The sequence below is a fragment of the Rhinolophus sinicus genome, chromosome 15, assembly GCF_057876585.1.
Source record: "Rhinolophus sinicus isolate RSI-liver-muscle chromosome 15, RSI-T2T, whole genome shotgun sequence".
Lineage (NCBI taxonomy): Eukaryota > Metazoa > Chordata > Mammalia > Chiroptera > Rhinolophidae > Rhinolophus > Rhinolophus sinicus.
The window spans coordinates 77,318,726-77,457,728 of record NC_142515.1 but is presented as its reverse complement, the minus strand read 5'-3'; the positions used below and the strand labels follow the sequence as shown (position 1 = coordinate 77,457,728).

The following is a 139,003-nucleotide window of genomic DNA, read 5'->3' as shown; positions in this document are numbered from 1 at the left end:
CAAAAAATAGAAGGATGGGTAAAGATATTTTATGAAAATGGAAATGAAAAAAACAAAAGCTGGGGTAGCAATACTATACCAGACAAAATATACTTTAAAACAAAGGCTATCAGAAGAGATAATGAAGGACCCATTAATCCCACTTCAAGGTATTTACCCGAAGAAACCCAAAACGCTACTTTGAAGGGACATGTGCATCCATATGTTCATTGCAGCACTGTTTACAATGGCCAAGATGTGGAGGCAGCCTTGGTGTCCATCGATGGAAGAATGGATAAAAAGAGGTGGTACATATATACAATGGAATATTGCTCAGCCAGGGAAGGGAATGGGTTCTTGCCATCTGCGGTGGCATGGATGGACCTGGAGGGTATTGTGCTGAGTGGAGTATGTCAGACAGAGACAGACAGATGCAATGTGATTTCACTTATATGTGGAATCTAAGAACAAAATAAACAAAACAGAAACAAACTCATAGATACAGAAAACATCTTGGTGATTGCCAGATGAGAGAGGGGTTGGGAGTGTGGGTGAAAGCAGGAGAAGGGATTAAAAAGTACAAATTGGTAGTTACAAAATAGTCACAGTGATGTAAAGTAAAGCACAGGGAATATAGTCAATAATATGGTAATAACTACGTATAGTGCCAGGTAGGTACTAGACTAGTCAGGGGGATCACTGCTTAAGTTATGTAAACGTCCAACCACTATGCTCTACACCTGAAATTAATGTAAAATACTATTGAATGTAAACTGTAATTGATAAATTTAAAAAGAAGGGGAAAAGGGAAGGTATAAAGTTCCAGGTATAAGAAAAATACGTCATGGGGATGTAATGTACAGCATGGGGAATATAGTCAATAATATTGTGATTGTGTGGTATGGTGACAGATGATTGCTGGACTTACCATGGTGACCACTTCTTTAGGTATATAAATATTGAATAACTATGGTGTACACCTGAAACTAATCTAATATTGTATGTTAGCTATATTTCCAATAAAAATCTTTTTTAAAAATGTAGACCTATCTCATCTATTTCCTTTTGCGTGACCATATAGTATTCCAGTATGTGACCATCGCATTATATATTTAACCAATATTCTATTATTGGACATTTAGTCTGCAGCTGATTTCTTATTATTATAATATACACAACTATATGTATACATATATATAGCTATATAAAAATATTTCATAATATGTAAAATATAACTGTATATAATATATAGAACTATATTATATGTATATAATATACATATATTGTATACTCTATATACAATATTATATGGGTATATGTGTATACCCATATGTACAAAATTATTACTAAAACTTTGATTAAGTCTTTAATTATTTTCTTAAGATTGAATCCTGAAAGTAGAATTTCTGAGTCAAAGGCCATTTATTAAACTTTTGGATACCTGTTGTCAGTTGCCTTCCAGAAACACCCATCCCCAAATGGGCAAAGTAGGGCTCCAGAAAATGACCCCCCCTCCTCCACCCCAGCCACTCAAAGTCAAATACCCTCTTGGGGATATAAATTAATGAAAAATCACATGCAGCAGCCAAATTGGCCATGAGAACAGCCCAGCCCCAGGAGACAGTCTGTCTGCGCCTCCAGACAGGAAGGAAAGTGAATTGGAAAGTGACTGTGGCCTACTGGCGTTAGGGACAGGTACAGGAACACAGGTGCAAGAACAATCATCCTGGAATCCAGAAAAAGAGCAAAGAACTCTGGCTGGATTAGGAGGTCCAGCCACGGCCTGGGAATCTGCTCCAATGGACTCTGCCCCTTCTGGTGCCATTCATAGACCAGATGTCTGGTTTCCCCTCCACATCTGGGGCTTTGGTCAGGGTGCAGGAGCAGGCCCCCAAGTCTGGGGTGGGTGGCAGCCTGGATGAAATACCCGCCCCATCACTCTATAGCTCTAGGCTCTCAGGTTCACTTTCTCTGAGTCTTTCTTTTTCCCGGTTCCTCTGAGTCTTGAGCTCCCATCTGGAAAATAGAAATAATAATAATTCCTGCCGTCTAGGATCCCTGGATGGTTCAAAGTCACATTTAAATGTGGAACATCCTACAACAACAATAATCATAAACTGATAGTTAAGAGTCAGAAAGTGCTTCTTCTGTCCAGGTACTGTCTTTCTTACTTACATATATTATCCATTTCCCACCACAGCCCTACACAACCTGCCACGACTGCTGTCATCCCCATTTTTCACAAGCGCAAACTTTGAGGTTCAGAGAGGTTGACTAACATGCCCAAGGCTGTGCAGCTGGCAGAGCTGGGATTTGAGCCCTGTCCTATGACCCCGCAGCCCAAGCTGTGATTCCTGAGTGCTACCTGCCTCTTGGGGAGGGGGCACAGCTTTTTGCAATTTACACAAAGACACCCTATGTCATAGTGGGGCTTCCTGCCTCTTTGGGGGAGCTTAAATACATTGTAACTACAGTTGACCCTTGAAAATGCAGGGCTTGGGGCGGCCAGTTGGCTCTGTGGTTAGAGGGCAGTGCTCATAACACCAAGGTCTCCGTGTTCAATCCCCACATGGGCCAGTGAGCCACGCCCTCCACAACTAGATTGAAAACAACAACTTGACATGGAGCTGATGGGTCCTGGAAAAACATACTGTTCCTCAATATTCCCCAATAAAAGATAAATAAATAAATAAATAAATAAATAAATAAATAAATAAATAAATAAATAAAAATAAATAAATAAAATGCAGGAGTTGGGGCGCTCACCCCCTTGCAGTTCCAAATCTGCCTATAACTTTTGATTCCCCAAAAACTTACCTACTACTGGCCTCCTATTGACCAGAAGCCTTACAGATAACATGAACAGCAAATGAACACGTATTTTGTATGTTATGTGTATATACTGTAGTTACAGTAAAGTCAGCTGGAGAAAAGAAAATCTTATTAAGAAAATCATATGGATCATCTGTGAGTTTTTTCAAATTGTCGCAAATCTCCCCCAAAATTTCCAATATGTATTGAACCCCACCCCATGTAAGTGGATCCTGGCAGTTTAAACCATGTTGTTCAGGGGTTACCTCTAATTATAATCATGATCTTCAACTACTTCTACGTCTAAACTTCTGCAGGCCCTGATAAGGTCCAGCTTGTGGGCCTGCAAAGCTGACACCATTTTTTGGTCTCAGGGTCCTCCTTCTGCTCCCGGAGGTCGGTCTTTCCACATCCCAGCTTCTGCCACCCGTGCCTGTGCTTTGTGGGTCCGTGGTGGTTTTCCAGTGAAAATGCTCTTTAGCCTGCCCTGGAAGAGAGATGGGGAAGGCAAGGATGAGAGTGGTGCCCTTGCCCGCTAAACTTCTCCCTTCCCAGCCTGAGCTCCAGCCCCTGCGCTGCCCTCTGACCAGGTCACTTGATACCCCCTTTTGGGAAAGGCACTCTGCTTTCTTCATTCCTTTGCTCTGTTTGCAGCTGGCCAGACACGGAGCTTCCTCTGTCATGGAGAATCTGTGCCCAGAGATAAGAGCTTCTGTGATCTGGGGGCCAGCCAACTGGCACGGACCCAGGTATCTTGGAAGTCTGCCTCAGCCAACAAGTGGATGGGAGATGATATCATCCGCAAATATTTACTGATGCTTCCAGGCACGGAGCTGGTACTAGGGCACGAAGTGCATTTTTAAGTGTCCAGTTCAGCGGTATTAAGTACAATCACATTGTTGTGTGACCATCCCCACTATCCATCTCCAGAACATTCCCACCTTCCCAAACTGACACTCTGTCCCCTTTAAACACTCACTCTCCTCCCCTCCCCGCCCCTGGCCCCACCATCTACTTCCTGTCTCTACGAATCTGACTCCTCCAGGGACCTCACATAAGAGGAATCACACAGTATTTGTCCTTCTGTGTCTGGCTTACCTCACTGAGCAGCATGTCCTCAGGGGTCATCCATGTTGTAGCAGGTGTCAGGATGTCCTTCCTTTGTAAGGCTGAGTACTATTCCATTGTCTGGATGGACCACATTTTGTTTACCCACCATCTGCCGATGGACACTTGGGTGGCTTCCACCTCTTGGTGGTTGTGGGTAATGCTGCTGTGAACAGGAGCGTCTAAGTAGCTCTTGGAGGCCTTTTTCTTTTTAATAAGGTTTTTATTTTGGAATGATTTTAGGGCTACAGAAATGTTGCAAAGATAGTGCAGAGAGCTCCTGAATTCCCCACACTCAGCTTCCTCCAATGGTAACATTTTATGAAATCATTCCTTGCTTTTGAAATGAAGGATGGATGTTGGACCGTTTTCCAAATCAGCCAATGCAGGTGTCCTGTCTCAGGGATTGGCATCATGGCCTGCTCAGATTCCACTCCAGTCTCTGTCCCCTCTCCCCTGTGACTCCAGGTGGGTCACTTAACCCTTGAATACTGACTCAGTTTTCATCCTCATCCTAAAATGGGGAGAATTACAGCACCTACTTCCTAGACCTAAAAGTGATGAAGGTTTCAGCACATATACAGGAGAAAGCTGACCACAGGGAGGTGTGTCTAAGCTGCTTTTATGAGCACATCCTGACCTTTCTCCTTCCACGTGACACAGCCATACATTTCATGGAGGGGCCACTGTTTTTACGTAACTGGCCCATGGTGGACAGACATGTAGGTTTTGCTGCCATGAACAAGGCAGCCTGGAATTACCTTGCCTGAATTTCCTTGCATGTGCAAATACATCTGCAAGGATACCTCCCCCAAAAATGTGATGGCTGAGCCAAAGAGTATGCACATTTCACAGCTAGATAGCGTTGGCCTCCTCTGAGGCTGTTTCCAGGGCTGGGTCACACCTGCAATGACTGTGTTCTTTGCCCATCTGATACCAGTGAGGATGAAGAGGGAGACAGAGGAGGAGGAGGCTGGGGAACAGGCGAGGGTGGAGTGTCGGTGCTATGCCTGCACGCTGCCCGGGGTTTAAGACCACAAGGAAGGTATGAGTGAATCATCCCACAGACCAGTGAATTCAGCTCTTGAAGGGCTTTGTGTCTCCAGCTAAGATGCATGAGCTCTCTTCAGGGCTGTCGGGAAGCCTCGGGATTCTAAGTGGGGATGAACAATGCCGTACCGTCTGTTTCAGAGCCATCTCTCCGGTTGCTGGTGGCAGATGGGGATGGGGGTGGGCTGAGTCAGAAGCAACAGGCAGGAAGCTTGTTCTAAACTACAAACAGATGTTGAGTGCCTGGATCCCCAATGACTGTGAGCTCCCTGGATGGCGACTGTGTCTGTCCTGGCCACTACAGGGAACCCAGGAACCTGGCCTAGGGCCAGGTGCATGGAGGGGCTGAGAAGCATTTGTTGATGGAATGATGAACGAATGTTGTCGTGTGGGAGACTGTCGTGCAGGAGACCCTGCTCGCTGTGCCATCTGTCGTGCGCGGAGGCCTGCTCACCGCGCCGTTTTTCAGGCGGGGCAGCCTGCGGGGTCTCTACTCCTGCTCCCCACACAAGAATGCAGGATATGGTGAGGCCAAAAAGGAACACCCACGGAGCCATAGGTAGGGGAGCCATACCACCACGGTCTCACTGGAGGCTGGGTTCACCAGACGCGTGACCTGCCGTCCGCCTTTCCGCCAACCGACCGACCGAGGACTCCTCCTTCCCTCTCTCAACTCTGTTCCTCTCCTCTCTTCCTCTCTCTTCGGCTCTCCTCTTCCGCTCTCCTCGGCTCTGCTCGGCTCCTCAGCATTCCTCGGCAGTCCTCGGCAGTCCTTGGCAGTCCTCGGCAGTCCTCGGCTCTCCTCCGTAGCCGCAGCAGTTATACCAGCAGCCAATCGGCTAATCGGCCACAGCCTACGGCCAACCAGCCACAGCCGACGGCCATCCACCACCCAAGCCAGCACCCTTCCATGTGAGGCCGAGAGCCTGTAAACTACTTTCTGGGGCTCTGTCCCCACAGAAGACATGCAACACTGGGGATGGCACAAAGAGGGACTTTTGAGAAACATTAAGGCGGTAACTCCATCAGAGCTGGATGGTCAACCAGCTGCAGGGGATGAGGGGGAAGGTGACGTCCGTGACAATACTCAGGTCATACCTAGATACGTGGACAGTGCTGAGATGGGTTCCAGGGACATATCTAGAAAGCAGGTGGACATGTGTCCAGGGGTCCCTGAGAAGCCCATGCTAAAGTTGGAGACAAATGGGAACCACAGGTCACGGATGGATGGGGTGGCTCAGGAGCAGGGGACAGGGAGCACGGGACTGCTTTGATACAGGGGAAAGGTGAGTGGAGTCACAAGGTGAAGAAGTGTATTAATCACCTTTTATGTTGTATATTTTCTGATGCTTTGCCATCCTGGGGGCTTGCTGATCCGGACACACAGCCCCTCCTAAGATTAGCTATTATAATTCCTGGGGGTTGCAAACTGCTCCCTCTTGCAGGGCACCTTTCATATGTAAAATGGCCAATGAAAACTTCACACCCACAGCCACCTCCTTTATTGGCTCTGCACCTGTGCCAATAATTCCTCCCCCTCTCCCCCCACTATGATCACCCTAGGGCCTTGTACCAGACAACTAGGGACAGCTGCTATGCTCCAGAGACAGCTGAAATTATTCAAAGCAGCTAATCCTAAATCTCACCATGCCCTGTCTTACCTTTCCTGTGGAAACCACAATAAAGGCTCTTGCCCATGTAGTTCCTTCATTCGTTCTGCCTCCCGACCAACCCTGGTGCTTCCCCGTGAGCCTGGCATGGTGTGCACCTCCTGTTTCTAGAGGACTGTGAGTATAAATGTCTTCCTTGTTGACAAGTCTTTTCCATGTCTGTGAATCTTACCGTACCCCATTAAAACAAACCCCAGTACATTTTAAGACAAGAGGATTTCAAACAATAGAGATGGTCTACAGTTCCAGGCGCTGCAGAGGGTCAGGGCAGTCGGGAGTGGCCCGTGTCTACAGGAACTCGGGGACCCCCCCTGAGATAGATAGGCTGGCAGTGGTGTGTGGAGGGCAGTGTCATCTCTGACTGGGAAGTGAGACAAGGTTGGCTGCTAAAGGGAAGAAGGCTGTGGGCAGCTGGCGGGATACCAGCTTGGGGAAGTGTTTTTGCTTTGGGTCTTCAGTGGAAGATGGTGAAGGACTGTGTGAGCATGGTGCGATTTCTTTTTTTAAATTACAGATGGTGAGATTTGAGGGGGACATTGGGGTGAGCCAAGGGGAGAGGAGATGATTAGGGAGAGGGAGAGGGAGAGGGGTTCAGCTGACTCCAACTGTGCCCCCCTGGAGAAGGCATAGGGCTGTTTGCTGAATGGCTGCAGGAATGGGGGAGCCAGTGGTAGTGTGTGGGCAACATGTGGCCAGAGGGAATGGGCAGAGTTGTCAGCGCTATTGGGGAGAGAGGGGTCGGGGGGAATTGTGGGTTGTCCTCTTGTTCGTTCTTCTTCTGTGTGATCTTCAGCATAAGTTTTGGCTAATACGGGCCAGTAATGTGCGTGGAAAAAATATAATAGGGTGTCTTGATCTTTGTTTCTTAAAACACTCTTACTTCCTTTCAGTGTTAGAAGCAAGTTCTGGTTTGCATGGAAAGTGTTATGCTTAGAGACTGTCGGCATCTTTTTTTTTTTTTTAACGTTTTAAAAATTTTATTTTAAGTGTGTTTTTCCAGGACCCATCAGCTCCAAGTCAAGTAGTTGTTTCAATCTAGTTGTGGAGGGCGCAGCTCGCAGTGGCCCACGTGGGGATCGAACCAGCAACCTTGTTGTTAAGAGCGCCGCGCTCTAACCAGCTGAGCCAACCAGCCACCCCTGACTGTCAGCGTCTTACTCAGTCCTAGACAGAACAACAAACCCTCACCTTGAGTCTTGCTGAACTGTCCTACGTCGTGGGTCCACTGAAATTTTGAGCTCATGGGGCATCACGAATTCTGTATGCAGCTCTCTACTGACAAGCATGCTCCATTGTCCTGTCACACTTCACTTACGAAGAACAAATTTGAAGGCAAAATGATTACGATTTTTCAGATGGAGGCACTGTGCTCAGTGAAATAAGTCCGACAAAGAAACACAAATACTCTATGATCTCCCTTATATGTAGAACCTGAAAAAAGATAAAATCAGAAGAACAGAGTAGAATTATGGTTACTGGGGGCTGAGGGTCAGGGACCTGGGGGATGTTAGTCAAAGGTACAAGCTTCTAGTTATCAAATTAACAAGACTGAAGACCGAATGTACAGCACGGTAGTTATAGCTGATGCCAGTGTGTCGTATACTTGAATGTTGCTAAGAGATAGATCTTAAATGTTCTCACCACAAAAAGGAAACGGTAACTACGTGGTGTGCTGGAGGGGGTAGCTAACACTATGGTCACCATTTTGCAATTTATAAGTTATCGGATCAACATGTTATCCACCTTAAACTTGTGGATGGCAATGAAGCATTAAACCAAGGGCACGGCCCTTCTGAATGTGGGGCCCTGGGCAAGTGCACAGGTCACACACACACAAAGCCAGTCCTAGTGTAACATTTTACAGATGGCAAAACAAGGGAGCCCCTGCCCCAAGTGGCCCAGCAGGGAAGGGGCAGAACCACTAAGACCTGTCTCATTATTGCACAATTGAACTGCGTCTTGGATGCGAGAATGAGGTTCTACTATCCGGTCCTGGACATCCAGTCCCCTCTCACAGATCCAATAACTACAGCTGGTTCTGCTACCACTGTGCTTCCGTTTTGCAAATCACCTGGTCACAATTCATGGAGAGAGGCTAGACATTGGGACAACCCAGAAGGTTGGTTCACATGTGGTTTTTCTCCTAGAACTTTTTCATAATTACGGAGAAAGTCTTAATGAGACATGAGTAATCTTACTTAAAAAGAAAAAAAATCTGAAAAGCTACAAAAATGACTTCCTTCAGGGCAAGTAGTGGCTGGGTTCCGTGGTTGGGTTCTGTAGCTGGGTTCTGTGAGGGGGTTTTGTAGCTGGGACCTGTGGCCGGGTTCTGTGGCTCGGTTCTGTGGCTCGGTTCTGTGCTTGGGTTCTGTGGCTGAGTTTTGTGTTGGGTTTTATGCCTGGGTTTTGTGTTGGGTTCCATGATTGGTTCCACGGTTGGGTTTTGTGGCTGGGTTGTGTGACTGATTTAGGTCTTCAAGAATCTCTATACCGTGTGCTCTCTTGGCTGGGGAAGTGTCAAGTTCAGATGAAAAGACACTGCAAATACATTTTGCCTTAGTTTGAAACAATAAATTAATGAAAACACCCACAGACTGCATCATATTTGAACTGGGTTAAAAATGGCCTCTCTTAGAAGTGAATGCCTTCACCTCAAAGGAAAAAGCAAGCATCCTGGGTTTGAACCTGGAGAAGAGTGACTGGCACAGGTGCCAAGGAAGTGGTTTGACCAGGATGCCGACTGGTTTTGCTAGTGCTCTGGGTACAAAGTTCTCTACCCTGTTTACCCAATTATTTTTGTTATTAAATGTAACATTCAATTTATATTTCAGATAATATTTGTTATAATTAATATCCTGGTGTAATGTCAACATTGTTTTTATTGTACTATGTATAAGTATATAAATAACATCCTGTTATTTTTAAAGTGTGAGTTTTCAGAACACAGGATTTTCAGGAAAAACATTGAAATGTTTTTGTAGAAGCAACTGGTGTGCTGAGCACCTACTGTGTGACAGGCACTTTCTAGGTGTTGGGGACACAGCAGTGAACAACCTGAACAAGGACCCTGCTCCTGAAGGGGACATGCCAGCGGGGCTGGAGCAAATTGTATTCTGCCAAAGCAGCTGTAACAGTCTCTCCCATCCCACCTGCTCTTTTTCACTGTGAACTTGATATCCCTGCACAGAGCTGGAGTCTAGGTCCCCTCCTCTTGGACCTGGGCAGATCTTTGTGTCCACCTCCTTAACCAATCGGGTATGGTAGAAGTGACATGATGGTAAGGCTAGGTCATAAATGGCCATGACACCACTTCCTGGCCCTCTCTTGGAGCACTCCTCCTTGGAACCAGCTGCCATGATGGGAGGAAGCCCAAACCACATGGAGAGACCTCATGTAGGTGTTGCACTTGGCAGCCCCAGCTGAGCTCCTGGCAGGCAACCAGGATCCCCGGCCAGATGGGGGGAGCCAGGTAGCCTGGGCATGATTCCTGACCCAACCTGACTGTGACCACTGAGAAATCTTGAGCAAGACCCACCGAGCTGAGCCCAGTCAGCCCCCAAAACTGTGAAAGATAATAAGATTTTTGGGGGGTGACATTAGTAGCAATAGATAACCAGAACCAGGAAAGATAGTAAACAAACAAGAGAGTTTCAGCCAGTGACATGGAGGCACAAAAGCAGAGTGATGTGACAGAAGGGGCTGCTTTAGTTGGGGGCATCAGGAGAGCCTCTTGGCTGAGACCTGAAGGATGAGAAGGAGCCAGCTATGATGAGAACTAGGAAACAGTGTTGCAGGCATCAGGAAAAGCAAGTGCAAAGGCCCTGAGGCAGGAATGAATAGCAGGGAGGCCAGTGAGATTGGAGTAGAAAAAGCAAAGGGGTGAATAGTAGCAGGGAGGTGATGTTGGCCTTGTTGGCTGTGGTCACGAGGGCTGAAGGTTTTTTTTCAGTGTGCCTGGGGACTGCAGGAGGGTTTTGAACAGGAGCAGGATGAAGCCCAATCTCTCTACACAGGGTGTGTGTGTGTGTGTGTGTGTGTGTGTGTGTGTGTGTGTGGCGGGGGGGACAGGTAGGCTGGGGTTCTCCTGGGAGGAGAACACCAGGGCTGCCTTAATGGCCCCTTGGCACTTTTGCTTTCATGGGTCCCCTCTTCCATTTAAACAAAAGTAATAATTATATTTTAAACTGCATTGGTATACAAATAAATATAATCAAGGCTGGATTCATGATTACATAGTCATTATTTTTTTAACTCCCTTTTTCCCTCTGATCTAAAAGAAATTAAATTCAAAGCATTTTCATGGTCGCCTCAAAGTATCGTGGGCACAGTGCTTAATGGATAAGTCAGCCCTGCAAAGTCATTCAGGTGACTGAGAACGAGGTGACGCCAGGGTCTGTGCCCTTGGGGGACCCACAGCTGGGCAGAGAAATAGACCTGGCGGGCAGCCAGGCAACCGACCTGCACAGTCACATCCTCAGGGCACCCCAAGTCCTGCCAGATGCTCCCACTGATGGATGAATTAATGGAATGACCCAGACTCAGTCAAAGTGAGAGGATGGTGCTGGCAGACAGCCCTCACCATACACACTGCTGGGAAAACTTCCCAGAGGAATGGGGAGCCTGTTAGCCTCTGTGATGTTCAGAGAGATGAGAGCCATCGCTGCCATCTAGACTCTCAACTCCAGGAAGGAGGGCTTTGTCAGTCCCATCTATTGCTCGATCCTCAGCATGGTCCCTTGTACACAGTAGCTGCTCGATTAATATCTACTGCTGCACTAAATGAATGGACTTAGCTGCTTCCTATTTAGGGGCTTGGACAAAGCTGGTGCGAGGATAGAAGAGACAGAGAAATGAGGGCACAGAGAGCTGTCAGTGGTTATAGGTCACAGAAGTGGGATTCTGGACGTGGCTGAAGCCATCCTCCACCTGGGTCCCTGCAGGGGTGCAGCCCTGGCAATTGCCCCCACATAACAAGTGCCTGATCCTGACATTTTCCTTCACCCAGGAAAGTTCTGGGTTCCTTTCTGTGGATGTCTGAGAGTGTTGGCCACTGCCAGATCTGCCTGTGTCCCTCTGGGAAGCCAGAGACACAAGGATGGGGGGGAAAGTTCAAAGCAAGAGGTTTGTGGGCACTGCCCTCTGGGAGTTCAGCACCCTCCCATGACTGGCTGAGGCACCCTTAAGTGGACCGTAAGTGCCTTTCTGAAAGACAAGAAGAGGCAGGACTGTGTAGGCATTGAAGCAGCCCTCGGGGTTGACTCTTTAAGTTTGAATCGTATCTCTAGTCCGTTTTAGCTTCATGACACTAAACAATTTAGGGAACCCCTCTGAGCCTCAACTTTAGCATCTGTAAAATGGGGGGAATCATAGTACCTACTTCCAGTGAGGGTCATGTAAATTAAACGAGGTAGTGGTGGGGTAGCTCTGGCATAACTCAGTGCAGACACCATAAATAGTCTAGAAAATAAAACCGGGGCTAGAAAGCAGCAGCTGACTGAACCTAACAATATAAAAAGTTGTCTTTAAGTACCAGACTGTGATTTAAAATATTGTGAGAGAGGTAGAGGGACTGATACATCAACTCGAACATTCACAGAGAAGAAAAAAGCAATGAAAATAATTGAGGCAAAATTAAGAGGAGAAAGGGGGTCTTACTGGATATGAAAACATATCATAGAGTTAGAACAATTTAAAAAAACATTTGCTCTAGCAATGAGATTTCAGACAGAATTCATGGACCCAAAAGTCATGTGTGAGCACATGCATGTGATTTTTGTATAATGAAGGTGGTGTCATGGGTCAGTAAGCGGTGGTAAGACAATTAGTTAACTACTTGGGAGAAGAAAAAGATCCTTTCCTCATACTGTTATGGTTACCAGGACCGGAAAGAACCCAAGCGGCACTCAGAGAGTTAGGAGAGTCAGCTTTATTACGCCGGCGGGCTCAGCGGGATCCTTCCCAAGGACTGAGCCCCTAGCAAGGTTTCGAGCAGGTTTTTATGGGTTGGGGACTCCTGGAGTTGGGGAAGGGGTAGGTGTCTCTGGTGATTGGCTCGGGGTGTGGCTTGGAGGGGGCTATGCGGAAGTGGGCTGGGGCTTAGGCTGGGGACTTCTCTCTCCACTGGGGCCACCATTTTAGCTCAGTTCCCCCATCATGTCCCCCCTGTTGATGATCGTAAATGGTAACAACTTAGAGATCATCATATTGGCTAAGAGGACGATAACCCCGTAGGGCAAGGATCCGGGCTGTACCCCGAAGGGTGATGGAGGTCTCTGTGAAACGTACGACAGCGCTAACTATGCATGGCCCGATGGTAGCAAGGAGGAGGATCGTGAGGAGTGGGCCGGCCAGGGGTAGGAGCCAAGAGGACCAGCAAAGGCTAGAAATAGTAGGAGTCCAATGACAGGGAAGATGGAGGCCGGGCAGACGACGGCGAGGCTCATCCGGGCTGTTTCTTGAGGGTCAGACGGAGTGGACGGGCCAGGTCAGGTTGGGCGATCCAGGCGTCGTCCTCTGGCTGGGCTCTTTTAACTCAAGTGTGATGGATCCACGGAGCGAAGCCCGAAACTTTAAGAACGATGGGAGTAACAAGTATAACAGTGTGAGGGCCTATCCACCGGGGTCGGAGGGGCTCGCGCTTCCAATCTTTGACCCAGACTTGATCTCCCAGGGTAAAGGGGTTACCGGGGTACCGAGGGAAATGGGGGCCCTTTTCAGAATGTAAGCACATACATCTGTAAGGACCTTGCCTAGCACGGCCATCTGGTTTTGGAGGCTGGAGAACCCCAGCTGGTGAATGTAGCCAAGGAGGCTGGTTAGCAGGGGAGGGGGCCTCCCGAACATAATTTCGAAGGGAGAGAACCCAGATTTGCAAGGGTGCAGTGCGCCCGAAGGACAGCTAGTGGTTTAGGAGGTCCACCCACCCTAGGGAGGTCTCCTGGTGGAGTTTAGCTAATGTCTCCTTGAGGGTACGGTTCATGCGTTCAACTTTCCCTGAGCTTTGTGGTCGGTAGGCTGTATGGAGTCTCCAGTTGATGCCCACGGCTCTGGTTACTGTCTGGAGGAGTTCTGCTATGAAAGCTGGCCCGTTGTCACTGTGGATAGAAAATGGAATCCCATAGCGGGGAATAATCTCCCTGAGGAGGACCTTGGCTACTTCACGGCTCTTCTGAGTCCGAGTGGGGAAAGCTTTGACCCACCCGGAGTGGGTGCAGACGAGGACCAGCAAGTACTTAGTACCATGGCAGTTTGTCACGTCAGTGAAGTCGACTTCGAGGTCCTCAAACGGTGCGTTACCGCTTCTCTGAATCCCGGGCACGGGGCTAGGGCCGGACTTTGGATTGTTCTTTGCACAAGTGAGGCAGTGTTCTCTGATTGACTTGCAAAGAGCTGACAGCCAGCTAATGTAGAAGTTTTGGCTAGGAGGCCTTCGAGTGCAGTTTTTCCAAAGTGGATTAACTTGTGGTATTCAGCGGTTACTTGAGGACCTAGCAGGGCTGGGATGAAGGGTCTTCCGTCGGGCAGTTGCCACCACCCTTGTGGCAATCTGGTGGCCCCTTCTGACCTTGCCCATCTGAGTTCTTCTGTGTACCACGGGAGGGACGTGGTGGTAGTGTTACTGACCAAGAGCAGTTCACTAGGGTTTCCCATCGCCGCTGGTTTGGCCGTGGTGTCGGCGAGCCTGTTCCCACTGCTGAGGGCTCGTTGCCCCTCTCGTGGCCCCAACAATGGATAACTGCAACCTGCTGGGGAAGCCAAATGGCTTGTAGGAGCTTAAGGATTTCTGGTTTATTTTTAATAGTTTTTCCCTCCGCAGTCAGAAGGCCTCTTTCTTTGTATATAGCCCCATGGATGTGGACGGTAGCAAAGGCATACCGAGAGTCAGTGTAGATGTTGATTTTTCAGCCCTCAGATAGAGTAAGGGCTCTTATTAGTGCCCATAGTTCTGCCCACTGGGCTGACCACCCCAACGGGAGTGCCCCTGCCTCAAGTACCTCATCTGTGGTGGTTATTGCATACCCCGCGTGACATTTTCCATCCCTCAGGAAGCTGCTGCCGTCAGTATACAGAGTAATGTCCGGGTTAAGATGTGGGCTGTACCGGAGGTCGGTTCTGGTGGCGTAGACCTCGTTGATAACTTCTATACAGTCATGTTCTGGATCCCCTTCCTCAGTTGGCAGGAAAGTGGCTGGGTTCAGGGTGCGCACAGTTTCTAATGAGCTCCGAGGGTTTTCCAGGAGTAGCCCCTGATACTGAGTCAGCCGTGCATTCGACAGACATCGGGTTCCTTGAATGTTCATTAAGGTGGTGACCGAGTGGGGTACCTTAACTATGAGTCTCTGGCCTAAGGTGAGCTTATCTGCCTCTTTGATGAGAATCACAGTGGCTGCTAGGGCACGTAGGCATGGTGGCCAACCCACTGCTACCGGGTCTGGTTTCTTTGAGAGGTAGGCGATGGGATGGAGCCATGGTCCAACCGTTTGGGCCAGCAGTCCTAAGGCTACTTTGACTCTTTCATGGACGAATAAGTGGAATGGCCTCTCAGCATCAGGTAACCCGAGGGCTGGGGCCTGTCCAAGTGAGCTCTTGAGCTGCTGGAAGGCGTGTTCTTGATCTTCTGTCCATAGCATGGGGGCCTTTTCTTGACCAGTTAGAGCCTCATATAAGGGCTGGGCTATTGCCGAAAAGCCAGGAATCCAGATCTTGCAAAAGCTGGCGGCCCCGAGGAACTCACGGAGCGCTCTCCGGTGGTGGGCCGAGGGAGGGAAGTGATGACTTTCTTCCGCTTGGTGCTGAGGGCCCGCTCTCCTTTGGAGATGACAAAGCCCAAGTATTGTCTGCAGAGCTGGGCTTTCTTCCAGGAGACTCTATACCCCGTCTCGACTAAGCGGGACAGGAGTGCCCTCGTCACAGTTTGGCACTCGGTTTCGGTGACACAGGCCAGGAGCAGATCATCCACATATTGCAATAGAGTGCAGTGGTATTCTTCTCGAGGGAAGGTGGCTAAATCTGAGGCTAGCGCTTCCCCAAAGAGGGTTGGGGAGTGTTTGAAGCCCTGTGGGAGCCGAGTCCATGTCAGCTGGAGCTGCCGGCCGGTATCAGGTTCAGTCCATCCGAAGGCAAACAGTGATTGGCTCTGGGCCGCCAACCGAATGCAGAAGAATGCATCTTTCAGATCCAGGCAGGTGAACCATCCGGCATCCGGGGGCAGCTGACTGAGGAGAGTATACGGATTTGGGACTACGAGGTGTAGGGAGACTGTGGCTTGGTTTACCGCTCTCAAATCTTGTGCTGACTGGTATTCTCCATTGGACTTCCTTACCAGCAGGAGGGGTGTATTCCATGGCGACTGGCACTCTACGAGTATCCCTGCTGCTCTGAGGTGTTTTTGAATCCCTGCCCGAGCTTCTCTGGAGATGAGGTATTGGTGTAGCCGTTGGGGTTGAGCTCTGGGTGTCAGTTCCACCAAAACTGGGGCCTTATGTTTTGCTAGCCCAGGCAGGTTATTTTCAGCCCAAACCTCCAGGAAATCGGCCCTGTATGCTTCCGGGTTCTGTTCTACACTGCCGGTCCCATAGAGCCTCCATTCTTCTTCCCTCGGGGTGGTGATAGACAGAATAAGTCCCTCTGTGGGGGCTGCAGTGACATGGTGGCTTGGCCTGATGGTTCGAAGGAGATTTGCGCCCCTAACTTGGTAAGAAGGTCGCATCCCAAGAGCAGGATCAGGCAGTCTGGTAAGTAGAGGAGCTCGTGCGACACGGTGTGTCCCCCTAATTTGCCAGTCCGAACCTGGCAGAATGGTTGGCTCTTAGCTTGATCCCCAGTGGCTCCCATTATGGTGACTCTGCGGTCCCCGAGCGGTGCCACCGGCATGGTGACTACCAAGTGTTCTGCTCTAGTATCTACCATAAAAGTCACTGTTTGGCCCCCTACATCTAAGTCAACCGTGGGCTCCTGGGGGCCGAGTTTGAACGAGCCCGGTCCTCTTTAGTCCGACTCAATTCCCGCTAATCCTATGAAGTCCGGCTCCGGGCTGATTGGGTTGGGACCACAGGGAGGCCGAGGCTGGAAGCAGAGTGTCTGGAAGCGGTAGGGCCGTGCCAGCCGTTGGCCATGGTGCATAGGGAGGTGGTGGCGGCTCTTCGTCGGGGTCTCCCTGGTAAATGGTCATAGTCATGTCATTCTGGGCACAGCCTTGTGGGTTCCATGCAACGAGGACCCTGGACTGTCCCTTAGTATTGGAGCAGAACCATACCCAAGGAGGAGGGGTTCGAGCTATTTCTAACCACAAGTCAATGTAAGGGAACTGGTCTGGATGTCCTGGGGTCTCAGTGACAACTATGTAGACTTGGCAAATCGTGGGGAGGTCAAGAGTGCCTTCTGAGGGCCATCCCACATCAAAACCTGGTCACTTCAGTTCACATAAAGTGCAAAGATGTCCGGGGGTCATTTTGACCCTGTAGTCACCTCCGAAACCCTTCCTGAAATTCTTTAACATGCAGTCTAGAATCGTGGGCTTCCCGTGACTCCCTCCCATGATGTTCGGTGTCGCGTAGACAAGGGAAGGGTCTCAATCAGGCGCCCGCCTGGCCTCGTCCCTCGTGGGAACCTTGGGTACATCTTGGCTAAGGTGTGCCCGTATAAGCTCTGGGCCCAGTAGCACCTCGAGAGTGCGAATCACCGTTATGCCGAACGACGCTACCACAGAAATGCAGGTTGAGGCTCACTTGGGCTCCATAGCCGGCAGGCCGTGGATCCACACAGAATCCCAGTTCGGGACTAAGCACACACACACACTCATTCAGGGAGGAAAGACGCCCTCCCCGGGGGCGGCCCTAACTCGAGTCCGAAGTGGGACTCAGTGGGAGGTGATCAGGCTCCCCTTCTGCCCTTAGGCAGGCCTAACTGGGTCCAGGCCCGGGGTCTTACCGTGTCCGATGTCCTGGTTGACTGTCCGTCCTTTCTCTCTACTGGGGTCCGGCAGGGAGTCACGGGCTGGAGCCGGCAGGAGGTCGCCGGTCCCAGACCTGCCGAAATCATCAGGGCGCACCTAGCCCCTTCTAGGCTCTCCCGCCACCCTACGGCCCACTCTCGCCCTAACCGGTGGCTCAAGGGGCCAGCATGGTTGGGTTTCCCGCTCAGGGAACCAAGAATGTTACAGATACCAGGACCGGAAAGAACCCAAACGGCACTCAGAGTTAGGAGAGTCAGCTTTATTACGCTGGCGGGCTCACCGGGATCCTTCCCAAAGACTGAGCCCCTAGCAAGGTTTTGAGCAGGTTTTTATGGGTTGGGGACTTCCTTGAGTCTGGGAAGGGGTAGGTGTCATCTGGTGATTGGCTCGGGGTGTGGCTTGGAGGGGTTTGTGCGGAAGTGGGCTGGGGCTTAGGCTGGGGACCTCTCTCTCTGCTCGGGCCACCATTTTAGGCCAGTTCCCCCACCAATACTACATTAGAACACTTTGGGATTGAATTTGGCTACTTATGACCCAAAAAAATATCTAACAGTGACTGAAACAAGGAGGGAAGAGTTTTGCTATTGCTAATATAACATGACTGGAAATAAAGAGCCCAGCTCTGGTGCAGAGGCTCACGATGCCTGCTGGGACCGACGGTCATTCCATCCTTTTGTATCACCATCCTTAGCCATGTGGCTTTCATCTGTGTGGTCTCAATATGGCTGCTGTGCTTCCGGGTATCGTGACCATGTTCCAGGCAGCAAAAAAGGGGAAGGATTATGTGAAGAAAAAAAAAGGCAGGGATGGCAGAGTTCTCCCTTCTAATCAGGAAAACAATAGCTTTTCAGAAGCCCTACCACAAAGGTCTATTTACATCTCATTGGCCATAAAAGGGTCACGTGGCTACTTCTAGCTACAAGGGAATTTGGAGGCATTTGTGGGTTTTTTGTGTTTTTGTTTTTTTTAAAGGGCCTGGCCTGCTTCTTTTTTTAAATTTTTATTGGGGAATATTGGGGAATAGTGTGTTTTTCCAGGATCCATCAGCTCCTAGTCAAGTCGCTGTTTTCAGTCTAGTGAAGGGCGCAGCTCACTGACCGATGTGGGAATCCTACACGGCGACCTTGGTGTTATGAGCGCTGCTCTCTAACCACTGAGCCAACCGGCCATCTGGCATTTGTGTTTTAACTGGAGCATTCTCCTGTCCCAGAAAAAAATCAATGCTTTTCAGTCATGAAGAAGGGAAAATAAGTAGCAGGCAGGTAGCCAAGTATCTTTGCAAAAATACCTGCAAACAAGTTTCAGGGGTGGCAGTCAGCATCCAAGATGGCCCTCTGTCATCTTCACCTCCTGGAATACAAGTCTCCTCCCATATGAAATCAGAGGTGGCGTGACCTGTGTGACCAATGGAATTCTATAGGACAGTATGTGACTTCCAAGGCTGAGTCATAAATGGCATTGCAGCTTCTGCCTGGCTCATTTGTAGGGATCAGCAAATATTTTCTCTAAAAGACTAGATAGATAGTAAATATTTTATGCGTCATGGGCCATACAATTTTTGCCATAACAACTTGACTTGCTGTTGCAATGCAAAAGCAGCCATAGGCAACTTGTAAACAAATGGGCTGTGTTCCAGTAGAAGTTTATAAAAACAGGTAGTGTTTGACCCGTGGCCTATAGCTTTCAGCAACAAAGTTTTGGAGTAACTTGTTATAGCAATAGCTAACGAATAAAAGATGATCTGAAGAGTGAAATAGCTAAAATTCAAACTACACACTTTCATGTGACTAGAAGAAACTAGCAGGAAATAAAAATAAATGGATTTCAAAGTTCTTTCTAAACTTAAGAGCAGTGAGAGAAGTGAGATAGGAATGTACTTGCTTGTTTCTCTTTAAAACATAGAGAGCTTATATGAATCGATTTATATGAATAATACAACCATGAGATGAAAAAGACCATGAACAGAAAAGTCACAAATATCCAGGTGAAAAAAGCCAACCAATAATGGTGATACATCCAGAAAAAGACATTCAACCTCACGAATGCTCAAAGATACTAACTGCTCATTAAAAATGAGACATCTTTTTATTTATTTTAATAGTGACTTTTAAAAGCACAGAATCTCGCTTTGGCTTGCTGCTTTCAGCGTACGTTGCAGCCTTCTGGAGAGCGTTTGGCAGCTTGTGCCAAGATTCATAACATGTTTATCTTTTGCAAGCCAGTATTTCCACTTCTGAGAATTCACTCTGAAGAAATATGAGAAGTAGTCAAATATCTACACATAACAATACTCGTGGTAGCATTATTTTACTACTCAGCACAAAGCCTACGGTACACAGTTAAGTAGAATGCAGTACAATAATATGGTAAAATCGATTATGCAGTCATTACACATGTTTTTAATGATATGGAAAGATTTTTCTAACAAAATGGAGAGGTGTTCTTTTTCCAACAATATGGAAAGCATTTCATATAATGTTTTAAGATAAAAAAGCTGCTTACAGATGGAACCCAATTTATTTTTCTAGATTTCTCTGTGATTAAAAATCCTATTCCCTGGGAAGAGATGAAGAGGGTAAAGGGGGTAAAACATATGGTGATGGAAGGAGACTAGACTTCAGGTGGTGAGCACCCAAAAGAGTACAGATGTTGTATTATAATGTTGTGCACCTGAAAATATATAATGTTATTAACCAACGTTCCCCCAAGCAATTTAATTTAAAAATTAAATTAAATTTTAAAAATATGGATAAGGTCTGGAGAGCTAATATACAGCATGGTGACTATAGCGAAAAATACTGTATTATAGACTTGAAGTTGCTAAGAGAGTACATCTTACCTGTTCTCCCCACAAGCAGGAAATGGTAATTATGTGAGGTGATGGAGGTGTTAGCTGACTCTACAGTAGTGATTAGTTTCAGTAGATAAGTGTATCAAATCAACACATTGAACACTTTAAACTGATTCAATGTTATGTGTTAATTATATCGCAATCAAACTGGAAAAAATAAATAAAAGGAGGATCCTTCTCTGCCAAAAAAGAAATAATGTACATAAAATTACTTTGTATACAATAAAGCTCTCCAGTAAAATTAGCTATTACTATGTGTCGAGATATATATATATATATATATTTATTATTATTATTATTATTATTATTATTATTATTATTATTTTAATCCATTTGCCTGTGCAGCAACAGAATTCTCACTCTCTGCTGGTGGGAATACAAAAACAAAACATACACTTCTACCAGTCAAGCTCCTTGGTATTTACCCAAGTGAGTTGAAAGCTATGTCCACACGAAAACCTGCACAGTGCTTTGGAAAAATTGTTCGTCCAGAATAAACATCTACACTATGACTCCCAGGAATAAACTCAATGGAAATACATATGGACATTCACCAGAAAATCTACAAGAATGTTCATAACACCTCTGCTTGTAAAACCCCCAAAGTGGAAATAATCTAAATGCCCAGTGAAAGGATGGGTCAGTAAGTGTGGTGACTTCACAAAATGGAATACTATATTGCAGTGATTCTCAACCAGGGGTGATTTTTACCCCTAAGGGGACATTTGGCAGGGTCTAGAGACATTTGTGGTTATCACAACGTGGAGGGATGTACTACTGTCATCTCATGGATGGAGGCCAGGGATGCCACTCACCATCCTACAGTGCGTGGAACGCACAAAGAATTATCCAGCCCCAAATGTCAATAGTGGTTGAGAGACCCTGCTATACAATAATGGCAATGAACACGGACTGGAAAAGCCTAGAACAATTTGGATGAAACTCATTAACTTAATGCTGTGCAAAAGAAGCCAGACATAAAAGAGAACATCCTGTCTGCTTGCATTTGTATGAAGTCCAAATGACAAAGTGATTGTGTGCTGTTCTAAATCAAGTTAGGGGTGACCCTTAGTGGGAAAGATAAGAAGGAGGCACAGCGGGGCTTCTAGGGGCTGGTGGTGGTCTATCCTTGATCTGGGTGCTGACTGTACAAGCATGTTCATGCTGTGAAAACTGTGACTTGTGCATTTTCTTTTTTTGTATACATGCTATATTTGAATAAAAGTTTCTGAAACTTAGGTGTGGCCAGATGACTCAGTTGGTTAGAACGCAAGCTCTGAACAACAGGGTTGTCGGTTCGATTCCCACATGGGCCAGTGAGCTGTGCTCTCCACTAGATTGAAGGACAATGACTTGGAGCTGATGGACCCTGGAGAAACACACTGTCCCCCAATAATCCCCAATAAAATTTATATTAAAAAAAGTTTCTAAAAATTAAAAACTTCCCTCTTCTCTCCACCCCTCTGCCTGATTCAGGCCCAGATTCAGGCCTAATCAACTCTGTAATGAGCAATTGCTCCCACCACTCCCCTCTCCCCAGCCCATCCTCCATCCTCCAGACAGTAGCCACGGGATCTCCAGGGCACACAAATAAGACCACATCCCTCCTTGCTCTAAAACCTTGCATGGCTCCACGATTTCACCCAACTTTTTAAGGAGTTTCTTGGTGCCCACCCTGCTTCTTTTGCAGTTTCATCTCTAACTACCCTCTCTGCTCCTTGCACCATTAAATCAACCTTCAGCCCAGAACACACTGCTTCAAACCTCCAGGACTTTGCACCTGCTGTCCTCTTTGCCTGACTGCCCTGACACCTCTTGCCCTCCGAGGTTCAGCTCCTGTGCCCCTGCTCCAGAAGCGTCACCCTCCCAGCTTCCCTCCACTCCTGCTCAGATCTTGGGAACAGGAAGCTTTGGGACTGTAGCTGATTTTCTTCCAGTCATCTCCCTCCCCCACCCCCCATTTTGCAAAATACAAGAGAAGGCACTGAATAATATGCAAAAGCTTAGCCACTCACCCCAGGGTCCTTTCCTCCAGAAAACCCCACCCTCCACCCTCTGAACCCCCCCCCCCCAACTCCTGGGATGAAAAAGATGGAAAGAACTGAGAAACCCCAGGCCTCTGCCCGAAGACTGCCCCCTCCCCCAGTGGGGAAGGACAAGGCAGAGACTTCAAAGGTCCTGAGCTGGAATACTGCCCCTCTGCTTTCCCAGCAGCCCCTGACTGCATCTCCCTACCCCACACTCCATGCAGTGGTTGCAAAAGAGGAAGTGGCAGGGAAGGAGGTTCCAGGGAGGTGGAGGGAAGTCAGTCAACCTCCAGCTCACACACCCAGTGACAGGCTTTATTCAGGGAGGACAGGTTTGCACAGTACCTGGGTCTGTCTGTCTGTCTGCCACTGACTCACGGCCAGTAGAGCAGAAACCCAGGGTTCCACTCCAGCTCAGCGGCTCACAGGCTGTGTGACCTTGGGCCAGTGCCCTAACCTCTCTGTGCCTCCATTTCCTCACCTGCAAAAGAGAGATAAGAGGACCCACCTCACAGGGTTGTTGAGGGATGAGATGAGTTCATTTAAAATACTGTCTGGCACATAAGTGCCTTGTGACAGTTTGTGACTCTTATTACTTTTCATAGGCAAGAGGTGAGGATACGCCCTGTGTGTGGTAAATGGTCAATAAATGCTGTTTTCCCCTCCCCGCTCCTGGTCTGAAGGCCAAGTTCAAGGTCTGAAGTGATCCTTCAACTACTGTCCTTCAGCCCCATCTGTCCAGCCAAGCTATTCACTAGGCTCCCCCAGCCTGGATGCTGAGAGTGGTCCATGCAGCTGGCCGGAGGTGGGAGAGGGGGCGAGCACCGGCCAGATGTCCCCCTTCCTCCGACCCTCACCTGCAGAGGCTGTCACCCATGGGCCCTGCATCTCCAGCTCAGATACTCTGGGCTTCCAGTGCAGGCCTCCCCCGCACAACTGGACATCTCCCATCTAACGCAGCACCTTCTCTCCAAATCTGCAGTTGCCCTGTGCTGCCCACTTGGCTGCCCAGCCAGACAGGGACATGGTGCCAGGTGCACAGTACAGCCCTGCCCGTGAGACTTCCCTCCTCCCTCCCTCTCCTTCCCTCCCCCTGGTCCCACCAGCCCCTAAGTGCCCTCAGGAAGCCAAGCTCCTGTCCCTCTGTTCTCTCCAGGTACCTACCAAGCTGTGGCCCCATGACCCTTCAGACTGCAAATCAGAGCATGACACTCTTACAAAAACCCAACTGTGGTTCCATAAAGTCTGATCCCAGATCCTGCAGGCCTGAGTGGACAGTCTCCTTCAGGCTGTTCTCTCAGGTCACACTGGGCTTTTTGTTTCAAAGGAGCTCCCTCTCCCCCATCCTGCCCACCTGCCCCTTCAGCTAAGGGACGTTCTGTCCTTGGGAAGGTCACCTCCTACTCACGTCCTGAACATCCTGTACCTGCCCGCACACCCCCATCACTCACCCACCACATTGGCCTGGAATCACAAAGGGGCCTCCTAATTATCTTTGGCTCACTGGTCCCAGAGAAAAGCCCCCAATTAACACAGGCGTCAAAACCCCAGAGGAGGAAATAAAAGGACTGGTTGGAAGGAACTATATCTTTCAAACACAGTGTCCAAATTATGACAGAGAATTAATTCTACTTTATAGTGAATAAGATGGCGGCCTTAATTGAAACTATAGGCTAATTCTTGAAACACAAAAAGAAGTTAACTCATTGGGGGGTTTTTTTGGAGGGGGTATTTTTGCCCCCATGAGATTTGTATTTAATAATTCATATGTAATATTCCAAAAGGATTCTGACACCAAAGCGTCCTTGGGGGTGGGGTGGGAGGAGGAATAGACACACACACACAAAGAAAACAAAAAATGCTTGGAGAGTATTGTGGATTGAATTGTATCCCCCAGAAATATGTTGAAGTCCTGAGCCCCAGTATCTGGGAGTGCGACCTTATTTGGAAATACAGCAGGTCCTCAAATAACATCTTATTTGTTGTTTTGTTAATACTGTTGATGAGCTGCCGAAGGAACTTAACTCTTGTTTCTATCCTTTAGCCTATGGTAAATTAGTTTCCTTATATGTCATTTTACTTAGTCGCACAACCGACCAACATTAAGTGAGGACTTACTGTAGGGTCTTCACAGATATAATCAAGTGAAGATCAGGTCATCCTGGAGTAGAATGGGCCCTAAATTGAATGACTGGTGACCTTATAAGAGCAACTTGGACACAGGGAAACAGACACACAGAGATAGAAGACAGTCATGTGAAGACGGACCCAGAAATTGGAATGATGGGTCTTCGAGGCAAGGATTGCCAGCAGCCCCCAGAAGCTAGAAAGAAGCAGGCAAGATTCTTCCCTAGAGCCCTTGGTGAGAGGAAGCATGGCCCTTCCAATACCTTGATTTCAAACTTTGAACTTTTAGAATGGTGAGAGAATACATTTCTGTGGGTTAAGCCACCACTCCTTTTGGGGTCCTGTGTCCTGGCAGCCCCAGGAAACCACACACATGTGTGGACTGACTCATTTGCTGTTCCAGGCGCCCTGGAGCAGCCCGTCCTGCCTTCACCAATGGCCACTCTCTCCATGTTTAGTTACTCCTTGGATTGACCACCAAGTCTTCTTTTGTGAATAACTCCGGGGTGTTTTGGCTCCTCTCCACAGTCACTTCCTTCTACCACATAAAGTCCCACAAAGTGGCAAGATTTGTCCTATCATTTTGCAATCAACATGCATTGTGTCAACATTGTTTCTGTAGGATGCTTACAACATCCCACAACCAGAGAACAGCTGATCTTTAAAAAATCATGTTCCAGCCGTGCCGCTGGCACTGCACTACTAGGCAGCCCTGTCCCAGGCCACTGTGAGAGGTGGACGTTGCAAAGGCCCGCTGAGGGCCCTGTGGGCCGACCGTGGCTCATGGACGCTGGTCCCCACAGCCCTGGCCTTGGGAAGGTTTTCAGCACTGTTGGTTCCTCAGGCCAGCATAGGTCCACAGCGAAGGTCTCCCTCCCTTGGGCGCAGAGCAGGGTGTCACAAGGCATACCCCAGGGGCCTCTACACCCACCCACACCAAGCACAGGTGGGGCAGGTCACTGCCGAACTGAGGCGGTGCTTCACTCAAGCCTAAAGTCCATGATACCAAACCTAGATTTAACACCAAACCTAATTGCAGGGTTCAATCCCTACCAGGAACATAAGCTTAATCAACCAATCTTGAATTTTCTGGTTAGCACCATTGAGGTCATCTGTCACAGGGGGGCCTCTCCATTTCCCAGAGGTAGAAGAGGTTCATTGGCTTCAGAAAATCCTTGCCATTCCCTTCCCCTCACACACAAACAAAAGATGTCCTGGTCTAAAACTAATCCTATCTTTTCTTTTGCTGATAGCTCCCTCCTCGCCCCACCCTTCTTCCTATAAAAACCTTCCCTGTGGAACAACCCCTGGGAGTAGCTGTCTGCTTGCTCAATGCTTGCCCCACTCATGAATCATTTAATCATTTAATAAAGCCAATTAGAGCACCAAATTGACTCCGTTGAAATTTTGTTTTCAACACCTCTTTATGTATTGCTATCAAAGAGCTCCTAGGAATATTCAGTTAAAAAACAAGGTTCAGGTGCCTCAAAAATTTAAACAGAATTACCATAAGACCCAGCACTTCCTCTCCAGGTATATACCTGTTAAAAAAGAAATAACAGGCCCCAAATGGTGTCATTTGTCCCCACAATGGCAAACAAAGACTTAATTACAATTTTAACCTCGCCCTGTAGTGTGACCTTTTAAACTGTCAACCTGAAATTTCCTGATTATCATCCACAAGGTAAAACCCCTGTCTTCCCTCCAGCCAAAAAGATGACCTGGACTGAAACAAGCCTTTCTTTTCTTTTGCAGATGACTTCCTTGCCCCACCCTCCTCCCTACTTGCGAGATGGGATGTTGCCCAACTATGGAATGGCTCAGTAAAGCCAATTAGATCTCCAAATTTACTCAGTTGAATTTCTGTTCTTTAACATACCCAAAATAATTGAAAGCCGGCGCAACCAGACAGTTGTACCCCCATGTTCTCTGCAGCATGATTCACAATGTTACCGGGAAAATGACAGTGAACACCTCGGTCCTTCGTCTGATTGAAGGAATGAATTCAATCAAGAGACAGAAATTTGTGCAGCATGAACAGCTGAAGCTTATTAGTAAAAGAAAGTACACTCCAGGGCTGCCAGATGACTCAGCTGGTTAGACTGCCAGCTCTCAACAAGGCTGTGTGTTCAATTCCCACATGGGATGGTGGGCTGTGCCCCTTGCAACTAAAGATTGAAAACGGCGACTGGACTTGGAGCTGAGCTGCGCCCTCCACAACTAGATTGAAGGACAACGACTTGGAGCTAATGGGCCCTGGAGAGGAACACTGTTCCCCAATAAAAAAAAAAAAATGTATAAAAAAAAATAGTACTCTCCAAGATGTGGAGCAGGCTGACCCAAGAGAGAGAAGCAGCCTCGCCTTACATTGTGTGAAGGCTTTTATTTCCATGGGTAGAATTGCCTCCCCCTCTCCCTTCTGTTATCTCTCTTTCTCCCCTTGAGGTGCCTAGTCCTCTGGCATTTAGCAATGCATTTCTTTGATTTTGGGACTTGGGTCAATGCATCCCTTGATTTGGGTGGGGGGGATGAGTAAATGCATCCCTTAGGGGTGTGTGAAAACCTGGAATCCTGTTGGGCTAGTCAGGTATTGATGATCCTGACAGACAGAATGGGTTCCCCCTTTCTTCAACTCCTAACAACACATCTCTTTGATTTAGAGGCACCTGTAAGCCTGGAGTCCTGCTGGGCAGCTACCAGGGGTTTTGACCCAAGTAGGAGCTGCAGCAAGGGGCTTTCTAACCGGGACTCAGTTTCTCCTGCTCCTACTCATTTCTATTTATCTACCTACCCTATCAACAATAGCCAAAAGGTGGAAGTAACTCAAGCATATATGAATAAATGAATGAATAAATAAAATGTGCTATACATGTACCATGGAATATTTAGTTAGCCATAAAAAGAATGAAGTTCTGATACATGGTACAACACAGATGAACCTTGAAAATATGCTGAGTGAAGTAAGCCAGACACAAAAGGATGAATACTCTCTGATTTCATTTGTAAGAGGTCCCCAAAGGAATCAGTTTTCAGGGACAGAAAGTAGATGGTGGTGCCAGGGGCCGGGGAAACGGGGAGTTAGTGTTTAATGGGGACAGATTTCTATTTGGGAAGATCAGAGAGTTCTGGAGATGGACGGTGGTGATGGTGACTGTCAGGCAGGGTCTCTGGTCCCACTCTCCACACAAGAACGCAGGACAGCTGAGGCTAAAAAGGAACACCAATGGAGCCATAGATAGGGGAGTCGTACCGCTATAGCCTTGCTGGCGGCTGGGTTGGAGACACAGGAAGCAGGAGCCACACAATGCGCAATCCGCCATCTGCTTCTCTGCCAACCAACCAGCAACCCCCTGGAGTAGCCACGGCAGTTATATCAGTGGCTAATGGCTAACTGGTTACAGTTGATGACCAACTAGTCACAGCTGATGGCCATCTACTACCAGAGCCAGCACCTTTCCACGTGAGGCTGAGAGCTTGGAAACTGCTCTCCTGGCTCTGTCCCCACAGTGACACAAAATGGTGACTGTACTTAATGTGGCTGAACTGGACACTTAAAAATATTTGAAATGGTAAATTTTATGTTATGTACAGAGGGTGCCAAAAATATGTATACACATTTTAATAAAGGAAAACTGTATTAAAATTGTAATACTCAATATATACCGATAACAAAAGATGAATACAAGTCACGTTTGACTTCTACAATTACAAGAGGTGCTCAAAGTGGTGACCATCAGCATCCAGACAATTCAGATTATGGCAAACTAGTGCTTGAGCAACGCTGACCAAAGTGTCTACTTGTATATATATTTTTGGCACCCCCAGTATATTTTACCTCTATTTAAAAAAGAAAGGTGCAAAAGAATGTGTAAGGTGCAAGTATTTGTTTTTTAAAAAAGGAAAGAAAAAAAAAGATGCACATTTATACACAAAATGGGTTTTAAGACGCTGAACCAATAAATTGAGCCTCTGTGGGCCTGAGAGACAGGGTAGGAGGAGTCTTACTGCCATAGTAAACTCTTGGTCAGTTTTCGAGTTAACTGAGGAAAATTGTTTTAACGCAAATCAGAGTTTGTCACCTCCTGTTTAAAAAACCCTTGAAAAGTAAGACTCCCTAAATTTCTCCTAATCAATTCTAGGAGAGGGGATGGTGTCTTTGATCTGTGGGTGTTGGCACGGGGTTCCTGTCCTAGCTGTGTCACCCCAGGCAAGTCACCGCACCCCCAGTAGGATGACCAACCATCGAGGTTTGCTTGGGACTTTCCTGGTGGTATCCCTGGAAGTCCCATGCCCCAGGCACACCGGATAGTCGATCACAGTACCCCTGGACCCAGAGGTTTTATGTGCTGAGTTGTACAGACATGGCAGGCTTGCAGGTGAAGATTAGGAGACATGAGGAACTTTCCAGATGCCCTCCCAAGTGGGGAGCAGGAGGCGGGAATCAATGGACCAGGGCTTCCTGTTGGGTTGGCTGGTTCATTGTCACGTCACCAACTCAAAGCGGCCCTGAGAGATGGGAAGGCCAGATGGAGGGGAAGAGAAGCCGGGTGCTGAGCACTTGTTCTGGGCAGGTGAGGACACTGAGGCACAGAGCCAGGAGGGTGTTTGGGAGGACGCAAGCAGCAGGACTGGAGAGGACGCGGGTACCACTCTGGAGAGAGTGGGGTCTAGCTCCCGCTCAACAGGGGAAGTTGAGCCTTCACAGGCACCCCCAGAAACACAGAGACACCCTACAGACACACACAAAAACACACAGAAGACGCGTACACCTATAGATACACCTAGACAGACAGACCCACAGACATCCAAAGAAACAGAGACACACAGACACAAAGAAACATAGAGACAGACACACACAGACACCCCAGATTCAGACAGACACCCCCTCAGACAAACACATATGCACCTAAAAACACACGTAGATAGACCCACAGACACAGAGACACAAAGAAACAGAGAAACACTCAGAGACCCAGACGGACGTAGAGACACACAGACAGGCACATGGACACTCAGTAAACCCTCTTTCTGAGCCTTTCTCAGACAAACCCTATTTCTTGCCTTGCCTCTCATTTTCTCTGCCCCCAATGAATATTTATGAAGCACCCACTGTGTACTGGGCCCTGTTCTAGGTATTAGAGTCACAGGGGAATCAAAATACAGCCCCCTGCCCTTGGAGAGACGGACATTCTCCAGGGGTGCTGTCAGTGTACAGGATCAACATGGAACAAAAAGGAGCACTGGGGGGCAGGCAGAGGGATGGCAGGATAGGAGGGCAGCGGGGAGGGGGGGACTTTGACTAAAGGCTCAAGGTGGTGAGTGAGGGGGCCACGTGGACTTGTAGGAAGTGTTCCAGGCAGAGGGAACAGCTAGTGCAGAGGTCTCTCCACTCTCCCTGCACCTCCTCCCAACCCCTCCCTCAGCCCCTACTCAGGCCATTTGGAAGGGGAGGGTTTGGAGGGGGCAAAATGAGGAGAGTGGTCCCTTCAAGTATCTGTCCCCCAGTGGGCCTGGTCATCTTCCATTCCACAGATGGGGATACCACAGGGCTCAGAGAGGTTATGTCACACACCTGAGGGCGCATGGCACAAATGGGGGCCCAGGTCTGTCTGAATTGGGGGCCTCTGTCTTTAGGGAGAGGAGCTCCCCACTGAGGGCAGGAATATTGATTAGCAAAGGCTGGGCCAGGCAGGACAGTCAGGCCCTGGGACAGTAGATACCTGCCTCGCTTGGGACGCTGGAGCACAAGTCACTGAGCTGGACACTGCAGAGCAGGGAGAGGCAGTGACAGACAGACAGATATCCAGGACTTCAGCCTCCAACCTGCTAGAACAGGGGAGCAGAAGCCCTGGAGACAACCAGAGGGGGCCAGGTCCGGAGGGATGGTGATTTGGAAACTGAGTCAAGGTGAGAGGGGGGGGTTCTGACAGTGTAAGCGGGACTCTGAATAGGGGGCTTGGAGTCTGTATGAGTCTCCTTTGGCTGCAGTAACAAATCATCACAAACTTGGTGGCTTAAATAACACACATGTATTACCTACAGGTTTCACTGAGCTAAAATCAACGTGTCCGCAGGGCTGCGATCCTTCTGGAAGCTCTAGAGGAGAACGTGTTTCTGTGCCTTTCCCAGTTTCGAGAGGCTGCTTATATGCCTTGGCTCATGGCGCCTTCCTCTCCTTCAAAGTCAACAGCGTAGCATCTTCTAAGCTCTCTCTCTGACCTCTGCTTCCATCACATTTCATTCTCCGACCCAGAGCCTCCCGCCTCCCTCTCATAAGGACCTTTGTGATGACACTGGGCCCACCTGGATATTCCAGGATCATCTCCAGATCCTTAGTTTAATCAGAACTGCAAAGTCCCTTTGGCCTTATAAGGTCACATAGTCAGAGGTTCTGGGGGTTAGGACATGTAGACATCACTGGATTCATCTATCACAGGGTCCAGGGTCCAGACATGGCCATGATGGAACCAGGGTCTGGAAAAGGCCAATGTGTCTGGTACCAGCGAACTGGATGGAGGGGAGCAGTAGGGACAAGGAGAACCTCTGCAGCAGGTCACCTGGATCCAGGCCTCCTTGTCCCTGTGAAGGCCTGGAGGGGAGGAGGAAGAGGCACGGAACTCAGTTCTGAGCTAGGGACCTTATTAGGGTCCCTCCTACCCCACCCAGACACCCCACACTGAACTGGCCGGCTTAGAAACAGCTCCATCTCCCCACTTCTATCAACCAGACCTTGGCCTCCCCTGATTCCCCAGACCCTGGCAATTTTACCTCTAAATCCCTCTGGAGTCCCTCCTTTCAGTCCTATCTACAACCCCCAGACCAGACCCCAGTCGCTGCCACGGCCTACTCATTTTAAATCTGATTGTGTCTAATTTTAAATCTGATCGCACTTCTTCAGAGAAAGCCCTGGAGGGCACTTAGTGGCTGGCCCCACCGAACTGTCCTCTGCTCATTCACTTTCAGACCCTAACTCAGCTAAATGCCCACCCACTCATCTCTCAGATGCTACCTCCTCCGAACACTCTATGCCCATGGTTGGGGGGGTGGGATGGGTGGGTAGGACCAGGAGAAAGAGGGCTTGCAGAAGAGGGCGTGGCAGGACCTCACACAGTCCTGCCTGCATCTCTCCTGCCAGGCTGACCCCTTCCTCCAGCCTCCCCACTTTTGCCCAGGCAGTACCTCCCACATGAAATCTCTCTCTGGACCTGGCCCACCCCACCCTCTTTGGAGGGCCTCTCCCTCCACTTCTTTACGGATCTGCCAGTTCTTCACTGGGACCTGGATTCTCCCATTCCAGCAGGAGTTTCCCTGTTGCTATTCATTCAAATACTAGCAGCCATGTTCAGAGCAGCCCCAGTTGCAAGACTTGTGATACAAGGCAGCTCCTGGTGGCAACAACTGAGACAAATGACTTTATTGTTTTCCTTTTTAGATGTGCAGTGGAGCTCTTGAAGGGAAAGGGAGAGAATAAGAGTGCAGGTGGAGGGTGGGGCAGAGGTGGGGGGTGTGTGGTGGGCTCTTTGGAGGTGACAGGCCAGAGGGAAAAGGACTTAGCATTTAAAGAAAAAGAAAAGTGGGGAGTGGGTGGGCGTAGACATCAAGTGCAAGGCCAGGAATCTGGAATGGAGGGACAGGTTCTTCCATACTTGCAGCAGAGGTCTCTTGTCCCTTCCCGGTTCCTCTGTGTGGAAATCAAATCTCAGTGATGTGAAGCAACTTGCCTAGAGCTCCACAGCCCAGAAAACCTGGACTTCCCCCACCTCCCCAGGATCTGCTTCAGGAAGAGGCTTATTGTCCAAAGGTGAAGACATTGCCCAGAAGACACGCGCTCGGCCAGCGGCTCGGGAACCCCTTTGCCTTAAACTGGTGACAGCTGGACCGTGAGTCCTCAGGTGCGACCTCTGCCTGATTGGGGATTCAAGGCTCGCGCAGGCTGTATGCCCCTGCGCTCTGCTGATCCCGGGACACTTTCGGTTCCAGACGCCAAGAGGGGACTCAGCACTCTTCCCTGTTGGACTCCGCTACCCGGGCACCTCGGCTGCGCCACCACCCACACCGGCCTATCTCCCTAGCTCTGCTCCCTGCACCCTATCAAACCACAGACTTTGCCCGGCTGCCCGCCACGACTCCCAGCCTCCAGAATAGGTCCTAGGGGCCCCAACTCTGCCTGTCGGTCCTCGGTCCCACGAACCACGAACTGGGCGGGCATGGCCCGCGAGATGGGACAGGTACCCAGAATCTGGGCATCGGAGGCGGCCTCTGAGGCCTGAGGCGGTGTTCGGGCCAACCCCGCAACGCCCAGGGGGGGCGCTCCAGCGGATGTGGGCGCCCCGGGAGTGTTGGCAGTTGCGCGGGTCAGAGCCGGGCCAGAAGAGGGGCCCTCGGAGGGGGCGGGGGGCCCGAGTAGCGAATAGAGGAGAAGCAGGGGCCAGACTGAGCGCGCAGCGGACCGTGCTGGATTCAAACACAGGAGGTAAAGTTCAGCAAGATATCTGCGGCTGGATGGCGGCCCAGCGCGCCTCAGGGCGGGGCCCCGAGAGGGCAAGGCTAGGGGAGGGGCCGGGTGGCGCCCGGCATGGGTCCGGGAAGCGGCCTATGGCGGGCAGAGAGCCGAGCGCCACCAGGGCCCCGCGTCCCGCTGGGCCCCGCCCCCAGCCCAGCCCTTGCAGGCCCTGCCCCAAGCCCCCCCACAACCTTCTTCCCCGGCCCCTCCCCGAGGCGGTGCTGGGAGCGGAGTCCGGCTGCCTCGCGCGGTCTGAGTGCGTTTCTTTTGTCTGCCAGGCGCGCGGTCCCTGCCCCGCTGCCCACTCCGGGTGCGCCCAGCCTCCTGCGCCCCCAGGTAAGCGAGTCCCCGGTTCCCGGAACGCCGACCGAAACGCCACCCTCGCGGCCAACTCCTGCCCCGCCTCCGCAGCCATGGCGGCCGCGACCCTGGCCCCAGACGCTGCCGTTAGGTCCCCCACCATCCTGCCCGGGACGGCCTCTCGGGGCTTCCCATCTGGTCCCAGGCCCTGGGGGCCGCCTCCCCCAGACACCCCCACTCCTGCGAGGGCCCGGACGCCGTGCGCGACCCGGGATGCGGCTGCGAAATGGGTGGGAGGGGCTGGGGGAGAGCCTGGCACCGTGACGCGGGGGAATCCGGCTGTGTGAACGCGACGGGAGTGTCAGTCGGTCTGTCACCAGCGGATCCTTATGGAGTGCCTAGGGGTTGCCACCGACATGCCAGGGCTGGGAATGCAGCCGGGGCCCTGGCCGCAGAGCTCGCAGCCTGGACGCTTAGACGGCTAGGAACCGCGTAAACAGCAACACTGGTCATTCCTGTCCATGATAAGTGCGGGGAAGACAAAGCGTCAGGGAGATGGGATAAGTTAAGTGAGGGAGAGCTTGTCAGAGAAGGTATCTTCGGGGCCTGAGCGAACCAGCCAGCGAAGGCTTTTTAGGCCCAGAAAACGGCAAGATTCCGAGGCAGGTGTTTTGCAGAGCAGAAAAGAGGCCAGCGTGACTGAAGCGCAGGGAGTGAAGGTGGGGAGAGATTGGACCGGACCTTGAAGATGGATGGTGAGGAGTATGTGGGTTCCATTCTCAAGCCTGTGGAGACCACAGAAGTATTAGGACAAAGTGGTGACATGGTCCCATTGCATCTTAAGATCCCAGGGCTGTTGTGGGCAGAACAAATGGGAGGAAGCTGTTGCTTTGGACCCGACTGGCAGGGGTGGTGGAAAGTAGGTGAATTGCGGGTTCATTTTGGTAGAACATCATTTGTATCCCCTGCCTGCTCAGACGTGGGGCATGAAGAAAAGTGAGTGGAGGAGACTGCTGGCATGAGCAGCTGGGAGAGTGCAGGGGCCTTTCTTGGCTGGATGGGGAAACTGAGGGAGAAACATCTGGGGCGTGGGGCTGTTGCAGCTGAGTCAGACTTGTGAACCTGTGAGATGCCACCTGATGGAGGAGCCTAGGCAAGGTCCCAGGTGGCTGAGCACTGGCTGGCCCCACTTAGGTGTCACGGGGACACCTGAGATAGAAATTTTGGAAATTCTGGATCATGGGGCTGTTTTTGAAGCCCCAGCCTCAACTCAGTCCTCTTCCAAGAGCAGCTGCTGTGAATAAACTGGTGAGTGTGGGAACCTCACTAAACACATCTGGGTCCCTCAGGCCCAGCCAGGCTACAGGGAGGAGGCATTTGAGACCTTCTTTGCCAGTTCACCTACTCCCAGTGAAGGTGTCTTGAAGGGGGATTGGAAGAGGCAGTGGAAATAAGCTGTGAGCCTTGGTCCTTAAACCTAAACCGGCCTTTGGGCCCCAGGGAAATTTTCTGAGCTTCAGTTTGCCCATCTGTAAAATGGGTCAGTAGTTCCTATCCCTAGAAGTGTTGTTGGGATCAAAAGAAGCCTTGGCTAGGAAAGGGCTTGGTCATCGCAGCTGCAGCCTGGTGCCTGGGGGGATGGGGAAGCCTCCAGCGCCACTGCCACCCGCCTGCTACTGCCACCTGCCTGCCACTGCCCGCTGCCGCCGCCCGCCCTGATAGGAGTTCACAACCCTGTGAGCCTCCATTTCCTGCTCTGAGAAATTAGAGTGGGTGTGCATAACTGTGCCCACCTCCAGACTCAGGGCCATTTGCAGATTGAGTGAGTCAGGCATGTAAAATTGGTTGGCCCAGTGCCTGGCATGGAGTGGGCACTGGAGCTGCTAGGGTGACTGTAGTTGGCAGGGGGAAGTGGGCCTGGGTTCTTTCCTCCCACCTCCCACTACCCCTGGGACACCCACAGGAAAGCAGGCGTGGGGGTGGGGAGCCCCAGTCCCCCTCTTATCTGGGCACCGCAGGCTGTCCCCTTTCCGGCTGTCTGGAGGTTGTCTCAGACCATGTCCTGCTGGTTTGAGTTCAGTGCCCTCGGGCTAGTGACTTCACCTCCTGTGCTTCAGTGTCTTCCCTGCAAAATGGGAATAATAGCACTCATCACCTCAGAGGTGAGCCCAGCTGGTAATAAGCACCTGGTAAAACAGAGACTGCCTGGGGAGGGAGCCAGAGGAGTGACCTGCTGCAGCCTGGAGAGGGGGTCCAGGAAGGCTTCTTAGAGGAGGCGGCTGTTGGCTGTGTTAATAAAGATGATTAAGAATTAATGGGCAGAGAGACCAATGAGCTAAGATGTGGAGGGGAGAAACCGCAGGATGATGGGAGGAGCTGTGGGTGGGAGCCAGGAGATCCCATGGAGGCAACTGTGCTGGTCCAGGTCATGATGGGGCTGGACCTGGGGGAAGCTCGGATGTGTGAGAAGTGGGAGGATCCTGGGTAGCTTTGCAGTTGGGGTGGGAAGGAGTAGCCACTGACTGGGAGCAGATTCAGGTACAAGTCAGCAATCTGTTTCCAGCATCTGCAAACTGTGGTGCTGCTAGAGGCCCAGGTAGAGGCAAGGTGCACCCAGGTGGAGGCGAGGTATGGGGCAGGCTTTGGAGAAGCAAGCCTGGAGCTTGGGAGACATACCCACGCTGGGGTTGGGAGGATGAAGTGGAGAGAGGGTGGAAGGAAGCCAGGAATGGGTGTTGAGCCAGAAGCCAAGGGAGGAGCGAGGGCTTCAAAAAGAAGGAAGAAGTCAGCTTTGGCCAGGTCTCTGAATCCCCTGTCGAATAATCCTTCCCCTTGGCAGGGGTCTTACCCCCTTGTTTGGTTGTCCTTCCAGTCCCTATCCCCACCCAAGGCCATTCAGAATGGGCTTTTCATTGCCACCCTGAATTAGCCCCTCAGACCCAACCTGGCTCTGACTGGAGTGGCTATAGAGGAAGCCTTTCTTCTCCCTCAGTCTGGACTTTATACCTTTGTTAATATGCTCACACTAGTTCCCCACACTAAACCAGCAGGAGTTTGGCTCTCTCCCCACCCCCTCCTGGGCTCCCCAAACGATATTTTGCCCTAGGCTCCCACTACTGTGTATCTGAGGAGGGATCAAGCCCCTGCCAGCCATGCCCTGGGGGCGTCCTCTTCCTGGCCCCGCCTCTCACCCCTGTCTGTCATTTATTCATTCAGCACTTGCTTAGGAGGTGCCTGCACTGGGAGGCACTGGGGACTAGCAGTGAACAAAATGAAGCTTCCCTCTCTGTCCCCTTCTTCCCCCCCATGGAGCTGAGGTTCTGGGAGGAGAGAGCAAGGAGGAGGAGGAGGCCTGAAGAATGAGAAGTAAACAGCCAGGTGAACATCTGGAGGAAGAGCATTTCAGGTAGAGGGGCCAGCATGTGCAGGCAGCCAGTGTGGCTGGAGCAGAGTGAAGGGGAAGAGGGTGAGACAGGAGAGAAGGGCAGATGAAGACACTGAGGCTTTCAGGGCCCCCATCCAACAACAGCAGACCTTGTGAGGGTCCTTGCTCAAGGGGTGAGAGGTTGTTGCACACCCCTTGCTTTGCAGTTTGCCGGGGTGGGGGTGGGGCTTGTTTTGGTACTTTGTTCCCTGTGTGCACTGGTCATTCTACTCTGAAATTCTGGAACCACGAACTCCAAGGGGGCTGGTGGGAGGAGGGAAGACCACCCCCTTCCCTCTGTTCTTGGTGGGGCTCAGCTGACCTGGGAGACGCCCTGGAGGGAAGTAACCAGGGAGAAGGCAGTGATGGGGGATATGGAAGCAGAGGAGCTGAAGACAGAGGGGGTTGGTGGGGGGAGGAGAAGGAGGTGGCAGTGGTAGCTGGGTGGCAGGTGGCACAGGGCGCAGACCTGGGGGTTAAGGTAGGATGTTCTCAGAGGTAACAGGAGCCTGAGGGACACAGGGGTGTTAGTGGCCTGGCTGGGGCTTCAGGACAAGCAGCAAATACCTAGGCAGGTGTGTTTTGAGGGTGACCCGCCACCAGCCCGCTGTCACTCCCTTTGTAGGTAGAGGAGAAAAGACTCAGCCTCCCTTCCCCACAACCCACGTGGACAAGGGCCTAGTCCTCTGGGCCTAGTCCTCTGGGCCTGGCCACCCTCCACACCCCACCACTGACCAGATGTGCCCCAAACCCCTCCGGCTTCAGAGGCTTGGGACTCTTGGACATTGGAACCTCCATCAAGGTTCTGCTGAGCCAGAACACCATTATTAGGACTGTCCCCAACCCCTATTACCCTCCAATTTGGGATGAGTGCTCCCTTAGGCCTGGTTCAGCTATGGCAGTGATCCTGGCAGGCCCTATGGGGCCACCGTTGCAGCAAGGAATCAGGCTGAACTATTGGGAGATGGCAGGGACAAGGGCTTTGAGTGACAGGAGGGGAGAGCAGGCAGGACAAGCTTTGGAAATGTCTGCCTCTAGGTCTTATTTCTTCATCTGAGATGTTGGTTAGGGCAGGTCTACATATAAGGCTATCACTTCTCTGCCCTTACCTCTTCCCACTCTCCCCTCTGTTCCAGTCCCACGGGCCTCTTGGATCCATCATGCATGGCCCTGCCTCAGTGCCTTTGCACAAGCTGTTCTTCTCGCTGCCTAGAATGCTCTGTCCCCAGGCTTCCTCCTTCGTCTCTCTTTTGCTCAAACATCACCTTCTCAGGGAGGCCTTCCAGACCTTCCTGTTTAAAATTGCAGTCTCCACTGCCCTACTCCTTATCTCTTTTCCGTCCGTATTTTTCTCTACTACCTGACATCATGAAACAAATTAATAAAATATATGGTATCTGCCATCTCCCAGTTCCACCCTCAAAGAGCTGAGGTTCCGAATGAGGTGGGAATCCTGATGTAGTCTGTTCCCTGCTGGGATCCCAGTGTGTAGCCCAGCACCTGGCACGCAGTAGGCACGCAATAAATGTTTGTGAAATGATGATAGGCGTCCCAGGTACTTCTGGCTGCAGCCTGAGAGGCTTGGCTTGGAAGGGACTGGGAAAGGTGCATAGGATGGCAGGCTCTGGAAACAGGTGGGCTTTGATTCGAATCCCACCTTTCCACCCCCGACTCTGTGCCTCAGTTTTTCCGTTGGAAGATGCAGATGACAGAAACACCTGGCACTGGACACCTGCATTACTTCCTGAGGTCCTGGCCAGAGACTGGAAGGAGTTGGGGGCAAGTCAGACGCTGAGATAGGACACTTAGCACTTTCCCGCATATTCCCAGAATTTTCCTGAAATGTGTTAAGAGTGAGAGGGTTTACTTACTTCGGGTGGTCAGAGCCTCTCTGAGGAGGTCATGCACCGGGGGTGCAAAAAACATGTATACACATTTTAAGCAATGTTCTCTATGCTCAAGCAGTAGTTTGCCGTACTCAGAAGTGTCTGGACGCTGATGGTAACCACTTTGAGCACCTCTTGTAATTGCAGGCATCAAACGTGACTTGTATTCATTTTTTGTAATCAGTACATATTGAGTACTACAATTAATACAGTTTTTTTCTTTCTTAAAATGTATATACATGTTTTTGTCACTCTCTGTAGATAGTATATTTCCTTTTTGTAGATTTTGACTCTTCCACTTTTGATACAAAGAAAACTTTTTTATATAGTATTTATCTATCTATGTATCTATCTATGTATCTATCTATGTATCTATCTATCTATCTATCTATCTATCTATCTATTTATTTATTTTTTATTGGGGAACAATGTTTCTCCAGGGCTCATCAGCTCCAAATCGTTGTCTCTCAGTCTAGTTGTGGAGGGCGCAGCGCAGCTCCAAGTCCAGTCCGCATTTTCAATCCTTAGTTGCAGGGGGCACAGCCCACTATCCCATGCGGGAATTGAACCGGCAACCTTGGTGCCGAGAGCTCCTGCTCTAACCAACTGAGCCATCCGGCTGCCCCCGAAAACTTTTTTCATAGACCCATTTTCCAGGACAAATGCCATGACCCTTTAGGATGTGAGGGAGCAGTACTGTTTTCCAAATGGCAAATTTCAAACGATAAAGCCCAACTTCCCCTCCATTGCCAAGTGCCATGTTTTCTCACGTACTTCGAATCAAGGGGCTCCTGTGGGCTGCAGATTATAAGGCAATTCTTGGAGGAGGTGTCAGGTTGCCTAGGCACATGCTTCCTTAATGTAGTTCTCATGGCCAAAGTAGTGATTCTGAATTTTGAAACTGTCACCTTTTTTACACAACAAAATTCACATGATCCACAGAAGTATTAAGATTGATGGAATAGGACTTGTTTATTCAATCTAAGCCTGTCTGAATAACACAGGGAGCAAGGTCTCTTCCTTAACAGGCATGAGTGTTAAGGGTTTCCAGAACATTCTCCAGGGGTACGGCAAGAGTCTTGTGCTTGAGTTGATGCAATGAAAGAAATCCTTGCAGTAACTTCTGCATCGAGACAGGGCTGAGCCAAAGGACTCTAACGGTTCACCTGTTTCATCCTGTTTCAACCTTGGACAATATTGAGCCAGGACTCCTGAGCACAGCCAATAGAAATTTTGGGACTAGGTAAAAACGTTATGCCTCAGGACCTTCAGAAATCCAAAAAGTACATGAGTTATTTGCATAGAACATTGCTCAAATGTGCTTAGAGATTGGTTGTAGAATATTTAGAAACCATTGTGTGGATATCTATAGCCACTGGCTTTCATTCAGAGTAGTTATTTTCTTTCTTTCTTTTTTAATTTTAATTGGGGAATATTGGGGAACAATGTGTTTTTCCAGGACTCATCAGCTCCAAGTCAAGTCGCTGTTTTCAATCTAGTTGTGGAGGGTGCAGCTCGCTGGCCCATGTGGGAATGGAACCGGTGACCTTGGTGTTATGAGCACTACACTCAAACCAACTGAGCCAACAGATGGCCCCCAGAGTAGTTCTTTACCAAGAAACAGGGGAGGGATCTCTCTATTATTAGGAAAGAGTCTGTAATCATCACCCTTTGTAACCGTTAGCAGCATTATGTTTGCATTTGCCAAGGCATTGCCTTTTCCATGTTGACGTAATTTGGTTCCTGAAGAGGTCATATTTGAGCTGAGGCCAGGGTGGGGGCTCCATCACTGACAGGAATTGGATGTGCTCACTGCCCTCCCAGGGCCCCCCTTTCGTTAGGCAGACGGACAGTCCCTGGGCAGTGACAAAGCAGAATAACCTGGGCCAAATGGAAGAACCCCAGGCCCCCTGACCCAACCTGGGAGTCCGCCAAGGCTTCCTGGGAACAGAGATAGGGACATACTTGAAAGGTAAGGGGAATGGTGTCTCAAGCTAAGGGAGCAGCCCAGGTAAAAGCCTGGCAACCAGGTATTGCATTAGAGTGATGTGTCTGAGATTTAAACAGACCCTGGGAATCCAGCCATGACCCCCAGACTGAGACCCAGGAATCTGGGTGGCCTAAGGTCAGCAGAGCTGGGTGGGGTTGGGGGCGGGCAGGGGCCAGATCACTAAGGCCTCCTAAGTGATGGATGCTGGACCTTAAGGGTGGGGAGTCTCTCTCCGGGGTTTTCCAGCTGGGATGGCTTGTACTGTGAGCCACTGTGGGGCGACTGAGAGAGGGATGGCTGGGTAAAAGCAAATGACCCTGAGCCTTTCAGCCTCCCTCCAGCCCCTGCCACTGGCTCTCCACCCTCCGTCTGTGCACATGGGAGAGGAGGGGCTGTCCTCAACCGTCATCTGAGAGGAAGTGCTTAGCCTTCCTCCTGTTACACAAACACTTCCGGTCCTTAAAGGAACCATGGGCAGCCCCTCTCTGCACCACCCCGCCTCACAGGTGCCTGGCCTGGCTCCCCCTGCCGCCTGGGCAGGTGGGAAGGCGGGCATGCAAGCAGGGGCCAGGATGGTGACTCAATTTCACAGAAGGTGCTGCTCGCCTGAGACCACCCAGTAGGAGCAGATCTGACAGGTCTGCGACTCTGAGGGTCACAGTTTGCCACTATATCAACCCAGACCAGTGTGGGCCACTTTCAAGTCAGGAATGCAGGCAGTGCTGGGGGGCGGGGGGTGCTGGGGTTCTAGGGCTCTTGAGGCCCTGCCCCCATTGTCACCCCCCTGCTGCTCCTGTCCCACACCTGGAATTTGCCCAAAAGGGCTTTTCTTTTCCCCAAATTCCTGCCCAAGCATGTAGTTCCCAGATGGGGCCTACCCACCCCAACATACTCTACCCCCCACCCCTTGAAGACATCCTACCTACTGTGCCTGCTGCCCACCCACATACCTCATCCCCACCCCATCACCTCCCAGATGCCAGCCATTGGTGACCCGTTTAGGTGGCACTTCCCTGTCTTTGAAATCCCAGGGGCAGCCCACTTGACAGGAGAGTTCATAAAACCACCCCTTTTCTGGGGACATCGAGGTCCAGAGCTCCTGTTGCTGCCTTTGTGTCTTTCAGACCCAGACGGCAGGCACTTGCCCACCTCCCCTTGCACAAGCAGGACTTAGGTCTGGGCCTATAGCCTAGCCAGCGTCAGTACTGGCCAGGACTGAATGTCGTCCTGTTTTCATTGTGCTTGTTTTGTGGCTACTGTCTGCAAGTGATACCGAAGCTGGCTTTCTCTTTAAGGGTTGGAGGGATATCTGAAAATAAACGTACTTAAGGAAAAAAAGTGAACCTTTTGAAGGAGACTGGTGAGTATGTAATCACACAAGTGGGAAAGGGATGGGGCAGAACTGGGAAGGATTGAGGCTGGAGCTAAGTTGTTTTCTGAGGCCCCAGGTGTCTACAGCCTGAACCGGGGCTTCAGCTTAGCCTTTCTTTCCGTCATCCATTTGGGGGACAGCTTCTGAGCACCTGTTATGTGTCAGGTGCTGGAAACACAGAGATGCCAGGCCCTATCACCAGGCTACTGGGGAGGAGACAAAAGTTGCCCCAAAATTTCTGAGAAAGGGAGTAGAAAAGTCCAGGGGAATGACTGCTTACCAACTGTGGGGGCACCTGGCAGGCTTCCTGGAGGAAATGTCTGGAGAACAGAGTTGAGAAGAACCTGAAGGGATTTGTCAGACTGGCGGTGGGTAGTGGGGTGATGGAGGTATGTGCGGAGGCCTGGACGTATGTCTGGGTGCATAGCACCAAGTTGGTGGGCGCACTTGCAGGATTTAAAGCTGTGAGTCTGATGTGCATGTTAGAAGGATGGAGGTGGCCTGGGCAAAACCCAGAGGCAGGGAGACTGGGTCAGAGGCCACAGTGATTTAGACAGAGACGAGGCTGCAGAAGTGGGAATCGAGCAAAGAAGGGACTTGCTCGACTGTGACGGGGGAGGTAGATACAAGCACAGGACTTGGTGAGTGTCCAGGGTATATGTGGAGAGTCCCAGGACGACTCCCAGATTCCAGTCCCCAAGGACTGGGTGGAAGGTGGGATCTTGGCCAAGAAATCTTAGGAGAAAGTCAGCACGTTCTCTGGGGTGGAGGATAACTTGAGTGTGACAGGACAAAAGCCTACACATGACTTTTTTATTTCAAATATTGTATTTTTCAGTTTTGGATTTCCATTTGGTTCATTTTTATGAGTTTTGCTTCTCTGCTAAGGTGTCTTATTTGTTCATTCATGAGGAGATAATTTTTCTCCACATCCTTGAATATATTCATAATAGCTGCTTCAAAGTCCTTATCTGCTCATTCCAACATCTGGATTACCCCGGGCTCTGTCTCCATGGATTTTCTTCTTTCTTGTGTCTGGGTCATGTTTTCCTGTTTCTTCATATGTGGAGTAATTTTGGATTGTATCGTGGGCATTGTGCAAGCTGTGTTGCAGAGACTCTGGATTATGTTGTGTTCCTCTGAAGAGTATTGATTCTTTTTTTTTTTTTTTTTTTTTTTTTTAAATCAGGCAATTAGCCCATCAGGACTCAAGCTCCAAAGTCTATGTTCCCTGTGATGGGTGGCAGGTGAAATCTTACTTTCTCTTTTAGCCTTATCTGGGCTGGTTGGAGTCTGCCCTGTACATATATGATTCAAGGGTTCACACTGAGTTTTTGTATAGAATTTGGGACTTCTTTTTTTTTTTTGGCTCTCTTCTTTCCTACATGTTCCGTTGTTGAGCTATTGTGATCTCTCTGGGCTCTGTCTTCTCACTTTTCAAGCCAGTTTCTATTCTCACTGAATAACAGTAAAAAGTGGGAAATGCTTCCCATGCTTTTCCATTATTCCAGGTGTAGAGTCACATCCAACTTCTACGTATTTTTGGTCACTCTTGAGCAGTACTGCTCAGGAGAATTTTCTGCGTGATGGAAATGTTCCCTATCTGCACTGCCCAATATGGAAGCTACACGCAGCTATTGAGTATAGAAATGTTGCTGGTGCAACTGAAGTTTTAATTTTATTTAGTTTTAATTAATTGAAATGTAAATAGCTACATATTAGGCCAGTGGCTACCACATCGGACATTGCAGCCCCAGAGAGCTTTTGGGGTCAGTAAATCCTTACTTAACATTGTTGATAGGTCCTGTGACTTTAAGGGAAATGACATATAACAAAACCAATTTACCATAGACGTGATATATATTGATATAAACAGAGTTAAGTTCCTGCAGCATCTCCTCAAGAGGGCTGGTCTGATGTGGCTGACTCCTCCAGCACCAGAAGCAGAAGTCTTCTGGTGGTTTTCCATTTCATAAATTACATACCAGGCCATTAGTGTCTCTATTCATTTTGCTTTCATTTTTTTTTTAACTTGGTTCTCCCAAGTCAGTAAACATAGTTTTTCCTCTTCTTTTCTCTGTCTTTGGTAATTTTTGAAATTAAAATTTTTTTTTAAATTGTGGTCAAATTCGTATAACAAAATTTACCATCTTGGCCATGTTTAAGTGCAGAGTTCAGTACAGTGGTACCTCGGTTTTCTAACGTAATCCACGAGTTCTGAAACGTTCGAAAACAGCCGACAGCTAGGCCTCAGGATCTTGCACTCAGCAGAATCCAGGAGACATGTTTGACTTCTGAGTCGTGTTCGAAAACTGAAGCATTTGGCATTCGTAAGCCAAAATGTTCATCAACACAGAGTCGTTGGAAAACCGAGGTACTACTGTATTGTTAAGTATATTCCTATTGTTGTGCAGCCATCTCCACAACTTTTTCATCTTGTAAAACTGAAACTGTTTTCATTAAACACTAACTCCCCACTCCCAGCCCCAACCCCTGTGTCGTGCGGGAGACCCTGCTCGCTGCGCCATTTTTCAGGCAGGGCGGCCTGCGGGGTCTCTGCTCCCGCTCCCCACACAAGAACACAGGATATGGTGAGGCCAAAAAGGAACACCCACGGAGCCATAGGTAGGGGAGTCATACTACTATAGTCTCACTAGAAGCTGGGCCCACTGGACGTGCGACCTGCTGTCCGCTCCTGCGCCAACCGACCGACGACTCTCCTCCACTCTCCTCGACTCTGTTCCTCTACTCTCTTCCGCTCTCCTCGGCTCTCCTCGGCAATCCTCGGCTTTCCTCCGTAGCCGCAGCAGTTATACTAGTGGCCAATCGGCTAACCGGCCACAGCCGACGGCCATCCACTACCCGAGCCAGCACCTTTCCATGTGAGGCCGAGAGCCTGTAAACTACTTTCTGGGGCTCTGTCCCCACACCCTGGCCACCACCATCTACTTCCTGTCTCTATGGATTTGCCTTCTCTAGGTCCCTCCTGTAGTGGAGTCCTATAGTATTTGTCTTTTTGTGGCTGGCTTCTTTCACTGAGCATAATGTCCTTGAGATCCATCCATAATGTATTATCTTCCTCCTTTTAAACTCTTAGTATTTCATCGAATGGAATCCTGAGGTTCCTTATCCCCAAATGTTGGCCATCAAAGTTGCTTCCAGTTTTCACTGGAAGGGCAAGAGGGAAGGACTCTGAAGGGGCACAAGGAAACTTTGAGGCGGGATGGATATACAGGTGACTCTTGAACAATGTGGGGGTTAGGGGCACTGACCCCATGTGCATTTTAAAAGATACCTATAACTTTTGACTTCCCCCAAATTTAACTACTAGTAGCCTACTGTTGACCAGTAGCCTTACCAACAATATAAACAGTTGATGAACACATATTTTGTATGTTCTATGTATTATATACTGTATTCTTACAATAAAGTAAGCTAGAGAAAAGAAAATGTCATTAAGAAAATCAGTAGGAAGAGGAAATACATTTACAGTACTGTATATATTTATCTATACCGTCAGTTTACATTGTCTCTTTACAAGATGAAAAAATCTGCATATACAATGGACCCAAGCAGTTCAAACTTGTGTTGTTCAAGAGTCAACTCTATTGACTATCATGATTGAGGTGATGATTTCATGGTTATGCACATATGTCAAAATACATTGAATCACATGCTTTAAGTGTGTGCGGTTCATTACATGTCAATGATACCTCAAAAAAGCTGTGTTGTTGTTTTTTTAATTATAATAGCCCAGGTGAGCTCCCCTTATACTCCCACCTGGATGCCTGATTCAACCTTGTGTATCTATCAGCTCCTGCTGCCCTCACCGCCGCCTGCCTGTGGGGCTGGGGACTGCCCATTTTCCCCCTCAGACTCTGAGACCTGACTCTCTCCCCTCCATCAATCTTTTAAAACTCCGTGACTGACCTCACAACACACACCTGCACTAAGTGATGCTGGGCTCCTGAGGTCGGTCCCTGGCCCTCACTGTTTGAGGGAGACTCGGAGCCAGCTAGCTCCCCGGGGCTCTTCAGAAAGGCTCAAGGAGGGTGGGAAGGGCAGAAAAATCCACCTAAGCAAGGAGTTTCATCTGATCCAGGTCTTGGAAGGCTAGGAGGAACTGGCCCAGTGATGGGGGTGGGGCATTTTGGGCAAAAGGCACCACTGATGCGAAGGCCTGGGAGCTGGACCACTAGGGGAAGCTCTTGGGGATCCTAGGACCTGGGTGTGGGGTGGAGCTGTGGGAGGGAGGGGGCAGATGCCAGGAGGGTAGGCCCAGCAGCCAGTCCCAAGGCACAGCTGATGGGCAACCCTCATGGCCCCACGTTGGTTGTTGAAGTTGGGGCTTGGGGGTAATTGCAAAGGGGTGGTGTAAGAAGTTGTAGCCAGGGGGTGGGAAGGGCGGCTGTGGTGAGGAGGGGTGGCCAGTGGGCTGGGGTCACCAGGGGACCCAACTCAGCTCACCCAGGCCCCTGAGCCTGCAGGGAGGAGGAGGGCAGCTTGCTCCCTGGGGAAACCTTGATAGGCAGAGGCAGGCCTAGGGGGTCCTCCACAGGGTGCTGTGAGCCCCGATCCCCCTGGTGACGCAGAGCAGGCCCCTCCCCTCTCCCTTGCTGGCTGAGTGACCTGTGTCCGGTGGCTTCTGGTTTTGAGCCTCAGGGTTCCCAGTTTCCAGGGAGACAGTGGACCTACTTTATGGGTATCAAGCTGACCTTGCCTTTTAAAGAAAGTGGCTTCTTTTTCTAGAAAGTTTGATCACCTGAGCTAAAGTCTTCGCATCCACCCACCCGTCAATGTGTCCCTTTTACCCACTCATTCATCCACTTAGCATTTAGTTGGCACCTAATATTTGCCAGGCCCTGTCAGAGGACACAGCAGTGACTAAAAAGACATTCATCCCTTCGTGAGGTTTATGCCTTGTGGTGAGGCAGACAAACAAGTAAATAAGCAAACAGATCAACAAGGATGACAGGGCTGAAGGAATAAAACATGATAAGGAGATGGAATAACGTGGTGGCTTCTTCGGTAGTGATCTGAGAAGGTGACAAGTGAGAGAAGATGTGAATGATGAAACAGACCTAGACATGGGGCTGTGAGCGGGAACAGCACATGCAAAGTCCCTGGGACAGGAATGGACTCGGTGAGTTGGAAGACCACAGGTAGCCGTGGCAGTGAATTGAGCTGGTGGGGAGAAGGAAGTGTATTGACAGGGCCAGAGTGTGGAGGGCAGAAGTGTCCAAACATGAGGGGTTAGGGCGAGGGGGAGCCCTGGACTTGGGGCCCTTCTTTGAGTCTTTGCAGGGAGCAGCATGGAAGCGTCTCCTGGACTGGCTGCCTCTTGTCATTATTAGCACCTCGTGGGGACCCTGCTTAGAGAGGCCCCGCATGGACACGTGGAGGAGCCAGGGCCCAGTGCGGGAGCAGCTGTGGTTATCAACAAACAGTCCCCACTTAGCACATCATGTGTTCTTTGCCTGGGCCTCCAGCCGCAAATGTCAGGTGACCCCGGGCAAATGTCAGGTGACCCCAGGCGGCAGGCCACGGTGTAGAGGCCAGGTGTGTGTGAGTGTGAGTGAGCGTGTGTGTGTGTGTGTGTGTGTGTGTGTGTGTGTGCACGTATGCACACCTTACCTCTGTCCATCCTTAGGCTGGGCCTGGACATCTGGAGTCTGAATTGATTTCTTTTTTCCAACCTGGGCAAGCCCTGCATTTCCAGCTATTAATAGATTGAGAATAAAACAAACCTGTGTGTACAGCCCTGCTCTACTGGCAATGCTGGGACATTGGGGGGTTCAGAGGAATAATAGGGACCAGGTGTGCTCATTCAGACCCCTGAGGCAGGCCAGGGATCCTCTGTTCCCCCTCCCCCTCCTCATGTTAGCAGGAAGCCCTAATCTTTCTCTGTCCTCCAATCGGATATTTTTAGCCACTAAGAAGGATTATCTGAGTCTGGCTCCAGGTGGCAGGGGCAGGGCTGGGAATAAGGCCAAAGAGGCTTCAAGATGCAGTTGGGCTGGGAGACCCGGGACGGGGAGGGTAGGGGTGACGCTGGGTATGAGGGCTCAGGCTGGTCAGGCTGGCCCAGCCACCCACTTGGTGATTCTCCAGGTGACCCCTCGGTGGCCCTGGCTGAGCCCAGTCTGAGCTCATTAGCTACAGCTTTAAGGGAAGGTGCCTTTGCAGAGACTAGGGGGTGTTCCAGGAAGAACCACCCAGAACCAGCCACAGGCCAGCACCCCTCCTTTCTAGACTGTTCCCCATCCTACCCCTCTCCTGCTAACAGTAAGTAACTAAACTTGACTTAGTACCCACTCCACCTCAGGCATCATTCAAGCCACCCCATGTGGAAAGGGCCTATTGTTATGTTATAGATGCGGAAACTGAGGCAGGGAGCAGCCAGATCACCTGTCTGAGGTTGCGTGACTGGTCGACAGGTGACACAGGAATGAAATCTGTTGCAATACCAGCATGCAGTGTTTGTGACCTCCTGGGCCTCCACAACAGCCTGGTAAAGCAGGAAATCAGGCTGTGCCCACTTTTCAGATGGGGCAGCTGGGGTCCAAAACAGACAACATGCAGATTGAAGAGGAGTGCCACCCTGGGTCCCATTTTCTCCTGTCCCTCTGGAAGAGGGCATCTGTTGGGGGGTCAGGGAGGTGGAAGAGAAGTTTGGGCCTTGCTGGCCATGGATGCCTGCTTACAGCTGCCTCTGAGCCCACTCCAGGCATCTGCGCCACCAACAGGGGGGTGAAGAAATTGAGGCACCCAGGACGGGGAGCATTGGAGCTGGGACTCTGGACGGTCAGCTGGGCTCCAGACCACATTCTCTTCCCAAACTCTGTAGTGTCTCTTCTTTGTGAAGACGGTGAAAGGGGTGGGGGGAAAAGGCAGAGACAGATTAGAGAGAGGGTAGGCCTTCCAGGACCAAGACCTCTAAAGTCAGGGTCCAGTGTATCAGTCTGAAGCCCCCTTGGAGGGCTCTCTGGTTTGGAAAGTGCTTTTCCACAATGACTTGGGGCCAGAAAGGGCTGAGACTGCTTCAGCTGAGAGCACTGGGATTTGAGACTGGTCGTGCATCCTTCCTTCTCCACCCTTGTCACCTTCAAAAACACTGCTTGGCTCGCTCCCAACTTCACAGTGAATGAGGCAGGGCTGAGCGAGACAGGGCTGGGGGAGGTGCTTTAAGTGGAGCCAAGGTGGGGGCAACGGGAGGTGCCTCCAGGAGGAAGTGACAACTGAACTGGGTTTTAAAGGATGCATAGGAGTTTGCCAGAGAGCTAAGGAAAATGAGTAAACCCTGTGAGGGCAGAGACCATGCCCACTTTCCCCACCATTTTGTGTCCTCAGCACCCAACAAGGGATAAATATTAGATGGACATTCTAGACAGAGGACAGCATTTGTAAAGGCTGGCGTGTGTGAAATTGTACAGTGTCGTGGAAGCAAAGTGTCAGGCAATGAATGGGCTTTGAAGCTGGGGACATGGGCAGAGGCCTGAGTTACGAGATGCCATTGTTCATATGTGTTCTCCTTGTCCCTGAAGGTCATTGTGATTTGCAAGCATCACAGCTTCAGTGAAGCCCGATCTGGGTACCCTTGGGTGGGGGAAGAACATGGGGCTGGGATTCTGGGATTCCCTCTGCACGTGTGGGGGGGTGGTCTGTCAGATGGGTGGGAGGGCCCTGAGGAGGAGGCTGGAGAATGCCCTGCAGTGGGTGGGTGAGGCTGGGAAGGCCAGGCTGGGCCTGTGCCCTCAAGCCCCAATGGGTGCACAGGATCAAGCCAGCCTTGCCTGTTAGTGAAGATTTTTTTTTTTATTCTAGAGAACTTGACCACCCTGGCAAAAGTCCCTGCATTTCCTGTCTGTGTGCCTAGTCTGTCTGGGCTGCTTGAACCTTGTGGGTCTACACTAGCCACCACCATACATCCTTGACCTTTCATCAAGCTGCTGCCCTCTAGTTCCCACCCCCCACCAGAGTGTCCAGTGGCACCTGCTACTGCTAATTACTTCACTGATGCCGGAAGGCTGGATTCCTCAGTGTGGCCTGTGGTTGGGTGGGGACTGTTCCTTTATCCATAGTCCCCTCCCCAAGGATTCGTCTATCCCCTTGGGCCTCCCGAGGAGCTCCTGCCTCCTCTACCACATCCCCTGCTTCTCCTGTTCAACACAGAGCCCAACTCCTGCCCCAAAATCCTCTCATCCTAGTTCACCCAGTTCCTCAGACTCTGAGAATTTTTCTTTTTTCTGTATGACTTGTGATATTGTGATTTATAATAAGAAATACAAATTTGGTCTTTGTTTCCTGTCCTGGCACAGAGCTAAACTGTGGGAATTGGGAGAAATAAAGATGTCTTTTGTTATGTTAATGAGGTACTTTTGGAAAGCCTCCTCTTGGTCACCTGAAGCTGGTTGCCAGGGGAGCCAAGCGTATGTGTCCATGTATCCAACGATTTGGACTTTCAGCCCTACGCCCAGACTTCTGGGAGGGGAGAGGGGCTGGAGGTTGAATCAGTCACCAATAGCCAATGATATAATCAATCATGACTACGTAATGAAGTCTTCATAAAAACCCTAAAGGACAGGGTTCTGAAACCTTTTGGGTTGGTGAACATATGGAGATTTGGGGAGAGTGGTGGCCGGAGAAGGCATGGAAGCTGCGCCCCCTTCCCCATACCTGGCCCTATGCATCTTTCCATCTGGCTGTTCCTGAGTATATCCTTTATAATAAACCAGTGATCTAGTCAGTAAACTGTTTCTCTGAGTTCTGTGAGCCACTCGAGTAAATTCATCAAATCCAAGAGGGGAATGGTGGGAACTTCCGGTCAATAGCCAGTTGGTCAGAAGCCCAGGTGATTGTCATCTCAAGTAGGGGGGCAGCAGTCTTATGGGACCTAGCTCTTAACCTGTGGGATTTGACATGGTCTCCAGGTAGAAGATGTCAGAATTGAGCTGAATTGTAGGACACCCAGCTGGTGCCAGTGAATTGCTTGCTGGTGTGGGGAGAAAACCCACATGTCAGAACTAAAATCTGAATCATGGACTTTAAAAAAAAAATTTTATTGGGGAACAGTGTGTTTCTCCAGGGCTCATCAGTTCCAAGTCCTTCACTCTAGTTGTGGAGGGCGCAGCTCACTGGACCATGCGGGAATCGAACCAGCAACCCTGTTCAGAGCTTGTGTTCTAACCAACTGAGCCATCTGACCGCCCCTGAGTCATAGACTTTTTAACTATAAATGTTTTCATTTGCACAGAGAAAAGGGCCCACATCAGAGATGCACAACTCAGTGAATTTTCCCAACCAGAATAGCACCCAGGTCAGGAGACAAACTCCCAGCCCTCAGCAACCTCTTATGGCCCCGATGGACACTTCCTGTCCCTAAGAGCAGCCACTCTCCTGACGGCTGGCAATGTGGCAGGCAGAATAGTGCCCCTTAAAGATGCCCACATCCCATCCCGGGACCTGGGAATGTTACCTCGTATGGCAAAAGGGAATTGAGTTTGCAGATGGAATTAAGGTTGCTAACAGCCTGACCTTGAGATGGGAGGTAACCTTGGTTACCTGGAGGGCCCAAAGTAATCACAGGGGTCCTTTTAAGAGGGAGGCAGGAGAGTTGGAGAGAGATTTGAAGATGGAAGATGCTAGGCTGCTGGCTTTGAAGGTAGAGGAAGAGGCCACGAGCCAAGGAACAAGGACGCCTCTAGAAGCTGAAAGAGGCACAGAAACACCTTCTCTCCCCTGGAGCCTCCAGAGGGATCGCAGCCCTGCCCACACGCTCATGGTAGCCCCGGGCGAGATTAATTTCACACTTCTGACCCCCAGAACTGTAAGAAAATAAGTCTGGATTATTTTAAGCCACGAAATTTGTGGCAACTTGTAACAGCAGCCACAGGAAGCCGATGCAAGCATTATAGATTTGTTTTGCCTGTTGCTGAACTTGATATCAATGGAATTGTACATTCCTGCTTCTCTTCTTGCTTCTTTCTTGAGGGTGTTCAACTCTTGGGGGCTCTGCCTCCAAACTGTCTCTGGAAATAGCCCCTTCTCTCCACCCCCACCCCCACCCTCATCTGGACAGCTCACAGCACCCCCTCCTGGCCCCCACAGGCCACTTCCTGCATGGCTTGCCATCTCACCTAAAATAAAACCATGAGTCACAGAACCCCCAGACTCCAGGGGCGGGAGTGTAAAATGATGCAGCCACCCCAGAAAACGGTTTGGCAGTTGCTTATAAACACGTGACTGCCATTCCATTCCTCAGGATTGACCCAGGAGACCTGAAAACTTTTCTGTTTACATAAGACTCAGATGTGAATGTTCATTACAGCTTTGCTCATAATTACCCCCCAAACTGGAAGCATCCCAAATGCCCATCAACAAGCCAATGATAACTAATTGTGGTATATTCACACGGTACCTAGGATTCTGTTTTAAAAAGGAAAGAAGCTACTGGTAGATGCAACATGGGTGAGTCTCAAGCATGACACGGAGTGAAAGCGGCCAGACACAGAGATGGAGTCCGTGGCTCCATTTATGTGAAGTTCTAGAACAGATAAAACAGCCTGCTTCTCAGGGGCCCTCACATCCATCTGACAGACCTCCAGTGCAGATGGAAAAAAAAAATTGGGACAGAGGTGACCTTGGGTGGCGGACATGGAGATTGAGTGGGAAACCACACGAGAGAACTTTATGGAAAAACAAGAATGTTTGTGGTAGGAGGTTGGGTTACACAGGTAGGTGCGTTTGCCAAAACTCAGCAGCTCTACACTTAGGACTGATGCATTTTCCTCTAGTAAGTTACCTTGAAAGAAATACAAAGACACATAAGCAAATATAAAATCCTAGTTATGATCTACATGCTGAAATATTTAGGAGTGAGGTGGCTTGATGTCTGCTGCTGCTTTTGAAATGCATCCAGAAAAATCAGACGCACTGATCGGTGGATAGAGGAAGGGATGGCAGCATGAGTAGGTATTTGATGAAGTAAATAAAGCAAAATGTGAATGATAGAATCTAGCCGTGGCCATATAGGTGTTCACTTTCAACTTTTCTGCAGGTTTGAAAGTTTTCCTCATAAAATGTTGGGGGAAATCATCTAAATTCCCTCCCACAGGCCCTGCACAACCTGCCCTCCCCCTCCCCCATCCCCTCTCTCCCCTGGCCTCCTCCCTCTCTCCCCCTCACTCACTCTGCTCCAGCCACATGGGCCTCTTTAGTGATTCTAGCTCTCTGAGCTCATTCCTGCCTTGGGGCTTTTGCTTGTACACGCTGCTTATTATTTCTCTGGAAAGCCCCTCTGTACCATCGCTATTCCCCTTTATATAAACCCAGGCCCTCTTCATCTTTTCGTCTCAGCTCAGATGGTTTGTCTTTAGAGAGACATTCCTTCGTCACCTCATTTAAAATCATGCCATCCTGTTTATTTTCTACCAGGCCCCATCACATTGGGGTTATTTCATTTATTACTCTATCTGTTTATTTGCATATTGGCTGCCTTCCTTGCTGGGCTGAGATCTCCATGGAGACAGGAATGTGTCAGCTTTGTTCCCTGCTATGTCCCCAACACCCAGCCTGGTCTGGCACGTACAAGTCAATCAGAGAACATTTTGTGGATGGATGGATGGATGAATGGATGGATGGACCAAACGAACAGATGGGTGGATGGAGGGATGGATGGGTGGGAGAACAGATGAACAAATGAGTGAAAAAGCATTCCAAGTGTCTTAATATCTCAAGAAAGGGAGACGCTGTGGGGGCTACTCAAGACAGCTGGGCTCCGCAGGTGGGGGCTGCTTGAGGTAAAGCAGGCTCGCCTTGGTCGCTACTATGTATCCGGGAAGCTCAGTCTTGCAGTTGTCTCTCTTGCCCAGCCACCACCCATGTTGGTCTGGAATAGCGAGCAAGACAGCTGACAGTCATACCTCACAGGGACTCCATGTTGGAAAGGATGGCCAGGGAAGGAATTGCAGGTTTCCTTACGCCCTTCATCTTTGGGCTGTATGTAAGGCACCTTCCTGCAATGGCAGGAAACCTTCCTGGACCTTTATGAACTCGAGATCATGACCCCACTCAGCCACTTCCTTGACTTTGGGCCACTGTAAACGTACTGAATAATAACTGTTGTCATGAGCTGTGTTGTTAAGGCACCAGTAGGCATCAGGCTAAGGACTTTGTGTGCTTGACCAGGTTGGGCTGAGAGGTGGATATTACTATCCCTGTTTTACAGATGCATTTGAGGTTCAGAGGGGTCGAGTCATTTGCTTGAGGACACACAGCCCAAGTCTATCCTTAACATTGGCTGTAATAAGCTCCAGGTTGCCAGGCACTGGGGAAACGAGGGCACCCATCTTGCATGCTGAGCTCATCACTAACTGGATCGTCTGTCCACAGGATGTGGTCCAGTCTGAATGAGTGGCTGTGGCAGGACAGGCTCTGGCTACCGCCCAACAACTCATGGGCTGAACTGGAGGACCGGGATGGCCTGGTCTACGCCCACCCCCAGGACCTGCTGGCGGCACTGCCCCTGGCACTGGTGCTGGTAGCTATGCGCTTCACCTTCGAGAGGTGAGTGTTCATCGTGGCTCATGTGTGTGGTGCTGGCCCTGTGCTGCTGCTTCGTGCGTGGTTTCGTCCTGACGGGTCCCTGGTTTTGAAACAAAGTGCTTTTCCTGCTCCATCCTGCCCCCAGCTCCCACCACTCACATTCTTCTGGTCTCTGATGGCTGTTTTATCGGAACATTGGCTGCAGCTCAGGTCTGGGTGTGCCAGCATCTTCAGAAAACGGGTGGGGACCTGGAGGACATATGCCTGCTTTGCTGACTGAGGACTGGTCGGCAGAGGCCAGGTAGTCAGTAAGCAAAGAAATTCCTGCCCACTCCCTCCTCCCCTGCCCCCTACAGGCAAGCCTGTTCCTCCCTCACCCCCCCATTGCCCCTTCAAACACCTTCCCTCCTGTTCCCCTTTTTAGCCACAGGAAGGAGTGTGGGCCCCATCTCCTCTTTGGGGCTCCTTCCACCCACCCCCGGCCTCCTGCAGCCTGGCATCGGCCCCTGAGTATATGCCACCTGCCCAGGTTCCCGGCAACCTCCTGGTTGCCAAACTCTGGATTGTGTCATCTCTTGGGTGATCCCAGTGCTGCTCGGAGCTGAGTTTCTTCCTCTGTCCCTGGGAGTCCATCTCCTGGTGGGAGGTCCCTCCACTCTGTCCCAGGGAGTCCCACCCCTTCCCATATGACCACAGCACCCTGACCTGCCTTGCCAGACCCCTTTCCTGCCAGCCTCCCCACTGTCCCCCCCACCAAGCTTCCCCTGATGCAAAGGACCCTTCCCCCTCTCCTTTCTCCACATACTTGTCCTCCTCCACTCAGGTCTGCCACCTTCGTTGTGACCGGTTGGCCTTTGCACTTGCTTCCCTGCAGTTCCTTTAAGGCTGCGTTCCAGGGAAACCTGCCCAGCCCTTCCCCCCACAGAGCCCTTAACCCCATCCAGCTGCTTTGGGTCCCCCCATCCTGCCCTGACCACAGGGGCATGGAAGTGTTTTGCATCTTGCTTTGTGTCTCGCACTCCTAAGGAGCTTTCTGGGGTCTAGGCTCCCTGGACACAAGCTGGAGACAGGGAACCCAGAGAACGTCCACTGACATTTATTTAACAGGCACTGTTTGAGCACTTATTCTGTCCCAACCACGGCTCAAAGCAGTTGATGTGTCTTAACCCACTTAGCCCTTCAATGCAACCCCAAGAGGTGGTTCCATTATTATTAATCACCATTTTACAGAAGAGGAAATGGAGGCACAGAGAGGTCATGACCTGCCTGAGGTCACACAGTGGGAAGGCCAATAGTAGGGTTAAGTGCATAATGCTTGACACATCGTAAGCACTCAGCAAACGTCAGTGCGGTCCACCCCCACCCCCACCCCCACCCCCATCACGACTGAATCTGGAATGAGTTCCTTGCTGGGATGTTCTGCACCTCAGTTTCGCCAAATGAAGGGTGATTTGGGGATGATGGAGGCGCGATTCCATCCCGCTCCCTGGCCTTGGGTGCCCCCTTGTGGGTTATGTGGTGATTGACTGACCAGGGTGGGGCTCCTCCCACGTGGTCAAGCTGGAGTGGGGGAGACTGGAGAGGGGAGGCCTGAGTGGAGGGAGCAAACCCGCTCCTGCCAGTGGGAGCCCCCAGTCTGGTGGGCGGCAGACCAGGACCCAGGCAGGGAGGGGACTCTGGATTGAATGAAGGTGATTGGGTACCCCAAAAGTTGACCTTCACACTCCTGTCCTGAAGACTGGTCCAGCTGCCTTTCTCATGCTCAGTCTAATACAGCAGCCAGGCTACCCTCCAGGGTCCCAGGATATGACCTGGCCCCTCCTAGCCTCAGTTTCCCTGCCTGTAGCATGTACGTTCCTTCTTACTTGGACTGATAGGCTGTGTCCCCTGCACCCAGACTCGTCGGCCTGCCCCTGAGCCGGTGGCTGGGTGTGCGGGATCAGGCCAGGAGGCTAGTGAAACCCAACGCCACGCTGGAGAAACACTTCCTCGTGAAAGGATGGAGACCCAAGGAGGTGAGGGCCCCAGCCACCCTTCTCCATCCCCATCTGCCTGCATGGCTGCTGTGTGGATGGGGCCTGAGGGTGGTATGTGGCCCACTTGTTGGGGGTAGGGAAGACCCAGAGCAGCTGCTGGCTCCCCTGCAGTGCTCCCACCCCCCTCTTCCCCAGGACCCCCATCAGTAAGCACATCTGCCCAGTGAGTAGCTCCTGGGACTAGAGGTGTGGAGAGCGGGTTTCTCTCCTGTTCTGGGGAAGATTAGAAGGCCTGACTCTTGGGGGGATTCTGCAGTCATGTGACCCTCCTATTCCCACCCCAGTGTAGCTGCCTAGTGGTCAGGGTCTGGGCTGGGTCGTGAGGGGGAGAGGGAAAGGGAGAGGTCTTCCTGCCCCGGGGGGTTGGGGGGGCTCCTCCCGCAAAACAGCTTTGTGATCCCCTCTGTTGTCAGTCTCCCTCTGCAGGTGGGGGTGACGGGCAAGGTCTCAACTGCCTGCCTAGAGTAGGTGTGAGACTTCTCTGTTCTAGAGGGATGTCAGGAAAACCTCTAAGGGGAACGTCCCCCATTCCCCAGCCCCTTTCTGAATCCCAGCCACATCGATCACCTGCCTGTCCTGTGAGGAGGGCTGGGTTCTTATAGGCCTGACTGACCTATAACCCCATCCCATCACGCCCCTCCCCTATCTCCATAGACAGTGAGGTCTGGGGCTGCAGGGGTGGAGGGAATGGAGCTGGGCCCCATCTGTTCTGGAATAGAAGTGGAAAGCCACCTTGGTGACCATGGCCCCCATCTCCCCCTCCCCAGCCTCAGATGGCTGTCCTGGCCGCGCAGTGTGGCCTTACGCTGCGGCAGACCCAACGCTGGTTCCGGAGACGCCGGAACCAGGAACGGCCCTGCCTGACCAAGAAGTTCTGTGAGGCCAGGTCAGCCCGGGGTGGGCCTAGGGAGGGGGCTGTCTTGGGGTGCAAGGGGTGGGGTCTGTTCCATCAGCAGCTGCCTCATGGGCTCCCTCCCCATCTGTAGCTGGAGGTTTGTCTTCTATCTGTGCTCCTTCTTCGGTGGCCTCTCGATCCTCTATCACGTGAGTGTTTCTGACTGCTTCCTGGCCCCTCCACCTGCCCCACAAGCACCTACTGTGTGCTGGGCCTGGCTTGCGGGTGGGGGGTGTGGAGGGGGGTGGGCAGAGGGGAAGGCATGTGCACGGAGTGGGGAGAGAACTTGACAAGGTCATGGTAGATATTAGCTACTGGGCATGGGTCTGGGGACCTGGCAGTGAGTGAACCCCTGGTCTAGCGTGACAGCGGAGATGTAACCAGGTGGGAAACAGCAGAGCTGAGTGACAGTAGCACCTGAGGGCCAGGGCGGCCCCAAGGAGGCCCCAGGCCTGGGGTGAGGGGCTGGTGTCTGACCTTTGGGCAGCCTCAGATACCTGTATCCCCACAGGAGTCGTGGCTGTGGAAGCCGGCAATGTGCTGGGAAAATTACCCGAAGCAGGTGAGCGGCAGGGGATGTTGAGGCTGGAGGGAGGATTGGGGTGAGCAGAGTTCCTGTGGCCACAGGCAGTACAGCCAAACCCCCTCCAAGTCCCATTTTATTTCTGCCTCTGCTGTGGAACAAGGAGGGGCCAGGAGTTAGGAAATGTGGAAGAGGGGCTGCCACAAAATCAGCACCCTTGATTACCTCCAGGGATGAGGCGCTCACACCTTCTTTGCTCGTAGGGATTCTGGTTTTGAGCAAATTGGGGAGGGCCTGAGCCATGCCCGTGGCCCAGGGGAGCCTCCCTTCCCCCTCAGCTAACCCCGCCCCCCTGTCCTGCCACAGCCCCTGAAGCCGGCCCTGTACTGTTGGTACCTCCTGGAGCTGAGTTTCTACATCTCCCTACTGATCAGGCTGCCCTTCGACATCAGGCGCAAGGTGAGCCCGGCCAAGAGTCCAGCTAAGGGAGTGGCGTCCTGGGGGAGTCGGGACCTAGTCTGGGGTGGGGAGGGATGGGCTCACCCCACACCTGGAGGTCCCTGGTGCCTCAGGCAGCAAGCATGGAGTGCACTGGGTCCAGAGGCCAACCAGCCCCGAGAGAGCCTGCTCCCAGCCCTGTCCTGCCTGTGACCCGTCGTCTCCCACAGGATTTCAAGGAGCAGGTGGCACACCACCTTGTGACCATCACCCTCATCACCTTCTCCTACAGCGCGAACCTGCTGCGCATTGGCTCTCTGGTGCTGCTGCTGCACGACTCCGCCGACTACGTGCTGGAGGTGGGCCCTACCCGAGTCTCTCCGCCGCCCTCCCCCACCCTCCCAGGTGCCCCAGGGGAGGAGGCCCCATCCCTGGTCTCCTAGGAGACTGTCCCTCTCTTCATGGGTGGTGAGGCCCCGCCCACTCCTCTAACAGGAAAATGAAGCTTCTCACACAGGGACCCACTTATACCTTTCTAGGCAGTTCTTGGAGATAAGGCCCAGCCCCAACTCACCTGGCCCAGCCATAGGTCGCCTTTACCTTGAGATGAGGCCCTGCCCGCACCCCTCGTTCCCCACCCTTACCACCCACCTGAGTCCATTTCTCTCTGCTGCCTTCCCCAGGCCTGTAAGATGTTTAACTATGCGCACCAGCAGCAAGTGTGCAACTCTCTCTTCATCGTCTTCTCCTTGGTCTTCTTCTACACTCGCCTTGTTCTCTTCCCCACCCAGTGAGTCAGCCCTCCTGTGGGCGGGGGGATGCTGGGCGGGTGGACAGGCGCAGCTGGGATCCAGGCCTGCCTCACCCTCGGTTCCCGACCCACGGGGCAGTGGGTGTTGGCTGGGAGGCTTCCAGGAGCAGGCAAAGGAGGGTTTTGTGTTCCCAGCCCAGGAACAGCATATGCAAAGGACCAGAGGTGAGAGAGAGAAATCTAGGCTTGGTCTTCACTCCCGTGTGCCGGGAACATGGAGTAGTCGGGCACCGGCTCACTAAGTCTTTACCCAGTGTATTTGCTGAGCCTCTCACAGCAGAGAGAGTAAAGATCCCTGCTCGTGTGGAGCTGACACTGGGGGCTGGGCTGGGGGAGTGAAATAAGGCAAACAGTAGAATATAGAGCATGTAAGGGAGTGATTGTATTAAAGAGGAAATAAAGTCAGGCACAGGGAGGGTGTGGGCATTTGGAATTAGACAGGACTGTCAGGGAAGGCATGATGACAATGTTCATACAGAAAGACTGGAGGGAGCTGAGGGAGAGACCATACTGATCCTCACAGAAGGGTTCTAGGCAGAGGGAACAGCATGTGCAAAGGCCCTGAGGCTGGACGGGTGCCTTGCATATTGGAGGAACAGCAGGAGGCCCATGTAGCAGGAGCAGGGGGAGAGAGGGAGGAGCTGAGAAAGCAGGGAGGTGGGGGTTTTCATCCCAAGTGGAAGGGGAGGGTTCTGAACAGAGGAAAGGACTTGAGTTGGGTGCTCACGGGTGCCCTCTGGTGGCTACAGAGGGTGAGAACCCCCCAGGAGCTGAGGGGCCAGGCCCAGGCCTCTGCTCTCTGGTCCAGGTGAGGCATGATGGACAGGACTAGTGTAAGTGAGAGAAGTGGGTGGACTCGGGGATGACTCAAGGGTCACAAAATGATAATGAGCTCAGAATTCTCCCTTGAGGATCAGGAGCCCAGCTCTAGCTGTATTTCCCCTGCTCCCCAACCCCTTGAAAAGTCGTGAAGGAGGCAGTGGGCATACCAGCCCAGGATTCCAGGGAAAGATGGGAATGTCCAGTGTTGGCAGCCATGAGACTGGATGGGGTCACCTGGGGAGCAGGTGTGGACAGAGGCCCAGTCCCGGGCTCCTGATTACAGGTCAGGGGGAGCATGCAGGGAAGATACAGAGAGAGCAGGTATGAAGTGGGGAGATGGGAGTGTGGGTTCCTAAAGGGCAAAGGGCATCGGGAGAGAGGGCCGGCTGGGCGCCTGCTGCCTGAGCCAGGCAGGCGATGGGTGATCTTACAGCTGATCTGGGTGAGGGTGGCAGGGGGTGAAAGCCTGCTGGGTCGGGGGAGGTGGGAGGAGTGAGGGGGGGGTCTGAGGAGAGAAGGAAATGTGAAAAGACCACCCAGTAGAGCAACTGGGATACTAAGCGCCCCTTGGGGTTCATGGTTGTACAAGCTTATGTGTCCTCATTTAACACAGCCAAGTGAGAGGGGCACTTAATGCCTGGCTGAAGGGCACAGGTATTACTCTGGAGGCAGTGGAGCGCCACCGAAGGTTGTGGAGCAGCTGGTGACGGCCCCTCTGCCTCCTGCCTGGTCCTGCCGCAGGATCCTGTATACCACGTACTACGAGTCCATCGCCAGCTCGGGCCCCTTCTTCGGCTACTACTTCTTCAACTCCCTGCTGCTGCTGCTGCAGCTGCTGCACGTGTTCTGGTCCTACCTCATCCTTCGCATGATCCACAGCTTCGTTAAGAAAGGCCAGGTAGGGCCAGGCGGGGGGCTCACGTGCGCCGCGCCCTGGGGCCCTAGCCCCAGCCTCATGCCCGCCCTGTTCCCCAGATGGAGAAGGACATTCGCAGTGACGTGGAGGAGTTGGACTCGAGTGAAGGGGAGGCGGCCCAGGAGCATCCGCAGCTGAAGAACGGGACGGCGCCCACTGATGGCCCTCGGAGCCGGGCAGCCGTGTGGCTGGCCAACGGGCACATGTCAGCCATGTAGCTGGCGAAGGACTGGCTGTGCGGGGCTGCCCCCAGGGCCTTGGATTTCTGTGGCAGCTGGGCTGGCGGCCCTGGGGCCAGCTCTGTGGAGACAGGGAGGGCCCCACCCCAGGGTTGTGGGGGGGGGCTGGTGATCTGTCTCCAGCCCCTTCCCTCCACCCACCCTCCCTCCTTCCTTCCCTTGGGCCACTGGCCAGTGCTAGGGCGGTGGGCAGCAGCAGGATGGTACAGCCCACCGGAGCCAGCTCCAGGCTGCAGCCTGGGCACTTGGAAGAGCCCCAGGCTGAAAGGGGTCCAATAAAACTTGAATGGAGCCAAATTCTCTGCCTGAGTGTTTGTGTCCCCTGCCACAGCTCCTCGGAGACCCCGAGGAAGCCAGAACTCTGCTTATTAGTACATACCCCACTGATGGGACACTCACTGCCACCCCGGGACATGTGCCAAGCCCCAGGGGACGCTGACAGCAAGCAGCACAGGGAGAGTCCCCTAGATGAGTCCCTCCCAGCCAACGCCTTAGCCAAGAAACCTCCTTCCACCCCAGGGCAGCCTTCAGCCAGCTATTCACAGACCCATCTTACAACTCAGAAGGTACTAGACTTTGCCCAAGGTCATAGAGATCAGAGGGGAGACTCATGCCTGTCCTTGCAGCCCCTGCTCAAGGCTGGCATAACCCTACCCTCGTGGTCCCCAGGGCCTCCCTGGAGACAGTGAAATAGGGTCCAAGGGTGGGGATTTCCACAGGCCTCCCAAGGGTCAGCTTGGGTGAGGTCACTGTCTCTTCAGGAGCTCTGCCCAAATGTGTCCCCCCTCCCCAGCTGAGGGAGGCTGAGGTCCTATGTCCCATACCCCAGAAACCACAGCCACAAGGCCCCATACAGGGCCAGAACACGCTGCCTTCAGGGGACAACAAAGAGGAGGTGAGTTGTGTAAAAGAGAAGTGGGAGGTGGCAAAGGATGGGGGCACCGCAGGGGGACATGGGAGAGGAAATGTGTGAGAGGACAGATCATGAGAGAAAGAAAAAATGGTCAAAGGAACAGACGTGAGAAGAAACAGCGAGGAGAGATGGAGATGGAAAAGGGTGAGGAACAGGAGGTGAGAGAAGACTGACGAGTCGGGATGGCTGAGGGACACGGGGGGGAGTGGGAGGAGGGGTGTGGGTCTCATCTGTGCAGACAGAAAATGGGACTGGGGATACATGGCAGAGGAGAAAGGTCTGTCTCCACTGAGAGACAAGGACGGAGGGAGAGGCAAGAATCAAGAGAAAGCTTTCAAGATGCTGGAAAGGGGCTAGAAAGAGGAGAGGGGAGAACAAAGAGCAGAGGAAAGGCAAACGAAAAGAAAGAGGAGGATGGGAGGGAAAGAGGCATTGCAGAGAAAACGGAGCAGACTCAGGAGGACCAAAGTTGGGAGAGGTAGGGAGAAAGAAGAAACAAGTGAAGGAAACAAGCATCAGCTATTGATATAGATGAAAACAGGAATGGATGGTGTCCTGGAAGCCATGAAAAGCAACTTTCAAGATGGAAAGGGCTCCTGCTACTTCAAATCTTCCTATGCAGAAACTCCCAGTTAAGCCTTGAGTCAAAAACCAGGGGAATCAAATAGGAATCATAGCGGAAATGAAAGATGGGAAATTTTTAAATGGAGAGAAGGAGAAAAGAGAAGGAAAAAGATGTAGAAGAAAAAGTGGAAGAGGAACGAGAGATGGAGGAAGAAAGAAAAAATGAGGAAGACTATCCAGGGATTAGTCAATAAACCCCTTTGGAAACTTTCAATGTTTGAGTTAAACAAATGCCCCACAAATGGAGACAATCTGTCACTTGCATTTGAATTTAACATTCAGAAAAACAGATAAATCAATGGTGTGTTTTTTTAAATTGCAGTTTTCTTTTTTTTTTCCAAAGGAGGGCACAGCTCACAGTGGCCCATGTGGGGATTTAACCGGCAACTTTGGTGTTGGCACCATGCTCTAACCAACTGAACTAACCAGCCACCTCAAGTCAATGGCTTTTTTAAACACGGGAAGAAATTCAATAAAGAAATGTATAAGCAGAAATATAAGTAAAAGCACAAGAGAGCTTCATGTGATTGAAAGGAATTAAGAACAACATCAATATTTTTAACAACTATATAGAATTACGTTATTTATGTTTATATACAAATATGTATTACTTCACTTTATCATCACTCAGTACCATATAAATGAGGAAACTTAATTACTGGGAAATAATGTGATTTCATCAAGTACCAGTTCCTAAGCCTGAATTTGTACTTTTGTTTCTCAGCTATAAATGCTGTGTGCTTTCAGTTATAACCTGGGAAATATTCTAGGCTCTATCAATTTGTTTCATATGTAATGTTTATATAGTCCCAATTTTCTGTTAAAATTCCTATTGAAAATATTTCAAATTTCTTGTACCTTCACCTCCATAACTTCTTTGCTCTTTGAAATTTTTAAATGTGTTTTAGGAAGATCCCCTTGTTCTTCAGTGGAAATTGTTTTCCAAATTTAACATATTTTGATATATGTCAAATACATGAGTGTGTGGTGAAACATAAAAGTAAAAAGAAAACGAAGCTGAGGGGAGAGAGACAGCAGACTCGGAGCTGGAAAAGAGGATGAGATGTCAGAGAGAAGGGCTCATGGGAAGATGGAAAGACCTGAAGGAAATAAAGGGAGAGAAGAGAGAAATGGCAAAAGAAAAGAAAAAGTACCAAATAAGTATAAAGGGGTTAGCAAATACAAGTGTGAAGGAGTAAATATTAAGAGAGACAGAAAAAGATCCTAGAGGAGGGAAGCGTGAAAATAGAACAGGTTGCCCAGAGGGGAACGACGCAATTGGCCTTGAAGCAAATAAATATGCTCAACATAAAAAAAGTACAAGTGGTGCTCGCTTCGGCAGCACATGTACTAAAATTGGAACGATGCAGAGAAGATTAGCGTGGCCCCTGTGCAAGGATGACACGCAAATTCAGGAAGTGTTCCATATTTTGGGGAATATAATCAATGCTGTAAAGATTTTGTAGGGTGTCAGATGGGCACTTGTCTTATTAGGGACGGTGTCTCATGGACGGTGTAGATGCCTGACCACTGTGCTGTACACCTGAAGCTGAAGCTGAACAATATTGAATGTCAACTATAATTAAATACACGCGTATATATAGTCATGGGATAATGCATAGGGAAGAGTCGATGGAATTGTAACAGCTATATACGATGTCAGAGGGGTAGTAGATTGGGGGAGGGGGTTATCACTTTATGAGGGGTGTAAATGTCTATTACATTGTTTTGTACACCTGAAACTAATAATTTTTTTAAAAGTACAAATGAAAATTCTCCCCAGCTTTGATCTTGGCAAAAATAACGGAATGACAGCGCCCTCTGGTGGTGAATTACTGTCACTTCTAGCTTTTGAAGTTGTGAGGTGTGACAGATACTTATTATATTAATAAATGCAATTTAAAAGGGATATGCAAAAAAAGGCAACCCTCTGCATGGGAGAAAGTATTTGCAAGCCATATATCTTGAAAAGATCTTGTACCCAGAACATATAAAGAACTCTTACAACTCAACATAACAACAAAAACAAAGGATGGTAAAGGACTTGAATTGACATTTCTCAAAAAAAGATATACAAATAGCTAACAAGCACATGAAAAGATGTTTAACAAATCAAATGATGCTCAATATAAATCAAAACCACAAGATGCCACTTCACACCCATAATCATATAGCAAAAAATAATCAGTGTTGGTGAGGATATGGAAAAATTGCAACAACACTCGTACATTGTTCTTGGGAATGTACATTGTTCTTGGGAATGTTTGATCACTGTGGAACACAGTTTAGCAGCTCCTCAAAAAGTTAAACAATTACCATATGACCTAGCAATTCCACCCCTAGGCATATACCCAAACGAGTTGCAGAGACTCAAATACATGAATGTACATGAATGTTCACAGCAGCACTATTCATAATAGTCAAAAGATGGGGACAACCCAAACGTCCATCAGCAGGTGAATGGATATAAACATTGTATATCCATAAAATGGAACATTATTCAGCCATAAAAAGGAAATGCTGATACATGCTACAACGTGAATGACCCTCAAAAACATAAGCAGGAAAAAAAATAAATAAGTGAAGCCAGACACAAAAGGTCACACATTTTATGATTCCTTTTATATGAAATATCCAGAATAATTAAACCTATAAAAATGGAATGCAGATTGATAGTTGCCAGGGGAGATAGAAAATAACTTTAATGGGTAGAAAAAAAATTTTTTTTGAGTGAACTTTGATAAAGAACTCCCAAATATCAGTGAGAAAGAGCTGCCCAAAAGTAACGGGACCACCAAGATATGAACAGGGAAGTCACAGGAATGGAATTTTTAAAGCATGGGTAAATACAATGGAATATTATTCAGTCTTAAAAAGGAAGGACATTCTGACACATGCTATGACATAGATAAATTTTGAGGACATTATTAAATAAGCCAAACACAAAAAGACAAATACTGTGTGATTCCACTTATTTGAGGTCCCTAGAGGAGTCAGATTCATAGAGACAGGAAGTAGATGGTGGGGTCCAGGGGCTGGGGGAGGAAGAAATGGAGAGTTATTTAATGGATATAGAGTTTCAGTTTTTCAAGATGAAAAGAGTTTTGAGAATTGGTTAAAAAATATGAATGTATGAGGTATGACAATTAAGTTCGGGAACTTGTTGCAACGATGTTGCTAACCTTTTTTGATATCAGAGGGATTATTCATTATGAATTTGTACCAATTGGACAAACAGTTAACCAAGCTTACTATTTGGAAGTGCTGAAAAGGCTGCATGAAAAAGTTAGAAGACCTGAACATATCACCAACAATTCATGGCTCTTGCATCACGACAATGCACCAGCTCACACGGCACTGTCTGTGAGGGAGTTTTTAGGTAGTAAACAAATAACTGTATCGGAACTCCCTCCCTACTCACCTGATCTGGCTCCCAATGACTTCTTTCTTTACCCAAAGATAAAGGAAATATTGAAAGGAAGATATTTTGATTTCATTCAGGACATCAAGGGTCATACGATGGCAGCTCTGATGGCCATTCCAGAAAAAGAGTTCCAAAATTGCTTTGAAGGATGAACTAGACAATGGCATCGGTGCATAGCTTCCCCAGGGGAGTACTTCGAAGGTGACCGTAGTGATATTCAGCAATGAGGTATGTAGCACTTTTTCTAGGATGAGTTCGTGAACTTAATTGTCCGACCTCATATTTAACCCTACAGAGCTATACACTTAAAATTAGTTAAGATGAAAGACAGAAAAACAAAAATAAATAAAAATAGTTAAGATGGTAATTTTTATGTATGTTTTTACCACAATTTTTTTAAAAATGGGAAAAGTCAATAAATTAGGAATAGAGGGGAATTTCCTCAACTTGATAAAGAACATCTACCCCAAAACCCTACAGCTAGCATCATACTTAATGGTGAGAAACTCAAAGCTTTCCGACTAAAATCAGGAACAAAGCGATGATGTCCCCTCTTACCATACCTTCCGACATCGTGCTAGAAGGTCTAGCTAATGCAATAAGACAAGGAAATGAAAGGGAAGTAAGAAATAAAATTTTGTTCACAGATGATATGATCATCTATACAGAACATCCACAAAAAAAACCCAAAAAAGCCCTCCTGGAACTAATAAGCCATTAGAGCAATGAACATTGCAAGATACAAGGTCAATATACAAAGATACTTTCCTGTGTACCAGCAATTAAAAAGTAGAACTTGAAATTAAAAACACAGTACCACTTACATTAGCACCCTCAAAATTAAATATGTTGGCATAAATCTAACAAAATATGTATAAGTTCTGTATGAGGAAAACTCCAAAAGTGATCAAAGAAATCAAAGAATGGAACAGAATAGAGCCCCAAAACAGACCCCCATAAATATAGTCAATTGATCTCTGACACAGGATCAAAGGCAATACAGTGGGGAAAAAGTAGGGTTTTCGATAAATGTTGCTGGAACAACTGGACATTCACAGGCAAAAAAATGAATCTAGGCACAGATCTTACACCTTTCACAAGTTAACTCAAAATGGACCACAGACTTAAATGTAAAATGCAAAACTGTTAAGATTCCTAGAAGATAACATAGGAAAAAACATAGATGAACTTGGATTTGGTGATGACTTTTTAGATATAACACCAAAGGCATGATCCATGAAGAAAGAGTTGATAAGCTGGACTTCATTAAAGTTAAAATTTTCTGCTCTGTGAAAGACACTATCAAGAGAGAAGATGGGGGTGGCCGGTTAGCTCAGTTGGTTAGAGCTTGGTGTTGATAACACCAAGGTTGCCAGTTGCATGGCCAGCATAGACTGGGAGAAACATTTGCAAAACACATATCTGATAAAGGACTGCTATCTAGGATATACAGAGAACTCTTAAAACAACAAGAAGAAGACAACCCAATTAGAAAATGGCCCAAAGATCACTAAAGAAGATATGCTGATTGCAAATAAGCATATGAAAACATATGTCATCACACATGATATGCCATTGGGGAAAGAAATGTAAATTAAAATCACAAACAAAATAACACTACACACCTGTTAGAACGGCCAAAATCCATTATAGAACACTGACACCCCCAAATGCTGGCGAGGATGTGGAGCCACAGGAACTGTAACTCTCGGCTGGTGGGAATGCAAAATGGTGTGGCCACTTTGGGAGACAGTTCGGTGGTTTCTTACAAAACTTAAGCACACTCTTACCATACGGTCCAGCAACTGTGCTCCTGGTGCTTACCCAGAGGAGTCGAAAACTTATGTCCACATAAACACCTGCACATAAATGTTTATGGCAGCTTTGTACATAATTGCCAAAACCTGGAAACCACCAAGATGTCCTTCAGTAGGTGATGGATAAATAAACTGTAGGACGTCCTGACCATAGACAATTATTCATTGTGAAAAAGAAATAGCTGTGTGGTGACCAGTTAGCTCAGTTGCTTAGATCGTGGTGCTAATAACACCAAGGTTGCCGGTTCGATCCCCTCATGGGCCACTGTGAACTACGCCTTCCTTAAAAACAAAACAAAAACATTAAAAAGAAAGTTATGAAACCACGAAAAGACACAGAAGAACCTTAAGTGCATGTTACTGAGTTTTGAAAGCAGCCGATCCGAAAAGCCTACATAATGGATGATTCCAACTGTATGACATCTGGAACAGGCAAAACTATGGAGACAGTAAAAAGACCAGTTATTTCCAGGAGTTGGAGGGAGGGAGGTGAACAGGTAGAACACAGAGGATTTTTAGAGCAGTGAAACTAGTCTGTACGATACTACAATGATGGATACATGTCCCGATATATTTGTCCAAATCCATAGAATGTCCAACACCCAGAATGAACCCTAATGTAAACTATGGACTCTGGGTGACTATGTGTCCATGTAGGTTCATCCACTGTAGCAAATGCACCATTTGGCTGTGGGATGTTGATAACAGGAAAGGTTGTGCATGTGTGGGGGTGGGGGGGGAATGGGAAATCTCTGTACTGTCTACTAAATTTGCTGTGAACCTAAAACTGCTCTAGAAAATAAAATCTATTAATTTTTAAAAATTTATTGGGGTGACAATTGTTAGTGAAATTACATAGATTTCAGGCGTACAATTCTGTATTACATCATCTATAAATCCCATTGTGTGTTCACCACCCAGAGTCAGTTCTCCTTCCATCACCATATATTCGATCCCCCTTACCTTCATCTCCCACCCCCCACCCACCTCTATTAATTTTTTTTAAAAGACAGCTTCACTAGGAAATCAGGAAAATGCCCTCTGAAATAGCCATAAGATTTATTTTTCAACCATGAGGTTGGAAAAAATTGTTTAAGTTGTGATAATATCAAGTGTTAATGAGATTGTGGGAGAAAATTATATTCTCCTGGGGGATGTGGCGTGTTCTGGAAGACAACTAGGCACTAACTGAAAAAAATGAAAACCTGCTGATCCCACACGCCCGCATAGCACTTCGCAGCAGCCCAGACTCAGCAGGAGTGCCCCAGGATATAGGGGCGTGTCTTGGTAGGAAAAAAGGGGAAACTATCCCAAAAGCCAATAATACGGAAATGTACTAATAAAATGCATTTTAAAATACATATCACTATGAATTACATTCATATAATCAACATGGATACCGAAAACATTGTTGAGTAAAAAAAAAAAAAAAAAAGATAATGAGATGGAAAGAATGGGGGAGAAATCGACCTCTCCCTAAAGGACAAAACCTAGAGGATTTTCCAATAAAGTTTTATCAGCATTTCAAGTAGCAGATAATTCCCATCTTATTCAGGTTGACACCAAGAAGAGAAAAAGGAATGAGAGGGGGGAAAACACCCAACTTCTTTTAAGGGGATAGTATAACCTACAAAACCAAACCAGATAGGGCTACCACATGGACAAGTCTGGAAAACATGCTGCTCAGTGAAAGAAGCCAGATACAAAAGGCGACATACTGTAGGATTCTGTTTATCTGAAATGTCCAGAACAGGCAAATCCACAGAGACAGAAAGCAGATCAGGCATTACCAGGGGTGGTGGAGGGGAGGGAATGGTTTCCATTTGGGGTGATGGGAATGTTCTGGAAGAAGACAGAGGTGGTCGTTGCATAGCACTCTGAATGTCCTAACTGCCACTGAGTTGTTCCCTTTCAAATGGTTCATTTCATTACATAAATTTCACCTCAATAAAAATAAAAACAGGGCAGGCTGGTGGCTCAGGTGGTTGGAGCGCCATGCTCCTAACGTCGAGATCGCTGGTTCGATTCCTATATGGGCCAGTGAGCTGCGCCCTCTACAGCTAAGATTGTGAACAATGGCTCTCCCTGGAGCTGGGCTGCAGTAAGTAGCTGGAGGTTGGCATGAGCTGCCATGGGTTGCCACGGGCTGCTGAGGGCTGCCGTGGGCTACCATGTGCCTCCATGAGTGGCCGGTGGCCAGCATGAGTGGCCAGCAGCCAGCGTGAGCCGGCGAGAGCTGCGGTGAGCTGCTGAGCGGCCAACCCACGACCAGCAACTGACTGCCTCAGCGGGTGGGGGTGGGGGGAGTGCAAGGCTCATAATACTAGCATGGGCTAGGGCGCTGTGTCCTACACAACTAGATTGAGAAACAACGGCTTGAACCGGAGTGGGGAAGGGGGAGGCAGAAGGGAAAAAAAACAAAACAAAAGCCCACTAATTAAAAAAGACATATGCACCCCTATGTTCATTGCAGCACTATTTGCAATAGCCAAGATATGGAAGCAACCTAAGTGCTCATCAATAGACAACTGGATAAAGATGTACTACCTTTATACAATGGACTATTAATTGGCCATAAAAAAAAGAATGAAATCTTACCATTTGTGACAACAGGGATGGACCTGGAAGTTATTATGCTAAGCGAGGTAAGTCAGACAGAGAAAGACAAATATCATTGTGATCTCGCTTATATGCAGAATCTAATGAACAAAACAAACAAACAGAACAGAAACAGACTCATAGATACAGAGAACAAACTGTTGGTTGCCAGAGAGGAGGAGGTTGGGGGCACGGTGAAAAAAGTGAAGGGATTAAGTACAAACAGGTAGTTCCAAATAATCACAGGAATGTAAATTATAGCATAGGGAATATAGTCTCTAATATCATAATAACTATATAGTGCCAGGTGGGTACTAGACTTATCGGGGGGATAACTTCATAGGTTATATAAATGTCTAACCACTACACTGTACACCCAAAACTAATATACTATTGAAAAACCTTTTTAAAATTGAAAACCCATTTTTAAATTGAAAAAAATAAAACATGATAGTAACATTAAAAAAAAAAAAGAACCGCCAACCAGAACCATGAGATAGAATATATCGACAGTTGTTGGGAGCCCCTGAGCATGCGGTGGTTGGCTCCCCTGATAACAGAACCCAAGTGATACTCCAGAAAGAGCCAGATCCTAGGCCCCTGCTTAGGCGGCATGTGACATCTGCAGCTGGCCTCACAGCCTCTGGCCCACTGTGGCTGACCATGCCTGAGCAAAAGGTGAAAAACCTACAGACAAGAAAACCCTACCCTCTGGAATAACTCCTTCCTGCCAACTGTTAGAAGCCCACCACAGTTCCGTCTCTGTGGCAGGCACCTTGGCCAGCTTGGGGTGCACCCAGGGGGTGCAGAGGGAACGCCTTGTACCCCCGGAGGTGGGGCACCTTCTGCTCCACCATCAGTCCAGGCCCCAGCCCCTATCCTGGTTGCAGCCCACCTTCCATGCCTCAACCCACTGCCCAACAGAGAACTCAGTCTCCAACACGCTGCCTGAGGTCAAATCTCCAAAACCCACCTCAAGCACCTTCCCCATGGGGAGCAGGGTCCCAAAGCTGATCTTTCCCACCTGCAGGAAGCCCTCCAGGTGCACATGCTTGCTCTGTCTATTATTGGGGCCAGCTTCCTGCCTGCCAGATGTGGGAGCTGAGACCCTGTGTGGGACCCTGTGTGCTCCCCCAGCACTGGGCTGCATGGAGCCAGCTGGCAGCAGACACCTAGTCCACCTCCAAGGATGTCAGGGAGGTCCCCACAAGGACACTACTTGAGTCCTGGTCACCCCATTCAATGACGAGGAAACCAAAGGTCAGAGAAAAGCCTTGCCTCATCACCCAGCAGTTAGGGTGTATTTTCTGTATTCTTGACGCTCCGGTAACTGGGGTCTCCCCAACCAGGGAGGGACTGTCCTTTGTGGTTAGCTTGTGCCTAAAGATAGAACAACTCACATCAACTCAACCAACCCAGAGCCACCATCCCCCGCCCTGATGACCCCAGGGCCAGATGCCTGACATTAAGCTGTTCTGATCGCCAGGCATCCATTTCGAAAGACATCCATCTTGAACAAACACAACGCCAGCCTTAGGACTCAGCTACTAGCAAAACCACCAGATAAGAATCAGGCTGCTCCCACCATGAAGTTCCCTCTTGCAGAAAGTCCTGGTGACCTAGGTAACTGACCACTCGAGCGACCCCGTGTCTCCCTTCCTGCACCGTAATTCCCGCTCTCATGCTTCTTTTTTTTTTTTTTTAAGATTTTTTTTTAATTGGGGAAGGGGAACAGGACTTTATTGGGGAATAGTGTGTACTTCCAGGCCTTTTTTTCAAGTCAAGTTGTTGTCCTTTCAGTCTTAGTTGGGGAGGGCGCAGCTCAGCTCCAGGTCCAGTTGCCGTTTCTAGTTGCAGGGGGCACAGCCCACCATCCCTTGCTGGAGTCAAACCGGCAACCTTGTGGTTGAGAGGACACACTCCAACCAACTGAGCCATCCGGCAGCTCAGCGGCAGCTCAGCTCAAGGTGCCGTGTTCAATCTTAGTTGCAGGGGGCACTGCCCATCATCCCTTGCGGGACTCGAGGAATCAAACTGGCAACCTTGTGGTTGAGAGCCCACTGGCCCATGTGGGAATAGAACCGGCAGCCTTAGGAGTTAGGAGCATGGAGCTCTAACCGCCTGAGCCACCGGGCGGGCCCCGCTCTCATGCTTTAAATTAGCCAATAAAAAAACCAGGAAGCCCTACTTGCCCCACCCTCAGATCCTAACACAGGGAGAGCCCCAGGTTAGTTCTCTCTCTCTCTCTCTCTCTCTCTCTCGCTCTCGCTCTCGCTCTCGCTCTCGCTCTCGCTCTCGCTCTCTCTCTCTCCCTCTCCCTCTCCCTCTCTCTCTCTGTCCCCCCACAGTGTGGCCCGGGGCCGGCCATGTACCCTCCAGGACCTGTGAGTAATACATCTTGTTCCTCAAAGTTCCCGATGGTTATTGCTGAGGTCCATCCTGGGATCATACTATGAATCACAGGGCTGGTCCAGCCAGAACGCTGGCCCTGGTTGGCGAACTGTCTGCTGGGGGAGCAGGCATAGCATGGACTCAGGTGAGTGTCTCAGGCATTCCTAGCTGAGCGCAGCAGTCAGCAGGCTGAGACTCACACAGCAGCCAGAGCCCCCAGAACATTCTCTTAGCAATCCCATTCCTGCTTACCCCGCCTTGCCCATGCCCTGTGGTGGAAACCACAGCAAGGGCTCTGCGTTTACCCACAACCTGCCTCTGCGTCCTGACACCCCAGTGCTCCCCCATGTGGCCCTGCCAGGCATGGCATGCCCCTGCCTCAGGAACTAGGAATTACAAAGTGGCTTTTCAACGGCAGTCTTCTACTGATCTGTTGGCCTCATCGTACCTGAATAATAAAACCTACATTTTAGAACGGGGTGGAGCTGGGACCAATCCACGACACTTGGTTTCCATCTCAAGGAGGAAGCAGCCATAATGGATGGGGGCCCCCAGCAGGCACTGTCCAAGCTCCTCTTTGCAGAAGCCTGTGAGTAATGCAGGCTTCCCTGCTGCTCTGGCCCCACTGTCCCTGCTCTGGATCCCGGAGGCAGAAAGGCTGACAGGACATCCAGGGCTGGGTCCCAAGTCCCACCCTCTGTGGGCTGGGCACTCCACCACAGACCCCAAGGATGCCTGGGCAGAGAGAGACAGAGGCTGAGAGGCAGGCGGACAATGTAAAGTAACTTTAATCGCCACCCTCAGGTAGTGGCAGTAGGAGTGTCTAAGCACGGGGCCACCCATGGCAATAGTCTGGGGCCAGCCCCTTGGTTCCAGTTAGGGTGTATTCCCCATCCAGCTCCTCGCATCCAGGGGAGGGCCCGGACACCTCCAGTCTCCAGGATCACATCTGCAGGAGCTCAGGTCTGCAGTGCTGCGTGGCCAGAAGAACCCATGTCTGAGGACTGGTATGCTAGCAGCAGCTGGCGGTCTCCATAGCTGCCCCACTCAGGGCATGGGCAACATGATGGCAAGAGCTCATCCTCAGAGCAGCAAGGTCTTCCTCTCTGACAGCAGCAAGGACTCCTTCACGGCCACCAGGAGCCCCTGGGCACAGAGCCGAGAAAACGCAAGCAGGGTGGCGGCAACCAGACCTGCACTTAGCACCACTATGGGGAACACAGATGGGAGTGGGTGAGGGAGAGGCAGGAGCTGCTCACCCACCGAGCTCCTAATGCACTGGCACGGGAGTCTGCAGCCTGTCCCCTCCCCGAACCCCAGCTCTCAGGCTGCCCTGGCCCCAGGGGTGGGAGGACCTATTCATCATACCAGCAGCTGCGATAGTCCCATAGGCATTTTGGTTTCCCAACTTGACTGAGTCCTGGTCCCTGACTAAGGTGGTGGTGGCATTCCTGAGAAAGGTGACATTCTCCAGGGTCACAGAGGTCACAGGGGTCCCCACAGATGTGCCTTCCTGGAGGGTCTCAGTTCCTGCAATTAAGTCCAGGCATTCATGAGCTGGGGAGGGGCACCTGAGGCGTGGGGGGATAAACAGGGGTTCCAGGTGCCTGTGGAGAACCTTGAGGCTCATCTTCCATCCCAGACGGAACGAGGTTGGTGAGCACGGCTGCCCCCAGGACTGACCTCCGGATGCCCCCACGGAGACGCAGACACAAGCAGATGCGTGTGTCCACACCCTAGCCTGGTCACACGATGAAAGGTGTCAGGCATCCTTGTCTAATGACCAGCCCTCCCCACCGCTACAGGCATAAGGTCCCATGGTACACACCACAGCCAAGCTCATCGCTGGAATCAGGACAGTCCGGGTGGCCATCACAGAACCACGTGTGTGGGATGCAGGAACTGCCCAGTGAGCAGCGGAGCTCCCCCTTCCGGCAGGGCTGGCTGCTGCAGTTCAGAAAGTTCTTGTCGATGCCATCAGGGCAGTCATCCATGCTGTCACAAGAGCAGGGGCTGCCTGTGGGCTGCGGGCACTGCCCATCCTGGGCACACGGTTCTATCTCTGGAGTACAGGGTCAGTCAGATCCCAAATGCTCCCACAACAGCGCCCAGGTACTCCCCACAGCCCACCTCTCTGCAAGCCCTGCCTTTCAAGGACAGTGGACCCTATAAGGCCCGCCTATCTTAAAGGCTTCGCCCCTGCCTGTTAGCTCCACCTTCCAAGGACTCGTCTCCCTGCAAGCTCCTCCTCCCAAGAGCCAACTAACTCCCTTCCCTGTAAACCCTCTTCTCAAGCCGAATCCCACCCAGACTTCCCTCCTTGCAAGTCCCACCTACCCTCAGGCCCCGCCCCACCCCAATTGAAAGCCACACCCCTTCCCCAAACACCACCTCCAGTGGTCCTGCGCCTGCAACCCCCGGGGGGGGGGGGGGGGGGGGGGCATAGCCACTCACCGCACTCCTCATCGCTGCCATCAGAGCAATCCTGGTCTCCATCGCAGCGCCAGATGAGAGGCACGCAGAAACCACTGGTGCGGCACTGGAAGCTGGTGGGCAAGCAGGAGCCTGCACTGGGGCCTGTGAGATGCACACAAATGAGGCCTAGGAAGTCCGAGTCTGGACCCTCCTCCAGGAGCCCAGTGGTCACAGGCTGTAACCACCAGGAGACAGGCCAAGTCCCAGAGCACTGGAACTACCCTGGTGGCCACCCTTTGCTGAGGACCTACTATGTGTGGGGCTCGGAGCAGAAGTGTTCATGGCCTCACCATGAGCCTTCCTGGGCAGGTTCTACTGCGGTGCCCATTCTACAGAAGACACTGCAGAGAGGTTAAGGCCAGAGGTGGCATAGCTGATGGAAGAATGAGGGTTCAAACCCAGGTCTCATTGATTCAGGAGTCTTTACCAGGCTCCAAATAGCCAGATGGTCACCCCAGGAGTCTCTCCAAGCTCCATGATTAAACAGGCTGGAGGAGGGGCCATCTCTAAACCTGGCCTGGATTAGGCCAACTGTCAGGGTCAGCAGGGCCCGTTACATCCCACCTGCTTAGCAATGGGGAAACTGAGGCCCTGGGTAGGTGACCTGCTTTGTGAACTCAGTTCCTAAATTCCTCCCAGATCTGACCACTTTCCCCATCCTGAATGTGCCACCTCCTCACCAGGCCCCCACCCCCTTCTCCATTCAGACACTGGAGACCTCTCAGTCACATCATTCAGTCACCCACCTCCCCTGCTCAAAACCGTCCCCTGGCCCCCTGGTCCCTAGTCCCCTATCCCTTTCATCATCAAATCCTATCTGCTCGGTATGGCCACATGACCTGGCCCAGCCCTGAATCCTTTCTGGAGCCACAACTCCTTCCACATTCTCCTCTTCACCAAGCTTCCTCTGTCCTGGTCTCTTCATTGCCTCTCCAAGAGGCCTGGCTTGTTCTACCTCAGGGCCTTTGCCAGTGCTGTTCCCTAGCCCAGTGCACCCTTCCCTCCCTGCACTCTGTACCTAGTGATTTCCTCCTTAACCTTCAGATCTCACATTATTTCCTGGGAGGGGGTCTCATGCCCCCTCAAAGATCTCTGAGGCTCTGCTTCCCACTTATAACAACCATCCTTAAATTGGTACCCACACAGACTAGACACTCAGCATGTCAGGGCTGACCTTGTGACCACAAGCCCAGGGCAGTGCCTGACAACAAGCGGACACAGGTCACACTCAGATGAGATCTGAGCCTTCCTGGAGTCTGGGCAGTGAGGCTTGGGTTATACGCTGATAGGGAGGAGTATAGAAGGCCCTGGAATGGGTGGGAGCCTGAGGGAAAGAGCAAGGGAGTGCCTTAGAGCTTGGGTGCAGCAAGATGGATGGCAAATACCTGGTTTGGCCCCATCCTAGCCCCACTCCATTTGATGCTGGTCCGCCTGACCCTTCCATCTTTACTCCAAACCTCCCGCTCTCCACAGTTGGCCCTCCATGGACCACAGTCCCTGAGCTGGGTGGAGACAGGAAGAACTGCAGACAACCTGGAGCAGGCTTCCTTCCCTGCAGGCCGGGGCCTGGCAGCCTTTGGGTGAGGCTTCCTCCCTAGGCCTAGCCACTCTTGGCCAGGACGCCAATGACCTCCTTCCTTGGCCTGCTGGAGTGCGTGTCCCTCTGTAAAGGCAGCAGAGCTGACCCAGGCTCATAAGGCTGTGGGGTCAGACAGGACTTGGAGTAACCAGGGACTTCCCCTCGCAGCCTTATTTTCTCATGTGTAAAAGGGGCAGTTAGGTGTTGTGAAGAGACTGCTTGTGTGTAGAGTTTGGCGCTTGGTGAACATGAGCCCTGCTTCCTTGAGGGAACCAGGAACGTTTAAGCTGAAAAGGCAGGGACTTTGGGGTGAGGCAGGGGACCAGATAAGCTGGGAACCCATGGAGAAGTGGGATAAATGTGTGAGCCTGAGCTCACAGCGGAAAGTCTGGGGCACCTGTGTGCACAGGGAGGCCACTCTACTCTCCCAGCTGCTTCTGGGAACCGCAGAGATGGCCACCAACCACACTTAGGCCAGGGGTCACATGGAGGGACACCGTTCATTCTCTAAGGCCAGAGGAATAAGTGCAGAGATTGGGAAGGGGGAGGAAACAGCCACATGGCCTCAGCTCAGGAGTACAGGGTTTGGAAGGTGCAGCTGCGGTGGGAGGTACCAGGTACCGGGTGACCGGCACTGCAGTTAGAGGTCGGACAGCGAGAGCCTGCCGCGAGCCTTCCTGCCCACGCTGGGTTGAAGGGCGGCTTGGAGGTGACAACGAGGCACGACAAAGCAAAGCAGGTGCAGGGTGGGAGCCAGGCCGAAGCAGGGTAGTTAAAGGCAGGAAGTCCCCCTGTGGGGGATGGCTCACACAACAGCCGGCCTATGTTGTCCGCGGAGTCGAGAACCACGAGCTGGGGGAGTGTCCGGGACACACGTGCCGTACAGCCCACGTCAAGGCACTGCCGGCGCTCGGGGACGAAGCCAAGCTTCTCGGGGGCCGCGCGGATCTCACTCACCTGAGGCCTGGGCCGGGGACCGGGTCGTGACCGAGGTCGGGGCGGCCTCCAGGCCCAGTCCGAAGCCGAGCAGCAGCCGCAGCGCCAGGCCCAGGCCAGCCGCCCGGGTCGCACTTTCCCAAGCCATCCAGGCGCTCAACGCGCCGCCCACGCCCGGCACCAGCAGTGAGCGGTCCCAGCCTCGCTCTTATCCCCGCGCACGCGCGCACACGCCGGGGGCGGGACTCACGCCCCTAGTCTTGAGGTTCCACGGTCCCGGGCTAAGCCTACCGTAAATGTCCGAATATGAGGGAACCTGCGATTTGAGGCTCTTCCCCACTTATCCTAGTGGCAAAGTAGTACATCAAAAGGTATGGACAGGACCCCTTTGAAACCAGGAACTTCTGGGGATGGAAAGGAACTTGTCGGTTCCTACTTACAATATTTAACGTTCTATATGCATCCTGAAGCACATGTACGGCCTAATTATCTTATTTAGTGTGGCCGCCACTCCCCTCAGGCACGCCCCATCCCCCCGACCCCCGCCCTCCAACTGCCTCATTTGTGCAGTCAACACATGATATATTTTATTTACTTATTTTGGTTTAGTGTCTGATTCCCCACTGGAATGTCAGGTCCAAGTCAGGAATGCTGCGTACGTCCTGTTCTTGGCTTCTAGCCTGAGTCCTCGGTCCCTGGCACCTGGATGTGCTCACTGCCTCATTTAGTCCTCAGAGACCCCTCCTATGGAGAGTATTATCTTCACTTCCGGAACAAGATATGTGAGGGCAGCCCTTGGGTTTTCTCTTCTCACACTCACCCAGGAGGCACATAAAATACAGACCTTTTGCAAGCTTTCTAGAAAGCCAATGTGGCTGCTGCATTTTCTTCTTGAAAATAGTTTTATCTACAGCTCTGCCTTCCTGAGAAGCAGCACATCCAACTGCCAGGGAGACCCCAGACAAATCACTGTCTCTGAATGTTAAGACAGGTATGCAAGTGTTTACCCCCCCACCCCCCACCCCGTGTTCAATGAAGCCACACTAAAGCGTCTGGATTTTCACAGAAGGGGCTGTATTTGCAGGTAGATGGCGTTCTTCACTATTTGAAAATGTTGGTGGTTATAGCCACTTTTGGAATAGATATACTCGTATTTTCTGATAATAATTTCTGATTTTCCGGGGAAATAGGGTAAGAAGCAAAGGTGCACGGGTAAAGAGGCTGGTGGAAAGGGTAGCAAATAGGGCTACGGGTGCTTCACCTTTGAGGTTTGACATCTTGGTAAGGAAGACATCTGGGGTCCAGGGAGCAAAGTTGAAGAAGCCATTTTAATGCCTTAGCTCTTATGTCCAGGGGGTATGACAACAGCGATGATCTCACAGGATTGCTCCAGGAAGGAGGTGAGATCATAAAGTGTTCAAAACAGTACCTAGTACATAGAAAGAGCTCAGGTGTCAGACCTTTCTTATTACACTCCCTTGCCAAATTTCAATTCAAGAATCTTCAATGGCCCATCTTGCCTGGGGTCTTCCGAAGCCCTCCAGTGTTGCTCTCCTTGTCACCTCTGCACACCCTGCACAGCCTTCCTCTCCCCCAATCTTCTTTCTAAATCTGATTCATCATTTGTCCCACTGGAATCCCACCTCCTACAGGAAGTCTTCCCAGGGGCTTCAGCCCATGGGGCTCCCTCCCTCTGACGAGTTTTGAGCTTTTAGCATTTGAGATGCCCACTCTGGGACACTCATACCTCCTGCCTGGGACTGTGATCCTTTCCTGCCTGTTCTCCACGTCCACTCTCCTGGCACACAGCTGACCTTAACCTACTGAAGGGTGGCGGGGTTCTTCCATGGGGCAGCCACCACACTCCCCTGCGTGGCTCCCTATTTTTCCTGCAGCCAGACTTGGGCCATTTCCTTTTTGGCTTTCACTGTCCTCATTCCCTCACAGACACCAGCCCCTTCCTTTCCTGGGCTGACTGCCTCAGCCTCTAGGCCCATGCAAAGAGTTTTCTGGCTCAGGAACACATTTCCTCATTTGCCCCAGGTAAGCATTACCTCTGAGTAACCTTGCTGTCCTCTGCCGTCCTTGCTGAGTTGCAGGGTGGTCAAGGTCAGGCAGGGGCCGCAATGGGGGGGGGGGGGTGCTGGCCAATGTCCATGTAAGCAGTGGATGAGGGAGCTCTCCAGAGAGGTAAGTGAGCAGGGCGTCTGGCCCTGCTGTCCTGCAATCAGTGCCCCGCAAACCCCCAGAGGCCCTGAAACCCAGCCCATCACTCAGGGATAGAGCCAGGCCTTCGGTGAAGAGACAGGGACATCTCTGGGCCCCTTGCACCATGTCATCTGACTGGCACATATCACTATGGAGCCTGAGAAGCATTAACCCTCCCCCACCCCTGGAGGGCTGTCAGAGTTAAGAGATTTGGCAGCAACTTCACCCCGAAATTCAAGTAAGCAGTGTGTTGCTTTAAAATAAAAACGAAGTGATACTGGAGAGCATGATATATTTGCTATAAATTACGTCACATTGTCCCGGGAGGGAAGATGAGGGGAAGCACTCGGGTGGCCATGAGGGCACAGCCAGGTGGCCCAGAGCTCAGTGTCACAGGTAAGGCTGGTCCTGGGACAGCTCCCACTTCTGTATGGGAGGAGCTGGAGTCACTGCCTTCTTCTCAGTGGCTACCACATCTGAGCTAGAAGAGGAATAAAAGCACACTTAGGTTAGGGCCAGGTTTCCAAACTGCAGTGTGGAGGTTATCTGAGAGGGACCACACCTGCCTGCACAAACACACCTGCTCAGACTGGAGCTGGAGACCAGAGCGCATGTTTCAGAAGGCCCAAACCTCTCCAAGGGGGTCCCCCAAGGGTCAGCACACTCTTGCTGGGAGCTGGCCAGCCCCCTTTCTACCCCAGGGTCGGTCTGCTCGCCCTGGCTCCTGGGCCCAGAACCAGCTGTGAAGAGCTCTCTCCTCCTCCAGCACCCCAGCCCCAAGGTGGACGAGCACCTGCTGCCCCAAAACAGGAAACTAGCAAAAGGGCCAAGCAATCAGGAGATGCATGTCCCCTGCTCTTCCTTCCCTCAGGTGCATGCTAATTCTCAGAAATACAATTAACTGATCAGAAAGTTAGAGAAATTGGAAGTTGACTTTTCAAAGTCTGATAGGAAAAGAAAAAGGGTTTCAGCAGCCCTCGCCCAGGCCCTCCTGCTGAGCTATGAGGAATGTAACCACAGCCAGTACCGCCTGATGCGGAGGTGGAGGAAAGGAAAAAAAGGCACTTTAAAAAAAATACAAGCAGGGCCAGCCCGGTGGCTCAGGCGGTTAGAGCTCCATGCTCCTCCTAACTCTGAAGGCTGCCGGTTCGATTCCCACATGGGCCAGTGGGCTCTCCAAGGTTGCCAGTTCAATTCCTCGACTCCCGCAAGGGATGGTGGGCAGCACCCCCTGCAAGTAAAATTGAACACGGCACCTTGAGCTGAGCTGCCACTGAGTTCCCAGATGGCTCAGTTGGTTAGAGCGCATCCTCTCAACCACAAGGTTGCCGGTTCGACTCCTGCAAGGGATGGTGGGCTGTGCCCCCTGCAACTAGCAACGGCGACTGGACCTGGAGCTGAGCTGTGCCCTCCACAACTGAGATTGACAGGACAACTTGACTTGGAAAAAAAAAGGCCTGGAAGTACGCAGTGTTCCCCAATAAAGTCCTGTTCCCCTTCCCCAATAAAATCTTAAAAAAAAAAAAAAAAAAAAAAATACAAGCGGCTAGTCTCACCTGCCAAACCCCACCCCACTTCAAATGAAAAATTTCAAGTCTTCTCTGCAATTATTAGTAATTCTGTTTATGTGTATAATGTCTATGTTTTTATATATGATATGGTGTTTTTTTGCCTCCAAATGGTATTACTAGTTTATAATATTTAATTGGCTTAAAGGGATTAAGCACTTATATAAATTAAGAAGAAAAAAAGGAATTAACCTAAGAACTTTTCAGGATCATGTGATCTAGGAAAATGTTTGTATTAGAGCCGGTTTAAGTTTTGATTAGAGAGAGAGAGAGAGAAAGAGAGAGAGAGCCTTCTTCTAGAGTTAATGACATTAAACATGGTATTTTTGTTTTAACTAGTTTTACAAAAACATAAGTTATTTTTGTTATGAAATTTGTCAAGAATATAGCTTGGGTAATAACTGATTTTGAAATCTCAGAGTTATTAAGAACTAATAAATGAATGCAACTAAAATAAAAGGTTGTTGATAAAACTTTTCAGTAAGAATTATGTCATGTGATATATACATACTTAAACATGTTTTTTTTCCAAAATTCTTTTGGTAATTTGAAACATTAGTTTTTACTAAATGATGAAAAATTATGGAATATCTAGGTATTTTGAAATGACATGAAATTCTGAAACATTATTAATCTAAATTTACCTAACTTTTGGCTTATTACAGAGAAGCTCAAAGATATATTTGAATCCGTTAATGAATATGTCTTTTGCTTTATTAGAAATATGTGTCTTAAAATCTGTGAATATATTTGCCAATGAAAGAGCCTATGTTTCTAAGGGTCACAAAATGCATTCATAAATTTCCCAGTCTGAAGAATGCTGCTTACTTTAGTTGTCATTACAAATGGAGGTTTCCAGGGGTTAAGAATTCTAATTAAGATGGAAAAAAACTATTATTTTTGGTAATAAAAGGAATAAGATATAGAAATACATTTTTGAAGGAAATTAAAGACAGTGATTTGTCCTAAGGTTCGTTGTTTCTTAATGAATAAGAGGCAAACTGAAGGGGACTGGGAAAGTTGTAGGTTTATAAAGAAAAATATTGAGGAAGTCTTATATAGGTTAAGCTGAATAAGATTGGAACAAATTTAATTAAGTAAATGAATTTAAATATCAAAAGTAAGCTGATACAAAATTAGAGTTGGGTTTTTTTCTCCCTGCTAAGTAGGGCAGGGTTTCTTGGACTGTTGGTCTGTTACTGATATTATGAAAAAGCTTTCTATCTAGAAAGCAAAGATTCTATGTTTTATTAAAATAGTTGTGTTTTATATTGTTTTAATCAGGTCTTTGATTATTTAAGAACAATCTTCTCAGTCCTAAGAACTAAAGGTTTGCTAACCTGTATTTATGTTTGATGCCTCTTTTTGTCACTTTGGGTAAATGAATAATTCAGTATTGTTTCATGATATGAGATCTTTTTGGTCAAGTGTGGTTGACAAACTTCCCAGGATTCAAACGAGAGAGAGAGAGAGAGAGAGAGAGAGAGAGAGAGAGAGAGAGAGAGAGAGAGAGAGAGAGAGAGAGCCCTTGGAATACCTCAAAAGATTTGTTTTCTCTCCTTACAAAAGAGAAATATTTTTTCTAACTAAGGCTTAGTTTGGTGTGTTGAAATTATATGGAAGCTTTGTCAAATAAATTATTATATTGTATTTGTATACATATACCGTGTTTCCCCGAAAGTAAGACCTAGCCGGGCAATCAGCTCTAATGTGTCTTTTGGAGCAAAAATTAACATAAGACCTGGTCTTATAGTATAGTAAAATAAGACCGGGTCTTATGTTAATTTTTGCTCCAAAAGACGCATTAGAGCTGATTGTCCGGCTAGGTCTTACTTTTGGGGAAACACAGTATTAATAGTACAATGGATGTTCTAGAGATTATGTCAAAATCACCAAGAGTCTACAAAGTTAAAGTTGTGCATGTGTGTGCCTCCCGTGAAACTTCTCCAGTGTTCTGGCATGAATTGGATTTGACCACTTGCCATTTTATTCATTATATTCTTGCCAAGCACATTGATACGTGTGTTAGACTGAATCACAAAGGTTTTTTGAGTATGGTGGTGAGTTAGAAAAAGTGGATTATTAGGCTTATCCTTTGCTCTGTACCTGTGAGAATAGTAAAAACAAAACTACTTGACAATTTGATTTTTTAGAATAAAAGGAAGCATATGACCTTTTGAAATACTTCATGCCTCGCCCTACAGAAGACTGCAAAGAACATGGCTATTTTAAAATTGTATAAACAAGTCATTTTAAATGCCAGTAGTCTGAAAAATCTTTTCAGGTTTTTCCCTTTGATGTGAAGATAGGAAACTTATACGGGTAGGGAGTGTCTGATGGACAACAGTGTAGCTTATGACGGAGACAGACAGAGCCTTCAAAGAAACTTAGATTGGTAGTAGTGGGTACTAAACTGAACACTCAATTAGGTGGTAACCTTCCCTGGGTAGGGATGATGATACAGAAAAGCAAAGTTCTTTGTTGATTGCACTGTCAATTGCACTATTATCAGATCTTTAACTGTGTCATTTTAAGTTTTTTGTCATCTACAGACAGTTATTGTTTAACTCTGATGCTTTCTGCAAGTATGTTTCATCTTCAGAAAGATCCACAGAGAGGACTCTGGCTTTTTTTAGTATATAAGGTTTCTGAGAGGGAATTTTCAGATCATACCTTTGAATTGGATGAAAATTTATAGATAGAACTCTGAGAAATAACTGGATTCATGGAAATACTGGCAAATAATCAAGATAAACAAGAATTGATTGCGTGAGACTGAATGAACCGAGGATGATAATTTTTATAACTTTTTGTTTGAAATATTGCTGATTTTTAACTCTTTTGTTTTCCAGATATAAAGAAACTCGTTTCTTTGAAGCTGCCTGTGACTTGGAACAGTTTGGTTAACTATGCCTTTGTAAGCAGTACTTAGAGATTTACATTTTTTTCCCTACCTGATCCCTCCAGAATTTGTAAACTCTTAATGAATATTATTATTTTCATGGCAATATGGTTGTTTGCATGGATTCAAGAAGAATCTGTTCTCTTTCTAACAGGACAATTGGAAACTCCTGGGTTAAGGCTTTGACTGGAATATCACGTTTGAGAGATGTGCACAGACTCTGCATGTCACCAGAAAGCTTTAAGGAATTAAGATTGACTCTGGAAGCCAATAAAAGCCTCTTGGAAAAACAGCCTGGTAACCTGCTTATAAGGCCCACAGCAGTCTTTCCAGGTAAGGAACAAAGATTGCTTTCCTGGGAGATGCAAAGAAAGAACCTCAAAACATTTTCTGGGACCTCAAAAACCTGAGGAACTCATCCAATTCTATAGGTACGGCAGACAAAGTCTGATGGCAGTGATGTAGCCTGGCTTCTTAGCCCTGAGAGGAGATTCCTTATGAAAGTCCAGCAAAGCAGATTTAAGGGAACCTATGTGATCAATTGCTATTCTTGTTGCACTTATGTAAATAACAAGCCAAGTTTATGGAAGCTAGGCTTACACAATGAATTAGTCTTCATTTGGCTATCTTTGATAAAAATGAGGGTGATTTTAGAGAGAAAAATTGTTTCAATAGAGACCATAATGCACAATAGTGGTTATCAGATTCTAGTTGTTAATTGTCTTCAAAGTTTTATTTTTCCCCTGTGGGCTGGACTGGATCCCGAAATTTTCTGATGGAAGTATTTAGCTGCAACCCTCTGAATAGTGTTTCATTTTTTTCTCTCACCCTTTGCCTTGGAATTATTGAGAATTAAAACTGTTTTTTCTGAGCCTTGCAATTGCAGACTGCAGCTGGATGACACGATGTAAACTTGGGAGAAATCGTCACAACAGCTCATGCTTTGGACGATCTCAGTGACTGACACTGTGTAGGAGCTTTCCTGAGTACCTGATGACATCATCAGAGAAACTAAAAGTGCAGATCAGGAGAATCTGTTGGATTGTCACTGCCTGCCTTCATTACTTTTTATTTGTCTCATATTAGGGCACAGGTATCCTGACCTACTGATTCTTGTACCATTGCTACAGTCTCTGTAAATTAAACACCCAGAAAGAAGGACCCCTGTAAGGCTCAAGGACCATGGCGAAAGATGTGATAAAAGGGGTCTGATGGGAAGACCAGTCTGATTCCACCCTACATACTAATCCTCCTTGGTTGAGCCTGGACCAGTTGCCTTACTTTCCTCAAGACTGAGGGATGAATATAAAAATGGGGGAATTGTAACAGGGTAAAATACTTCCCTCCCTGAGTCCACCTTAATTCCAGCCAGTGTTCTACAGATATGCTAACTGACTGGAGGAGTTCTGCCTGAGACTTGAGTAACTTCTGGTCTGAAGGACTGGGAACAGAAAGATCTGGAGATTCCCCCCTTCCTTGGATCTCACCTCTTGCCCCACCCCTTCTCCCTTCCCTGGATATATACAGGATGCTAGAACTTGGGGCACTCTTAAAGTGGATTTGAGAAAACTAGAAATCTCCCATCTCCTCATGATGGCACCATTTCCATAAATAAAACCTTTCCTTATTCCAAACTCTGATCTATTGAATATTAAATATTTGATGCACTGAGCACACGGGCCTTGTGACTGCAACATGGTGACTATCTATAGTTGATAATACTGTATTGGATACTTGAAAGTTGCTAAGAGAGTAGATGTTAAAAGTTCTCGTGGGGGCGGCCGGTTAGCTCAGTTGGTTAGAGCACGGTGCTCTTAACAACAAGGTTGCTGGTTCAATCCCCACATGGGCCACTGTGAGCTGCTAGATTGAAATAACTACTTGACTTGGAGCTGATGGGTCCTGGGAAAACACACTTAAAAAAATAAATAAAAGTATATTAAAAAAAAAAAAGTTCTCATCACACACACAAAATTTTAACTATGTGAGGTGACAAATGTTAACTAGACTTATTGTGATCATTTTGCAATATATGTAGATATTGAAACATTATGTTGTACACCTCAAACTTATATGTCAATTATATCTCAATTAAAAATAAAAGGAGGGGGAGGGGGTTGGTAGATGAGGGTAAAGGGGATCAAATATATGATGATGGAAGGAGAACTGACTCTGGGTGGTGAACACACAACGTGATATATATCAATGATGTATTACAGAATTGTACACCTGAAATCTATGTAACTACTAACAATTGTCACCCCGATAAACTTTAAATTAATTAATTAATTAATTAATTAAAAAGGAATACAAAATTGCAAAACAACAATACCTGGGCTTCTCCCAGGGCTCCTGAAGGGACGGTGGAGCTTCAACTGCTTTGTAGGAAACACACCCCTGGCTTAGGCCCTAACTCCTACTCTGGGCTGGGTGGGGATTAAATGAGTTTGCAAATGAAGATGCTTGATAAATGGGACCTTGAAAAGCACAAGCAAAAGAAGGGCTGGCTGCAGGAGGGGCGTGTGGCGTCCTCACCTCTCCGCTGGCTTGCCCGACACTAGCGCCTTGTGTGCAGACATGATGATTGAGGGTGGCATGGCTTCCCGGCGGCCATCACGAGTGCAGTAGTGATTGTTGGAGAGCTTGTGGCTGGGGCCCACAGGGAGCCTGGGAGGAGGCTGAGTTCTGAAGAAAAAGGATATAGGCATTGAAGCAAAGCTGTAAGTGCTCTCACCACCTGGGTGGGCAGGGCTAGTCACCTCAGTCATGGGGACAAGCTCCAGGCCAGGGACATCCCTTCCCTTGGTACAGTTATGGAGGGGCATGCCTGGAGAGGGTCCAGGGCCTAGAAGCAGGTGGCAGCCTAGGCTTTGGATGTCAAGGCCCTGAAAGGTGAGGTCTGGGTCTGCCCCAATGCAGGTCCCCCACTTACCCCAAATGTGGCATGTATGGATAGACGACCTTTTGTGAAACCTCCCAAGGAAGGGGCAGGCCGAGGCTGGACACCTGGGCCTGTTCCCACCTCACCATGGCCTCACTTGGCAGCTGGCCTCACTTCCATCTGCAGATGCTCAGGAAATGAAGAGGCCGGGTGTGAGGCTCTGCCTACCACCTATCCAACAGTTAGTCAGTAAACACTTGGGCAGCAAGCTCCAAACAGCTCATTCTGAGGGGCTTCCTCCCCTAAGGCCTGACGACAGAACTCCTGCGTTTCCTGTAATCTCAGGAACTCTTTGGAGAACCCTGCTGGGATCAAGGCTTATTACTCAAAGAGCACCGTTTTCCCCCTTGTCTCCCAGGCCTCTGCGTTTCCTGCCACCTCATAGTGGCTGCAGCCAGAAATGACAGCTGTCCTGGCTTGAGCTAATCCTTGGGGCGAATTTACAAAGAAGCTGGAAGCCTGAAAAGGAAATCCTAAACTCAAAACAGGTTTCCCTGGAAAACATAGAAGAGAGGGAGGGCAGAAAAGGTAGGAAAAATCATAAAAAGATCATTTTCATTCAACCATGTTTTTAAATAACCTTTTGGCTGATAATCATTTTGTCAGGATTTAAGTTTTTCTAAAAACAAGTGGCTATTTTATATATATGTATATATACACATATATATAGTTTTACGTGTATAGTTTTTGAAAAAGAAATAGATAAAAATAAAAATTTAATATTCAAAGTAATATCCTGTGTGGAAGTTAGAATTTGTCTAACTCCTGGAGTGCAGAGTCAACCTCTGTAGGCAGGTCTATAGCTTTCTGCAACCCAACTCAGAAAAGGTACAACCAGTGCCTAATGGAAAGGCCCAAATGAATCACTAGTGGGTGCCATTATCCTAAAGCTGAAAAATTCCAAAACCATTTCTTCAACTGGCCTAACTACCCTGGATGGGAAAGCAATTTAAAACTTTTGGGGTTGGCCCAGTGGCTCAGGCAGTTGGAGCTCTGTGCTCCTAACTCCGAAGGCTGCCAGTTTGATTCCAGCAAGGGATGGTGGGCTGCACCCCCTGCAACTAGCAATGGCAACTGGACCTGGAGCTGAGCTGTGCCCTCCACAACTAAGACTGAAAGGACAACTTGACCGGGGGGAAAGTCCTGGAAGTACATAGTTCCCCAATAAAGTCCTGTTAAAAAAAAACCCAAACTCTTGGTATTAGGAATTAGTTACACCATGTAGGCATTCGCATAAATTTGGTTATTTTAATGCTATTTTTCTTCCTTTCCTGCTAACCCTCCATGGCTACCTTACTTTTGCCTGCCCTACTTCATGTAACTGCTATCCCCCTTTCCTCCATGTGTTTCAACCCCACTGCCTTCCTTCCTACTTCTGGCTCTGTTGGGCCTCACAGCCTTGGTGCTTACTGTTCCCTTTGCCCAGAATGTTTTTTTCAATAATTATCCTTTGGCTACTTCTCATCATTCAGGTAACTCAAATGTCAATCCCTGAAAAGAGACTGACTGACCACCTGACCTGAGGTAGCCACCCTCCGGTTTATTCATTTTGTCTGCAGAGCATTCCAGAATCAAGTTTTTTTCACCTGCTGTGCTTATTTCCCTACTGTTTCTCTCTCCCTAGGATATAAAGAATGAGGACAAGAATTTTTCTTGTTCGCACTGGTATCCCCAAGGCTGAGGACATGACAGGGGCCTGTAAAGGTCAAGTAATTTTTTGGACATAAATGAGTTTGAAATCAAGACACTTCTGGGTTCAAGTCCCAGCTGTCACTTTCCAGCTTCTGAGTAGCTTTAAGCAAACGATGTAGTATCTCCACGCCTCAAAGTTTTTCATCTGTAGCTTGGGGATGATAACACTAACTAGCAAGGTCACACTGAGGACTGAAAATCACAATCTGGATTCCCACTCAGAATTCATGCCCCATCTGGCTGTTTCCACAGGCAGCAGTCTCCAACAGAGCCCAGCAAGGGGGCTGGACGCAGGATTTTGACCCAGGGCTCCAGGGGTCTAAAGGAACACGAGCTTTGTTTTTGGTGGAGGAAGGAGAGAACAGGGAGTGTTTGGGCAGCGAGCGGGGCCTGCTCACCGCTTGGCGATCTCCTGGTAACGCAGCTGCAACTTCGCCTGCAAGTCTTGCTGTGGGAGAAGAGGAAGGAAGTCAGCCAATTGGGCACCCCAGTAGAGGAGAGGGAAAGCCCGGGATGGACACATGGAGACGGGAGATGGGCAGTTAGGGACAGAGATGTAGGTTCTATGAAGAGGGAAATCGGGGGCGGGGACTAAGGAGATGCCAGGTCTGAGTGGATCTCCGGCCAAGGGCGGGGGGTATGTCCCGGGCTGAAGATGTCAAGAGTCGGGGGTCCCCGGCTGAGCGAGGGTTCGGGTTCTCTGTCCAGGGGGATCTCGGCACTAAGGCTTTCAAGCCCAGGATGCAGGAGAGAATGGAGGAGCGGGTCCCGGGCGCACGGAGTCTGCGGCCCACCCCCAGTGCGGCCCTTCCCGCCCCGCGCACCCCGGAGGCCCAGTTTCGTAGCCTCTGGATGAAGCGGGTAGCAGACGCCATCTTCCGTCCGCTCCTGAAGGGCGCCGGCGACGTCGCTACCGCGGGGGATGCTAGGAAGTACGCGTTCGGTCTCGCGAGAGTGGGGAAGGGCGGGGCTAGGACGTTGTATAAAAGCTCTTCCTAAAGCACGTGACTCCTCTCCGCCGACTGCCGCCGTGCCGCCATCATGGACACGAGCCGTGTGCAACCTATCAAACTAGCCAGGGTGAGAGGGAGGCCGGGTTTTGAGGGCCGGAATGAGGAAGGAGGGGGAAGAGGGGCCGGGCGGGCCAGGTCTGACCCCAACTTCTTTCCGCCAGGTCACCAAGGTGCTGGGCAGGACCGGCTCCCAGGGACAGTGCACGCAGGTAAGCGGGTGGGGGCGTCCCCGGGTCTGAACCATGCCGTGTCCCCTTAAATTCCCCAGGCCCTGCCAGTTGGAATCAGAGAACCGACGTCCCTTTTATCCCAGGGCTCCTCGAGGGTCCGAACCCTAACGAAGGCTCTGTCAACCGGGTCTGAGCTCCGACGAACCTCTTTCTCTTGGCTCAGCCCCTCCCAACGACCACTGTGTGGCTCCACACCCTGCTGAGTCTATTCCCGTTCCTAACATGCCCAGAAGTGCAGATGTCCCCTTTGGTGGCTGCTGCTGGGACTCAAGAGCTTTGTTCTCCATGTCTCCGCCCATTTGGGCTTTTCTCCCTTCCCAGCACCACCTGCCAGCCAGCCTCAGTTTCCTTTTTAAGTATCTCAGGGCCGGCCCCAGCACGTCTATATCCAGATCTGCCCACCTCGCGGTGCCTATCCGTGGCCGTCCCAGACTCCTTTCCGTCTCTCCCGCCCCCCTTGGGTCCCGTAGGTGCGAGTGGAATTCATGGACGATACGAGCCGCTCCATCATCCGCAACGTAAAGGGCCCGGTGCGCGAGGGCGACGTGCTCACCCTTTTGGAGTCAGAACGAGAGGCTCGGAGGCTGCGCTGAATTTAAGTCTGGTGAGTCCAATACTGGAGTGGGGGAACTGAGACCCAGCACCTGTTAGACTCTCAGCTGCTGGTGGGGAGGCTTTGCCAAGCCCAAGGGTGAGGGGCTCTTGGCGGGGGTGGGGATGTAGAAAGGGTCTGCAGAAATTGGCAAGGCTGGGGAGGCCTGTCAGAATCTCATGCTTGGGTCTCTTTACAGGGTCCTGGATGTTTGGGTACCACTTGGATGTTGAGTCCACCACTTGGCCTACAGGGATGATCTTCAACTGTCAATAAAGCGTTTGTATTGTATGTAAACTCAGGTTTTTTTCTGGGTTGACACTAGGTCTATAAAACCTTCCAGTGGAACACCCAGGTGGTCACTGGCCCTTTGCACTCTGGAAACCTGCGGGGGTTCTTCCCCAACAAGGCATTTTCTTTTTGAGAAGAGGGAACCATGTGTTTATGTGTCCTTGAAACAAGACATGAGTTTAGCTAGGAATGTTTTATTAGGGAAGGAGGTTGGGCCACAGCTAGCATCTGGACAGTGCACCCTGCTGTACCCCAGAGGCTGAGGTCGGGTTGGGGGGAATGATCTCTTCACCCCCCCCCCCATCAGGGTCCGTTGTGCCAGGCTGCTCACTGAGATTGAGGGTCCTCTCCATTGTCACTGCTTCCTCTTTCACCAGGCATGGCCATGGGGGAGTCAGGGGATGACTGGTGAGAGAGAGAGAGAGGAGTGTGTGTAGGGGGAGGGTTTTCCTGTCACAGTCTCTTGGCAGGACGTTGTGGGTTTCAGCCCCCTTGGACTCAGGGATGCCTAACCTAGTAGAGCTCTTGTTCCTGTCCATTGTGGTCTTGTCTAGGGAGGAACCCCACTCTTTACAGTGGAGCCAGGCTGCCTGGGTTTGAATCCCATCTTTGCCCCATCTGACCTGGAAGAGGTATGTGACCTCCATGCCTCTTTTCCCACATCTCAACAGGAGAGAGCAGGATGGGCAGGTTGATGGAGTTTAATTACGCAAGTGCTGAGAAGAGCCTGGTATTTGCCTTTTGAGGATAAGCTCTCCCCCTTGGGGATATACTGAGTGTTCCCCTCACTGCCTGCTGCTGGCAAACTCATCCAGAGTCCAGTTCTGAAGCTCTGTGACTTGCAGGGAGCCTGCATCCTCTTTCTCCACCAGGCCTAAACTCCAAAGGGTCCCTAATTCCTTTGCTGTGAGCCTCCCAGGGGGCAGTAACAGCTCTCCTTGATTATACGTCACGTTCCCTCTGCAGGCCTCAGGCTCATGACTTGTAAAGTGGAGGAGTGTCAGCCACATAAGGGATTCAGACCCAGGTTCCCCATCCCTGCTGCTCCCCTGGGGGCAGGAAGGAGGTCTTTCTAGGGCATACTTGGTAGTCTCCCCCATGTGCTGCTAGAAAGCTTTGTTGCTTGGGGCTGGGGCTGCACTCACCACGGGACCAGGCTGGCTCGAGCTCAGGTGGGCATGCAACAGAGCGGCCACCTCATCCTGCTCAGCCTCCAGGGCCATGGCCAGGGCACTGGTGCCCTCCTGAAGGATAATAGGGACAATCAGGTCCCTGAACCAAGGCATGGATACCCTGCCACCCTGCACCCACCAGCCCCATTAGTGGCTCACATTATCCAGGAGGGCAGGATCGCAGCCTGGCTGGGCCAGCAGCAACCTGACGGTGTCCAGGCGTCCATACTCACTAGCACACATCAGCGCTGTGGCCCCATCCGCATCTTGTACATTGACGTCTGCTCCACATACCAGCAGGGCCGCCACCATGTCCTGCCGGCCGTGGCTGATGGCCAGCATGAGGGCTGTCTGCCCCGTCTGGGGAGTGGAGAAGGAGACAGGGTTGGCTCCTGAAGTGGAGGTGACCTTGGACTTGGAGCCAGGGAGGGTGTCGACGCACCTGGCTGGCCTTGGCATTGACATCACCCATGTGGAAGAGCCTGTGGACCACAGCCATGTCCTCCTCGTGCCCCACGGAGGTGAGCGCAGCCAACATGAGGGCTGAGTAGCCTGCTCGATTCTGTTGGTCAACCTTGCAGACCCCTGGAAGAGGGGGTCAGTCAACTGAGAAGAGCCAACACTCCCAGCCCAACCTGGTCCACTCACATCTCTCCCAGTGTCAGGTTGATCTGTGTAACGGGTGGTCACCATGGGTCATAACTGACCCCTTTGCCTATGAGGCTCTTCCCCCAAGAGACATGGTTCTTCCCTTAACTTCAGGATTCTGCTCAAATCTCACAGGGAGGCCTTCCCCCACCTACTTCAAACTGGTTTTGGGACTTGGTTTTGTTTGCTGCTGTATCACCCAGTAACTAGAACAATACCTGACACGGTAGGTGCTCAATAAGGGATGTATATTTTCATGGCTACTACCCACCAAGCTACCATTACTCCAGAGAGCTGTGCCAGTGGTCCACCTTGGTATGAATCCCCTCGTTTGCAAATAGCAGCCAGAAGCAGATCAAAAAATTTGGCTCAGTCTCCTGTTTGAAACCCTCCTGTATCTCCTATTGCTCCTGGAATACAGGCCATTGTCCATGATGGTCTCTGAGGTTCTGTTATTTAACTTCCTCTCTGGAATCCTCCCCCTCCCCATGCCTGTTACATATTGAATTGTGTCCCCAAAAAAGATGTTAAAGTCCTAACCCCCAGTACTGTGACTGTGACCTTATTTGGAAATAGGGGTTTTGCAGACATAAGAGAAGGCCCGAAGCCCATTATCTGTGTCCAAGGAGATGGGGTGGGTGCAATGGATAACGGTCCCATAATGTCCAAGGACTTGGAGTTGAAGAACAGGAGACAGTAAAATGAGACATCAGGAGGTGAGTTGAGAAGGTCCTGGGTGTTGAGGTTATGGAAGGGGCGTAATCGGTGACATCAGAGTCTTTGGGTGACCTTGCAAGTGTAAGGCTGATGTAGAGAACAAGGTGATGGGAGAGGAGCAGGTCAAGGAATTGAATTCTGGGGGTTGGAGCCATGAAACAAAACAGCCCCTACATGAGGGGTACATTGAGTGGCTCAGGATTCTGGGTGAGGCCAGGTTTAGATGGCAGCAAGCAGATAAGGGCATAGGGGATACTGGTGATGACCAATGTGAGAACCAGAAGGTCCAGTGCAACATCTGGGGAGTTGAAGCTAAATGGGAGTTTGAATACTGGGAATAAAAAATAAGGGGGTCCAAGGAGCCTTGAGGCCCTTGTGATGGCATTTCTGCCTTGGCACCTACCACAGCCCCAATTCCCTTTAAGGCAGGAGATTCCCAGGAAATATCTTTCAAGTTCATACATCAGCACCTCTCCCAAGCCCCAGCTCCCTGAGCAGCCCTGAGCAGCTGCGCTCTTCCTCTGGCCACCAAGTCTTGCAGGGATGCGAATGATCTGTGTGTTTGGGGGTGGGAGGGTGTATAGGGGACCTGATTCAACTGCACTGAGACTTGCGAGGACTTCAAAGGGCAAACCCCAGAGGTTACTGAACCTGAAGGAGGGCATCCAGCAGGGCTCTTGGTGGGCAGACAGCTTGTCTACTGTCCACTGCCCCCTCTGCTGTGAGTCCCATGGGGAAAGGAGCTGTATGTGGGAGGCCCACCCCCACCCCAGCACTGCATTGGTACCTAGTAGGCTCTCAGTACATGTCAGTGGGCTCATCAACACCTGGGGCTGTGTATCTGCTCCAAAGGCAGGGGATGAGCCAGTAAGAGGCAGGTGAAGAAATGTGTGAAATGGAGCCAGTACAGGACCTAGGAATGGAGGACAGCACAGTATCCCAGCCCGGGAGTAGTCACAGCCCAGACCAGTGAGTACTCAAGATTGGAGAAGCAGGTGACTGGACATCGGGGCGGAGGAAAGAGGTGAGTGCCAGGACTGGAGATTTAGGGACAGGTGTGGTGACCACTGACTGACCACCTACCGCAGGTCTCGCTATTGAATATGTGTTACCACAGCTGCCCGGGTAGGGAGGTGATGCATCCCCATTTCACAGATGAGGAAGCTAAGGTTGGGGAGATTAAATAACTCCCCTAAATTTAGGTCGACATGACCCCAAAGCCTGAAATTGTGCCCCCCCCCCCCCAAAGTGAGAGTCAGGTCAGAGCAGAGCTCAGCGCTGAGAGGTCAATGCATCTACGATGGATCCTGTAACCCCCAAGGAAGGGTGGTGCCATCTGTTGGCCAGCCTTTCTCTGCGTGCTCCGGGTTCTCCCAGCCAGGACCTGCCCAGGCTCTTCTTTCCATGGCCCCCCATTGCCTGGTGCCCTGCCCACCCCTCCTCCATGCTGACCCGTATCCAGCAGCAAGCTGGAGATGGCCAGGTTCCCATGGGACACGCTGTAGTGCAGGGCTGTGTTCCCGTTGCCATCTGCCAGGTTCACCACGTACTCCAGCAGCTCCGGTCCCAGGCGCGCCAACGCCCCCAGAACCCCGGCAACAGGCTCCGCCGGAGAGCGCCGCTGGCTCGACATTCGAAACCACTCCTGGGCCACAAGGCGCGCCGCGCCCTGCGAGGACAGAGGGAAAGGCATCGGCGCTGGTCCGGGTGAGCTGGCAGGGAGAGTGTGAGGGCGGGGCTGGGAATCCAGGCGGGGGAGGATGGTCACTGCTTGTCTGGAGGGTGGGAGGGAATGGGGACCCATGGGGCCGCACTCCTTTGGAGGAGGGAGTACAGGAGTACAGTCAGTGTGGTTCGCGAGGGCAGGGGTCTTCCCCTCTGGGGAAGAGCCTGTGAGAGAACTAGAGTTGAAGAAGGCGAAGAGAGCATGGGGCTTGGGTCTGCGCTTGGGGTGGGGCCCTTTTGGGGAACCAAGAGAAATCAGCGCAGTCCCGGTGCGACGACGATCCCTTTGAAGAGCCTGGGATCGGTGGAGGTCCCTGGCGCAAGGAAACAGAAGGCAGAACCCTTCCCCAACTCTAGGAAACCGGACATGCTCCCTTAGGACGTCAGGGGAGGTCCCTGGCGGGCCCACGATTCCATTTGTGATGGGCTGTCCCCACACTCACGCTGTCGCGGGCGACTCCACGGGGCCGGATCAGCTGCCGCTGCAGCGCTGCGCAGGCCTCCCTCAATCGCGGGCTCAGCTCGCACCTACCAAAGAGGCCGCGAGAGGTTCAGGAGGGGTTAGGGTAGGGACGCGGGGCCGGAAAGAGAACAACCGTCCCCACTCCGTGTCTCTGGCACCGCTCACCTCCCTTGCGCACCCGGCTGAGATTCTGCCTCAGTCTCCGGCTCCCGGTCCCGGGCATCCTCGCCGCTGGGAGGCCCGGGAGCACCGGAGTCGGATCCCCCGCCGCTATCGTCCCCGGAGCCCGAGGAGCTGCTCCTTGGGGGCTCAGCAACGCCGTCCTCGCTATCGGCCTCACTGTCGTCCTCGCTGGATGAGCTCTCATACCTGGGGGCAACGTGGGAGACATCTGCTGAGCCTCCCCTTTGGGCTCGTTCTGGACTCCTGCGGGGAGGGGGGAATGGCTGTCCCCATTCCCCAGATGAGGAAACTGAGGCTTGCCAAGACCACTCTGCGAGCGAGGGACAGAGCTGGGATTCAAACCCCAGTCCATGCTCCCGCAGATGCTGCCACCGGGAAGGGGAAAGTGCTCACTCTCCGTTGAGGACGCCAACAAACTGCAGGCTCTTGGGTCCCGGGCTGGGTTGGGCGCCAGGTGTACCGTCTCTCCTCTTCATGATGGATTTGAGGATGCCTGCCGGGAATAGATGAAGGCACTGAATTCGAGTTCCGCGGCCAGCAAGCCAGGTCTCCGCAAGGGGTCGGACTCACCAGTGGGCGCCATGGCCCTGTCCCCATCCGCCGGTCCAGGTAGATTCTGCGTTACGGAAAGGGCCTCGGCGAGGGACTCGGTTTGCGTGGCCTTCTCGGTACAACCCCACGGGGTCTGGGTGGCAGCCTCGCGCCGTTGAAGTAGGGCCGCTGCCTCCTCCTCCTCTGCAGCCTCGCGGGCCTCCTCCAGCTCTCGCAGCCGGCCCCGCAGGAGCTCGCTCACCCCGCGTTGGTGCTCCAGGCTGGTGCGCAGCAGCTCCAGCTCGCGCTCGGCGGCGGCGGGCAGCCCCAGCAGCGCCTCGGTCACCCACGCGTCCGCCTCAAAGGTCTCGGGAGCCGCCTCCACGCTGGCCTCCCGGATCTCCGGCACTGCCTGGGATCCCGCCTCTTGGGTCCCCAGTACCGTCTGGGTTCCCGCATCCCGCGTCTGGGGCGAGCCGGAGGGCGTCCCCGCCGCCCCTTCGACCTGGAGTGCGCCATCGCTGCGCCTCGGAGCCTCCTCGTCCGGGCCGTTGGCCCGGGGGCTGGCCCTGGCGCGAACGCCGCGCTCGGAGGTGGCCAGGCGTTCGGTGAGCCGCCGCAGCTGAGCGAGCTTGTCCGGGCGCGCCTCGGTCTCCCCGTCGGGCTCTGGCTGCGGGTGCCCAGCCAGCAGCCGCGCCTTCTCAGCGCGCAGCGCGCGCACCTGCTCCTGCAGCTCCGGGAGCGCGCGCGCCTGGTCCTCGAGCTCGCGCAGGCGCCGCAGCGCCGCGGCCATTTGCTCGCGCACCAGCTGCAGTTGCACCGGCCCGGGAGAGGCAGGGGCGGGGTGGGGGGCGGAGCCTAGGGCTGGGCTGCTGCGGCCGGACCCACGAGGGCTGCGCGCGCGCTCGTGTGCCTGCGCCAGCTCCAGCCGCCGGCTGGTCTCCAGGAGTGTGTCCTCCACGCGCGGGTTGCGCACCGGCGTTCGTGGCGACAGCGGCGGCAGCATCAGGAACCCCGAGGGCGCGCCCGGGGAGAGTGCGCCCGACGCTCCTCCGTCATCGCTAGCCAGGGACTCGCTGGATGTCCAGGCCCGTGGGCTGCGCGCGCCCGCGAGATTGGCCCGGGGCGCGCGGGGACGGCGCGCCGGCGGGGGACCGGGAGCGCGGCGGGCAACCGGGCCGCGCTCCAGCTCCTCCACGTACTTGAGGAAGTCCAGGTCCAAGTGGAAGCCATAGGGCGTCTCCACCGCGTATGGCGAGCTCGGGCTGCGGGAGCCCCCGATCGGGCCAGGGCACAGACGAGGGTCGCCCAGGTCTGCGGGCGTGACGGGCATGAGGGGAGTCAGAACAGGGGGACCCGGGAACGAATGTACAAACGGAGCGCGTCCCCCACCCCACCACGACACACCTGCCGGGCTCCACCTGCACCAAACTCCATACCTACCATTGCGCACAGGCACACCCGCGGCTCAAATGCCTATCTGCGCCCAAATAATCACGCAAACACGCGTTTATTGAGCGCCTACTGTGTGCCAAGCACTTTTCTAGGAGCTGGGCACACCGCAGCGAACAAGATAGACAACATCCCTGCCCCCTTGTAGGAGACAGAAAAATAAACACGATCATTACAGATGGTGCTGCGGGCAATCATAAGATGAAATATAGAGTAACTGGAGGAGGCATGACTTTGGCTTTTGTTGTCAGCGCCTGCCGGGGGGACTTATAAGTTGAGCCCTGAATGATGAGGAGGAATCAGCTGGGGACAGAAGGACCCTAAAAGAAAACAGCTGATACAAAGGCCCTGGGGTGGAGTGAGCAGGGTGGGCTGGAGTAACTGAGGGGTGGAGGTGAGGGTGTACAGAGCAGTGAGGGAAGGGAGAGGAGAGGAGTAGGAGAGGTGGGCTGGGGCCAGACAGTGGGGGGCCTCCTGGGCCACCATGAGGAGTTGGATTATATTCCGCATGTCGTAGGGTGGTACAGGAGAGTGTTAAGCAGTGCCAAGACATTAGCCTACAGACCTTTAGAAAGCACCCTGTGGCCACCATGCAAAGGAGGGAACTGCAAGGCTGTGTCCCTACACTGGCATGAAGTTTGGGTCTTTGTACACATGTATCCCATTTTGCACACTCACCAGGCAGGTTCTGATTCAGGGCAAACTTGGCCATGTTTCCTGGAGTAGCCACCAGACACACCCTGAAAAAGACCCCCAAAGGGGGTGAGGGTAGAGTCAGGCAGGCCCTGTCCCTCTGGGGTCTGCCTGGATTCTGCGTGAGTAAACAGACTCGAGCTACCTACCCCCACACACCATGCTCTCTTTTCCCTCCTCCCTCAAGAGGCCTTGAAACTTTTGAATAAATGAATGTGGGGACCCCCAGGTGCCAAACCTCAGCCTGCTGGACAAGAGGAGGCAGGAAGGGCATCAAAAGAAGAGAGGAAAGTGATCAAGAAAACAAGACTAGCTGGGGACCAGGGTGGGGGTGGATGTCATTGCAGACCTGCTGCGTTTTCTGTCAGTCCCTGGGGAAAATCAGAAATTAATGCTCAAAGGAGTGGAATGTGAATCTTCAGAAGAGGAAGGCAAGAGTTGGAAGCCCTTCATGGGCTCATTAAGAACCCATCTTCTCAGATTCTGCAGATTAAAAAACAAACACTTGATTTTTTTTCCTTAGACAAATGCAAACAAGATATACTTATGCATATGATTTTTTACCAAGGTCAGTTGTGAGACCCTTGTAGGAAAGATGGAGTTGTGGACCAGATACTCCAAGAATACAAATCAATGGATACCTGTGCCCCCTAGAACGTCTCTAGTGGAGTGCCACAGGGGCTTGTAAGAGCTTGAAATGGAACCACAAACACCCAGGTGGTCAAAGTTGCGACCATGCCTGGGCTGGAGGGAGAGTAACTCTTCAGGTGACATGATGGAGGAGCTAAGAAACAGGGAAATTAGGCCACATCTAACAATGTGATATTTAACAAAGACAAATATTGAGTCCAGAACTTTGATTCAGCAAGCACAGGGTGAGAAAAATAGGGCTTTGAAAAACCCACATGAAAAACCTTTAAGGAAGGGCAAACTTCTTGTATTAAGTGCCTACTGTATGTCCTGCCTGATTAAATGTAACCCCATATAATCATGTAAGGTATATATTATTATTCACATTTTCCAGATGGGGAAACAACATGAAGCAATTAATTTGATTGGCTGTGGGAAACATCTACAGATTGGGCTCCACTCATCTTCTGGGGACCCCTTGCCTGTCCAGCCCTCCACTGGCAGGTGCCTGCCAGACCCAATCTGTACTCTTACTGACCCACTGCTGATCTGTCTTAATCAGCTGGCAATCTTCCTGGTCACCCCTTTCAGCCTCTTGCACTCCTGATGACCACCTGTCTCCCTGATACCAACCAGTCACTGAGCACCCACCCATCCACCTGATTAACTCTGCTCCACTGCTGGCGGGACCCTCCCAGCCTGGATCCTTGACCTCCTGCACCCCCCCCCAAGGCCAGGCAGGGCCCCTTCTAGTCCTGAAGCAGCTGTTTCCTGTCCCTCCACACTGGCTGCTGAGAGACGGCAGGTCAGAGGGCAACTAGTCATTACGGAGGACAGCCAGTGCCTCTCAGGACTTGTTTTTAGGAAACTACCCGAGAACAGTTGGGTCGTGGAAAACGCCTGGGTGGGAACTTAAGGGTCTGGGCCTGCCTCACACACAGCTGGCTGTGTGACCCAGTGGGGTCAGCCCCCTCCCCAGGTGACCTGGTAATACCCAAATCCAAAATGCTGGGAACTCAAAGAACAGCTGTGGGCCATCCCTAAGACCCAAACCAGCTACGACTATGGGCCCAGAGGCTGGGCTGAGAAATGGGTGGATGCTTCAAGAATGGCAAATAATAATAAAAACAACACTTTTTTTCCCCATTTTCTATAGACCAGCTTCTATTCTAAGCAATTTATGGGTATTAACTTAAAAAAAAAACACCTAACTAAACCCTCTGAAGTAGGTTTTCTTACTATCATTCTCCTTTCCCCCATTTTACAGGTGGAGAAACTGAGACACAGATTAAGTGACCCTCCCAAGTCACATATAGGCAAAGGCAGGATTTGAATCCAGGCAGCTTTACTAGTGTTTCTGCATTGGCCACGTCACTTGATGGTCTTCTAGAAACAGCCCTACCCTCCCCAACCCTCTCAGGCTGCACTCGTGCCTGTCCCCGCGTGTGTCCCTGAAGGGTGGAGCGGGCTTACATCCTGGAATGGGGAATGGGGGCACCCAGCTGCCCGACTCTCGCCTGAGCTCCCTGCCTGAGCTGTCACGGATCCTCTGCCTGGCGCCCCTTCATTAGGCCGTCAGAGCCGACTCCATACGCCCCCACTCCCGCCCCAGGAACTATTTTAAGATTCGGAGCTGTAATCACGAAATCTGAGGGGTGGGGGACGCAGCGGGCAGTGCGGATCCCGGTCCAGGGTAGGGGACGTCTTTCTGGTTTGAGGCCCTGCTTGTGGCACCCCCTAACTTTGGGGCTGGACTCTCAGACTCCTGAGATGGGGGTGGACGCTGCTGATGGTGGGAGGGAGAGGTACTCAGGTCAGCATCCACCACCCTCTCACCGCGCCCCCAGGACGGCCTCGCAGAGACAGAGCAGTTTCCTACAGGAAACGCCGCTGGGCGGTTCCATCCGCTGCCCATTGTCTGCTGGCCCGGGGGCCGTCCGTCCCTCCCCGCAACACCATTTCCGTATCACCCCTCGCCCCCGCCCCCCACACACACCCAGGTCCACCACGAAGGACTGGATTCAGGTCCCCAAACTGTCCGGGAGGGACGCCGGGAAACGGTCCCGGAGTCGGTTGGGGAGCTAGGGGGCGAACAAGCCCCCCATTTGGCTCCTGAAGGGCGGGAAGAGGGCGATCTCACGAATCCAGAGCCCCCCCACTGTGCTCACAGTCCACCTGGGGCTCTCAGTGTGGGTGGGGTCCCAGACGGAGGACACAGCGTCCGCCCCGTCGCAGCGCGCTGAGTCCGCAGAGGGGCTGGAAGCGCAGCGGCCCTTCCCGGGGTGTCCCTTGATCCCCCTATGACCCGCGTGGGTGCCCCGCAAGCCGGCGCTTTACCTGAAGCCGCAGCCCCCGCCGCGCCCGCATCGGAGCCCGCCCCCTCGAAGCTCGGGGACGGGTTATTAAGGCCTTGACGCCAATTGACGGTCACTCCAGCCAACCAACGCCCAACACTCTCCAAAGTGTCCAATGGTGAGGCAAGGTGAGCCGTTGCCGCGAATGTGGGGCGTATCTGGGGGCGGGGCTTTGAGTGACAGTCCCTGAGAGCAGGCAGGGCGGAGCGCCGAGAGCAGCGGCCAAGTGCTTGGATTTGATCCATGGGACACTAGAGACCCGTGGAAAGTCTCTGAGCAGGAGAGCCACTGGGAAGATTTGTGTATTTGGAAGATCCTTTGGGTGGAATCTGGAAGAACTGACGCTCATGTCCCAGTGCCTGGGAGAGGTACCCGGACCTGGATGTTTCCCATGGCCGGGTCTTTGCATTTGCTGTTCCACCTTCCTGAATGTCTTCCCTGCACATGTCTCTCCCAGTGGTGTCAGCACGTTAAGGACAGGAAACTGATTGATTTTGGTCATTGCTTTATCCAGTGCCCTGGGCCCACAGTAGGTGCTTAATAAATGTTTGTTGAAAAAATGATTTAAAATTACATTCAACATTTTAACCTATTTGGAATATATTATGATCTAACGTGAATGTACAGATTGTTTTTTTTTACCTGATTATTTGAGCATTTGTTGAGCACCTACTGTGTACTGTGCACTGTGTAGGTCCCTGAAGGGACACAATCCCTGCCATCCCAGATCTCAAAGCTGAGAGGCAGAGACAGATTTTCAAGCTGAAGATTATTGTAAGGGGGTGACCGGTGGGAATTGAAGTCTATGGGATGAGAAAGGAGGGGCAAATCCCTGACCTGGAGGGTGTGGGGAAGCAACCTGCAGGGGTGACAGTTAAGGAAGGGTGCTCCAAATAGGAGAAACTGCATATGCAAAGGAAAAGAAGTAGGAAGTTCCACCCCTGGGGGACTTTGTTTGCAGGTCAGTGTGTTGGTGGGAGGGGAGCTGGAGGGATAGGCAGAAAGCATCTGAAGCAGCTCCGACTTTACTGATCAAATTCAGTAAATCCATTCAGAGGCAGGTTATTGTATATCAGATTCCCTGCCTCTATTTGTCCAAGTGCCACTCTGCTTTAACTACTGTAACTTTAGAATATATTTAAATATCTGCTATTCCTCTTTTTACAAAACTCCTGGGCGATTTCCATTCTTTTTTTTTTCTTGCAATAAACTGTATGTAGAATTCTGTCAAGTTTCCCCGTGAAAACTCCATTGGAATATTTAAAATATTTTTATTGTGAAATAAAATGCACATACACACAGAGCCAGACTCAAGAAATCACATCAAATAAATGAATTACTTAAGGAGTACTGAAGGGAGTTTCTCAACCAGGGTGATTTTGTCCTTTTGGGGACATATGGCAATATCTGGAGACATTTTTGATTGTCATGATGAAGTGGGGGTAGGGCTGTTTTTGGCATCTATTGGGTGGGGGCCAGGGATGCTGCTAAACATCCTACAGTGCACAGGGCAGCCCCCCGCAACAAAAGATTATTTGACCTGAATGTGGAAAGTGCTGAGGTTAAGAAACCCAGCTGGGAAGTGAACATAATTATAATCCCCACTCATATCAACACATTGCCAGCTATGCAGAAACCCCTCTATGCACCCCGCCCCAATCACAGCTGCCTCCTTACTCCACAAAGTAACCGCTATTGTGACTTCTTGTAGTAGTCACTGCCTTGTATTTCTGAATAGTTTATCACCCAAATGTGAGTCTCTAGACACTGTAGTTTAGTCTTGCCCATTTAAAAAGAAAATGACATGTCTTTCAAGTTGCTGTTAATTCACAGGTTCACCCTCCATCCCCTTCCTTTCCTTAGGATAAATTAATTGCACAACTCAGGCTGTTTGTCCTGAAACGTTTCCCTTGGTCGGGGTGTTGCTGATTCCACACTCGTGACGCAGCAGTTCAGTATGTTGCTGTCCTCCATACGCCCTGCAAATTGGCAGTTTGTTCTAGAACTGGGATCAGACTCAGATTTGATTCCTTTGGCACCACTGTGGGTGGTGTTATGCCTTTCACCAGGAGGCTCATACTGTTTGTGACTGTCCCTCCTTGCCTGAGGCCAGCAGCCATTGAGGGTTGCAAAACAGTGACCTTCCTCCAGCATTTCTTCCCCATTTATTAGCTAGAATTCTTCCTTTGCCAGATGCTTCCCCTTAAATCCTATGTGGTTACACAGTAGAAATTCCTGTAGGAAAGGCAATAAGTGCTTCCTTCTTTCATTTATTTATTTGTTTGTTTGTTTATTAAAGTTTATTGAGGTGACAATTGTTAGTAAAGTTACAGATTTCAGGTGTACAATTCTGCAATACATCATCTATATATCACATTGTGTGTTCACCACTCAGAGTCAGTTCTGTTTCCATCACCATGTATTTGATCCCATTCATTCACTTTATATACCAGTTTTCAAAATAATGAATGGATTCCCCACCATCCTCTGAAGGTGATGAATTAGACTTTTGTTGTTAATGTTTGAAGTCATTATGAGCTTATGGATTGAAACATATCCCTTGCACTTAACCTCACTGACAGGCCTATCTGGGCAGTGGGAGCCTTTGCAGTTTGGAACTTTTTGCAGTGAGTCTGGTAGTTTTTGGTGTTTTTTTTTACTTTTTTTTATTGGGGAACAGTGTGCACTTCCAGGACTTTTCTCCAAGTCAAGTTGTTGTCCTTTCAATCTTAGTTGTGCCTTTCAGCTTCAAGTTGTTGTTCTTTCAGTCTTAGTTGTGGAGGGCGCAGCTCAGCTCCAGGTCCAGTTGCCGTTGCTGCCCACCATCTCTTGCGGGAGTTGAACCGGCAACCTTATGGTTGAGAGGACACGCTCCAACCAACTGAGCCATCCGGGAGCTCAGCGGCAGCTCAGCCCAAGGTGCCGTGTTCAATTTTAGTTGCAGGGGGCAGAGCCCACCATACCTTGCGGGACTCGAGGGATTGAACTGGCAACCTTGTGGTTGAGAGCCCGCGCTCCAACCAACAACTGAGCAATCTGGGAGGCAGCTCAGCTCAAGGTGCCGTGTTCAATCTTAGTTGCAGGGGGCAGAGCCCACCATCCCTTGCGGGACTTAAGGGATTGAACGGCAACCTTGTGGTTGAGAGCCCACTGGCCCATGTGTGAATTGAACCGGCAGCCTTCGGAGTTAGGAGCACGGAGCTCTAACCTCCTGAGCCACCGGGCTGGCCCCGAGTCTGGTAGTTTTTGATAGTTGTCTTGCTCTCTCAGGTGTTCCAGGCTCATCTTGAACATATTCTGTTCCAGACCTGGCATTAACCAGAAACTCTGGTTTCTTTTAGTGGGAAATATACCAATTTGGGTGTTAGGAATGCTCGTTTGCTATTGGGGTGTTTGTTGTGTCTAGACTTTTTCAGTGAACAGAGCTAAGTAGGGGGAATATATATATATATATATATAATATATATATGTATTATATATATATTACATCATATATGATTATGATACATAGCATATGTATCATGATAATATAACGTATTATTATATGTTATATTACAATATAATATATAATTACATATAAATATATCATATCATGATTATGATATAATATAATGTATAACAGTATAATGTATTATAATAAAATATATTTATATGTAAAAATATATGAAATATGATGTATAAATATATAAAACATAATATCATATTATATATAGTATACAATATTGTTATAAAATACACATATGTATAAGTATAATATACATATGTGTACATTCTATGTTATATAAAATATTTTATGAGTTCATTTTTATATTTTCAATTAAATTTCATGACTTTTTATTCAACCTCTTTGTGGTAGGTAGAATAATATCCCACCAAAGATGCCCACATGCTAATCTCCAGAACCTATGAATATGTGACCTTACATGGCAAAAGGGACTTGCATATGTGATTCTGTTAAGAGTGTTGAGAAGGGGAAGTGATCCTGGAGTATCCAAGTGTCATCATAGAGGTCCTTATAAGAGTTGGCAGAAGGGCCAGAGTCACAGAAGGAAAATGATGACGGAAGCAGAGGTCAGAGTCTTGTGATTGCTGGAAGGGGGGCCACCAGCCCAGGAATGCAGGTGCCTCCAGAAGTTGGAAAAGACAAGGAAACGGATTCTCCCCCTCGAGCCTCCAGAAAGATCACAGCCCTGAAGACATCTTGGTTTTAGCCTGGTGAGACCCATGTTAGACTTCTGACCTCAGAACTGTAAGATGATAAATTTGTGTTTTTTAAGTTACTAAGACTGTGGTACTTTGTTACAGCAGCCATAGGAAACTAATACTTCTGCTATCCATTTCTCCTTTCTTCCATAAAAATCCTAGTTCTCAAGGATGCAGAAGACAGAATTAGAATATTTCATAATTACTCATTTGCTTTCATCAAAATTGCTCACACAACCGTCTCAAAAAACAATGCCAATGCCATATCACCAATAAGTGACCAAAAGCACTTTAAAGTATCTTTTGCATATGTTCTCCCCATTCTCCATCCTTTTTTAAAAATAGTGGTACTGCATCTACACTGTGAGCACATTTTGCCATTATATACAGTGATCTTTCCATTTTATCCCCTTTCAGTCTTAGTTTTACAAGCAACTGTATGCTTCACACTCTCTGGCAGTCCTACATTCATGTCTTTCTAATCGTTTGTTTGTCTGAAGTAGAATCTTCAAGAAGACCTCATGGAAAGACACTATATTCCATTAGTGCTCACGTGTTGATAATAGTCTGCATCCTTTCTATTTGAAACTCGGTTTTGCTGGATATAAAATCCTTGGCTTTCATTTTCTTTCCTAGAATAGCTTTAAATGTATCACTCCATTTTCTTCTTGCATAAAGCATTGCTGTCAAAAGTCTGATGAGGGGCTGGCCCAGTGGCTCAGGTGGTTGGAGCTCCATGCTCCTAACTCCAAAGGTTGCCGGTTCGATTCCCGCATGGGCCAGTGGGCCCTCAACCACAAGGTTGTCAGTTCAATTCCTCGAGTCCCGCAAGGGATGGTGGGCTGCGCCCCCTGCAACTAGCAATGGCAACTGGACCTGGAGCTGAGCTGCGCCCTCCACAACTAAGACTGAAAGGACAACTTGACTTGGAAAAAAAGTCCTGGAAGTACACACTGTTCCCCAATAAATTCCTGTTCCCCTTCCCCAATAATAATAAAAAAAAGTCTGATGAGAATCTAATTTTGTTTCTCTTGTAAGTCATTTTCTCTTTTTTCCTAGATGCCCAAAGTATTATTCTTTTTTCTTTTTTAAGTCCAGTACTTTTATTAAAATATGGCTTGGTGTGGGTAGTTTTGAGATGAAGCTCTTAGGTTCCATTGACGTTTTTATTGTGGTAAAATATACATAACATAAAATTGATCATTTTAAATATTTTTATTTAACTTTTCCATAGTGGCTGCATCATTTTATATTCCCACCAACCACGCGCAAGTTTCCAGTTCGATCATATCCTTGCCAACACTTATTTTCCATTTTTTTGAATTTTTGTAAGTTTATTTAAGCCAAACTGACCATTAAAAAAAAAAAGTCATCCTAGTGGATGTGAAGTGGTATCTCATTGTAGCTTTGATTTGCATTTCCTCAATGATTAGTGACGTTGAGCATCTTTTCATGTGCTTACTGGCCATTCATATATCATCTCTAGAGAAACGTCTGTTCAACTCCTTTGCCTGTTTTTGAATTAAACTGTTTTTTTTTGTTGTTGAGTTGTGGGAATTCTTTATATATTGTGGATATCAATCCCTAATCAGATATATATTTTCTCCTATTTTGTGGCTTGTCTTTTCACTCTGTTGACAGTGTCCTATGATGTATAAAAGTTTTTAACCTTGATGAAGTCCAATTTATCTGTTTTTTTCTGTTGTTGCCTATGCATTTGGTGTCAAATCCAAGAAATCATTGCCAAATCCAATGTCATGAAGGTTCCCGTTATGTTTCTCCTAAGAGTCTTATAGTCTTGGCTCTTAAGTTTAATTCTTTGACCCATTTTCAGTCCATTGAATTTTAAAAGTAGAAATTGCAATAAACATACATTAATTTGGCAAGAATTGGCATTAAAAAATAAGATCAGTTATTTCATCCATAAACATGATGTATCTGTTAATTAATCCAAGTCGTATGTTAACCTCTTAATAAAGTTTTATAGTTTTCTTCAAACAGGGCACATCCTTCTCCTTAGGGTTATTCTCTCTTTGGGGAGAGATGGCTGCTTTTGTAGGCAGAAGCTCTGTTCCCTATGTTTTCCTAACTGGCTGCTTTTGTCATATTGGAATGCTATTGGTATTGTGTATTTGTGTTCATTTGTTGTGTATTGTCTTTTCTAGAAACACTGAATGGGATGAAAATGGGGATTTGAGAGATGGAAGTAGAGGTGGGAGGGAAACCAGACGGAGGTGAGACTTGGGAGGTGAGAAAGACAGGGTTGCAGTCTGGATGGAGCTGTAACCAGGCTAAGTGATGAAGGAGGGACCAGTTTGGGGGCAAAGTCATTGTCCTTCCTCAGTTCCAATCTTCTCATGTCTCCCACCTCCCTTAGTGTAAGAACCAAAATCCTTACAGTGGCCCACAAGACCTTGTACGACCTGTTCCTGTCACTTCTTTCCCTCCCTTCTCCTCCCAATTCATTCTGTTCTACCAAACACGGGCCTGCCTCAAGGCCTTTTCACCTGCTGCTCCATCTACCTGGAATGCTCTTCCCGTCCACATCCACATGACTTCCTCCTCACCTCTTCTGATCTTTGCTCAGATGTCACAATGAGGCTGCCCTGGCCCCTTTCTCCACTCAAGACCCCTCTTAACCTGCGCTATGTTTTTTCTTAGCACTTATAACCTTCTTACTTATATGTGTTGTGTTTTGCTCACTGGAACGTCAGCACCACATGGGTAAGACTTTTGTCTGTCTTCTTTACTACCTGGTCGCCAGAGCCTTGAACAATACTTGGCACACAAAAAGTGCTCAATAAATACTTGTTCACTGAATGAAAGGAATGAAAAGTAAATTTGAGCTCCATGCAGACCAAGGATTTCTGAGGGGCCCTGGAAGAGTGTCCCAGCCTAGCCAGCCAGGGTGGAGATATGGACCAGGGAGAAGGAACTTTGGGTGGGTGAGGGGAAGAGATACAATTATCTGAGGCCTCATAAATAACCCCCCCTACCCACCAATTCTTAATACAGTTCAGGGTAGAAACTGTGACCCTTCTCTGTCCCACCCTGTCCCACACTGAGACTTGAGCCACAGGAGAAGAGAGGGAGTCTCCTGGCCACTCCAGGACTCACGTGAACCCATTGGGAGCCACTTTCAGGCCCTTCGCCAGTTCAAGGGCCTCCTGGAAACTCCGTAGCAGCCCCCACCCTGGTCTGGAATGCCTGGCTGCCCCCAGAGAGGCTGTGGCTGCCCGTCAACCCTCACACCCCTGACCCTGAGGACTGACTGCCCCAGGTTGGGGGCTTCCAAAGGCAGCATGTCCTTCCACTCAGTCCCTAGCGACACACTCCACCTTCCTCCCTAGGCTCCAAATCTAGGTGGTGTACATCCTGTTAGTTTCACCACCAGAAATAGCTCTGGAATGCATCCCTGTCTCTGTGTTTAGTTAATCCAAGACCCTACCATCCCAGGCTCTCTACTGTCCTCCTGCCACCCACCCCTCAGCTTTGAACAATTTATGTCTCTCTCCAGGCAGGAGCAGACTGGAGTTTCACATGTTCTCATATGTCTCTTTCTTAGCCTAGTTGAAATTTACATGGATGTATGTTTCATTGTTACTCTTTACACCTGACATATATTAAAAGCAGACTTTTGTTTTGAAAAGAGAAAAATTCTGAAATGTTCTAAATTAAATAATAGCAACCAGAGAATGAGAGAAAGACACAAGAATAGTTAACCAGTTAATAGCTGTGGACCAGCTAACAAAAGACTGCTCACATTCCTGAATGTATGTTGGAGCTTTGAATCAACCTCCAGGCGTCTTATTAGCTGAAGACCAGACACCAGGCATCCTGTATATGCATGAACTTTCAGGAGTTGCCTGTAACCATTCAAAAGTAGTAAATATTGCTTTATTATGGACTGTGCCGCTATCATAGAACGGCCCCTCCTTCACCTGCTCCCACCCCCTTATCTGTAACCAATATAAATTCTTTCAAAACAACTTACACCTTTCTTCCCCAAACAATGTATAAAAAGTAGCCCTCTACTCCAGAACAGTGGACCTGCTTGTCTTTTCCACCTAGCTCTGATGCTTGTAGTTTAGACTGCACACCCCAGGACCTGGTCTTTTTTCTGGTTATGGCTCAATAAACCCTTTCTTTTAGAAAAGCTTTCAACTGTGAAAGTTTTTTTTTGGCGGGGGTGGGTGGGTGGCGTGTTTGTTTAACAGTCCTTATGCAGTATTTATTTTAAACAATTACTAAAAGCAACCAATCAGGACAATTGATTCAGGCAAGAATCATCAATGGATACTGAAACTAGTGGGTGAAAGTTTCAGGAGAAACAGGATATTTGCACAGCATCAATGTATCTGCCTATAAGACACATATTAATTACAAAAGGAAACATACTAATTTTACAGAGGAGAAACAGACAGGGCTTTAACCAAGTGATCATAGTGAAAATGACCAGTCACGGGGCAAATGGCTATCATATGCATCTCAATCTAAGGCACAAAGGACAAACCATCACCTTGGTGGTATTCCTTCCAAAGATGGGTAACCTGAATCTAATCACGAGGAAAAGTCAGACAAAACCAAACAGGGCCATTCTACAAAATGGCCTATAACCTTCAAAAATCTCAGTGTCGTGGACAAAGAAAGGTGAAAGAGGGGCAGCAGGATGGCTCAGTTGGTTAGAGCGCGAGCTCTCAACAAGGTTGCGGTTCAATTCCCGCGTGGGATGGTAGGCTATGCCCCCTGCACCTAAAGATTGAAAACGGCGACTGGACTTGAAGCTGAGCTGCGCCCTCCATAACTAGATTGAAGGACAATGACTTGGAGCTGATGGGCCCTGAAGAAACACACTGTTTCCGAATATTCCCTAATTAAAAAAAAATTTTTTAAAGGAGGAAGAGTGTTCCAGATGAAAGGAAGTTAAAAAAGCATGACAACTAAATATGTGATCCTGGATTGGACCAGGGACCAGAAAATTTAAATTGCTATAAAAGACATCATTGGGCAATTGATAAAATTTGAATAAGGTCTGTGGTTTAGATAGCAATATTGTATCAATGTTAAATATCCTGATTGTGACCATTGTACTGTGGTTATAAAAGCAATGGTTTTCAACTGGGGGCAGTTCTGTCATCCAGGGAACATTCGGCAATGTCTGAAGACATATTTGGTTGTCACTACTGGGGTGTGTGTGTCCTACTGACATCTAGTAGGTACAGGACTGGGATACTAAAATGCACAGGACAGACCCCCACAGCAAAGAACTGTCCAGCCCAAATGTCAACAGTGACAAAGTAGAGAAACCCTCTGCAAGAGAATATCCTTTTTCTCAGGAAATATAAATTGAAGTATTTAGGAATAGGAAGGAGTCATGGGACTAGTTCTCAAAAGGTTAAAAAAAAATTATCTCTCTCTCTCTCCCCCTCTCTCTTTCCATGGGCCTTCTTAATGTTCCTTAAACACATTAGGCACAGTCCTGCCTCAGGGCCTTTGCACTGGCTATTCATTCTCTCCTCCACAGGTGTTCGTCCCCCAAATATCTGCCTGACTTACCCCTTCACATCCTTTACTTCCCTGCTCAAATTCCCTCTCTCTTTTTTAGAATTTTTATTAAGAGTTTATTTGAACCAAAGTGACAACATATGCTGGGAGCAAGATTTCAAATGCTCCTCATACTCCTTTTTTTTTTTTTATTAGTTTCAGGTGCACAAAACAATGTAATAGACATTTATCATTTATATCCCTCGCACTATGTCAACCCCCCACCCATACCCCTTAATGAAACAGGTTCTGACCACTCTACTTAAAATTACAAGCATCCCCCCCGCATTCAGTAACTCCCTTCTTGGATTTACTTTTCTCACTAGTACTTACCACCACATAACACGCTGTATATTTATTTTCTTGTTTATTGTGTCTCTCTCACACAGTAATTGTTTCAGCTCCATTAGGGTAAGGACCTTTGTCGTCAGTGCTTGGAATGGGGCCTGACAAACAGCAGGTGCTCAATAAATGTTCGATACATGAATAAATGAATTGCTGTTAAATAAATGAAATGGACTGAAAAAAGGAAGAAAGTTGCTACTCATGATCTCCATATTTTCCCTTTGGCTTCTCCTCTGAATCTCTCATCTTCTAGGACAAGACCTCGAAGCCACCTGGGGTGCCCTTCTGTGCTCAGGAGTCGCGCACGCAAGCGCTCAGTCGCCAGGAACACCTTGCTTCCCCCCAGGAGCCCAGAACCGCTAGCGAGGAACGCACAAGAGCGGCTGTCAGATCCTCCACGAGGGGGCGCTTCTCCTCCGGCCAAATCCCCAGGAGCAGCACTTGTCCGCGGAACACCTGTGAAGGCATTGTCTTCCCGAAAAACAATGCCATTTCTGGCTTTTTCGTATTGTTATTAAAAAAAAAAAAAAAAAATCCTTAGAAAATCAGCATATTCACTATAGAAATTTAAGAAACTAAAGAGAGAAATAATCACTGTACTAGCCCTCCTGGTAACTCAATATTATATTTACCTACATGTTTTATTTTGGTCACCATTTGCTCATTCAAGTTTTTAATTTTAATCTTTTATTTTGGATAATTTTAAGCAAAAAAGTAGAGAAATGTTCTTAATGCCAATAAACTGTACACTCAAAAATAGTTAAAATGGTGTTATATGATGTGTATTTTTTCAAAATGAAAAAAAGTACATTGTAAAACATAAACAATTATCGGCTCAGTCTTGTTTCATCTCCTCCTGTGTTCCCACTTCCTCCCCAACTGGATTGTTTTGAAGCAAATACCAGATGTTCCATCATCTGAAATAAAAAATTTGAGTATGTATGTATTCTAGGCAATAAGGACTATCTATTTTTTAAATATCCATAATAGTATTATTATACTTTTAAAATTTAGTATCATTGAATGTCCAGTAAGTGTTCAAACTTTTAACTGTCTCATAAATGTTATAACTTGTTTTGTCACATTTTGTTTTATTATTTTAGAGATGGATTGAATCAAGATCCCAAAATGTCCACACATTGCATTGGGTTGAAATGTGTTTTTTGTGTGTGTTTTTTTAAATGTTTTTAAAATCTCTTTTGATCTAAAAATTCTCTCATCATTTTTTTTTTTTTTTTGGAATATTGGGGAACAGTATGTTTTTCCAGGATGTCAAGTCTTTGGTTTTCAATCTAGATGTGGGGGGCACAACTCATCTCCAAGACAAGTTGTTTCAATCTAATGGTGGGCAAGGGCGAGGCTCACTGGCCCATGTGGGACCCGAACCGGTCACTTTGGGGTTAGGACTACCGCGCTTTTAAAAATTGAGCAAATCAGTTTCCCCCCCCTTTTTTTCAATTTATTTGTTAAAGACAGATTTGTCCTGTTGCATCTTCCACAGTTTGGATATAGCTGACTGCACCCTTGTGCTGTCATTTGTGATGTTCACGTTAGCTGTATTTTGTAAACATCAGTAGATAGATCTAGGCCAGTGCTGAAAATAAAAACATAATGTGAGCCACAAATGAGAGTCACCTGTAATTTTAAATTTTCTAGTAGACACTTTAAAAAGGTAAAAAAAAAGATGAAATTTATTTTAACCATTTAATTTTAACCTAACACATCCAAAATTTGATTGTTTCAACATGCAATCGATATCAGAAAAATTAGTCAGGTAGTTTACATTCTTTTTTTCCCCCAAGTCTTACAAATCTGGTGTGTAGTTTACATTTAGAGCACATCTCAATTTGGACTGGCCATATTTCAAGGGTTTGACAGCCACAGGTGACTCATAGCTACAATTTTGGACATTGGATCTTCTAGACATTTTTTTCTGATTCAGGTTGGATTTTTTTCAGCAATACAGCTTCATGAGTTACGATGTGCACATCCATTAAGAGATGCATGATGGGTTGTAAAGCACAGCATAGGGAATATAGCCAAGGGTATCGTAATAGCTATGATGTCAGATGGGTAGTAGACTTGGGGGGGTTATCATTTTGTGAGGGGTGTAAATGTCTAATCATTATAATGTTTTATACACCTGAAACTAATAATTAAATTAAATTAAATTAAAAAATAAAAATAAGGAAGAGATGAATCGCTACCATTCTTTTGTGATATGAGCATCAACAAATAATGAATGAATGAATGAGCCCACAGAAACTCTGCCTGAGATTATTCACCCATTTGTGTGCTTCTCACCAACCTCTCTTCTCATAAACATGCTTAGAAAGAAAAATTGTAATGCCACTGGGTACACAGTTTGAATTTCTGTATTTCTCATTTAACGCACCCTATATATTTTCCCAGGTCACTAAATACTTCCTTAAAATAATTTGCAGTTTGAAAGTGTGTTGCACTCGATGGTTGTTCCTCAAAGTTGAACCATTTGGGTAGTTTCCAGAGTGTCACTCTTACAAAAAGTCATTGCTTAGAAGGGGGGGGGTGGTGTCGGTGGCGTAGCTGGTTCATTAAGACACTGCAATTTGAATCAAATAATTACTCTTGAAAATAAAACCAAAAATGGTCTGCAAGAAAAGAAATGGGAGAAACCCTTCATAATCGTGCAATAAGGAAAAACTTTGTCTGACTTAAAACCCAGAAGCCATTTTAAAAATTGATAAGTTTGTTTTCTCTCACACACACATAAAAAATTTCTGTATGGCAAAAAAAAAATTAACAGCAAAGTCAGGGACAAATGACAAACTGAAAAAAGCTTGTGATTCACGTCACAAGAACTTAATTTGCCTAAGAAAGACCTTCTAGAAACCCATAAGAAAAAGAACATACCAATTAAAAAATAAATTATACGGGAGGCTGATTAGTTCAGTTGATTAGAGCATGGTGCTCTTAACAACAAGGTTGCTGGTTCGATCCCCACATGGGCCACTGTGAGCTGCGCCCTCCACAACTAGATTGAAACAACTACTTGACTTGGAGCTGATGGGTCCTGGAAAAACACACTTAAATAAATAAAAGTTTTTTAAAAATTGTATTTTAAAGGAAATACAAATGACTATAAACATTTGAAAAAAATAATCTTGTATTAAGGCAGATGAAAATTAAATGAGATAGGATGCCATTTTTCACCTATCAGGTTGGCAAAAATTCAGCTTTAATAAGAGAATTTATTGGCAATGCTGAGGGGAAGTAAATGCTCCTATATATCATTGGTGTCAGTGTATATTGACCCAACTCCATGGAGGGCAACTTGATGACATTCATCGAAATAAGCAAATATATATCTCTTTTGACCCAGTAATTCCACTTTGGAGAATTCCATCTACAGGTATAATTGCACACGTACAACATGACAACCTGAAAGATTATTCATTACTGTCTGATTTATAGTAGCAAAAGATTAGGGACAACACTGGTCCCTAATAGGGACCTGCTTAAATAAATTATAGTACAAACACAAAACGGAATACTATACAGCTGTAAAAAAATGAGGAAGCTTCTATGGGCTATAAGAGCTCTGACATTTATGTCAAAGGACAAAAGGTGCAAAAACTATCTTCTGTGTAAAAAGAGGGAGTATATTGCTTATATCTGTATAAATAAACACAAGAAAGACAGAGAAGGAACTTTTGACAGTGATTGTGGGGGTGAGTGGGGGGAACTGGGCAGATGAGGGACAGGAGAACTGGAGAGATTGAAAACAAAATTTAAAATGAAAAAATTCTCCCCAAGGGGTGGCCAGTTAGCTCAGTTGGTTAGAGAGTGGTGCTAATAACACCGAGGTTGCTGGTTCAATCCCTGCATGGGCCACTGTGAGATGTGCCCTCAAAAAAAAAAAAAAATAAAATTGATATTTCCCATTTAAAAAATAAATAAATAATAAATAAGTTAAATAAAACATTCCCCCAATAGAAATGAAAGCATTATCCAATAAAAAATTTGCACATGAATGTCCATAACTTCATTTGTAATAACCAAAGACCAGAAGCAACCCAAATGTTCTTTAGCAGGTGAATGACTAAAGAAACTGTGGTTTATCCATATCAGCATTCAAAATAAATATGCTATAGATAATCCAACAGGGATGATCTCAAAATAATCGTGCTGAATGAAAGAAGCCAGAAAAAAAGAGTACATTCTATGTGAGTCCATTTGTGTAAAATTCTAGAAAATGCAACCCAATCTGCAATGACAGAAAGCAGATCATGATTAATTACATGGGGAAGGTGGGACAAGCCAGTGGGAAGAGTTCCCAGAAGGCACAAAGAAGCTCTTGGGTGGGATACATATGCCCATCACCTTGTTTGTGGCTATAGTTTCACAGGCATATACGTATGTCAAAGTTTACTAAATTATGCACTTGAAATATTTCAAAATGCTGCTAAAATCTTTTCCCCACCACTTTTACATTAGTCAGTTTTCCCCTGACCATTTTTACATTAGTCAGTTTGGGCGGCTATAACAAAATGCCACAGGCTGGGTGGCTTAAACAACAGACATTTACTTCTCACCATTTTGGAGGCTGGAAATCCAAGGTCAAGGTGCCAGCAGATTCTGTTTCTGGTGAGCGCTCTCTTCCTAGCTTGCAAACAGCCACCTTCTCTCTGTCCTCACATGGGGGGCGGGGAGAGAGAGAGAGAGAGGGAGAGAGAGAGAGAGGGAGAGAGAGAGCATCTTTCATGTGTCTCTTTTTATAAGGGCACCAATCCCATCCTGGGGGGCCCACCCTCACGACCTAATTACCTCCCAAAGGTCTCACCTCCAAACACCATGACAATGGAAGGTTAGGACTTCAAACATGAATTTTAGGGACACACAAACATCAGTCCATAACAATTTTTACAATGAAAATGTTTAAACATACAAAAAAACAAATCCTCAAACATGATTTTGAATAAACCTGGATAAACATTCTTGAACAGAATTTTGTGTGGACGCAGGACTAGGGAAGGAGACGTCTCCAGCTATGTCTTTTGGACTTCTTGGGTTTAGAGCAATGGAAATGCATTACCCATTCAAAATTGTAAATTACCAAAAAAAGAGACAAGATTCAAAAACAAAAAGTCAGTGTTTTGGAACTGGAAAGAACTAGGTTCAAATCTTTGCCCTCCCAAGGTGTGCAACTTTGGCCAAGTGTCTGAATGCCTCGGTGCCACAATTTTCCCCAATTCAAAACAGAAAGGAACGTTCTCCTGTCCAAGGCCGATCTGAGGATGACGTAAGAGGGACTATGCACATGCCTACAGGTATAAAGGTGAGCGCACTGAGTAAACACGCACTGTTAGAGTTATTCTTCTTTCCTTAGCGAGTTCAGGGCCATTTGCCCTGGGTGCAAAGGTTACCAAGTTCACACACACACGAGGTCCCAGGATGCGAGGACTGTGAAGTGGGGTGCAGACGGGGAGGGTATCTTGGCAGCGGCGACTCTGCTCTGTTCCTTTCTGAATCCTCCGCCCAGAATCTGAGCTATCTTTTCTGCCCTGAGAGTCTGAGGCTCCTGACCTAGGACTGACCTTTCCTGGTGATCTGAATGTGACTAGGGGCTGGCAGAAATGGTCATGATCAGCCACTGAGGGTGGTGGGGCCATTCCCTGGACAGAGGCCCAGCAGACGTTCTTGGGGTGTTTATATACATAGCCCCAGTGCCTCTCTGGGCTTATCTAGGAAGAACCAGGCACATGTCCCAGGCTATAGTGCATTTCTCAGGCTGCTCCCCCAATTTGGGTCACCCATTCCTTAGCCTCTTTGTCTGGATAATCTTGGTCTCCCTTAGCCTCAGGGGCCCCTGACCCAGGAAGTCTTACCTGATAGGATTGGTCCCTTCTCTGGGCATTTCTAGGGCCTGTGCTACGCCCCCCGCCCCCCCCACAGCACTTATCATCCAGTATTCAAATTAAGTGTTTAAAAGAATCACAATTAGGTCAAAAGGTACAAACTCTCAATTATAAAACAAATAAGCCATAGGGATGTAATGTAAAGGATAGTGACTGTATATACATATTATTACATAACAACATTGTATTGCTTGTTTGAAAGAGAATAGATCTTAAGAGTAGACTTAATTAGACTGAAAAACAACAGCTTGAACCAGAGTGTGTGTGGGGAGGCGGGCGAAAAAGGGGGGGTAGAAAAAAGAGTAGACTTATTGTGGTGACCGTTTCACAATACATATAAATATTGAATCATCATGTCGTACACTTGAAACTAATACAATGTTATATGTCAATTATACTTCAATCAAAAATAAATTTAAAACATCACAATTAATGGTGCTACTAAGGGGTGCGGGCAGATATCATGTGCCAGAAAACGCATACATGGAGAAAATATCAGACAAATGCAAAGTGAGGGACGATCTACAAATAACTGGTGTGTCCACTTCAAAAATATTGATGTCGTGAAGGACAAAGACCCTCGGAACAGTTGCAGATGAAGGGGGACTAGAGAGACAGCAATGCAATGCAATGTATAATCCTGGACGGGATGCGCAGGAAAGAGCATGGCTATAAAGGACATGATGGGCACAGCTGACGAAACTGGAATATGGACTGTACATTAGATAACTGTATTCTGTTAGGGTCGAATTTCCTGAAATGGCTAACTATACTGTGGTTATGTCAGAGAATGTCCTTGCTCTTATTCAAAGATGAAGTCACACATCATGTCTGCAACATACCCTCAAGTGGTTCAGAAAAAAATAATGTGTGTGTGGGTTATCTTTCTTTTTCTGTATTTTATGTAAGTGTGTGTTACACATAGGTGCACGTGTATTATGTATGTGTGTATACATCATATATTGTATGTATGTTTATAAATGTGGTTCTCTCCATATATATATGGTTATGTATATTACATGTCCCTACGTGTATATATGTAATAATGTCTCTATATATGTGTATTACACTTCTGTACATACATGTACTATGTTTCTTTGAATATTACATATGTATCTATGTATAAATGTATTATCCATGTTTCTCTCAATGTTTGATATATATATCAATATATTTGTATGTATGCTATAGATACATATACCTATATATTTCTGTATATATATCTATATGCATGTAATATATACAAGGTCCGACAATTAAGTTCGCGAACTTGCCACTGTGCGCTTACGTTTGCAGCACTGTACAAACAGCTCAGTAAGGTTTCATAACCTTGGTATATCAGTGTCTCACAGCTGTGTTTGTATCGACATGTGGCGGTGTCTTGCTGAGTGGTATTCATTTTTGTGTGCTGTCGCAAGAATGTCTGAGCTTGAATTAGAGCAATGAACAAACATTAGCTTTCTTGTTAAACTTGGCAAGAGTGAAAGTGAAATCAGGGACATGTTAGTCCAAGTTTATGGGGATAATACCATAAAGAAAACGGCAGTGCACAAATGGATTAAACGTTTTTTCTGAGGGGAGAGAACGTGTCACTGATGAAGAGAGGTCAGGGCGGCCAGTAACAAGCAGAACTGACGAAAACATTGAAAAACTTCATTGAATTGTGTGTCAAATCATCGGCTCACTGTGAGAAGCACAGCAGACCAAGTAAACATCCATCGAGAAACAGGAAAGTCTTAACTGAAAATTTTGGCATGAGAAATATGTGCTCAAAAATGGCCTGGAAGGAGCTCAATGATGACCAAAAGCAAAGGAGAGTCAAAGTTTGCCAAGACCTTTTGGAGAGGCAGGACAATGTTTTGGGCCATGTTATCAGTGGTGATGAAACATGGGTGTGCCAATACGACCCTGAAACAAAGCGTCAAAGTGCACAATGGAAGTCAGCCAATTCTCCATGACCAAAAACATCCCATCAGTCCAAATCAAGAGTCAAAACGATGTTGCTAACCTTTTTAGATATCAGAGGGATTATTCATTATGAATTTGTACCAACTAGACAAACAGTTAACCAAGTTTGCTATTTGGAAACGCTGACAAAGCTGCATGAAAAAGTTAGACAAAAACAATTTGAACTTTTTGTCAACAATTCATGGCTCTTGCATCACTACAATGCACCAGCTCACACAGCACTGTCTGTGAGGGAGTTTTTAGCCAGTAAACAAATAACTGTATTGGAACACCCTCGCTACTCACCTGATCTGGCGCCCAAAGATTGTTTTCTTTACCTGAAAATAAAGGAAATATTGAAAGACATTTTGATGACATTCAGCACATTAAGGGTAATATGATGACAGCTCTGATGGCCATTCCAGAAAAAGAGTTCCAAACTTGCTTTGAAGGGTGGACTAGGCGCTGGCATCAGTGCATAGCTTCCCAGGGGGAGTGCTTCGAAGGTGACCATAGTGATATTCAGCAATGAGGTATGTTGTGCTTTTTCTAGGATGAGTTCACGAACTTAATTGGCAGACTTTGTATATTATCTTTAGCTATATAAACATCTCTCTCTATATATAGAGATTATGTCAGAATAATCTCTCTCATTTTCTGTCTCTCTGTGAAACACAGAGAGATAGAGAATGAGAGAATAATAAAGCTAATAGAACAAATGAACAATTGGTGAATTTCCATGAAGGATATACAGAAGATCTTTGTACTCTTGTTGCATTTCTATAAGTTGAAATTATTTCAAAATTTAAAATTACCCCCCCAAAAAGGAAAGAAATCACAGCGTTACATGGTCTGCCTCTCTCGCCAGGACAAGCTTTTCCACAAAGAAAGTGTAATACTGAAAAAAGAACAAAAAAAGTGTAAGAATTTTTCAAGCCCCTACATAATGTTTGAGACATGAAAACAAAGCATAGCTTTTCACAATTTTGGAAAGAAAAAAATCTGCAATATTGAAGTTAATAAATATTTAATTAAATGTCTACAAAATGTCACTTGACACTGACTTGACTGCAATTCAACTCCACGTAGATAATTCATCCCAGGGCCCTAGTCTCCACAGTGAACTGTGAGGTCTTGAGGACAGGACTGTGTCTACCTCCTCAGGGCTGTACCTCCTGTGTGTGGCACAGGGCTGAGCACACAGTAGGTGCTTAAGCAAAATTTGCAGAATGAACGAACTGAGACTGTGCTGGTCTTACCCCCAGGGCCGGGACTTCCTTGAGGGCAATGACAGGATCCTGATTTGCATTGAGTCCCTGGTGCAATAGATTCATTCTAATGTTTGCAGGACCTGGGGTAAGAGCACAAATGGAGGTTCATGTACTGTATGCCCAAATATTTAAATTCCTACATCAAGCTAACTGACAGGCTGCTCAATAATGTCCCCGGGCTTCATGCCTACTGATATGCACACCCTTGTGTAGCTTTGGCCATTGGGAATTCAGCAACTGTGATGCAAGCAGAGGCTTAATACAATTACTTGGTCCCCAGTCCTATCATCTTGGAACAATGCCATCACCATGTAGGAAACTCTGGCCATCCTGCGGGAGAGGCCACACAGAGGAGAACTGAGGTGTCCAGCCTGACAGTTCCAGCTAGCCACCAGCCATCAAGTGTTCACCTTGGACCATCCATTTCCAGTTGAGCTCCAGGTAACTGTAGTTGCATGAGTGACCCCAGGCAAAAGGACGACCCACCTGAGTCCACTGGAGTGATTTTGAGACACTAAGTTCTGGGAATATTTGTTGCACAACAATAGAAAACTGATGCACTAACCCACCCTTGATAAATAACAAAATATGTTCTCTCCTCCGACTTTATTCAATATATCTTCAAAACAATATGGAAGGCTAGGTTCAAATTTATTACTTCTTTTTTGTTTTGCCAAGATTTTTTTAAATTAGAATTTTTTCTTATGGTAAAGGCACATAACAGAAAATTGACCATTTTAACCAATTTAAAGTATACAATTCAGTGGCATTATCCACGATGTTGTACAACCATCACCACTACCTAGTTCCAGAACATCCCAGCACCCAAATGGAAATTCTCTACCTGTGGTCTAGAAGGGAGTCTGTCTGTGGGCTCCAATAAACACACCCTTTGTTCCCACAACTCCTGGCCTAGTGTGTGTGTAGAGCTGCAATTCACCTTGTAAAGTACAGCGCTGTAATAGAGGCCACTGTTGTCCTGGTCTGAGGCTGGCACTGGCAATAGAAAATTACTGGCCCAAAGACAATGAGCAGAGGCTTAAGGTATCTGCAACAGAGCATGGAAGGGACTGGGTCACACAGCAGTGACAGGGTGGGAGGGTTTGCCTTGGCCAAAGAAGGCAGCTCCCCCTCAGTTCTGGCCCATTGCAAACCAGCAGGACTACAGACCACCCTTAATGGACCTCTCAATTTTGCAAGGGAAGCTGAAAATCTGGACTTTCATTAGAAATCTTCCAATGTTCAAAATTTGGAGCAAACCAAACCAAGGATATCTTCAGGCGGGGTTTGGCCAGTGTGGTCCAGCATAGAAACAAGCAGGATCTGTGCCTAAAACATGGGTGAGGGATGGGGTGGGTGCAAGAGGAGAGATGGCCAAGGGGGTTTGGCTACTTTGCACACTTGAACAGGATTGTAACTCACAGGAGCAGCACTCACTGCACTCATTGTCACCCTCTGGCAGAACTCAAAACAGAACATGACTGGGCAGGTTTAAGCCCAACAGTAGTCTCAGTCTTCCTGGGGCAACTATTGCCCTCACACCTCCTCTCTCAGACCATGTGACTTCTCTATGTCTCAGTTTCCTCATCTTTAAAACGGAGCTGGAAACAGTACTGTGCCAACATTGTAGGGTATGTACATAAAATACTGAAAATAGTGCAAGGCACAGAGTGGGCACTACTGAAATGTTGGCTATTGTATTAGCTATCTATTGTGTTAGCTGTGTAACAGGTGGCTTAGAACAACAATACACATTCATTATTTCATAGTTTCAATGGATCAGGAGTTTGGGAGTGGATTCGCTGAGTATTTCTGACTTGGGGTCTCATGAGGTTAATGACAGATGTCAGTTGAGGCTGCGTCATCTGAAAGCTTGACTAGGACTGGAAGATGTGCTTTCCAGAGAGCTCCCTTGTATGGTTGACAAGCTGATGCTGGTTGTTGGGTGGGGCCTTTAATTCCTCACCATGTGGATCTCTCCAAAGGGCTGCTTGAGGGTTCTCACAGCATGGTGGCTGGCTTCTTCTAGACCACATGATCCAATCAAGCATGAGGCAGAAGCCACATGTTTTTTATGACCTAGCCTCAGAAGTCACACACACCATCATTTTAACAATATGCTCTTGGTTATATGACGTGGGGGAAACTACACAAGGGCATGAATATCAGGAGGCAAGGTTTACTGCGCTATTTTGAATAAAGGTAGCACACCACGGCTTCTTAACACAGCTGTGCGTCAGCCACCAAGATTTCAAATCCTATTAATAGCTTTTTCCAGATAACTGTGAGAACTTGGACAAGTACATAACCTCTCTTTCATTGTGTCCTCATCTACAAAATACAATAACTACCTCATTTGGAGTTATTAGGTTTAAGTGAATACAGAACCACTTCAGAACAATACCTGGCATGTGTTAATTGCACAGTAGGTGTTTGCTGCTACCTTTATTATAAGCAATCTCTCCACTGACAGATCAACTCTTCCTGTTCCACTGGCCAGAAGCCCCAAGGACTGGAGATTAGTAAAGAGGGCTAAGGGGTCCCCAGTGACCAACGTCCTAGAGATATGGATGGAAAGACACTGTTCATGAGACCTGTCCTGCCCCAGACTGAAAACTCCTAAAGGCAGGGACTTCATTCAGCGGCCCACAGACAAGCAAAAAAGAGAAGTCAATTTCACTGCTTCCCTTTCTGATGAGAGATTCCAGCCCACATATTCCACACTTTTCTATGCCATTTACCTTGACCAGACTAGCCTACATGGGGCGGAGGAGGAGAGGTAACACACCATTATGGGCCCAGCACAGTAATTGTCACACAGTGGATGCTCAAGAAACAATTGAGGGCGGACAGGTGGCTCAATAGGTTAGAGCATGTCCTCTCAACCACAGAGTTGCTGGTTCAACTCCCACAAGGGATTGTGGGCTCCGGCCCACCTTCCCCCAACTAACAATGGCAACTGGACCTGGAGCTGAGCTGCGCCCTCCACAACTAAGATTGAAAGGACAACAACTTGATTTGGAAAAGTCCCAGAAGTATACACTGTTCCCCAATATAATAAAGTCCTGTCCCCCAATAAAAAAAATAAAATTGATCAGGGTGACTGTCATTGCTGGGGCAGAGGGCACATTCCACAGCGCAGTATTCCACAGCGCAGTTTTTAGGATTGCAATCCAGAGTCAGGCCCCTGGAGAAATTCTTTTGTAGCTTGTTCACAACACAAGCAGCTAAGAGCTTTTGGCATGTTTTGTGCCCTCTTAAACACAGCACAGAAAAAGCCCCTGAAAAGTGGATCATGAGAAGACCGTCAGGCTGGGAAAATAATTGATGATTTATCTTCGTGCAGGAAGCAGGGGAGGAGATAACACACTCTGGGATAGTGATGTCCCCCACTCAGACAGAGGCCAGGGGCTGCAGGGTGGACAGGCCAGCTGCCAGAGCAGATGGTGACTGTTGAAGTCTACTCCTTATGTAAGTTTTCCTCCCTGCTCTTCTCATCTGCCTGGCACGGCTGCTGGGATTTGAAATCTTGGCATCTGGCCCGGCCAAATGTATAAGTGGTGACCTGCACGTCGTATGCCCAGTGGCCCACAGTTTCAGATTCCAGAGGCTGAGCTGGCTCCAAGCCCTGCTGAGTCAATTCTGTCCTTGCCAGAGCTTGGAGCCAACCTGCTTCGGGTTCTTCCTGGCAGGCAGGTTTTTCTGTGTCACTCTCTTTCCCGACAGAGTATATGGGAGTTGGTGGTAGGGTTTCCAGGTGGGAAATCCCGCCCGTTCTTAGGAATTTTTTTCACTTTCCCGTTTCCGAATCCCAAGATACAAACTGTTTTCTGTTCTCCACGATGAATCCTTTCCACAAAGTGACACCGATACTACCAAACACCTGGGTTCAAGGAGTCGATTTTCCCGATTTCCCGATCAACTTTTCTCGGGATTCGGGAAAGAAAAAAAATTCCTGAGAAGGGCCGGGAATTCCCACCTGGAAACCCTAGTTGGTGGAGATGGAGGAGAACTTTAATGAAAGGTAGTTGAATGAATGCTTACCCTTGTGGAATGGACATGGTCCAGCCACACAGCCGTACTCAGTTCTTCCTTTGTCCCAACCTTGTCCCTACCCTAGGCTCAGAGTGCTGGGGTCTCTCCATCAGCCTGGGAACTCCATAGAGGACAGCGGAGGACTGCCCAATGAATGAATAAATGAATGAATGAGGGGGTTGGTTTTCCTTCCATGTATCTACTCCTTCTCTTCAGAGGTTCCTGCTTTGATACAGGCAAGACTCAGACACTGCAGACCCCGGGGGTAGAGAGTAGGCAGAGGGGAGTGAGGCCCTGAGCTGGAGACAGAACAGGATACTAGGGCACTCAATTGTGGGGGTGGGGGATAAGGGATGTTAAATAAACCACAAATATATCTGCAATGACGAATCTTTGAGCGGGAAGGAGCGTGGGAGCCCGGAGACGTCTCCCCGGGGGTCCAAGCAGGTTTTGGGATGCTTTCCTGGAAGATTCCCGTAGCAGGTGGGGATGTTTGAGGCGTCGCGGCCCCCTACCCCAACTCGGTCCTGCGTGACTCAGCGCGCCAGGGTCCTTTCTCTTACGTCTCTCTCCAGTCCTCTCCCCAGCTTTTGACTTGCGGAAGGGGTCAGGAATGCCTCCCGCGCCCAACCCCCACAGACGCCAGCGCCCTTTCCCTTACTGAACACGACGGGGCAGGGTGGAAGGCTCAATTCCGGTGCTGGGAAGGGGACCGCGGGGAGAAGGGCAGTCACGTCTCCCATGGTCGGTAGAGAAAGCACGTCAGGGCCTGGTTAGGAGGAGCCAAGAGTTTTGCACCCAAAAGGCGCCCCGCACCCCATATACTAACCACACCGCCCGGAACGCACAGAACCCCACCCCCGGTAGCCAGCCCCGCTCCCCGGCACGCCCCGCGCTCCGCCTCTGAGGCTGCCCCGCCCCCTCCCGCACCCGCCTTATAAAAGGGGCGTCGTGGGGACACGCTAAACTCAGAGGGCCCGAGGCCGTGGTCTGAATCTCACCTGTGGCTTCTGCACCCACTTGAGCCTCCACCGGGGTCCCCGCATTTCCAGACCCCGCGTCCGCCTTGCACCCCCGCGTCCCTGTGTCTCCGAGTTCCCGCATACCCACTCCCAAGCCACCGGAAGGATGCGTTGTGCACCGACGGCCGGAGCAGCCCTGGTACTGTGTGCCGCCACGGCTGGGTTTCTGAGCGCGCAGGGCCACCCCGCGCCGCCCGAGCCGCCGCAGCGCTTCGCCTCCTGGGATGAGATGAACGTGCTAGCGCACGGGCTCCTGCAGCTCGGCCACGGGCTGCGCGAGCACGTGGAGCGCACCCGAGGGCAGCTGGGCGCATTGGAGCGTCGTCTGAGCGCGTGCGGGGCCGCCTGCGAGGAACCCCGGGCGTCCGCCGCGCCTCCTAAAGTCCCCGCGAGTCTATTCCCCGGCGGCGAGACCGCCCCAGAGACCCTCCGCAGCCTGCAGGTACGTGCGGCCAGGGGTGGCGGTACATGCTCCTACTGTTCTTATGCGGGTCTGGAAGGGTGTGGACAGAAGGGGCTTCCAGGGCTCCCCAAGCTCTCCTGCCCAGGTGTCAAAGGATGAAGAGTAGGAAGGATGGAAGGGTGGATAAGTGGAGAGGTTGGCGGCAGAACGCCTGGTCTTCACGAGGGTTTTCACACTCTCCGTAGACTCAGCTCAAGGCTCAGAACAACAGGATCGAGCAACTCTTCCAGAAGGTAGCCCAGCAGCAGCGGCACCTGGAGAAGCAGCACCTGAGAATCCAGAATCTGCAGAGCCAGGTGCATGAGGCTTGCCCCACGTGGGCAGTAGGTCGAAGCTGGACCTGTGGGTCTGGGTGTGGAGTTGGACAGGCTGGGCAGCCTGAGTCAGCCAGACCTGACATCCTCCTCCCATCCTTTCCCAGGTGGGCCTTCTTGCCCCCATGCACCTGGGCCACCGAGTGACCAAGCCAGCCAGGAGAAAGAGGCTACCCAAGATGGCCCAGCTAGTTGGCCCTGCTCACAATATCAGCCACCCACACAGTGAGTGTCCAGCCCTTTGCTGTTCTCTGGCAGCTCCCCCCACCCCCCCAACACACATATGCTTGTCATTCCCGTACCTGTCCTTGTCAGGTTCCCATTACTGAGGAGGAGAGAGGTCTTGGCCCTGGCTCCCTGTGGGCTCTGGGGGAGGGCTGATGGGGGCATCTCCCTCCTTAGGTCTGCCCCTGCCCACCCCACCCTCCTTCCTAGTGGGTCAGTGGGCTTTCTCCAAAGCTTTGCTGGCCACTAATAGAGTAGGGGTTGGGAAAGAGGATCAAAGTGGGACTTGAGCTGCAGGGGTGTGAGGAAGTAGGTGGTGCAGCTCAGGGACACCTCCTTGTAAGTTGGAACCTTCTAGGAGGGCTCCAATGGTGGACAAGAGGGTGCCAGCTAGGGAGTCTGGAGTCCTCATTGGGTGAACAGCAAATGCCTGCCTGGGAGAGGGGTTCTGAGGTTTGGGCCTCCCATGGTCTCTTGGAGTATGGATCTAGAAGGGGGAGTGAGGGCAGGGGACCCCCATCTCCCTGGCTAGACAGAGTCACTTTTGCATCTCTGACAAATCCAGGACTCCTAACCTGCACATCTGGTCCCTCACTCCTCTCTTGGCCCAGAAGTGCCTGATCGTCCCCATTTCCCATCCCCGCCCCCCACAGAGAGCTGGCTCTTTGCCACTGTATGGAGTTCTGAGTCCTATTAATATGTGTCTGCCTGAAATCGCCCCAAATGTCCAACCAAAGCACGTCTGTGTATGTCAACACAGGCTCCCAGCTCTATGTCTCTGCCCCACCCTCAGTTCAGGGTCCCAGACCCAGCTGACTTCCCTGTGGTCCTCCTACTCTGTCAGTAGGCCTGGCATCTGTGGCTGTCTGCAGCCAACTGGGTGAAAGTTCAGACCTCCCCCCCGCCCTTCACACCCTCAGCTGGTTGCTGGATTCCTCTACTTTTGAGGGATCTTCGGACCCTACCCCACCACTTCCCTCCCACCCCTCCAGTAAGAGTCCAGTACACTCTCCCAAACTCTCCTGGGATGAGGGGATTCTGGGTGAGGCCAGCAGGCATAGGTCTGGGCTGTGGTATGTGGAGGGGTTGGAGGGGTGGACGTGTGGATTTGGGGACTCCCAGACTCCCGCTCACCCTTGCCAAGTAGGGGAAAGTTCAGAGCTGGAGGGAGAAACAGCTGGTGCTAATGGAAGCCACATTGGTGGTTTGGACCAGTGCCTGTCCTGATTGGAAGAGAGGAAAGTAGGGGAAAGGGGAGCTGCCCCAGGGGCCGGAAAGTGTCTCCAGTCATTCTAGGCCCACCCCCACCCCTGCAGTGGTGCAGACACACTCACCCCTTGTCCTGGGCCTTTCACCTCCCCCGAGTGACCTTTCCCCTACTTTCTTTGCAGGGCTGGGGGTGGGGACTTCCCGAGACCAGCCCTAGCTGTCCCTCCCTCCTCTCTTCTTCCCTCCCTCTCTCCTTCACGCCTCCATCATTCAACTCCCCCTCTGATACCTGAGACCCCAGGCAGAGCCCTCTGTCCCTTCAAGCCCCATCCAGGCCTGATGCTCATCCCCCACTAGACAAAGCAGAGCCTGTTCAGCTCAGCTCAACTCTTGCCTCCACCCCAATCCAGCTCTTGCAATCATTCACTCATCAATCATTCATTCACTGTCTTTATTAAATACCTGCTGTGGGCTGGGAGCAGCCTGGCACGGGTACCAGACTGTGGGCCAACAGCACTTCCTGTCCCTGGCCTCAGGGAACCCTCTTTGAACGGAGGGAGTGGGGAGACACCACCAGATGACCACAGAGTTGGAAGTGAGAAGTCCTCGATGCCCCTTTCCAGGGATCTGGCCTGGTCTGGGGGGTCAGGGATTCCTTCTAGAAGCTGGGACCTTTAGAAGGAGGCAGAAAAAGGTGTGGGGGAAGACCTCCTAGGCAGAGGGACCAGCATGTACAAAGGCCCTGTGGCAGGAGGGTGTGTGGGACAAGCTATGTGCCCAGAAGGTGGGCGTGCTGTGTGGGTGCCGGGGCTGGTCCCAGCGCCTTGTAGGCAGTGCTGAGGAAGATCACAGAGACATGGGAGACTTGAGGGAAGTGGAAGGAGGGTGTCGTGAACTCAGGGTTGCCCTCTCATGTCACCGTTGCCTGCTGCCCAGGCCCTAGACATACCTATTTCCTAAGATCTCCAGGACTGCTCTCTGCTTCAATCTCCCCACCCCTTGCTTTGCCCTGCAGGGCTGCCCAGGGACTGCCAAGAGCTGTTTGAAGATGGAGAACGGCAAAGTGGACTGTTCCAGATCCAGCCACAGGGGTCCCTGCCTTTCCTGGTTAACTGCAAGATGACCTCAGGTAGGATGTGCTGGCCCACCAGGGCACCCCGAATATCATGGCCCCTGTTGTCTTTCTGTCAAATGTAGCGTACATCCCTTGTTCCCATTCTCTTCTGGGTTCTGGGGACAGCGATCTAGGCTGGCCCCCCAGCCTGCTGGCCAGCCCACAGTATTCCTTCCTTTGATTACATTCCTCCAGTCCTGCTGGGATGAATGAGGGGAGCATTGCCTTCCCTGGGTTTGGAGGTAGCTTGGGGTTTGGGAGCCAGATGGAGGAGTTGGGGTCCCCTGTGAGAAGGGTCCTCCTGTGAACTTGTACCTCTCTGGGCAGATGGAGGCTGGACCGTAATTCAGAGGCGCCAGGATGGCTCTGTGGACTTCAACCAGTCCTGGGAAGCCTACAAGGCTGGCTTTGGAGATCTCCAAGGTGGGTGTTTCCAGAGGGGCCAGAGGTACAAAGGGAGGAGGGGCATGGAGGTGGGTCCCCATCTCACCCATTGGTCTCTCCTACTGTAGGAGAGTTCTGGCTGGGCCTGGAGAAGGTGCACCAGATCTTGGGGGACCGCGGCAGCCGTCTGGCTGTGCAGCTGAAGGACTGGGAGGGCAATGCCGAGTCGCTGCAGTTCCCCGTCCACCTGGGTGGCGAAGACACGGCCTACAGCCTGCAGCTCACCGCACCTGTGGCCAGCAAGCTGGGCGCCATCACTGTCACGCCCAGCGGCCTCTCCCTGCCCTTCTCTACCTGGGACCAGGACCACGACCTCCACGGGGACAAGAACTGTGCCAAGAGCCTCTCTGGTAAATGAGCCGTGTCCCTCCCCGTCTTGCCTACCGGGGCCTTCCCTTTCCTGCCTTTCTTCTTCCCTGCCCATCCGTTCCCATCTTCTGCTGACTTGCTGCGTGCCCTTGGGCAATGACTTAACCTCTCCCACATTCAGTTTTCCCATCTTTAAAATGGGTACAACCATAGTGCCCACTTCATAGGATTATTATGAACATTCAATGAGATGACATTTGTGGGTTGGTGGCTGGCATGTGGCAAAGCCACCAAGACAAACCCCATCTTGTTCTAATGAAATCAGAGGCAGAGCCCGGGCACTGTGAATTGAAACATACCAAACTGCCTTTCGGTGCATCAAAAATGATGGAATACGGGTCATTTCATATGGTTCAATCTAATATAAATTGATGAGAAATGACAATTACAAAGTCTTGAATGAATGTTGGCCATGTATCAGGTGCAGAGAAGTAACTTGCCATGGTCACAGATGTGAAAGCTATGGTTACTGGGCCGGCGGTGCCAGAGTCCCTGAGGCTTCTCTGTCACAATCTGGGGTTCTTTGGAACTCAATTTGACAACCACTGCCAAAGCCCTCCCATCTGACCAATGCCTAGCTTTATCCTCATCGCAGCCCCAGTAGAGGCCCAAGGACCTTGGCTGACCATGTTTCCTTTTCTCTGACCTTGGCAGGTGGCTGGTGGTTCGGTACCTGTGAGCACTCCAACCTTAATGGCCAGTACTTCCGCTCCGTGCCACGGCAGCGGCAGCAACGTAAGAAGGGCATCTTCTGGAAGACCTGGCGGGGCCGCTACTACCCGCTGCAGGCCACCACCATGCTCATCCAGCCCACAGTGGCCGAAGCAGCCTCCTAGCCTCCTTGCTGGGGCCTATTCCCAGGCTCCTAGAGGACAGTAACTCTGACTCTGGTCCAGCATGTGGCCACTCCCTGCCTGGGCAGGGGCCATCTGGAGCCTCGTGGACAGAGAAGAAGCCCATGACTGGAGAGGCCCCCTTTCTGAGTGGAGGCTACAGGCGATACTCTCTGAGGACAGAACTGCAGGGCTTCAGGACATAGACCCACAAGCGTGGGACCAAGGGGCATTGAGGCCTGCTCCTCGCCTGTCCGAGGAGTGGGAGACGCAGAGGGACCAGGAGCAACCAGGCTGGCCCTCGATGGCGAATTCAGTCACATTGACTGTCTGGGGCCCAGCGCCTCACGGTGCTGTCGTCTGCAGGCGCTGTGGGTTGAGCCGGCGCCATGGTGTTTGGGTGGAGCTCGCACAACTCTTGGAATAAAAGCAACTTCAGAACATGTTGTTCTTCTTTGTCCTTCAATTTGTTTTTAAAAAGTGGACAGTTTCAAAGTCCACGTAAACATGTTCCCAGGGTGGAGGGTGAAGACTCCCAGATCGCTTAAGGACAACACTGGTGATCCCCACCACTCTGACAACTGATTTTCATCTCCTTCATTTATTATTCCACAATGTGTATCATTTTTATTTTCAAAATTGTAAAACAAGGGGCGGCTGGTTGGTTCAGTGGTTAGAGCACAGTGCTCATAACACCAAGGTCGCCGGTTTGATTCCCACATTGGCCAGTGAGCTGCGCCCTCCATAACTAGATTGAAAACAACTTGACTTGGAGCTGATGGGTCCTGGAAAAAAACACCGTTCCCCAATATTCCCCAATAAAAATTTTTTTTAAATTACAAAACGAAACCCTGATTCAATCCCTCTCGAAGCAGGTAACAGAGAAAATGAGAACCCCTTCTTGATCATGCTTATGTACATGAAGCACGATTAACTTTTAAGTGTCCCACTAGCTGACAGATCTATGTGAGTCGCATGTTTAAATTTTTTTCTAGCAGTCAGTTTTTAAAAAGTAAAAACAAACAAAAAAAATAAAAAGAAACAGGTGAAATGAATTTTAGAAATATTTTATTGAACCCAATGTATCAAAAATACTATTCCTGTTTCAACATGTGATCAATATAAAAGTTATTAATGAGATATTTGACATTGCTTTTTGAACTAAGTCTTTGGACTCTGGTGTGTATTTTATGCTTACGGCCCATCTCAATTTGGACCAACCATATTTCAAGGGTTCAATAGTCACAGAGGCCAATGGCTACCATATTTGGACAGCCCAGCTCTAGTGTGTACATTAATGCAGTGTTTTGGGTAAATTTTTCACTTTCTTTGCCACATCTGTGTAAGTTTTTGTTTAAATTTGCTTTAAAAATACATATATAAGGTGTGGCCAGTTAGCTCAGTTGGTTAGAGCATGCTGCTGATAACGCCAAGTTTGCTGGTTCAATCCCCACATGGGCCACTGTGAACTGCGCCCTCTAAAAAATATATATATATGCACACACATATATACATATACACATATATATTCAACTAATATTTATTGAGCACGTGCTATATAGCAAGCCCTGTACTAAGTGCTTGGAATACTCTAGTGAGAGAAAAGTCCCAAGCTTACTGTTAAAGCCCCTTCCATTACAGATAGGGTGACCTATAATTGACTGTCCAAACTGAGACACTTGAGAGTGAAAGGGAGTGTGCTGTTAATAATTAAGCCATATGACAGTCATAAAGCAGCTCCCAGGCATATGAGGACTTACTCAGTTTTAAAAAATGTAAACAGGGGCCGGCCTGGTGGCTCAGGCGGTTAGAGCTCTGTGCTCCTAACTCCGAAGGCTGCCGGTTCGATTCCCACATGGGCCAGTGGGCTCTCAACCACAAGGTTGCCGGTTCAACTCCTCGAGTCCCGCAAGGGATGGTGGGCAGCACCCCTGCAACTAAGACTGAAAACGGCACCTTCAGCTGAGCTGCCGCTGAGCTCCGGGATGGCTCAGTTGGTTGGAGTGCGTCCTCTCAACCACAAGGTTGCTGATTCGAGTTCCGCAAGGGATGGTGGGCTGTGCCCCCTGCAACTAGAAACGGGAACTGGACCTGGAGATGAGCTGCACCCTCCACAACTAAGACTGAAAGGACAACAAATTGAAGCTGAACGGCACCCTCCACAACTAAGATTGAAAGGACAATTTGACTTGGAAAAAAGACCTGGAAGTACACACTGTTCTCCAATAAAGTCCTGTTCCCCTCCCCCAATAAAATCTTAAAAAAAAGTAAAAAAAAAAAGTAAACATATCTCCACCATGTACGAGAAACCAATTATCACCTCCCATAAGCAGGTTAGTAAAACTAAAGTCAAAAATAAAACAATGCCAATGATTTAAAATTCCAGCTAGAAAACTGATCTGTGATCTGTGATACATAGTGGCTGCCCCTGGAAGGGTGGAGTGGGGGTTGACTGGGAAGGGACATGATGGAACTTTCCTGAGTTACAGTGATGTTCTGACTCTTAATAGAGGTGGGTTGCTCTGGTGTATGCCTTTGTCTCAGCAAGTATCCCCTTAAGATTTGTGCATTTCATTGTATGTAAGTTTTATCTTCAAAGAAAAGAGACTACAAAAAGAGCCATAAACAAATACTGAAGTCTAGCTAATGAAATGCATGCTGAAGTGTTTAGAGGTAAAGACAACTGATGCCTTCAATTTTCTTTGTTTTATTTTTAATGTTTTCCACCTTTGTTACAATTGATATTAACATTGTGTAAGTTTAAGGTTTACAATGCATTGATACATTTATGTATTTTGAAACGATTACCACAGTAGCATTAGCTAACACGTCCACACATCACATAATGCCATTTCTTTTTTGTGGTGAGAACATTTAAGATCTTTTTTAGCAACTCTATTAACTCTAATCACTGTGCTATACATTAGATCCTCCAAATCTTTAACTTTCTCTGAAATGTATCAAAAAACAAGATGATGGATGGGTGGATAGAGAGGTAGATATGTGTGTGACAAAGCAAAATACTTTTTGGGATATGAGTACAGACATATCTTCTGTACAATTCTTTCTACTTTCTAAGTGTTTAAACATTTCACAGTAAAACATGGGGAAGAAAATTCTAGCCTGATTCTGTTGCCTACTGCAGGCTCTCAGTCTGCATCCCAGTTCTGTTTTAAAAGGGAGACGAGGGTTAGAAAATTGTTCAAGAGATATGAGCCAGAGAGAGTAAGCCTCTCTCCTGGAGAGATAATAAAGGATTTTAAGAATTGAGAAAAGGTAGGACTTTCTCGGTATGTGGTTCAACGTTATTCAATGCACCACCCAAAATTATCTCCCATATCATATAGCCTGGAATTATGTGATTGCTTGTCTCCAGGACACATGTTTGAGAAAAACAGCTTCTGTCTGTGCCCGGAACCCAGCTGCTGTTTTAATGGGAGAACCTATCTTTCCACTATTCCTCTTAAGTGTTCCTTGGAGAAATAGTGGGCGCCTCTTTCCCTAGATAGGTGATCCATGACTCTTCCTGGAAGGTGCTGGCATCACTGTAGCTTCCCGGGGCCTCTGGTGACGTCCTCAGCACTATAGGCCAGACCCTCTCCAGGCTCCTTGTTGGGGGGTGTCCTGTACCAGGCAGGCTTAGAAAGTCTCCCTTGAGCCCACTGGAACTATTGGGAAGTCCCATTGGAACTAGTGGGAAGTCCCACCCAGCTTTGCCCTCCTAATTCTCAAGCTCTTGCACAAGGGCTCATCTCCCTAACCCTGTCCCTTTTCCGGCCATCACCATCTCTTTCAACACAGCTTTTTCTGTCCTTCCACTCCCAGGAACAACACAAAGAATAACCACCATGGTTGGGAACCAAACAAAAGCCAGGATGTGAATCCAGACCTGTCCAACATAGAGCTGGAGCTCTTAAGCACATCTGTATCCTAGGTGACTAACGACAGGCCACTAAAGCTCTGTGGCTTCAGTTCCTGCATCTGGAAAATAGGGATGGTTCTGTAGCGGACACTTACCCTGCCCCCCACCCATTCCTGTTCTCCTGGTACTGTGAGGATTTCAGGATTTCATGTAACGTTATGTGAAAAAGACTCAGAACAGTGTCTGGCTCACAGTGAGCACCCAATATAAACATTAGCCATCCTTACTATTAATACTATTATTACTATGAGTCATGCTGGGTGGGGCCGGGAGGGGAGCATGACCCAGTCAGGAGAAAAGGCTTCATGAGGTCAACGTGGCTTGAGTATGGTTTACAAAGAAAGATGAAAATTCTATTAAAATGGGGGAGGTGAATGGTATTCCAGGAAGAGGACACTGAAAATAAAAGCCTAGTGGCCTGGGCCGGAAGTGCAGCTCTGTCTGGGGAACCAGTGCACTGACCACCTGGCTGCACCATGGTTCTCAGGCAGCCCGGTGGTGAATGGTGGGGAGGGGTTTGGCTTCAAGCCAACTGCCCAGGAGCCTGCTGATCAAGTTCTGAGGCTCTGCCCTGGTTTGGTTTCCACAGCCTCGCCTTTTCACCTCATCTCATGTCTGGGCCCTGGACCCTACTCTCCAGCCTCCAGGGCCTCCTGGCTGTTGAGACCCATCAGGTTCTCTCTCACTTGCTGTCGTGCAGGAGACCCTGCTGGGTCTCTGCTCCCACTCCCCACACAAGAACGCAGGACATGGTGAGGCCAAAAAGGAACACCCACGGAGCCATAGGTAGGGGAGTCATACCACTATATTCTCTCTGGCGGCACTATACTCTCACTGGAGGCTGGATCCACACTGTCCGCAAATCGCCATCCACGCTTGCCAGCCCAGCCGCCATCTTCTTGCTAGCCCCCATTCTTCTCTTCGCTCCCTCCTTCCCCTTCTAGCATAGCCACAGCAGTTATATTGTGGCCAATGGCTCACTGGTTACAGCTGACGGCCAACTAGCCACAGCTGATGGCCATGCAATCACAGTTGGCCATTTACTACCTGAGCCAGCACCTGTCTATGTGAGGCCGAGAGCCTGGAAACTACTCTCTGGGGCTCCGCCCCCACACTCCACCCCTACAGGCTCTCGCCTCACAATCTACGCGACAAGCGTCTTCCGCGAGGGGACCTGTGCGAGGAGCCTGGGGGTGAATGCAATATCCTGGACACAGCCAGGCTCTCTGGGCACAGCCAGGGTTTCTCAGGGCACCACCAGTGCTTCTGGGCACGGCCAGACTTCCTGGACTTCTTAGGGTACCACCTGTCTTCCCGGACACAGCCAGGGTTTCTCAGGGCACCACCAGTACTCCTGGGCACTGCCAGACTTCCTGGACTTCTTAGGGTACCACTAGTTTCCCCGGGCACAGCTAGGATTTCTCAGGGCACTGCCACTTTCTCTGGGAACAGCCACACTTCCTGGACACAGCCAGGGCTTTCAGGGCACTGCCACTCTCTGTGGGCACAGCCACACTTCCTGGACACAGCCAGGGCTCTCAGGGCACTGCCACTCTCTCTGGGAACAGCCCGACTTCCTGGGCACAGCCAGGGTACCTTCAGGGCTCAGCCAGACTTCCTGGACTCAGCCAGGGCTCTCAAGGCACTGCCACTCTCTCTGGGAACAGCCCGACTTCCTGGGCACAGCCAGGGTATCTTCAGGGCACAGCCAGACTTCCTGGACTCAGCCAGGGCTCTCAGGGCACTGCCACTCTCTCTGGGCCTCTCAGGGTACCCTGCTGGAACAACAGCGACTCACAATCAAGGTGCTTACATATTCTCAATGGTGGCCAGTCAAGAGACAAAAGCAAATATCCCCCAGTTCCACTAACAACAGTTCCCAAACAAACAGTCAAGCGGTCCATTAAATTAGGGATGGAAGGCAATTCCCCATAGTCCACAGTCATTCGCCAGGGCTGTCCTGGGGTGAGGGACGACCGTAACCTCACCCTCATCTCCCATGGAGGACTCAGCAAGCGTTACCTCCTGGGACTATAAGTCCTGCATCCGGGCTGCCTGAGCAGGAACCTCCCGGCCCACAGGGCTGCAACGACCTTCGCTTTCTCCGGCCTGTGCTGGTTGGGGAACCGTCCACATCTTTCCACCTCTCCACGGGGCTCCATCTCTGCAGCAGCTGCATGGCTTTTCCTGTGCTGGTGGGAGAACCGTCCACGTCCTGCCACCCCTCCACGGCGGTCCAGCTCTCCGGCAGCTGCTCCTCCTGGTCTTCCTGAGACTGAGTGTTCATACACACAGACTGCTCCACCGTCCTTTGGAGAGCTTTGGCCGGCACCATACCCTGCTCGCTGCGCCATTTGTCGTGCAGGAGACCCTGCTGGGTCTCTGCTCCCACTCCCCACACAAGAACGCAGGATATGGTGAGGCCAAAAAGGAACACCCACGGAGCCATAGATGGGGGAGTCATACCACTATATTCTCTCTGGCGGCACTATACTCTCACTGGAGGCTGGATCCACACTGTCCGCAAATCGCCATCCACGCTTGCCAGCCCAGCCGCCATCTTCTTGCTAGCCCCATTCTTCTCTTCTCTCCCTCCTTCCCCTTCTAGCATAGCCACAGCAGTTATATTGTGGCCAATGGCTCACTGGTTACAGCTGACGGCCAACTAGCCACAGCTGATGGCCATGCAATCACAGTTGGCCATTTACTACCTGAGCCAGCACCTGTCTATGTGAGGCCGAGAGCCTGGAAACTACTCTCTGGGGCTCCGCCCCCACACTTGCTGTTTCCTCTGCCTGAAACGCTGTTCCCACTAACTCCACCCGGACCTGCGACTCAGAGCAAATGCCACCTCCTCCGGGATGCCTTCCCTGTCTTCCTAGCTAAGGAGCTCCACCATCACATAAACCAGGTTATTCCCCTCTGTCATGCGGGGAGTCCGGCGGGGTCTCTGCTCCCGCTCCCCATACAAGAACGCAGGATATGGTGAGGCCAAAAAGGAACACCCACGGAGTCATAAGTAGGGGAGTCATACCAGTATATTCTCTCTGGCGGCACTATACTCTCACTGGAGGCTGGATCCACACTGTCCGCAAACCGCCATCCACGCTTGCCAGCCCAGCCGCCATCTTCTTGCTAGCCCCCATTCTTTCTCTTTTCCTTCTCTTCTCTTCTCTCTAGTGTAGCCACAGCAGTTATATTAGCGGCTAATTGGCTAACTGGCTACAGCTGACGGCCATCTACTACCCGAGCCAGCACTCCTCCACGTGAGGCCGAGAGCCTGGAAACTACTTTCTGGGGCTCTGCCCCCACACCCTCATTACATGCCTCCCGTTCTGAAATTATCTTGTGAGTGTTGTTTACTTGCTTCTTCCTCCTGACTCCACTAGACTGTCAGCTCCATGAGGGCTGGGATTTTGTCTTGTTCAATGGTGCATCCCCAGCACCTAGAGCGCTGTTAGTAGGTGCTTAGTAAATGCTTATTAAAGGAAGGATTAAAAGATTTTTAAACAGGGGAGGAAGACGATCTGACTCTCATGTTTTGTTTTGTTTTGATTATTAGTTTCAGGTGCTGACTCTCATGTTTTAAAAGACACCCTCTGACTGCTGGAGGTAGGCAAGCAACTGTACAGGTCCAGGCAGTGATGATGGGGCCAGGATCAGCGTGGTGGCAGGGGAAGGGGTGAGAACTGGTCAGAAATTTAGGAGGAAGGAGAGAGAGAAAATAGCAATTGAGAGAGGGGGTGGGAGACAGGGGCAGGGGAGTAAACGATGAAGAGGGAAAAGCACATGACCTGTGGCTTTGATGAT

General features: G+C 49.3%; 6 protein-coding genes, 2 long non-coding RNA genes and 1 other non-coding gene across 14 annotated transcripts; 5 read left to right on the top strand and 4 right to left on the bottom strand.

Moving 5' to 3' along the window:
- The first annotated feature begins 32,810 nt into the window (after window positions 1-32,810).
- Window positions 32,811-61,571, top strand: CERS4 (ceramide synthase 4). Of its 3 annotated transcripts, none has more exons than XM_074337714.2 (12): window positions 32,811-33,049; window positions 33,358-33,415; window positions 54,442-54,615; window positions 56,492-56,609; window positions 57,398-57,516; window positions 57,617-57,674; window positions 58,037-58,087; window positions 58,415-58,507; window positions 58,717-58,845; window positions 59,170-59,276; window positions 60,861-61,017; window positions 61,095-61,571. In XM_074337714.2, the coding sequence occupies exons 1-12, from the start codon at window positions 32,896-32,898 to the stop codon at window positions 61,251-61,253; spliced, it is 1,377 nt and encodes a 458-aa protein (XP_074193815.1). In that variant the 5' UTR covers window positions 32,811-32,895; the 3' UTR covers window positions 61,254-61,571. The 3 variants fall into 3 exon arrangements, with proteins under 3 accessions (XP_074193815.1, XP_074193817.1, XP_074193816.1); XM_074337715.2 differs by lacking the exon at window positions 32,811-33,049 and adding an exon at window positions 41,975-42,039 and having other exon boundaries at window positions 33,255-33,415; XM_074337716.2 differs by lacking the exon at window positions 33,358-33,415 and having other exon boundaries at window positions 33,029-33,049.
- Window positions 61,572-64,137: 2,566 nt separating this feature from the next.
- Window positions 64,138-64,244, top strand: LOC141573019 (U6 spliceosomal RNA). Its single transcript, XR_012498604.2, has one exon. It is a non-coding gene; the product is annotated as a U6 spliceosomal RNA (small nuclear RNA).
- A 9,567-nt stretch (window positions 64,245-73,811) lies between these two features.
- CD320 (CD320 molecule) lies at window positions 73,812-78,376 on the bottom strand. Its single transcript, XM_019711927.3, has 5 exons — window positions 78,053-78,376; window positions 75,496-75,618; window positions 74,870-75,103; window positions 74,410-74,571; window positions 73,812-74,249 (listed from the first exon to the last, which is right to left on the bottom strand). The coding sequence occupies exons 1-5, from the start codon at window positions 78,177-78,179 to the stop codon at window positions 74,125-74,127; spliced, it is 771 nt and encodes a 256-aa protein (XP_019567486.1). The 5' UTR covers window positions 78,180-78,376; the 3' UTR covers window positions 73,812-74,124.
- A 2,138-nt stretch (window positions 78,377-80,514) lies between these two features.
- Window positions 80,515-90,289, bottom strand: NDUFA7 (NADH:ubiquinone oxidoreductase subunit A7). Its single transcript, XM_019711928.2, has 4 exons — window positions 90,167-90,289; window positions 89,741-89,790; window positions 87,245-87,394; window positions 80,515-80,720 (listed from the first exon to the last, which is right to left on the bottom strand). The coding sequence occupies exons 1-4, from the start codon at window positions 90,215-90,217 to the stop codon at window positions 80,630-80,632; spliced, it is 342 nt and encodes a 113-aa protein (XP_019567487.2). The 5' UTR covers window positions 90,218-90,289; the 3' UTR covers window positions 80,515-80,629.
- An 11-nt stretch (window positions 90,290-90,300) lies between these two features.
- RPS28 (ribosomal protein S28) lies at window positions 90,301-91,468 on the top strand. The gene is made up of 4 exons (XM_019711930.3): window positions 90,301-90,422; window positions 90,517-90,564; window positions 91,056-91,189; window positions 91,377-91,468. The coding sequence occupies exons 1-3, from the start codon at window positions 90,384-90,386 to the stop codon at window positions 91,176-91,178; spliced, it is 210 nt and encodes a 69-aa protein (XP_019567489.1). The 5' UTR covers window positions 90,301-90,383; the 3' UTR covers window positions 91,179-91,189; window positions 91,377-91,468.
- Window positions 91,469-91,646: 178 nt separating this feature from the next.
- KANK3 (KN motif and ankyrin repeat domains 3) lies at window positions 91,647-102,111 on the bottom strand. Of its 3 annotated transcripts, XM_074337713.1 has the most exons (12): window positions 102,020-102,052; window positions 99,402-99,535; window positions 99,038-99,099; window positions 96,947-98,221; window positions 96,770-96,869; window positions 96,359-96,562; window positions 96,174-96,258; window positions 95,458-95,674; window positions 93,083-93,225; window positions 92,800-93,000; window positions 92,614-92,712; window positions 91,647-91,873 (listed from the first exon to the last, which is right to left on the bottom strand). In XM_074337713.1, exons 3-12 carry the CDS (start codon window positions 99,069-99,071, stop codon window positions 91,796-91,798), a joined length of 2,436 nt encoding a protein of 811 aa, XP_074193814.1. In that variant the 5' UTR covers window positions 99,072-99,099; window positions 99,402-99,535; window positions 102,020-102,052; the 3' UTR covers window positions 91,647-91,795. The 3 variants fall into 3 exon arrangements, with proteins under 3 accessions (XP_074193814.1, XP_019567485.1, XP_074193813.1); XM_019711926.2 differs by lacking the exon at window positions 99,402-99,535 and having other exon boundaries at window positions 102,020-102,111; XM_074337712.2 differs by lacking the exon at window positions 102,020-102,052 and having other exon boundaries at window positions 99,038-101,032.
- LOC141572682 (uncharacterized) lies at window positions 95,581-113,075 on the top strand. The gene is made up of 2 exons (XR_012498041.2): window positions 95,581-95,712; window positions 112,382-113,075. It is a non-coding gene; the product is annotated as an uncharacterized LOC141572682 (long non-coding RNA).
- On the bottom strand, window positions 112,489-126,122 carry LOC109434715 (uncharacterized). 2 transcript variants are annotated; one of them, XR_012498040.2, is made up of 5 exons: window positions 125,940-126,122; window positions 121,232-121,323; window positions 120,279-120,310; window positions 116,703-116,795; window positions 112,489-112,622 (listed from the first exon to the last, which is right to left on the bottom strand). It is a non-coding gene; the product is annotated as an uncharacterized LOC109434715 (long non-coding RNA). The 2 variants fall into 2 exon arrangements; XR_002135856.3 differs by lacking the exon at window positions 121,232-121,323 and having other exon boundaries at window positions 125,940-126,115.
- Window positions 126,123-126,248: 126 nt separating this feature from the next.
- ANGPTL4 (angiopoietin like 4) lies at window positions 126,249-131,714 on the top strand. Its single transcript, XM_019711958.3, has 7 exons — window positions 126,249-126,742; window positions 126,949-127,059; window positions 127,185-127,302; window positions 129,527-129,640; window positions 129,953-130,048; window positions 130,138-130,419; window positions 131,093-131,714. Exons 1-7 carry the CDS (start codon window positions 126,407-126,409, stop codon window positions 131,272-131,274), a joined length of 1,239 nt encoding a protein of 412 aa, XP_019567517.2. The 5' UTR covers window positions 126,249-126,406; the 3' UTR covers window positions 131,275-131,714.
- Window positions 131,715-139,003: the final 7,289 nt, after the last annotated feature.

Bases quoted from the DNA above. Each gene is read 5' to 3' on its own strand.
- ANGPTL4 (XM_019711958.3), top strand. From the start codon at position 126,407: ATGCGTTGTGCACCGACGGCCGGAGCAGCCCTGGTACTGTGTGCCGCC. The intron at 126,743-126,948 runs GTACGTGCGGCC...CACTCTCCGTAG, and splicing joins AGACCCTCCGCAGCCTGCAG to ACTCAGCTCAAGGCTCAGAA. The intron at 130,420-131,092 runs GTAAATGAGCCG...TGACCTTGGCAG, and splicing joins CTGTGCCAAGAGCCTCTCTG to GTGGCTGGTGGTTCGGTACC.
- CD320 (XM_019711927.3), bottom strand. From the start codon at position 78,179: ATGGCTTGGGAAAGTGCGACCCGGGCGGCTGGCCTGGGCCTGGCGCTG. The intron at 75,104-75,495 runs GTGAGTGGCTAT...CCTGTACTCCAG, and splicing joins TGGCAGCGATGAGGAGTGCG to AGATAGAACCGTGTGCCCAG. The intron at 74,572-74,869 runs GTGTGTACCATG...ACTTAATTGCAG, and splicing joins CAGCGATGAGCTTGGCTGTG to GAACTGAGACCCTCCAGGAA.
- KANK3 (XM_019711926.2), bottom strand. From the start codon at position 99,071: ATGGCCAAGTTTGCCCTGAATCAGAACCTGCCTG. The intron at 96,870-96,946 runs GTGAGTCCGACC...TATTCCCGGCAG, and splicing joins CAGGGCCATGGCGCCCACTG to GCATCCTCAAATCCATCATG. The intron at 95,675-96,173 runs GTGAGTGTGGGG...CTGTCCTCGCAG, and splicing joins GTGGAGTCGCCCGCGACAGC to GGCGCGGCGCGCCTTGTGGC.
- CERS4 (XM_074337714.2), top strand. From the start codon at position 32,896: ATGTGGGCGCCCCGGGAGTGTTGGCAGTTGCGCGGGTCAGAGCCGGGC. The intron at 33,050-33,357 runs GTAAAGTTCAGC...TTTGTCTGCCAG, and splicing joins GCTGGATTCAAACACAGGAG to GCGCGCGGTCCCTGCCCCGC. The intron at 58,508-58,716 runs GTGAGCCCGGCC...CGTCTCCCACAG, and splicing joins CCTTCGACATCAGGCGCAAG to GATTTCAAGGAGCAGGTGGC.
- RPS28 (XM_019711930.3), top strand. From the start codon at position 90,384: ATGGACACGAGCCGTGTGCAACCTATCAAACTAGCCAGG. The intron at 90,423-90,516 runs GTGAGAGGGAGG...TCTTTCCGCCAG, and splicing joins AACCTATCAAACTAGCCAGG to GTCACCAAGGTGCTGGGCAG. The intron at 90,565-91,055 runs GTAAGCGGGTGG...TGGGTCCCGTAG, and splicing joins CCCAGGGACAGTGCACGCAG to GTGCGAGTGGAATTCATGGA.
- NDUFA7 (XM_019711928.2), bottom strand. From the start codon at position 90,217: ATGGCGTCTGCTACCCGCTTCATCCAGAGGCTACGAAACTGGGCCTCC. The intron at 89,791-90,166 runs GTGCGCGGGGCG...CTTCTCCCACAG, and splicing joins TACGAAACTGGGCCTCCGGG to CAAGACTTGCAGGCGAAGTT. The intron at 87,395-89,740 runs GTGAGCAGGCCC...CTTTTTCTTCAG, and splicing joins TACCAGGAGATCGCCAAGCG to AACTCAGCCTCCTCCCAGGC.